Raw genomic sequence first — 144179 nt, 5'->3', positions numbered from 1 at the left:
CAGGTAGGTGCTGATTCTACTAACTTAGAAATTCAGTTACACAAAATGACCAATTTTACTATCATTGCCAGATAATTGAGGACTCACTGTAATGGTTTAGTGACTTGATTTCTCACCATTGTGTTAATATGCTGTATAACTTGTTCTTTGAGAATGGATTACCTTTGAATATTTTAGTGGCAGTAAAATCAATGCTTATAAAGCACAAGATTACAATAAAAATCTCTGAACTCTAATTTAAGTCAACTTGGAAATGGAAAATAGGGATTTGTATTTTTTTTAACATCTTTATTGAGGTATAACTGCTTTACAATGGTGTGTTAGTTTCTGCTTTATAACAAAGTGAATCAGCTATACATATACATATATCCCCATATCTCCTCCCTCTTGCAGCTCCCTCCCACCCTCTCTATCCCACCCCTCTAGGTGGTCACAAAGCACTGAGCTGATCTCCCTGTGCTCTGTGGCTGCTTCCCACTAGCTATCAATTTTACATTTGGTAGTGTATATAAGTCCACGCCACTCTCTCACTTCATCCCAGCTTACCCTTCCCCCTCCCCGTGTCCTCAAGTCCATTCTCTACATCTGCGTTTTTATTCCTGTCCTGGCCCTAGGTTCTTCAGGATAATTTTATTTTTTTTTAGATTCCATATATATGTGTTAATATACGGTATTTATTTTTCTCTTTTTGACTTACTTCACTCTGTATGACAGTCTCCAAGTACATCCACCTCACTGCTAATAACTCAGTTTCATTTCTTTATATGGCTGAGTAATATTCCATTGTATGTATGTGCCACAACTTCTACCTAAGTGTCCATCAACAGAGGAATGGATAAAGAATATGTGGGATTTGTATTTTTAAACAATAATTAGGAGATGACAGTTTACCATATGAAAAATTAATGGATTTATTAATAATTTTTAATAAGAAATAAGGATGCATACAGTGAATTTGTCAGTGTTTATATAAACAATAGGATGTTAGAACTAGAATGGACCAGGGAAGTTGTTGGTTGCAACTGATTCATTTTATAGGTGAGGAAGCTGAGGTGCACTCATAAAGCTTGTTAGTTATTATGAAACACTAAATGGATAATGAAGTAATATGAAGTTTTACAAGAACACATCACTTCCTTGTATGAGTTATAATCATTGTCCAGTATTTGACTGTGCTATTTGTTGTATTATTAGAGATACACTGGATAAGCAGTATATATATATATTACAGGCAGTAAAATTAGTATTTTGAACCAAAAATGACTCATAAAACATAACCAAGTTCACTATATGTGGGTTTCCACCTACCAAATTCACTGGATTTTAAAAAGCGGAAATATTTTGAGGTAAGAGAAATAGGTTCCTGGGGAAAATATATGAAACCTGTGATTCACTCTGAAATAAAATTTTATCACTCCCAAATTTATGTTTTCTAATCTTGATGAAGAAAATCTTATCAGAAGATTGTATTATTTTTTGTAGCTTTCGTAGGTCCAGGCCTTTTTCTGTTAGTATAAAATATGGTGGTTTAGAAAGCTGGAGACTTTAATATTCTGTTCTGAGAAAATGATCAGAGTTGAGGAAAGTGGAAGAAGAAAGTACTATCTGTGTCTCATGCTTCCACCTCCAAAATATGTGACTATATAAAGAAAAATTACATCATCCTGAATGTGGAAAAGTTAATATTTTTTAAAAGTTCTCACGGTTGGCAAAACAGATCTCAGAAAAAAGAAAAAAATATAAACTGGCTGATGAATTTAAACAGTAGGATGTTGAACTACTTCAAAATAATAGTTCTGAAGGGGTGTCAACCTGATTCCTTTCTGACTTGCCCATCTTCCAGGGTCTTGGTGCTCTAGCTGGGTGTCAGGCCTGAGGCTCTCAGGTGGGAGAGCTGAGTTAAGCGCATTGGACCACCAGAGATCTCCTGGCCCCACTTAATATCAATTGGCAGGAGCTCTCCCAGAGACCTCCGTCTCAGTGTTAAGACCCAGCTCCATTCAACAACCAGCAAGTTCCAGTGCTGGACCCCCCATGCCAAACAACTAGCAATAAGGAACACAGCCCCACCCATTAGCAGAAAAGCTGCCTAAAATCATAATAAGTTCACAGACATGCAAAAACACACTAATGGATGTGGTCCTGCCCACCAGAAAGAAAAAATCCAGCCTCATCCACCAGAACACAGGCACCAGTCCCTCCACCAGGAAGCCTATACAACCCACTGAATGAATCTTACCAACGGGGAGCAGACACCAAAAACAATGGGAACTATGAACCTGCAGCCTGCGAAAAGGAGACCCCCAAACACAGTAAGTTAAGCAAAATGAGAAGACAGAGAAATACACAGGAGATGAAGAAGCAAGGTAAAAACCCACCTGACCAAACAAATGAAGAGGAAGTAGGCAGGCTACCTGAAAAATAATTCAGAATAATGATAGTAAAGATGATCCAAAATCTTGGAAATAGAATGGAGGAAATACAAGAAACATTTAACAAGGACCTAGAAGAACTAAAGAGCAAAAAAACAATGATGAACAACACAATAAATGAAATTAAATATTCTCAAGAAGGGATCAATAGCAGAATAACTGAAGCAGAAGAATGGATAAGTGACCTGGAAGATAAAATAGTGGAAATAACTACTGCAGAGCAGAATAAAGAAAAAGTGAAAAGAATGGAGGACACACTCAGAGACCATTAGGACAGCATTAAATACACCAACATTCGAGCTATAGAGGCCCCAGAAGAAGAAGAGAAAAAGAAAGGGACTGAGAAAATATTTGAAGAGATTATAGTTGAAAACTTCCCTAATATGGGAAAGGAAATAGTCAATGAAGTCCAGGAAGCACAGAGAGTCCCATACAGGATAAATCCAAGGAGAAACATGCCAAGACACATATTAATCAAACTATCAAAAATTACATACAAAGAAAAAATATTAAAAGCAGCAAGGGAAAAGTAACAAATAACATACAAGGGAATCTCCATAATATTAGCAGCTGATGTTTCAGCAGAAACTCTGCAAGCCAGAAGGCAGTGGCAGGACATACTTAAAGAGATGAAAGGGAAAAACCTACAACCAAGATTACTCTACCCATCAAGGATGTCATTCAGATTCGACCGAGATATTAAAATCTTTACAGACAATCAAAATCTAAGAGAATTCAGCACCACAAAACCAACTTTACAAAAAATGCTAAAGGAACTTCTCTAGGCAGGAAACACAAGAAAAGGAAGAGACCTACAGTAGCAAACCCAAAACAATCAAGAAAATGGTAATAGGAACATACATATAGATAATGACCTTAAATGTAAATGGATTAAATGTTCCAACCAAAAGACACAGACTGGTGGAAAGGATACAAAAACAAGAACTGTATATATGCTGTCTACAAGAGAACAACTTCAGACCTAGGGACACACACAGACTGCAAGTGAGGGGATGGAAAAAGATATTCCATGTAAATGGAATCAAAAGAGAGCTGGAGAAGCAATTCGCATATCAGACAACATAGACTGTAAAATAAAGAATATTACAAAACAGAAAGAAGGACTCTACATAATGATCAAGGAATCAATCCAAGAAGAAGATATATCAATTGTAAATATTTATGCATCAACATAAGAGAACCTCAATATATAAGGCAAATGCTAACAGTCAAAAAAAGGGAAATTGACAGTAACACAATCATAGTAGGGGACTTTAACACCAAAGTTTCACCAACGGAAAGATCATCCAAAATGAAAATCAATAAAGAAACACAAGCTTTAAATGACACATTAAACAAGATGGACTTAATCAATAGTTATAGGACATTCCAGCCAAAAACAACAGAATACACTTTCTTCTCAAGTGCTCATGGAACATTCTCCAGGATAGATCATATCTTGGGTCACAAATCAGGCCTTGGTAAACTTAAGAAAATTGAAATCATATCATGTATCTTTTCCGACCACAACACTATGAGGCTAGATATCAATTAAAGGAAAAAAGCTGTAAATAATACAAACACATGGGGGCTAAACAATACACTAATAAATAACCAAATGATCACTGAAGAAATCACAGAGGAAGTCAAAAAACACCTAGAAAGAAATGACAATGAAAACATTATGACCCAAAACCTATGGGTTTCAGCAAAAGCAGTTCTAAGAGGGAAGTTTATAGCAATACAATCCTACCTCAAGAAACAAGAAAAATCTCAAATAAACAACATAACCTTACACCTAAAGCAATTAGAGAAAGAAGAACAAAAAACCCCAATGTTAGCAGAAGGAAAGAAATCATAAAAATCAGATCAGAAAGAAATGAAAAAGAAATGATAGAAGCAATAGGAAAGATCAGTAAAACTAAAAGCTGGTTCTTTGAGAAGATACACAAAATTAATAAACCATTAGCCAGACTCATCAAGAAAAAAAGGGAGAAGACTCAAACCAACATAATTAGTAATGGAAAAGAAGTAACAACTGACACTGCAGAAATAGAAAGGATCAGGAGAGATTACTACAACCAACTATATGTCAATAAAATGGACCACCTGGAGGAAATGGACAAATTCTTAGAAAAGCACAATCTTCTGAGACTGAATCAGGTAGAAATAGAGAAGATAAATAGACCAATCACAAGCACTGAAATTGAAACTGTGATTAAAAATCTTCCAACAAACAAAAGCCCAAGAGCAGATGGCTTCACAGGCAAATACTATCAAACATTTACAGAAGAGCTAACACCTATGCTTCTCAAACTCTTCCAAAATATAGCAGAGGGAGGAACACCCCCAAACTCATTCTGCGAGGCCAAAATCACCCTGATACCAAAACCAGACAAAGATGTCACACAAAAAGAAAACTACAGACCAATATCACTGATGAACATAGATGCAAAAATCCTCAACAAAATACTAGCAAAGAGAATCCAACAGAACAATAAAAGGATCATACACCATGATCAAGTAGGGTTTATCCCAGGAATGCAAGGAGTCTTCAATATATGCAAATCAATGTGATAAACCATATTAACAAATTGAAGGATAAAAACCATATGAGGATCTCAATAGATGCAGAAAAAGCTTTTGACAAAAGTCAACACCTTTTTATGATAAAAACCTCCAGAAAGTAGGCATAGAGGGAACTTACCTCAACATAATAAATGCCATAAATGACAAACACACAGACAACATCTTTCTCAATGGTGAAATACTGAAACCATTTCCACTAAGATCAGGAACAAGACAAGGTTGCCCACTCTCACCACTATTATACAACACAGTTTTGGAAGTTTTAGCCACAGCAGTCAGAGAGGAAAAAGAAATTAAATGCATCCAAATCAGAAAAGAAGAAATAAAACTTTCACTGTTTGCACATGACATGATACTATACATAGAGAATCCTAAAGATGCTACAAGAAAACTACTAGAGCTAAACAATGAATTTCGTAAAGTAACAGGATACAAAATTCATGCAGAAATGCAACACAAAGCAACAGAAATCTCTTGCATTCCTATACACTAATGATGAAAAATTTGAAAGAGAAATTAAGGAAACACTCCCATTTACCATTTCAAAAAAAAGAATACAATAGCTAGGAATAAACCTACCTAGGGACAAAAAAGACCTGTATGCAGGAAACTATAAGACACTGATGAAAGAAATTAAAGATGATACAAACAGATGGAGAGATATATCATGTTTTTGAATTGGACGAATCAACTTTGTGAAAATGGCTATACTCCAAAGCAATCCCTATCAAACTACCAATGGCATTTTTCACAGAACTAGAACAAAAAAGTTCACAATTCGTATGACAACACAAAAGACACCAAATAGCCAAAGTAATAATGAGAATGAAAAGTGGAGCTGGAGAAATCAGGCTCCCTGACTTCAGACTATATTACATAGCTACAGTAATCAAGACAGTATGGTACTGGCACAAACACATAAATATAGATCAATGAAACAGGATAGAAAGCCCAGAGATAAACCCATGCACATATGGTCACCTTATCTTTGATAAAGGAGACAAGGATATACAGTGAAGAAAAGACAGTCTCTTCAATAAGTGGTGCTGGAAAAACTGTACAACTACATGTAAAAGAATGAAATTATAACACTCCCTAACACCATACACAAAAATAAACTCAAAATGGATTAAAGACCTAAATGTAAGACCAGACACTATTAAACTCCTAGAGGAAAACATAGGCAGAACCCTCCATGACATAAATCACAGCAGGATCCTTTTTGACCCACCTCTTAGAGAAATGGAAATAAAAACAAAAATAAACAAATGGGACTTAATGAAACTTAAAATTTTTTGCACAACAATGGAAACCATAAATAAGACGAAAAGATAATCCTCTGAATGGGAGAAAATATTTGCAAATGAAGCAACTGACAAAGGATTAATCTCCAAAATTTACAAGCAGCTCATGCAGCTCAATACCAAAAAGACAAACAACCCAATCCAAAAATGGGCAGAAGCCTTAAATAGACATTTCCCCAAAGAAGATATACAGATTGCCAACAAACTCATGAAAGAATGCTCAGCGTCATTAATCATTAGAGAAATGCAAATCAAAACTACAATGAGATATCATCTCATATCAGTTAGAATGGCCATCATCAAAAAATCTACAAACAATAAATGCTGGAGAGGGTGTGGAGAAAAGGAAACCCTCTTGCACTGTTGGTGGGAATGTAAATTGATACAGCTAGTATGAAGAATAGTATGGTGGTTCCTTAAAAAACTAAAAATAGAACTTCCATACAACCCAGCAATCCCACTACTGGGCATATACCCTGAGAAAACCATAATTCAAAAACAGTCATGTACCACAATGTTCACTGTAACTCTATGTACAATAGCCAGGACATGTCAGCAACCTAAGTGTCCATCAACAGATGAATGGATAAAGAAGATGTAGTACATATATACAATGGAATATTACTCAGCCATAGAAAGAAATGAAATTGTGTTATTTGTAACGAGGTGGATGGACCTAGAGTCTGTCATACAGAGTGAAGTAAGTCAGAAAGGGAAAAACAAATACTGTATGCTAACACATATATATGTTATCTAAAAGAAAAAAGTGGTCTGAAGAACCTAGTGCCAGGACAGGAATAATGACTCAGATGTGGAGAATGGACTTGAGGACACGGAGGGGAAAGGGTAAGCTAGGATGAAGTGAGAGAGTGGCATTGACATATAGGGACTACCAAATGTAACATAGATAGCTAGTGGGAAGCAGCTGCATAGTACAGGGAGTTCACCTCCATGCTTTGTGACCACCTAGAGGGGTGGGATAGGGAGAGTTGTAGGGATACACGAGAGAGGGGATATGGGGATATATGTATACATAGAGCTGTTTCATTTTTTATACAGCAGAAACTAACACAACATTGTAAAGCAATTATACTCCAATAAAAATGTTAAAAAAATAATAGTTCTGTGATCCACTTAAGAATAATAATTCTCAAGCTTAATTCCACAGGTCACCTTTGTTGTAATCAGCAGTGTTTGTTATAATGTTAGATTAGAGGAGGAATCAGTGTCAGGGTTCATTTTGCAGGCATGGCTTTCCTTAATAAAAAGTTTACCAGTAGGTTATTGTGTAGCTCACAAAGTTGTCATAGAGGCCAGAAACAAAGGCTTGGAGAACAGGCAAGAGTTAATGATAGTTGGGGAGCAGAGTTATGCTGTGGTGATGGGCATGTTGGGTTCCATTTCTGGCACCACTGTTATTGTACTCCTGTCACTGCCACCACTCTATTCCTGATGCCATCTCTTCTACTGTCTCTGAGAATTACTTCTCAGTCAGTTTTGTGTTTTTCTGAATTCATTCTTGGATCACTTCAAATTATTGTCTTAAGTTAGTGCATCCATTGGCTAAGTACCTGTGTCTTAATTTCCTCCAAGTTTGAATAATGGATTACACATCCATTTGGAAACCAGTAGGAAAAAAAGGGAAAATAGCTGCCAACTACACTGGTCCCACCCTAGTGAGACCCATCCAACCTCTTGTAATAGGGAAAAATCTTTGTATTTTATTACAAGTTAATCACTAAAGAGATATTGCCAATAAGCTTAAATTATACATAATGGCCCATCTCTGGGAACCGTGTCTCTCAGGTACAGAGCATTAAGCTAAAACACCTTTGTTTAGCTCACAGGAAGCATCCTGACCAGACCTACCTGTGAATGACTGCAGGAAGGCAGAAATTAACACATCCCACCAGAGGCTGACCAGAACCAGGAAAAGTATGACTTTACTCTCTTCACTTTTAGTATAAAAGAAGCCTGCATTCTAATTCAGGCAAGATAGTTATTTGGGACATGAGTCCACCGTCTTCTTGGTCTGTTGGTTTTCTGAATAAAGTCGCTAACCCTTACTCCAACAAAATGTCTCTCGATTTATTGGCCTGTCATGTGGTGAGCAGTATGAGCTTGGACTTGGTAACACTATTGAATCAAAATCTTAGAAGAATGATGAGATTTAGCATTTTTAAACAAATACAGTCAGTTCTGCTATAATGTGACATAAATGTTCCTGTAATTCACTGTACTATACAAAACCACACAATAATAAGTTCAAGGACTTATAAGGAAAGCGAAGAAAGGAATACAGCACTAAAAAGTTCATTAGTGATGCACTGGGAAAAGATAGGACACTAATGAACACAGCAGTACAGTGTGACACAAGTTAAATGGCGAAGAAATACATAAATGCTACAACAGAAATGGTCATTTACCCTTAACAAGACCTGAAGTTGGCTTGTAGAAGTTGCGTCAGGAGGGTTGTAGCTTGTGTTATTGGTAAGTAATGGAAGGAAGGTTATCTGAAATCAAGTGGAGAGTTGTAATACCAGATGTGCAGGAGTTTGGCTCAAAACACGTGTGCTGAAGTGAGGTAGCCGGTAGAAGTTTCAGGCCTGTGGTTGTGTGTCTTTTGTGTATTTCACTGTGGCTCAGTTCAGTTGGGTGCATTTTTGGGAACTCACCTGTTCTTCTCCAGGTGAAATCTCACATAAGCAAAGGCGAAATTTGTGTTATGCTCAAATGGTTACCTAATATACCAATAATTTGGAACAAATTCACACTTTGAAACAGATTTTCTAGCAACATTGACTGTACTCCTGTGTGATTTTTGTGTAAATCAAAGCATTCAGATCTTTAGAGGTTTGGGTCTTCTCTGACTATGCCATGTACTTTTCCTGTTAAATGCCCTCTAAGAGGTAGGGGTCATGATTTCTCATTCCCTCTCATTGGGCTAGCGTAGATATGGGAGAAGGGACACTTTCACCTTTTCTCTCCTGCATAACTCCTTGCTTTTCAAGAGTTGATTTACAAGTCTTCCCTGTAGACTTTGGAGTCACTGCAGCTATAATCTTGTATTTGCTCTCATCCAAAAGGACCCATTTCCCCAACATCGATGACTTCAGTACCTGACTTATATTTTTTTCTTTCCACTCCACCACCTATCATCATCTTCAGTGATGTTTTAACTTCTTTTGTGGGGTCTCCATTGATAACTTGATCTCTTAGATCCTAACACTGAGAAGCTACCAATCTTCATCTTCTTTTCATGGCAGACACTCCCACACTCCTCATCACCCTAGCCTTTTCATCAGTATCTCTGCTGTATATTAGTAGGCCTGAATCAAGTGTGTGTCATTTTCTCATTTTTCTCTATTTTCAGGTGAAATTTAAGCATAAGAACATTGTTTAGCAATGCATTTCCTATTTGGTCTATCTCATTTGCCTATGTGCAAGCCATTAATATAACCATCAGAGCCTACACCTGGCCGCATCATTGACTTGCTTTACCAAATGTGAATAAGAGCAGAATGTTGAGATTCAACTAGTGCTAGGAATGCTGCAACCTTATATCTTCTCCAAGTAAAAACTATATGAATTTTCTTTTAATACAAAGATTTTTCTTCTGTATTTCAGTACCTGCTGCTGTGTTTTTAACTTTCCATTTTGTTGGAGAGATTAAAGAAAGAGGATCATTATGAGTCTTTGAAGAAGCCAAGGGATGGCAGTTAGATTAAAAGCTTTTTATTCTGCACTTTGTATTTTCTTTGGTCCTTATTTTCATATTGAACATAAGGTATCTGCTGCACAGATTGCTTTCAGAAAGATGAATTTGACTAAAAATCATACTATGCATTCATTCAATAAACATTTATTTTTGAATGCCTCCTATAATTCAGGGTCTCTGCTAGCTCAGGGCACATAAAAATGAATGAGAAAAAATTTTTGCCTTTAGGGAGTTGTAGTGGATTTCATGGTGCTCTGCCCATATAACATCATCCCAGCAGATGCAAATGCTGGTGCTTGCCAGTTTTTAGCTGAGTCTCTCTTTGGTCCTCGTCCATAACTCACTTAAGGAAGCCTACCTCCCAGAGGAAGCCTGCATCTAATGACTGGTAAATATGGGGATTATTTCTCTTGCCCTAATTTGTGACAACTCTGAAGGGCCATCCCAGCTTCAGAGCTCCCATAAGATTGGCTGAGGCTTTTGTTGTCATTGCATCAATTCACAGCGCAATTTCTCCCCCCTGTTTCCTCCACTCTCCCCCACAATCCTTGATCCTGAGAACATAAGAACACATTCCAGTGACCTTCCTGTATGCACATCTGTATTTCAGAGTCTGATTCCTGGGGAGCCTGCCTGCAATGAGAATTCACTGTCTGTCTGGAGGATTAGTAACTGTAATAATGTTCGTCACCTTTTATTTCATGTTCTTCTTCTTTTTTTTTTTTTTGTTTTTTTAATTTCCCTTGGAATATCAATGTCTTTGTTACTGGTTTCTAAAAACTCATTTATGACTAAGGATGTTAACCATTTGTCATGCAATGCAAATGAAATACTATGTTTTATTACCATCAATTTACTCTGATGTTTTGTATTTTGGTTGTGTTTTAAAATATAATCATGTTGTATTTAAAAAAATAGAAAATTAGTATAGATACCCCATGTCACCAACAGCATTAGCAATTGTGATCATATTTTGAAAATTACTCTAGTAGAGGTTACCCCATGTCATTAGGATTGGGATGGAAGTGGGGTCAGGAAAGGTTTTCTAGAGAAGGTGACTTCTAAATTTAGATTTTTGTTATCAATAAGAGTTAAACAGAGATATGAGCAGGGAGGAGTGAAAGAGAAGACCTTTCTGGACAGAGAAAACATTATGTGCAAAGGCAGACCTATAAGTGGGCTTGGCACATTCAGGAAACTTCTGGTAGGCCAGTATGAATTGAGCTTACTGGCAAGAGAGAAAGTGGGGATATGTGATGATGAAGTGGAACTCAAGACCCAGTTCATGAGGGCCTTGCATCTCATGCTGAGGAATTTGCATTTTATAATGAAAACGCGGACTTTTGAAGTTTTAAGCAAAAAAGCTTAGAAGGTTATATTGACAATAATGTGAACATGAGTTGGAATGAGGTGAGGGTGAGATGAGACATGGAGGCCCTTTAAGAAGATGTTGTGGAAAACCAAGTAGAGAAAGTGGATAATATCAGGGCAGACAATAGGATGCAATGAGAGGATCTGGGGATTCATTGGATGTAAGGGATAAGGATGAGGAGATCTATCATTCTAGGGTGAACTTGTAGGGAGCATAAAAGAAGGGATTTGAGGGACAAATATGTTAATTTTAGTGTTGTACACATTGAGTTTGAAGTATTTATGGGGTATCTGAGAGGATAGATTCAAGAGAAAAAGAGACAAAAGGAGAGAGAGAGACAGAGACATATAGGTTGTACTTGAAGCTGTGACTTGGGCTGCAGGGAAGAATGGACAGCATAAGGAGAGAGAAAACGCAGTCGCTTTGGGGAAATCAGCGTGTTAAAATAAGATGAAGGCAGGAGGTCACAGAGACAAGCTTCTAGAATTGGTGCTGTTGACATGGTTACTATCTACTTCATAACAAGGTGAAGGCGTTTTTTTAAGTTTTCAAGTGTTTTATACTCTGTGTATTTAAGTATTTTTCACAATATTTTTTTTGGGGAGGCGGGACAATTACCTTTAAACTATAACTGAGGAAACTAACTTTAAGAAGGGTTCTGTGATACTACTCGTATTATATAGTAAGTTGATGGCTTGGCCAGGCTATTTATTTGAAAGATGAGTGGAAAGTAAAGACCTAGGGAGAGTTCAAGTTAGTTTACAAGTCATTTCCTCCCATTTGCAGCAGAATATGACTTTAGTTATCATATCCTCATGAACCAAATTATTCTGAAAGTATTTTCAGACATTCACATGTATGATATTTTCAACATCCCAAACTTTCCTTCCTTCACACTTCCTCCCCCCATAACATTTTTTCTGCCCTCTTCTTCTGATTTAAAGTTAACAGCTATATATTGTATAACTATATACAATAAAATGTAAATATTGATGCTATACCTGATCTTTAGTAATTTTTTAAGTCAAATCTTTTAATAAATGTATTCATAAGGCAGGTTATATAACCTCACATTAAACTACATATTATCTCAAAGTGTGGCATATGGCATCATTCATCCTCTAAATTATTTCTGCTTTTTAGCCAGTATGATTCTTAATATGGATGCATATGGCACACCACATATTCCAAACAAGCTGCAGTTCTTATTTTTTTTCTCCTTTTGCTTTTTTCTTTATTTAGAATGAATGATTCATGGTAGCTTTCGGAACTTACAGGTATTTAACAAAGTGTAGGTTGTATGGTACATTTGTGACCATCAAACATTATGTCTTTCAGCAGGCAATTAAAAAGGGCAAAATAGTCTAAATGAATCTTTAAATACCTTCTTCCAATCATTAAGCACAGTGACCACAGCCATATTTTGTAAATGTAGAACACTGGAGTTCTCACAAGTATGCTCATTACAGTTGTTTTTATTGATGATCTATCTGAGCTTCATTTGCTAGCTGAGAAACCTTGTCGGTCAATTTATTCCAACATAACACCGTTTGGTTGGGTAGTTATTAATCCTGTAATTGTTCACGGCATGTCAGGAATAATTCAGTTAATTATTACAATATGTCTTACTTTGCTATGTTTCTCTATGTCAGAATACCCTTTGCATATATTGTAAGAAAAATCAGATGCTTATTTAAATTCTAGACATAAAAATTGATTACTAACTAAAAATATAAAAGAAAGACCTTTTTTGTTTGCCCTACATAGAATATCTGCAAGCCTAGATGCAGGCTGATGAATTATAACCTCCTGATTTTAATTGATCCATCATCTCTATTTTTTGTAGGAATCTGGAAGAAGGAATTATTTTAACTATTAGTTTCAATTAAATGTCATAGTGTAACAATTCACTCTCGATCATATTAAAAAAAGAATTTAATTTTTTTTCCAACACAATATATGGAAATAGAGCTAATGTCTACAGTTCCATTATGGCCATGAAATTAAATGATGTACAGCTAGGTAAAAAGCATGATGATGTACATAATAACTTTCATGCACAGAATTAAATTTGGTTAAAAGTATTTGGGGTTGGATATGACTGAATGGATTCCAGAATGTAAAACCCTATCAATAAAACATAATAATGTATGGATTATTACATTCTAACACTCACAATAGTTTATTTTAGTTCACTATAGAAATGGAAAATGCAATATTCATTATCTAGTACTGCACTTGCATTAAATCAAGTTCAGCAGGGGTCTTCCGTGAGAGAAAGGTATACAACCACTGAGTTACAGTTAGCTTCTGTAGCTAGCTTCTATCTTTCTATGAGCTTGTTAACCAAACTAACGTCCTTTTTTCAGGTCAAAGGAACAACAGTATTAATTGGCTGTGGCCAAAGGACTCTGCAGGAATATAAAGGCAAAGATGATTTCATTCCTGTTGATGACAGTGAAGGAGCATAGAAACAAAATAATAAACACAAAAATGCATTCTATTTCGTCAGATAAAAATCACAAGCATTAAAGAAGAAACTGTGATGTTAGCTGGAGATCACTTAATTTGGAGTCATTTCACTCTAGATTTGCTACAGCGTTTTGTGAGCTTAGGCAAGTCATTAAATCTTAATTTACCTATAAAGATGGCATTTTAATACTTACTGGACATAAAAATAGAATGATGTATTATAGTAGAACCTCTTTTTTTAAAAATGTTTAAGCACTGGACACATGTAAAAAATGATGGAGGCTCAAGAAGGAGGGGATATGGGGATATATGTATGCATATGGCTGATACACTTTGTTGTACAACAGGAACTAACACAGCATTGTGAAGCAATTATACTCCAATAAAGATGTATAAAAAAATAAAAGCTACGGTAAAGGAAAAAAAGATTATAAATTTGCACCTAGAATATTTAGAATTACACACCAGTGCTAATGTATATTAGCAATGAATTAACTTATTCACTACTTCTACTATCTATTGATTTTTCTGAAGTACTTCATAGCTTAACATACTTTATAATATTTTTGGTATACATGATTGTAGTATAATAAAGAATATATCTGGTCCTTGTCCTAGGTTCCTGGCATAGAGCTTCAAAAACCCATGGAATTTTCTGAGTGAAGAGTGTTTTTGTTGAGCTAATGATGTGACTCATTGTTGGGCCTTATATAGCTTCAAGATGGGGAAACTGGTTCCCAGAAAGGCCAGCCACATATTAAAGGTTGGAACTTTGAGTCAGCCCGGCCTCCAGGAAGGGGAGGGGGACTGGAGAATGAGTTCTATCATGTGGCCAGTGATTTAACCAGTCATGCTTACATAATGCAACCCCAATACAAACTAAGGTCAAGAGGCTTAGTGGAGCTTCTTAATGGGTAACCCACGGATATCCAGGGAGGGTGATGCACCTGACTCCTTTGGGAGAAGTCATGGAAGCTCTGCATGTGGGACTGTCCCAGACCTTTCCCTTTGTGTCTCTTTCTTTTTTGGTTGTTTTTGACATATATTTTATAATAAAACTATATTTATAATCAAAGTGCTTTCTTGAATTCTTTGAGCTATTCTAGTGAATTATTGAAGCTGAAGGGGTTGTGAGTAACCCTGGAGTTTTAACTGATCATGCAGAAGTGTGAATTGCCCCTGAGACTTATAGCTGGCATCTGAAATGAGAGAAGTCTTGTGGAGAACAGAGCCCTTAAACCTATAGAGTCAGACAGTAAGGGTAGTTAGTGCCAAAATAGTATTGCAGTACTGTACTTGGAGTGAAAATGGAATATTTATGATGGAGAAAACAATCAGAATATTTATTTTCCCTAAACATAACAGTATGTTGCAAACTGAAAAAAAGAAATTCCATAAAAGATCACTATAAAAAGTGTACAAGATAGCATATTCAATTTTCAAGGAAATATAAATTATATATAGTGCAAAATGCCTTGATGAAAGTCAGTTGAATTAAGCCATCTAATTAGCTCTGTTAAAATTTGAGAATGTAATTCTATTTTTTAATTCACTGACTTTCAATAAATAGGTGTGCCAAAATTTTAAGGGACAGTGTGGTGGAATGTAAAACCTGATTATACTACTGCTATAAAAGTCTAGGAATGCTACAAAAATAATTATAAAATACTACAAATATTCCTTTAAATGCACACAGAACCTTAACTAAAGTAATTTAAATTTTACGGAGTAAAAACAGAGAAAACTAAAGCCCTGTAAATATCCTATTTGAAGAAAGAGGGTGAGAGTGATGGGAGGATGTTGGCTTAGGCCAAAGTGTGCTGAGGCTAGAGCTGGGAAAAATGTGTGAAGGCCACATATTTGAGAGTTGGAATATTTGGGGCTGCCTCCTTAAAGCTGTATCCTTGAGAGGTTCCATGCTCAGTAAAAATTTGTATTAGGAAGAAAAATCTGCCATTTTTTCCCCTGATAGTCTCGTAAATTTTGTTATCTGATCTTCCCTCTTATTAAATATATTAAAATGCATTAACGGACTAACAAGAATATAAAGCATACTCAGAGGCCAAAAACTAAGTAAATGCAAATCCTTTGGAGTAAACAGCAGTGGAGCTGGCTTAGGCCTTGAGGTTATTTGCCTCATGTGGTGAAAAATGCCATGGAATGCCCTAAAGGATTATTCTAGCAGAGTGCAGGTGATGATCAATAAACCTGTCACCTATGAGACTCCACTGTAGGAAAGATTTCTGTCTTGGTTCTGGATAGAGATGAAAAAAAATCTTTGAAACTTCCTATCTAAAAACTGGATCTTGGGGCTTCCCTGGTGGCTCAGTGGTTAAGAATCTGCCTGCCAATGCAGGGGACATGGGTTCGATCCCTGGTCTGGGAAGATCCCACATACCGTGGAGCAACTAAGCCCGTGCACCACAGCTACTGAGCCTGTGCTCTAGAGCCCACGAGCCACAACTACTGAGCTCACGAGCCACAACTACTGAAGCCCGCGTGCCTAGAGCCTGTGCTCCACAACAAGAGAAGCCACCGCAATGAGAAGCCCATGCACCGCAACGAAGAGCAGCCCCTACTCGCTGCAACTAGAGAAAGCCCGCACACAGCAAAGAAGACCCAGTGCAGCCAAAAATAAAATAAATAAATTTATTAAAAAATAATAATAAATAAAAAATAAAAACTGGATCTCAGGTGGCTTTGCAACTCAAAGTCACATTATGTGGCAGGTCTGATAAACTCAAGACAGATACCTGGCAGATAAAAAAATAATAATAATCCTCTCTGGAGGGATAAACATTGCATAGCAGAACTCAGATAATTTTCACAGATAAAGTTTTAAGAAATATGAAGTCTCAGGTGAAAAATTTCAAAACATTCAAGCAAACAAGTCATCACTGATTGTATTCAGCAGAAATAATAGATAACAGAATTAGACCTGCTAAGAATTCACATATAGGAAATATAGAGACTAAGGAATTTATGGGACATCATCAAGCAGACCAATGTAAACTATATGGAACCACAGAAAGAGAAGAAAAAAATGAAAGGGGGATAGGACTTATTTGAAGATATAATGGCCCCAAACTTGAAGATATAATGGTCCCAAAAGTCCCAAATCTAGGATAAGAAATGGACATCCAAACTTAAGAAGTTCAAAGGGCTTAAAATATTTGGAACCTAAAGTGGTTCACACCAATACACATTATAATCCAAATATCAAAAGTCAAGGACAATTTTGAAAGCAGCAAGAGAAAAGTGACCCATTATGTACAAGTGTTCTCTCATAAGATTATAAGCAGATTTCTCAGCAGAAAAAGTAAAGCCAAAAGAGATTGGATGATATATTCAAAGTGTTGAAAGAAAAAAAAATCTGACAACCGAGAATACTGTATCTGACAAAACTGTATTACAAAAATAAAGGAGAAATATGGATCTTCCCAGATAAACTAAACTAGGAAAAGTTTATTACTACTAGTCTATCTAAAGTACTGCTAAAGAGAGTCCTTCAAATTGAAATAAAAGGCAGCTAGAAAGCAACATGAAAACATATGAAAATATAAAGATATCTGGTAATGGAAAATATACGTTTAGACAAATACATATGCAGAACTCTGTAATACTCTAATGGTTGTGCATAAATCACCTTTAATTCTGGCATAGAATTTAAAGGTAAAAGCATAAAATAACTAAAACAATAAAACTGTGTTAGTGGATACAAATTATTTTAAAAAATGTAGTTTGTGACATCAATAACATAAGGTGAGGGCAGAGAGATGTAAAGGAGTAGAGCTTATGTCTGTGATTGAAGTTAAGTTGCTATCAGTTTAAAACAATTTACAAAATAACAATGGTAAGTTCTTTCCTAACAGTAATTACTTTAAGTGAGAAAGGATTAAATTCCACAATCAAGAGACACAGAGTAACTGACTGGATGAAAAACAAGACCCAACTAAATGATATCTACAAGACACTCACTTTAGGTATAGGGAAATATATAGACTGAAAGTAAAAGAATTATAAAAGATATTCCATGCAAATGGTAACCAAAAGACAGCAGGGGTGGCCACACTTATATCAGATAAAATAGACTTTAAGTCAAAAACTGTTTTAAGAGAAAAGGAAGGAGATTATATAACAAATAAAGAATCAATTCTCTCAGAAATATAGCAATTATAAATAAATATACACCTAACAAGAAAGAATCCATATATCTGAAGAAAATATTGAGAGCATTAAAGGGAGAAATAGACAATAATATAATTATAGTAGGAGATTTCAATACCCCACTTTCAATAAAGGATGTATCAACAGACAGAAGATCAATAAGAAAACAGAGGACTTGAACAACTCTATAGACCAATTGAGCTTAACAGATATATAGATAATATACATTCTTCTCTGGTGTGCATGGGACATTCTCCAGGATAGATCACATATTAGGCCACAAAAAGTCTTCTTTTTTAATTTTTATTTATTTATTTTTTTAATTGAAATACAGTTGATTTACAATTCTGTGTTTGTTTCAGGTGTACAGCAAACTGATTATATTGATATATACATATTCTATTTCAAATTCTTTTCCTTTATAGGTTATTACAAAATATTGCACATAGTTCCCTCTACTATACAGTAGGTCCTTATTGGTTATATATTTTATATATAATAGTATGTATCTGTTAATTCCAAAGTCCTAACTTATCCTTCTCTGCCTTTTCCCTTTGGTAACCATAAGTTTGTTTTCTATGTCTGTGGGCCTATTTCTGTTTTGTAAATAAGTTTATTTATATCATTTTTTTTAGATTCCACATATAAGCAATATCATATGATATTTGTCTTTCTCTGTCTGACTTACTTTACCTAGTATGATAATCTCTAGGTCCATCCATGTTGATGCAAATGACATTATTTCATTTTTTTTTATGACTGAGAAATATTCCATTGCATATATATACCACATCTTCTTTATCCATTCATCTGTCGATGGATATTTATGTTGCTTCCATGTCTTGGCTATATAAATAGTGCTGCTATGAACATTGAGGTGAATGTCTCTTTTTGTATTATAGTTTTCCCCGGATATATGCCCACGAATAGGATTAAAAGATCATATGGTAACTCTATTTGTATTTTTTTAAGGAACCTCCATACTGTTCTCCATAGCAGCTATACCGATTTACATTCCCACCAACAGTGTAGGAGGGTTCCTTTTTCTACACACCCTCTCCAGCATTTATTATTTGTAGACATTTTGATGATGGCCATTCTGACCAGTGTGAAATTTAGAAGACTAAAATCACATCAAGTATCTTTTCCAATCACAATGGAATTAAACTAGCAAAAGAAAAACTGGAAAATTCACAAGTGTGAGGAAATTGAGCAACACACTCTTGAAAAACTTATGAGTCAAAGAAATTACAGGGTAAATAGAAAATGTATTTAGACAAATGAAACTACAACATACCAAAACATATGAGGTGTAGTAAAAGCAGTACAGAGAGGAAGTTTATAGTGATAAATTTCTACATTTAAGTAGAAGAAAGATCTCAAATCAACAACCTGAATTTACACCACCAGAACCAGAAAAAGAATAACAAACTAAACCTAAAGTTAGCATAAGGAAGGGAGTAATAAAGATTAGGAAAGAAATAAACAAAATAGAGAATAGAAAAACAAAAGAAAAAAAAAGACAAAATGAAAAGATCAACAAAATTGATAAACTCTTAAGTACACCAAGAAAAACAGAGATAAGTTTAAAATAAAAAAAGTCAGAAATGAAAGAGGAGACATCACAGTTGATGGTACACAACTAAAAAGATCAAAAGAGACTACCATGAACAAGTATATTCCAATAAAGTAGATAACCTAGGAGAAATGGATAAATTTCTAGAAACATACAACTTACGAAGACAACATCATGAAGAGACAAAAAATTTGAATAGATATATAACCAATAAAGAGATTGAATCAGTAATCAAAAACCTCCTAATAGAGAAAAGCCCAGGACCCAATAGCTTTTTGGTGAAAAGACAATACTTTCTCCATTATGTAGCTTTGGAAGACTTTTTGAAGATGATTTTAACATAACCAAGTATACTGCACACTTAAAAATGGGTATGCTTGTACATGTTATGTTATGTGTTCACCACAATTTTAAAAAAGAGAAAAAAATGATTGAAGACATAATTTAAAGAATAAAAAAGAAAGGAATGAGAATCTAAAAGAATAATATATGTAGAATGATAAGTAAAAGGACCACATAGAACTTTTAAAACTAAAGAATATGGTCATTGAAATTGAAAACACGATGATTGGTTGAGTTGAAGAGTCAATTAGTAAAGCAGAAAACAGATTGTAAAAATTACACAGAATGCAGCAGAGTGAGATATAGAGATGGAAAATATGAAGAGTTCAGAGACATGGAGGAGATAATGAAATGTGTCTAGCAAATGCCAAAAATAAGTTCCTGAAGGAGCAATAGAGGGAATGAGAGAGGCTCAAGGTTTAAGAGAGAACTTTGAAGAGAATTGCTGAAAGAACTGTTTACTCAGATTTAGGAAATACAAAGAATTCCTAGTGGATTAAATACAAGGAAATTCACACCCTGACACCAGTTATTTAAATTATTTGACTCTAGACTCAAAATAAAGATCTTCTGAGCAAAGAAAAAAAGAGATTGTAAAAGCAAACAGATATCTGCAAAGAAATAATAAAGAAACTTACAGCAGATATCTCTAAAGCAAAATTAAAAACCATAAGAGATACAGTAAGTTCTTCAAAGGGCTAAAATAAAAACAAATGAACCTAAAACAAGTTATAATATCCAAGAATATAATTAAACAAGGAATATTTTAATGTAATTCCTTCTATTCATTTAAAGATGCCATTAAGTGAAAAGGCAAACTGCAGATGAATACTCATACGTGTACTGACATAGGACTTGGATTGAAGTAAAATAATTCCTACAAATACACAAGTAAAAAACAGTCAACCCACTACAATAAAACAACAAATTTCTTCAATAGAACTTTAACACCAAAAGATGGCTAATGGGCCAATTAAAATATGAAAACATGTTCATAGTTGTAAGATTATCAGTGAAAATCCAAATTAAAGCCACAGTGCACAGCCATCAAAATGGTTAAAATTTTAAAAAAGCGACAAGTGTTGGAGAGTCTATAGGTCAATTAGAACCCTCTGTAGAAGAAAAGTAAATACGTTTCAATGAAAAACAATGTGTTATCTAGAGCACAGTCTTGTAAGTCATTTGATTTTAGCTTTTCTTTGTCCTCAAACTATTTTACAACAACGCATTGTCTGTATAGGACACACTCTTTCCAGTAATCTGGCTCTATCTCTGTATATTATCTTTCAGCCATTTTCAACTCTATATAAATATGTTTTTTCTTTGGATTCTCTTTTAAACTGATGATAACTTCAGCCTGCTTCTCTCATTGAATGTGTTAAATAAAATTTTAAGGTGTTCATTTTTATATCTGTATGATATATTATGAGAGCCATAATTCTACCCATTTATGAAAATTATCTTTACTCTCTTACACTGCTGGTGGAAGTATAAAATGGTAGCACTCCTTTAGAAAACTCTTTGGCAATATCTACTTAAGGTGTACATATTCATATACTATGTATGTATCTTTACAAAATATGTGTATATGTGCACTAAAGACAGGTGCAAGAGTGTTCATATTAAGACTTATTTGTAGTAGCCTATGACTGGAAGCAATCTAGATGTCCACAACAGCACAGTGGTGAAATAAATTGTGTTATAATCAAATTATGAAATGTATCCATCAATGATATTTGAAACAAACAACAAAAAGAGAAACCCTCTATAAAACATGAATGGATATTACCATCATAATGTAGAATGAAAAAAGCCCAAACAAAACACTACATGTATAATTCCATTTATATAAAGTTAAAAAAAAGGAAAATCTAATCTAGAAGTAGTTAACAACTGAGGACTATTGTTATGTTGAGGCAGGGGAATAAGAACTGAATGGGACATGAAGAAAGACTCTGGGGTGAGAGTAAAATTCTTTTCTTGCCCTGGTTTGGGTTTATTGATATGTTCACTGAACAAAAATTTATCAGAATCTGTATGTCAGTTTCATGAGCATTTCTCAATGTATGTTACACTCCAACAAAAATATATACATATTTGCATATATAATGCATATGTCTGTCAAAAAAGAGGATAAAATAAAAACACTTTCAGACAAAGAAAATTATCTGACCCACAGACTCTAGCTAAAAAAAATATTAAAATATATCTCATTAAGAAGAACATCATACTTAGAAGGAAGGCATGAGATGCAAGAAACAATTCTTAGCTGCACTCAAGTGTAAAAAATTAGAAATGCATTTATTTTGTAGGGCAATATTGTCCCACAATATTGTCTTAAAACTATCTTGATAGTAAACACTAAGCGAAAACATGTGTAATTACTATTACACATGCAAGTCTGGATGCAATATTGTCTTAAAACTATCGTGATAGTGAAAACTAAGGGAAAACATTTATAATTACTATTTGACAATTTTGACCTATGAAAACAAAAATTACATATACATTTAGTTCAAGTGAATGAGTGATTATTCAGGTTTTACTCTGACAAAATGATATCATAGTATCATGACAATTTCTATTTTGTTTACATATTCCTGAAATATTTTTCTAACTTTACTTCTCAGAGGGTAGTGGCCAATTTTCAGGTGGGGAGACTCTCTGTGATACGAACTTGAGAGAGAATCAGATTGAGAGAAAGCTTTTACAATTTTTTCTTACAGGGACTTTTGAAAGTTTTATTACTTGTCTCTATGCCTTGACAGATAAGAAAGACAGAGACTTGTCTATTTTTTTCTATTTTGAACCCTCAGAATCGAGAAGAGCTCAGAATGAGTAGGTAGGCATTAAATATTAGCATAAATTCACAAATGAATACTTCTATTTTTATAGCTGGTGTATCAGGAAGGCAAATAGAAACTTTTATTAATTGAACACTTACTATATTCTTGGCACTTTTAAATTTTTAATATTTATTAGAATTTCTTATAACAAAAGTTATATGTGCTTATTATTAACATCTACAAACATTCTAGAAATATGTAACAGAAAATGAAAATCCACCTAACCCAGTTCCCAAGGTTACAACCATTTATATGTTGTGGATATTCCCCTAGAGTTTTTCTATCATACATATTTACATACTATACATTTAAAGCCATCTTGAAAGGTAAAATCCAAGCCATTGATTTGGGCTTAGTATTTCTTTACTCTTTCATCACTGGAGTTCTTTTCTCTTTGCTCGATAGTGAAGTCCGACCCTTTCTTCTCAGAAATGATATGAAGGATTGAGGACATGTCTTATGAATAAGATCTAGAGAGTTGGTTCTCTCATCCTATCCTCACAATATCCCTATGAGTAGACACCATTAACCCCATTCTTAGTAAGAAACTCAGAGATATTAAGGAGCTTGTCAGAGGTTCACACAGCTAGTTGAACATTTAGTTTTGCTTCACTAAAGTATCTGTGCCCCATGGATCTTGGCTTGTCTTTTCTATACAATAGCCAAACTCAACATGAAAAGACGTCAGTTGCTCTAGACATCCAGAGTTAGTATTACATTGTTCAGTTACATGGAATGGTTAAGTAAAGCTTGTTTTCACACTTGTCATCAACTAAGAATAGTGTTTGAGTTTAAATTCAAATGTCAACATTTTAGTTTCATTTAAAATAATCAAACAAGGGGAAAACAGAAATGGACCAGTTTGATGGGATAAAGGCAGCACCTGGCACCAGTAGAGTAGAGATGTGTGGAGTTGAAAATGTATGTCACACTAGCATAAGATAAAATATTAAAAATTATCTTCAGAAGAGAAAAAACTTAAATTATATGCACTAAGAAAGGATACATTATAAAATCAGTAATAAACTGAATTAAAAATTTAAAGGATGCAAAGAGATTTATCTAGAAACCCAGAGTTTTGCAATTTCCCCTCTAACAGGTTAAAGTTTTATTTCTGCCTTCTTAAAGGATCATGCAAATTCTCTATTAACAATCTGAGTGGGGCTTCCCTGGTGGCACAGTGGTTGAGAGTCCGCCTGCCGATGCAGGGAACAGGGGTTCGTGCCCCGGTCCGGGAAGATCCCACATGCTGTGGAGCGGCTGGGCCTGTGAGCCATGGCCGCTGAACCTGCGCGTCCAGAGCCTGTGCTCCGCAAAGGGAGAGGTCACAACAGTGAGAGGCCCATGTACCGTAAAAAAAAAAAAAAAAAAAAAGCACACACAATCTGAGTGTAAAAAATGTGAAAACACTTATTTGTAAATAAAAATTACTTCATTTGCTCTCTTCGTTATAGCAATGCCTCTTATGCAGAAGTATTTGTATGTTAACGTGAGAGCTAGTTTGATAAAAGAAAGTATGCCTGAGGCCATTACAGAAGAAAAATGGTGACACGTTCTAAACCTTTACAAACAGAAAGCTATAAGAGGCTGTTTAATCATTTGTCTTACAGAGCATATGTTCACATACTGGTGTCTTAGAAACCTGAAGGCATCAACTGCATTTGTCACTAACTCCAACCCAATATTTGTTTTCAATCATTTCTAACCCAAGAGGCCTGGACGATACAAACACAGTTTAAAGGCTAAGAAAATTGTCTTCCCCTCCATGTATTGCAACAAGTTATATACCTCATATAAACGGGGAGGACTTTACTGTCTCTCTGTTCTGGCAGCTCTTATTTTGTTCAGCTTTTCAAAAATGGTCTAAAAACAGTTGTTCCAGAGATTTAGATGTGTCCACAACATCCAGGTAGTAGAATAGGTTTATGTATCCCCCTGTCTAACTTGGACTGTAGTCATTTTTATTTTCTTTGGTGCAAAAAAGAAACCACAAGTGTTTTGCCTGGCATAAAATTAATACATCTGAATTGGTAGTGGGATCCAAGCAGTAGCCCTTTCTGGGAGGTGGCATGGCAGGAGATCCTGGGCATGGGTTTTGCAGATTGAAAGGCCTCGCCAAGGTCCAGACTTGGGCAGGTTATCCAGCCTCTCAGTATCTCATTTATTTATTTTTTCTATGAAATGAGGATACAACTACCTATTCCATGGTGTTGTTGCGAGGATTAAATTGAGGAATATCACACATGTGAATGAAAAAATTGCCTGCCATAACAGTAAACAAAGGATGTTGTAGCCATCAAGCCATCACATTACAGCTGCCCAATGGTGAGCCCTGAAGGAACTCGGGATAGAACCAGGATGCCCACCATCAAGCCATCAGCCACTGCAGCCACCCCACAATAATGCACCATGAGGAGACTCAGGATGAGAAAGCACAAGATACTGGCCCCAGATAGCTGAAGTGCATATTAAAGGAATGATTTCAGTGATCCCAGACTCTTGCATCTTCCCATAAATAGAAAAGTGCTAAATTCCTTAACTTGAGATATCTGGTTTTCTTTAATTAACAGTGATCTTTTGATGTGCTGCCTAGCTGGTCTTTGCTGCAAAAACTCCTATACATCCTGGCTCGCCTTCTTCCTCTTTGGAACAGTTTCTCAGTGTTATCTGAGATGTTGTGTCTCAGGCTTAATCCTCAGTTTTGTCCAATGAGTAAAACATAACTCTCAACATTTAGGTTGTGCAATTTTTTCAGTCGACACACACAAAATAATTTCATCATACATGTAAACTCCTTTCCCCTCCATAGATGTCGATTTGATTAGCTTCCCCTTGACAAAAATACAATGTTGACCTTTTCCTTACCAAGTAGGATATAGAGTAGAATCTCCTAGAGTTCAGCCTACCAGGTTTTTATGCTTGCCAAAATGACGTATAGAGATGGTTTGACTCTATGTTGAAGATAGAGCACTAAGAAATTGGGTCCATCGCTGTCATTTTCCTCTCAGATTCCTCTCACCTGTCACAACACAGTAGTCATGAAAAATGAAACCATAAATTCAATTTAGAGGGCAATTTGCAGCTAATCTTTGGAGTAATTCCAGTGTGAATAATGCAACAATTTGAATGTATGGTCAGTCAATTCAGCCCTGATTTATTAGTATTTAAGAAAGTTTTCTTTCATTAATGATAATTACTGAGCAAGAGAAAATAATTTCTCCAAAAGTATTTACCTTCATATCAGTGTTTTCAGTTTTGAAAAAAAATGGTTACATTTTTTCTTAAAATTATGACAACTACAAGCTTGTGTATTGCTATTTAAACACATAAGATGATGTGTTTAGATTTTGAGCAATAATTCTTTCCAGCTCTTGTGTGAACTGCTCAGTCCTAGGTTATATCAGCCTTTTTTTTTTCTGATATGGCTCAGTTATTTTGAATACCTCAACAGCAGGACCCTGGGATTTGCTATTGATTTCCTACACTCCTTACACCTTGAAGGATGTATTAAAATCTAGCTGCGAAAAGAATGACATTTCTGTTCATATCTTAGAGTCAAGTTTATCTGAGATTTTTTTCCTAGTTATTAAAACTCTACATTCTGACATGTTCAATATACTCTGAGCCAGTGAACTTACAAGAGCATGTTTAAATAGAGGGTAACATCACATTAAAATCTGTAAAGAGTAGTTCTCAGAAAAGGTTTACATACATTTCCTTTTCTGTATTTTATTGCATGGGCTTTAACTGTTATGTGCTTAACTATGGAAACAGATATTTCAAAACAAAGCGAAACAAAACAGAAAGATAAAACGCCTTCTCTTAAAATTTTTTTTGCTTCATTCCAAGAAAAAAAACATTATTTCCTATTTATTCTCCCCTCTCCATTTAGTCTACCTAAAAGTCAGGGTCATGAATTGTCCAGATTTTTTATTATTCCATTAAACAAGGACAGTACTTGCAGTCCTAGGTGTATAAAATCCCCTTCAGTTTTGGCGTTCATTAAAATGAAGTAAATAAACAAAAGGTGAATGATAGCCCCAAGGTCGTAGTGGTGACACATGTCATTGCAGGTCGTCTATAACGCAAGGATGGGAAGGCATATACTTGAAAGATGCCATTGTGGTGCCGAACCAATTGCTTTGTGGATACGATGGTATTCCATTCCATGCAATGTAATCTAAATTGCAAACTGATCAACATTACCATTGAGTTGCCCAGAGATTTTATATTTGTAAACTTTAATGTATAGTAGGTATTCAGTCAACACTGAACAGAATTGAAAGTGAATGGACACATCAACATGCTATTTATGGTTTGACTTTAAGTGACAGGGGTTGACAGTGCTAAGTCCCAATGATTCCTGTAAAAAAGTGAATTAGTTCTAGGGCGCTTATGGCACTTGTTAAACTCATGGGCAGAGGGTGGGTGTACTTCTCTCTTTGTGGGAACCATGCTCTTGAATGTATATTCAAAATTCTCCATCTAAAGAGATAGAAGACCCTTAAACTTGAACTCTCCACACATTTTGCTATGTTGCTTCAATCCTTTTTAGGTTGCTGTCTCCTGACTTTCTAAAATGAGGTCTGGGGTTGAGGTTAAAGGCCCTGGCAGGGAGGAGAGGAAGAGGTGAAGAGTGTGTTTGGAAGTGATTCAACCTCTGCTCCAGCCATTTCTCACCTGCCAGGAGTTCAAGGTCAATTCTCTTATCAGATGACATTGTGAGGCTGGAACGACCCTATCTTCTTTTTCCTACTCCAAAGAGCACTGCTTTAAAGAAATGCTCCATACACAATGGCATCTTTATTCTATTCACTTTCATACTCTGAAAATGACATGCAATTCTATCAGAAACCATTTTTTATAGTGCTGGTTCAATTATATTTAACTGTTTGCATGAATGTTTTAAGTTTTAACTTAAAACTTATACGTTGTTTTTCTGTTTAGAAAGAAAACAATTTTGTCGTCATTGTTGCTTGTTTTGTTTTCATTTTCTACTGCCCACAAAAAGACTGGTGACTGCAAACTTGGGGAATTTACACTTTCCATTATATCAAAAGAAAATACTTCTTCAGAAGCCTTTCAGTTTTACAGGAGTCAACTGTCTACAGCACCCTGAAGCTGAAGATCCCCTATTAGGACAGGGAATGTTTGGAGGTAGAGGTCTCCTGGCCCATCAGAGCACTGGTAAGGTTTCAGATTTGGTCCAGGCACCTCAGAGGGGCCTTCTCATGGTCCTGTAAGAAGCTGCTGTGTCTTTGTTTGGTTTGACCTGTGTTATTTGCATTAACTTAAATCTGTGGGTATCTGAGTAATTTTGTGAAGCATTATTTACCTTACCTGAAATAACTGTGGGCTTATTTTATTTGCTTATTTATTTTATTTTATTTTAAAAGTGGGCTTAACATGTCTGCTTCTTTGGTTAGCTAAGTTTAAATTCTTTTAAAGTGAAAATGGTTGTTTCCTTGGTCTAACTATTTAAAGTAGTGTTTTTTTGTCTTCTTGCCTATTCTAGTGTCTGTGTTAATTCAAACAAGTTTAAAATTCTCATATTGCCTCTGAGGTTTAATTTTTCTGAGTCTTTTAGGTTACATAAATTATATTTGCATTTTCTTCAAGAAAAACCTGTCCCTCTGTGCTGTTCCCAGACATTATTCCCTTTTAGTCAGAGCTAATTTTGTGTTTCTGTAGCGCTTTTTACTATACCTTTATCATGATACTTACGTGTTTGTTTAATTTTCTGATTTCCTGTCTAAACTTTATTGAGTTTACAGACAGGGTGTAATTCATTTTAGGACACTAGCAGCTTTTATAGCGTGTGATACATAGTAGGCAATCAATATGTTTGTTCAGTTGAGTTTCAATTTTTCTTGCCTAACAGCTTCCGAGTGATGCCTATGCTGGTCCTTTCTACTCAAAGTGTTCAACCTGTGGATCAGAAATGGCAACATCACCTGGGAGCTGGTTACAAATGCAGCATGGAAAACTCCTCCCCAAGCCTCAGAATGTGCATTTTTCCAAGATCCCCAAGTGATTTCTTTTTTTATTGTATTGTACTGTATTGTATTATTTTTTATACATCTTTATTGGACTATAATTGCTTCACAGTGCTGTGTTAGTTTCTGTTGTACAGCAAAGTGAATTAGCCATATGCATACACATATCCCCATATCCCCTCCCTTTTGAGCCTCCCTCCCATCCATCCTATCCCACCCCAAGTGATTTCTGTAAATTAAAGTTTTAAAAACACTGTAACTCAGTGGTTCTGCGAGTGCGGTTCCTAGACCAGCAACATCAACATCACACGGCGACTTTTTAAGAAGGCAAGTTCTTGGGCCTAATCCCAGATGTACTGAATCAGAGATTCTGGTGGGAGCACAGCAATAGCCACAAGATTTCTAGGTGATTCTAATGCATGCTAATGTGTGAGAGCTGCTGTTCAAAATGTCATCCTCTTTCCCAGCCTCTCTTGGGAAAGTAAAGAAAATCAATCAACACCTGGTCTGAACTATGATTAATGCAAAGTAGAGTCAAGACATCAATTATGTGAGTGACTAAAGTATTTATTTACCTCACATAGCAATAAATATCTGGCCGATAAATTCATTGATACAAATTTGAGAATGGTAATGAAATTACATATGAGTAAATTTTTAAGCATATGTAGCCATTATTTTGATTCAAAATTAATTTCATAGGAATAGTTGATTCATTTAGTCCAAGCTATTCATTTAAATAAGAGCATGGAAGCTGACAGTTTAAATGATTTGCCCCCTATGAGAGAGGTATAACATCTAAGCCAGTTTGTCATTTTGCCTGTAGATGTCTTCAGTTAATTTTATTTTTTCTGACCATTTTATTTTTCCTGAGGGGAGCTATCACATCTACAAAAGCATCATAAGTGGATGGATTTGGGGACTTTGTATAGCAACACTCTTATTTTACAGATGAGAATACTAAGGCATGGGGAAGCATGATGAACACTTTCATGTTACTGTATGGTTGGGACATTCTGGGCAAAATAACGTACATGCTATAAGTAAAGAAAATAATATAAAATTTTCCTAGATCATTCATTTCTCATATTCCAAGGGCATAGAGCCACTCATCTATTGTGGAGCCATTGGCTCTCATTCAAAGGATAATAAAACAGATTTTCTCTGGAGCCAAATACTTGGCTTCCTCCTCCTCTTCCCAGTGAAAATTCCTTTACTTTATGAAGATAAGGTCTTTCTCTCTTCCTTTCTTCTCTGGAGGGTGGTAGTTGAGAGGACATCATGTAGCCTATATAAACTCCCAGATTCAAATTGTGGGGTTCCTCTCGTTTGGTGGTGTTGGGGGGAACCTGTAGTATGCATATGGTTAGCAGTTTCTCTTTCTGTTCCTCTGAATGGGGAAATTGGGCATAAGGAAACAATGTGATTATTGATGTAAGTAATAGTAGTCTGTCCCTGATTCAGAGAACTTGTGTTTGCTTTCAGGGTAGTATAAACACAGTTGATCCTTGAACCTCAGTAGGGTTAGGAGCATGTGCTGTCAAAAATCCACGTAGAACTTTAGTGTCAGCCCTCCCTATCTGCTGTTCAGCATCTTTGCATTCAACCAACCATGGATTGTGTGGTACAGTAGTAAGTATTTAGTGAGAAATCTATGGATAAGTGGCCCTGAAAGTTTAAAGGTCAACTGAAAGCATATATAAAGACATATCTCAGAGATACGCAAGTTCAGCTCCAGACCACCCGACTGCAGTAAAGCAAATCTCACAAAAATAGCAAGTCACAAATTTTTTGGTTTCCCAGTGCATATAAAATTTATGTTTACACTATACTGTACTCTAGTAAGTGCACAATAGCATTATGCCTAAAAAAAATGTACACACCTTAATTAAAAACTACTTTATTGCTAAAAAAATGCTAACCATTATCTGAGCCTTCAGTGAGTCATCATCTTTTTGCAATAGTAACATCAGAGATCACTGATCACAGATCACCAAAACAAATATAATAATAATGAAAAAGTTTGAAATATTGTAAGAATTACCAAAATGTGACAGAGAGATACAAAGTGAGCAAACGTGGTTGAAAAAACTGGTGTCAATAGACTAGTTCAGTGCAGGGTTGCCACAAACTTTCAATTTGTAAAAATCACAATATCTGTGAAGAACAATAATGCCAGGCATAATAAAGTATGCCTATATTAAAAATGTATCAGAAGTCTCACAGAGGTGAAGAGACCCAACTGAAACTCATTTTAGAAGTGATGCAAATGGTAAAATTTTCTGTCTTGTTCTAGATTTATTCTATTGTCATTTTGCTTGGACTTTATCTGTAGCCCAGCCTACTTGACAAAGGAGGTAAATAGTTAAGCAAATAGACTATTTAAATCATGCAGTTAGCAAGCCTGGTTAATTTAGAAAAATAGCTTTATCTTTTTTTTTGAACAATTAATGGGTTTCAACTTATCCTGTTGAATTTAAAGTTCAGGCAGACCTAAGTTTTTCCTCTAGTGTCTGCCACCCTTTGACTCATAAGCCTCAGTTTGTTTATATGAAAAATGGGGATACTATTATTTACCTTATATGAGTGTTGTGAAAATTAAATGAGACAACAACTTAGTGTAGTAGCTGGTACATTTTAAACTACCATAATTCTAATTTAATTCCTAATGTTGCAGATAATGTAATTGAGGTCCCAAAGTGGTTTCCCAGGGGGGATATAGATCATAAGAGGGAGAGGAAAGAATAGAACCTACTCTTGGGCTCACGGTTCATTGTTATATTTCCAATGAATTCTTTCTCAATATTACATGAGCTTAACTAACGAAGCCCTCCTTTGGGTTTGCAGGGGAGGAAACAGCTTTCCTTAACCCTCTTAGGGTCGCTGGCTGGGTCTGAAAATTGAACTGACAAAGACAGATCAACAGGAGAAAAGCATACAAACTTATTTAATATCAGTTTTATGTGACATGGGAGACTTCAAAAGGAAATGAAGACCTGAAGAAACGGTTAAACCTGAGTATTTTTATGACAGATTTAATAAAGAATGGAGCAATTATGATGGGGCAAAGAGTATGGGGTAAGTGTAGCAGTCAGGGCCGCATCCCTCTGTGTTGGAGGTAAATGTGTGTCTTTCCTCTGGGTATAGGGAGGGTACCTCTTACATGAGGATCTTTTGCCCTGCTTCAGGGGAGAAAGGGAGATACTCAGAATGACTTTCCTGTTTCTGTGGTTTTCCCAAAATCCTTCAGCTTAAAATATTTAATTTACCAAGGTGCCATATTGGGTCCTAATATGGTAGAGTAATGGAGAGAGATGTTTAGAAGTACGGTCCAGGATTAAAAATGTAAATGAAATATTCAAATGAGGAAGAGAAAAATGTTTCTTGGCATTTTAGTTAGGGCTAGAGAGGTACTCAGATGAGAAGTGGAAGCAACAGTGGAAATAAAGCCATCTTTGATTGATAAAGTAAGACTTCCTTTTGCCTGAATTGAGATTTGACTATTGGCCTTGTAGGCTCCATTTTAATTATCTGAAAGAAAAGTCTGAATTGCATCATTAAATTGTCAATTAAGGAGGTACACCCGTATTTTCTGAATCCTAAATATTGGAGGAAAATTAATTCCTCATATGGTTGATTTTCTTGGGTTAAGATATTAGAGTTAAGGTATTTCTATCCCATTCTATCTTGATGAATGTGGCTGGCTACACAGGCCACAGGGTGGAGTCTGCCCACTGGAGGACAGGTAAGCCTCCAGCACTAATGGGCTAGAGAAAGGATTTTAAAATCATGCTTATTAGCACCAGTGTCAGTGTGGTAGAATTAACTCCCCAAAATGGCTGTCACCAGCATCTCCATTCCCAGGGGAGTTCCGGTTGCCTTCTGCCTCTCCAGGAGGCTCTCCAAGATCAGCAAGTGGGTCTGATCCAGGCTCCTTTCAAACTGCTGCCTCGATGCTCCTACTTGGAGAAAGTGAGATTTTGTATACACTTCAAGAGTGGAGTCTCTGTGTCCTCGTTCCTTCTTCATGTCTTTATGGAAAATCTTTTATGCTAGTCTTCAGGTCATTCACATTGATGGCTGCTCTGTATGTAGTTGTGATTTTGGTGTGCCTGTGAAAGGAGGTGAGCTCAGGGTCTTCTTTCTCCACCATCTTGGACTCACCTCAGCATTTTATTTTAATAGCTCATCTTTTGGGAAATTTTCCAAGGCATTCATTAGAGTTAGAAAAAAGCAAAATATTTGTATTTTTTCTTATATATCATCAGTTTATATTTATTAAATTACATAATTAAAACTTCCATGAATAGGTCTGAAAACAAAGATAAATGACTTTTGGTAAATATAAAACTCAAGCAGAAAGGACAATCTGTGTACTGGTGCACTAGAGAGACGAGAGAAAGATAATTATGCTTAACTACTTATTTTATTCACTTATATTTTCTTGAGATTTATGAAAAGTCATGGATTTTTCTCACATAAAATTTTTGATGCCAAAATCTAAATATGCTAAATTTTAAAAGAGTTCTCATGGCTGATATTTTAGATTGGCAGCCTTATAAACACATGGATTGCAAACTTCAGCGATCAACCTCATAAGCTCTTTTAAAAGATAATATTGTTGACCTTTGGCATTGAAAAATTTTTCTCTTAGTATTGGTTTTAAAACATGTATGATTTTCATTATGTCCTAGGGTGATTTAAGGAATGATCAAAATTAACCATCATTTAAACCATCAAATTCACATATGAAAACATATTCCCTGATTTGAATACCCCTCAAACTACATTAGTTTCAGGATTATTTTTTTAAGTTTCCTTATTTTTAAATCATGTAACTATAGAGATAATATTCATTTCATAAAAGCAGATAGAAATTGTAGATCTCAGCGATGAAAATTATAAATTATAATTGTTCTCACCCTTCACCTTTTGGAGACAAATTTGAAATACCAGATGGATGAAGTTTGAGGACTGATTAATAGAAATAGAGAATACATTTTCATGAAGCATCTATGAGCTCATTTTAAAGTGCTTAAAGAAAAAAATATAGCTTTATTCGTTTATAAGGAAAATTTTATATAGAGAGTATATTGTGATTTGCAGCCAAAAGAGTGAGACTCAAGGAGAAACTCTTATTGTAAGACTTTTATTATTTAGTTGTATAACCTCTAAAGCCTAGAGGAGGAAAGAGTATTTCAAGTAAGTTTGGCATTGTATAGAAAATACTCTCTATAAAATTTTTCTTATAAATGAATAAAGCTATACTTTTTCTTTAAGTAAAAACAGAAGTTCAAAACTGGTCTATTGACCCCATTGTAATAATAAGGAAGGCTAATAGGTCACCTAAAGGAAACTGGTGGAGGTAAAATCCTTAGAAGTCTAATCTGAACTGGATACAAAATAGATACCAGGAGGAGAGCATTCTAGAAGGAGGTCCTAATTTTTATTCAGAGGGCAAAATTGTTGGAGGAATGGGAGATTCAAAATCCTTTATCAGGATTACTGAATATCCAAGGCCTATATACACTATTTACATCTCTTAAAACAGATTAGGGGAAGGATTTTGAAACTGCTTTCAGACAATGTGGGTTCCTTCTGTTATGTATACTGTTGACATTTAAATGAGTCTCAGTAAAACCTGCAAGGTTCTGCTAATAAATTGTGAGGTTGAGTGCTATGTAAAGCTACAATTTGTAGATGAAGGGGTATTATATATTCATGATATTTGCATATATGATGTTTTATGTGCATTTGCCTCCTCTTCTAAGATTTTTGTATGCCTGGACCTAACTACCTCTCACCATGATAATCACCCTGTTCTGTGCAAAGTAAGCAGTGAATAAATAATTAGGGTGTTATTTTCAGGTCCAGGAAATTGCAAATTTTTGGATTTTTTTTTTTTTTTTTTTGCGGTACTTGGGCCTCTCACTGTTGTGGCCTCTCCTGTTGCGGAGCACAGGCTCTGGACGCGCAGGTTCAGTGGCCATGGCTCACGGGCTCAGCCGCTCCGTGGCATGTGGGATCTTCCCAGATCAGGGCACGAACCCGTGTCCCCTGCATGGGCAGGCGGACTCTCAACCACTGCGCCACCAGGGAAGCCCAAATTTTTGGATTTTTAAAAAATGATCATGGTAACCACATTCAATTGCTTTGCTGTTGTTATAGGTAAACAAATCAGAAAGAAAAATTAGTAAAGATGATTGAATTTTGAGACTTTGGAAAAACTTTCAGTTATTCAATCAAGATATTCTCTTCCGGGCTTCCCTGGTGGCGCAGTGGTTGAGAGTCCGCCTGCCGATGCAGGGGACACAGGTTCGTGCCCCGGTCCGGGAAGATCCCACATGCCGCGGAGCGGCTGGGCCCGTGAGCCATGGCCGCTGAGCCTGCGCGTCCGGAGCCTGTGCTCCGCAACAGGAGAGGCCACGACAGTGAAAGGCCCGCCTACCGCAAAAAAAAAAAAAAAAAAAGATATTCTCTTCCATCAAATACTTTTTACACAATTTCTCCAGTTTTAAAATTTGAATTTTGTGAATGTGCGAGACCTAGATACAGAAAGGTTTGAGGAGTTGTTTTTCTTAGTGTTGTTTCCTTGGTACTTCTGTTGATCACCAGCATGACAGTGAGACCACAGTTGAGACGAAAGCTGTTGTACAGTTGAAGGAGGCACATTAGATGTAGAGGAGGTGAGCTGGGGCAAGGCATAGCCCAAGGGAACTAGAAGCTAAAGAGATGACTGATGTTGGTGCAGTAGTCACAAACATATGAATGGAAGTAGCAGCAACAGGCAGCAGTGGCTTAAGAATTTGTACCTTACAGGCAGAGTCTGAAGCGTGTTGGCAGCACACGGCAGAAGTGCTGGGGGAAGAGGTCAAGGGGGTTGAAAGATTGGTGGTTTAGGGAGGCAAAGTGGCATAAAGAAAAGACAAGGAGCGCTGTTTGGGGATGATTTTAGCTCACACACATGTTGCTTCTACCCTAGGTTGTGTCATAAAGACTCCAGCATTATTTTCATCGTTGGCAATGACTCTTGCCAACAAGGTGTGATTGGCATGCATAAATTGAATAAACAGGTTTTAATGTATGACCTCTTCAATTGCTTCTGGTGACTTCCTTATGTAAGAACAAGGCTATTACGCAAGTCAAACTATTTACATTGTTTCATCCTTTTGTTTCATCCTATTGTTACATTGTTACATCCTTTCTCCTTGTCTCCTCCTCATGTCCCACTACCCTTCCCAGTTACTCAAGTTGTTTGTCTCTTTGACAAGACGGATTGAAAACCACTCTTCTATTTCGTGTCTGAATCTGAAAACTATTGGGTGGAAAGCTGACTTCTGCTTGGAAGGTGAATTTTTTCTTCTTTGGTCACAGTCTGATGCATCGTCAGCTACACATTAGGAGATAAAAGCCTTTCCCCCAATTCCAATTAAAGAATTGGAGAAAGGAAGCCTTAGTGAATACAGATCATTCATTCAGTTACCTTTTGTGAGCACCTAGATAAGCCATGGCCAATGAATGTAAGAATTTGCAAGATTTCTCTAAATCTGATTTATTATTTTTGGATATCCTCTATTTCTTTTTAATAATTAGTAACAAATCCCTTTAAAATGAGAGAGGGTTTGCACAGAAAGAGCAGGTAATTGAGAAGACTCTATGTGGAGTCATGTTCTATAACTGTTCTGGAGTCACACTTCCTTCTCTCTGTGCTTGGAAAATGTTCTGACTCAGTGCCCTGGAAAAGTGGTCTATTGGTATCCCAGGAATACAGTGTTTTATTAAAAGATAGAGAAAGATGCAAAATGTGCTATTCTGAGACACTTTATAACTAATCTATAACCGTTGGAGTTGAGGACATGGGGAAGGGGAAGGGTAAGCTGGGACGAAGTGAGAGAGTAGCATTGACATATATACACTACCAAATGTAAAATAGATAGCAAGTAGGAAGAAGCTGCATAGCACAGGGAGATCAGCTCAGTGCTTTGTGACCATCTAGAATGGTGGGATAGGGAGTGTGGGAGGGAGACGCAAGAGGGAGGGGATATGGGGATATATGTATACATACAGCTGATTCACTTTGTTATAAAGCAGAAACTAAAACAACGTTGTAAAGCAATTATACTCCAATAAAGATGTTAAAAAAGTATATACGCGGTAAAGTTATTAATGACTTCAATTTATTTTTTTATTTCTCTAAAGAAACTTTTTGTCAAATAGGAAATGAGAGAAATAAATCTGGTTGCAAAGATTACTCATGCTTTCCTTTCCTATGTGAAGAGTACAAGAACTTCTGGAAAAACAATGTTAATCTATCAGGGACAAAACAATGTTAATGTCTCTGCTATGTGGTCTCTCAAAAACTGCATCAAGAAAATAACATATTAGTGCAATTTTTAAGGAGTTTTTCAGATCCAAAAGTCCAAAGAAATTCACACAATAATTACTTTTGTTATTTCATCTTTGTTGGTTTCCCTCCAAGTTATTTACGTCCAAGAATGCTTTTTTTTTCTGTCCTGTTTTCTTTCACTGACAGATAAGTTTTATTTAGGGAATCCTACTTTTTATCATTATTATGAGTCTTGTAACTTTAGAAGTTTATTGTTATGTTTTCCAAAGCCAGTTAGATATTCCTCTGGCATAATTCAATTATAGACTTTAAGATTTCATATTGCTTAATCCACCTCTTCACCAATCGACTGTGAATTTGATTTGTTTTCACACTAAGCATAGTGCCTGGCACAAAGGCAATGGTTGTGAAATCTTTGGTAAATGGATGACAGTATTATTTGCCAGAATTCTGGACACATTCATGGGATATGAACAATTTTAAACTCTTCAATTAATGAATCCATGTGTAACAATATGATTTTTGCCCTTAAAGTACAATAAATATTTATTGATGATGTTGGCGATGACACAGTTACCAGAATAAAGAATGAAGACCCACAGACCTCCCTGCAAGAGAAGGGTGGATAATAAGCTTCTGTTTCCTATTGAATTGTACAAACACATAACAAATATTGATATTGATATTGATATGACTAGGAAAACAATTTTTCTTGTTTAGACAAGTTAAAATAAGATTTCCTTCATGGTGGAGACATAGTCATTGTTTAGGTAAGATGCATAATGCCCTTGTTTTACTGCCTTAGTTGAATGATGTGCTTTTGTGTTTTTGTTTGGTTTGGTCATGCTTACATTTTATTTCATTTGTGTTTCCAAATGAGCTTCTCTTCAGGATTTCAAATTGATTCATTTGTGTATCCTCCCAGATCTTCCATTGCGCTTATATTGTTCTGTGATATTTTTGTTGTTGTTTGTTTGTTTGCTTGGTCTTTTTTTTTTTTAAATTTCAGCACTGGAAGAATGCTTTAGCACCAAACCATGGTGGTTATTAATAGGTTGATGGGCTAACTGGGCATTTCATATGTTTATTTTTATACGAAAGAAGGATAACTTTTGTTGTTATTGCTCTGCTTATGTAATTGATGTGCTTAAAGTAAGAATTTTTTTTTTTACAGTTTTCCAGTTTTGTGAGTTTATCCATTAAACAGATTTGGAACAGGTAATGGGTATTGAAGTGTGATTTGTGCATCCTTCATACCCTGTTGATTTTGAGATATGTCAAGATTTTATTTCCTCATTTTGTGAGCAAGATAAAATCTGATTTACACAAATAAGCAAAAAAACTTTACACACAGCATTCTTTCTGTTACACCAGTGAGCTGTTTACATACTAATATTGTAGCTCTCCAAACAGTTCTTATATAAGATTTTAGAACAACTAGCCTACAAAAGCATGCTCAGAATTGCATGCTGCTATGGTTGAAAAAAATGCAAGGCCCATGATGTCAAGGTCTGCACTTGGCTTTTTTATTCCTAGTGCCAACGGGTAGTGTGGTGCATGGTACATATTCAAGAAATGTTTAATGAAAAATATTGTGCAGCCTGGAATGAATGGTTCTGTAGGGAAATGCATTCTAGTTTGCAGTCTTGAAAATTCTTTTCATTTGTATTTGTACATATATATGAGGCTTCTTTAAGAATGAGAAAATAATAATTATTTATTTTGAACAGCTATTATTCATTAGGCAGTGTGCTAAGTGACATGTATAATTTCCTTAATTTTTCAATTTTATGACATCGACTTTATCCCATTTACAGGATGAGGAAAATGAGGGAGGAAAGTATGTCTGGAGTCCTTTAAAAGCAGAAGAGTTTTCTCCATTTGAGTTGATGTAAGAGTGGCTCTGTTTGAAGTCAGGTAAGAGGTAAGATACATTTTTGTACTTTCTGGACCTGTGAAACCACTATTTCAATTAATCTACACCTAACTGTGCCATGTTGACTTAGAAAAATGACTTACCAACTTATATTTTTCAAATAAGTAGATTATAGAATGAAATAAAAATGCATATTTTAGCAATTAAGCAAAAGCACAATAATTTATAATAATATGTTTTTCTCTTAATAGAAACATTTAGGTTTATCACTTTAAAGCACCAACGCAAATAGAAATGTAAGATATGAAAGACTAAAGGCCAAAATAACCACTGTATTATCTATTAATGCAATTTCAAGGCAACTGGCACCATGTTATCTGTTTTCCCTCATAGCAGTATTACTATTTTATCTGTTATTATAAATTTAAGAGTAAACATTAATAGTTTGTGCCATTTGATTAAAATGTAAATCACCTCAAATCTTTGGGGATTGTCACCCATTCCTTGTTTACAGATGCATGAAACTAGAACATTTTCCTTTTAATATAAGAGCAGTGGCTTTCATTAGAAATCACATCACTGACCCATAGAGTGTTTGTGCATACTTGTCAGAATGGGATAGATTGAAAAGAAGCAGCAGGAAAAAGTACCTTCTTATCAATTATTTGTGTCAATAATTACCTGCTTGTCATGCAGAGGTGAGGATAATGAGGGTGGAAGAAAGAAGGAGGATGGGAAGGGAATAGCCTGTGATTTTTAAATCCAAGCATCACTATTTTCTTGACCACAATAGAAGTATATTTTTACATAATTCATGCATTACAGAAGCAAGAATGAAAAAAGTAACCAGGAAGCAAAAATGCATTGATTATTGGCTATTTTTGCAATAGAATAAACTTTTCTGAGAATCACAGTATCACTCAATCTCCATCTATTCCCTAGCCTTGAGAGGCATATTTCTCCATGAGCAGGTCTTTGGTAGAAAAACAGTCCTGTGGCATCACCTCAAAGGGCTTTACTGGGTGTGTTTATCAGGGATTCTTTTTCCAGCCAGCCTTAGGCATAGCTCATCTTCATATTCATCAGTTGATAAATGAGTTTGGTAGCTTAGTGATAGAAACCTAGAGTCCATTAACAAGAAAACACAAAAATAAGCCTAAGACAATAAAAGAATATCCCAAATATTTGGGAAATTCTATATTTAATGGCTTGTATAAATGTACTTCTATGCTATGTTCTGTATATGAAGGAAGAAAGAAAGGATCCTCCTCAGCAGAGAGCTTTATTTTTAGTGGAATTTATATACATTATCCTTTTATTAACTGTGTAGGTGATGTCTTTTCTGCTATAAAGAGTAGTTCTTCCCATATTAAGAAAGAACCAAGAAGGAAGGAAGGATGGTAGAGAGGTCAAGGTAGGGAGGGAGATTGACATGGAGGTTAATCACTGGATCCCACTTCCCTCTGCAGCTACTTTCCTTGGCAATCTTTTGGTAAGAATTGGTTTCATTTTTCATTATTCATTCCCTTTCTAACACCCTTCATTTTGATTACCACGTTGTATTGCCATCGAATTGTCTGCCAGTGGGTACCACAATAAGCTTGTGGAATGGCATTTTGATTTTATAGGCTAGGTGGGAAACAGGATCAGGGAAGTTCAAGATCACCCCATTTGTCAATGGTAAGCTGAGATTAAAACTGAGGTTTTCAAGACTAAAATGAGTATTTCAAAATCTCCTAATTTCAGTGTCTTCCTTTGTCTTCATTCATTGGTCTGATATTAAAGCCTTCCATGCTCTCTCCTAAACCTCTATTTTTATCTTTCTCTCTCAGGGATGCTTTACAGAGACATCTTGCATAGCAAATTTAGTTGGATAACAATTCTGAAATTATTGGGAAACACTTATTGGATGGGGTGCTCACTAAGCCCCAAGACTTCATATACAGTTGTCACTTGGTATCTCTGTGGGATATGCAGCTACCAAAACCCTAGGATGCTCAAGTCCCTTATATAAAATGGTGTAGTATTTGCATATAAGTGACACACATTCTCCCGTATATTTTAAATCATCTCTAAATTACTTATAATACCTAATACAATGTAAATGCTATTTACATAGGTGTAAATACAACACAAATGCTATGTAAATAGTTGTTGGTGCGTAGCAAATTCAAGTTTTGTTCTTTGGAACTTTCTGGAATTTAAAAGAATAATTGAATATTTTCTATCCACAGTTGTTTGAATCCTCAAATGTGGAACCCATGGTTACAGAGGGCCAATGGTACATTTAATCTGGACAAAAATGAGACAGTTCAGGGCCATGCTGAAACCTGTGGGTGTTTTAGGAAGGCTAATTTGCTCCCCCCTCAAACAATATTCTTCAAATATTTGTTTAGCATTTAATTATACAGGACAATGAGCCTTGGATAAGGAATAAGCACAGAAGTGATACCCCCTAAGGTGACCACAGCAACACAGCCCACTTTGAGAATAAAAGCTCTACAATTTCTCCTCTGCAAACAGTCAAGTTGTGTTAGTGGCCTTTGACAAGGATGGGGTAGGGAGTTGCTGAGTGCCCACAGGGTCCCTTCCCAGTCCAAATGGCTAATTTAAGTGTTCCTTCTCACCACACACAATAATCTTTCTTCAAGAAGTTTCTAGAAATGTAACTACCTTTATCTCATACATAAGGGATGCTCTCAGACCCTTACTGATTGGTGCTCTGAATGTCTGACCCAGATAACCTGACTTTATTATTTTTCCATTTATTTATCTATTATTTATTTATTTATTTTTGGCTGCGTTGGGTCTTCGTTGCTGCATGCGGGCTTCCTCTAGTTGCGGCGAGCAGGGGCTACTCTTCATTGCAGTGCGCAGGCTTCTCATTGCGGTGGCTTCTCTTGTTGCAGAGCATGGGCTCTAGGTGCGCAGGCTTCAGTACTTGTGGCACATGGGCTCAGTAGTTGAGGCATGGAGGCCCTAGAGCACAGGCTCAGTAGTTGTGGCGCATGGGCTTAGTGGCTCCGCCGGCATGTGGGATCTTCCCAGACCAGGGCTCGAACCCATGTCCCCACATTGGTAGGTGGATTCTTAACCACTGTGCCACTAGGGAAATCCCAGAAAACCTGACTTTGTTTTTTGTTTGCTTGTTTGGTGTTTTTTGTTTTTTTTTTTAATTTTAGAAATTTATTTTTTTATACAGCAGGTTCTTATTAGTTATCCATTTTATACATATTAGTGTATATATGTCAATCCCAATCTCCCAATTCAACACACCACCCTCTCCGTCACTTTCCCCCCTTGGTGTCCATACGTTTGTTCTCTATACCAGATAACCTGACTTTAAATTCTCACTGATAACAGCATTATTATTTCCATTTAATGGAAGCATATCAGCATTTAAACCCTGGTGGGAGTTCAAACTCCATGCCCTTTTTGAAGTAATATACCAACTTTTCTACCCTCTTTGCTACCTCAGAGTCCTTACTTGCTCCATTTGACCTTCCAGGAATGCTTTTTACTTGTTACTTGGCCTGCTCCATTGACTTTGGCTACTCTTGTCTACTTGATTATCTTCCCAACTTTGACTGCTGTGATATAATTCTAAGCCAGTTTTATTCATCTCTCTAAGACTACTCTTCTTCAGTCTTACAATTCCTGGTCCCATATTTTAAGTGTTTCTTCTTCAACCATCTACGTTCATGGCAGAAGTTACCTTAGAGATTCAATGGGAATTGTTTGTACCCCTTCCACCTCTTGTCTTCAATATGTTCCCACTGCCTCAGTTTTCCCTCCCTGCCATGGTCTCTAAGATTTTTACTTACATCACTAAGATTTCCTCAAAGATGAAATTCTGCATTTCCAGCTGCTAGTGGATATTTCCACTTCAACACCTACCAAGACATCATTGATTTTTTAAATCAAATTGGCCCCTGCCCTCTCCCCTTTTAAGCCAGATTCCTCTCCATCCATCTTACCACTCCCAGTATAAATGACTTTTTTGTGACTCTTGCTTCCCATGGCTTAATTTCCATCATGGCTGCTTTGTTTCTGTTACCTCTGCTTCCATAAAGCTCACCTCTCACCTCTTAATGCCAAAACCCTTAGGAGAGGTTCTAACTGATCTCTCTGCCTACATCCCCTTTTCCACCAGCACATGTTCTATGTTCCTGTAGGATTAACCTTCTGAAAATCTAATTGGTATCAATATCTGTCACCTGTCTGTTTACAAAACCCCAGTATCTTCTTCTTGTAGGAGATTAAAATCCATACTCCTTAGTACCACCAAGCAGGCCCAAAGTTACTTCACCTTTGTTTTCATTTTGTTCTCTCAAGAGCATATTGCTTCACTTTATTCATCAATCCCCAACAGACCTGCTCTTGGCATCTCCCACTGGCCCAGGATCCTCTTTTCCTGTCTTTATCTACCAAACCCTAGTCATTTTCAAGGCCAAGATTCACTAGTACTTCTTTCATGGATTCTTCTCAGACAACCCCAATGGGAAAGGATCTGACTGTTTCTGGACAACCCTAACTTCAACCAGATCTGTATGTAGTCAGTGAATTCAACCATCACTCAGTAATTTCTAGCTGCCTGTAGGTCAATACCTTTCACAGTGGCAAGTAGAATTGATCAGGGAAACATATCCATCTATCATGAAGACAGCCAAATGACTCGATCATTCATGACCAGTCATGATGCCATCCCTTTGATAGTGAAGAGAGCCCCTGTCACACTGGTCCCCTTTTAGCATCTGCATCCGGCTACAATCTTTAAGTAAGGGGGAAAAATGGCAAATTGTGACTACTGTTCCACTTCATAATTTATGTTTTAAACTGTGTCACATACATTTTTGGGCATAATTATAAGTCACTAAATTTTATTGGCATAAAGAGAGAACTTTACAGTTTTAAAAAGACAAATTTATTTTTGGTTGCTGAATCAAATGTGATTTAAAGTTTCAGGATGTTTACATTTTATTAGTGACAAGTTGATAGCACATGGGTTTCTTTCTGTTTCTTACAAAGTCAGCAGCCCTACTTTCACTCTCTATTTTGTTCTATTATCAGAGGAGGTTTTTGATACATGTATAAGCAAATATTTTCTTATAGTGCAGCAGAACTGGGATGCTCAAATGTTTTAACAAATCAGGTTTTCCAGTTAATTTGGGTTTATTCAAACCCAAGATACTGAATGTCTTTGATTACTCAGGAGTATTTCTAGATATGAGACATCCTAAGATTGTATTTCAGCATATTCATCTGTATATCATGAAGTTTTTGTAAGCATAAACTTCTTCCGAGTTTTACAGAACTGCTAATCTCGATTTAAAATTGGCAAATTTTCTTGTCACCAGTTTGCTTTATCAATTTCTCAAGTAAAAATACAATACAAAATAAGTGAGTAGCTAATATTTATTGAACACCTAGTATGTGATAGGTAGGGTTGCCGTATTTCATGAATAAAAGTACAAGACACTCATTTGAATTTCAGATAACAATAAATAATTTTGTTAGTATATGTATGTCTCATAATATTTGCGGCATATATATGTACTAAAGAATTCTTATTGCTTATCTGAAATGTGATTGGAGGTTCCATATTTTATCTGGCAACCATAAATATATGGATTATATCTTTGTTTTTACCAGTTTATGAGTTAGTTGTCAGAATTAACCCCGTTTCACAGGCGGAAAGACTGAAGCTTAGAGAGTTTAAAGAAATTACCCAAAAGTCATAAGCTAGTAAGTGAAAGGAGTATTTGTTCCCAGGTCTGCTTAAATTCAGAACTGAAGTTCTTCGTCTTATTCCCTCACATTAAATTCCTAGAATTGGAATTTCTGGCTGAGAAGTTACAGATAATTTAAAGGCTTTTGATTAGTATTAACTTGCCATCCAGAATGTGAACAAATTTACACTCCCTGAACCCTCACCAACATTGGTATGATTTTCAAAAATCCTTGCTACTTTAATTAATAAACCATAAAATAACATATTTGCTTATTTAATTTTAGTGAAGTTGTACCCTTTTACATGACTATTTGTATTCTTTTGTGAGGTAAGTTTCTTTAAGGTTGAAAATTTGAAAGCCATCGGGGTGACGTTTCTGCAGCTTGATTCTTAAACTCGAGTGTGCACTAGATCACCTGTAGGGCTTGTTAAGATACATATTTCTGGTCCCCACCTTCAGAACTTCTGATTCAGTAAGTTTTGGGTGAGACCAGATAATTTCCATTTCTAGCAAGTCCCCAGGTGTTGCCAATGCTGCTGTTCTAGAAGCCATACTTTGAGCATCACTGGTCTATAGGAAGGTGCAAGATCATAGTATAAAAAAAAATTGCCATTCACTGTTTAGCATAATTGTTACTGATCTCAAAGTTATAACTCATTGCCATGCAAGAGGATCACTTTAGTAAAAGTCTGAGTACCAAGTTTGATAGAGGACACGCTACTTTGATTGCTTTTAAATAATGCAATAAAGTATTTTTTCAATGAATTTGCCAATGATAAAAAATAAAAGCATCAGCTCTTTAGGTTGCGAATGGAACTTGAATGTTTCTCTTTGTGCTACATATAAAAAAAATTCTGAGTCTATTAAGAATATGACACAACTTTCCCTGAGTTCTTCAGAGCAGCTTTCACCAAAAAGGAAAACCTATTTGGTATGCACTTAATTGAGCATAGCAGTCGGTTAAGATTGGTAAATAAGTGGTTAGTGCTGTGGAGTCCTTGACCATCAAGGAACTCTAGACTGTGAAAATGTACCTTTTTAAGCTCTGTGGGCAGGGCCCATGCTTGTCTTGTTCATTATTGTATCCTCAGCACCTAGAACAGTACTGATGTGGTGTCAGTGGTCAGTGCATGGACACTGGGTGAATATAGGAGAGAGTTCCAAGTTCCCTAACACTGTTGCTCAGGATGACTCCAGATTTTACTTATTTCCTAAGAGGTGTTGGGAAGGGAAAAAAAATGATAAAGAGGTAAGTTCCCAAGAATAAAGGATGTAACCAGGCTTGGGAACACAGTTCTGGGATGATTTCCTTTAACAGAGTGAAGGGAAGACTTGTTATCTTTATAGAATAACATAAAGTAAGTGAAAAACATCATAATGCCTGACTTGAGGCTGGAAGACTAAGAAGAAATTACTTCTTAGTTAGGAAGGTGAGTCTTAGAGAGAAGGGGCAGGAATAGGTTAAGAGATTTTGCTCTGCATTTTAAGTCATAATAGCAGGGATTTTGCTCATTGATAGTTATAACATAAAGACCCATATAACTATGACTCTGTGTTCATTTCTAAGGCACTGAGCCCTACATTGGAGGACAAACTACTGAGGGATCACTTCAGCAGAGAAACCTGGTCAGTATGATCTGAAGTGAGAACTCTACTACTTTCTTCTGCTCAGCACATTATGTATATGTATGACCCCTGGCTGATTACAATAAAAAAAGAGGCTTAGATCAGGACCCTACAGAGAGGTACTAATATGACCCTAATTGTTTGGCACATTATAGAAAAAGTGATAAGCTCTTTTAATCAGTCAGACAAGAATAAACAAATAACCCTTTAAAAAAAGTCATCATAACATCATCATTCTCTTCATTCCAGCTCGCTTGAGGTCTGTGTCCCAGCCTTAAAGGCTTCAGTTCTCCAATGATTTCCCATTTCTGATATATTCTTCAGTACGGGTCATTGTTTCTGGTTTACCTGTTAGCTTCACTTCACATGCCATTTTATTGTAGCTCAAGTCCTACTGTATACCTTGTAACTCCTCAGGAATGCAATGCTTTTTCTTGGAATTAAGACTTTGTCTATGCTGTCAATCATGTATCTCCACATTTATCCACCCCTACTCATTCTTTATTTTTTAACTTGCAGTTTTCTTTATCTGGTCTTTCTTGAATTTCCCACCTCCTAGCCCTGTGTTAAATGTATTACCCTCCTTTGTGTTCTCCCAGTGACCTGTGCTCACTTTCATCATAACGTTAATTGTATGACATCATTGTTTTATACATACTTGTTTCCTAGTTTACTTTTAGTCCTGGAAATTTCTTGAACTCAAGGACGGTTTCAGCCATCATTATTCATTAGATACTAGACACTCAATAAGCTTATAGGTGTTCATTACATCACAGTTGAATGGACACACAAATGAATGAAGCCAGCAGAGCTAAGAAGCCAGGTGCATTTCAAGAAGTGGTTTGAAAGGAAAAAACAGTCATGGGAAAAATTGGCACAGTAGACAAGACCAGAATACAGGCTTTGTTATAATTATCCTGATATATCTTTCAAAAATCAATTGTTTGAAATTTCCATTTAAAGGTAAACATTCTTAATTGCAAAAATTAAAGCCTAGTCTATCTCATTTAAGGTGAAAGGAACTTTACAAAGGACATTAAGAGATATTCACATTCTTCAAGAGGACAAAGAGAAGCTCTGGCTGGGTAGCCAGGAACTACCTAATATTCACATTATAGATCAGGTGCCTCTAGAGGAAACTTTACACCCATAGCTGCCAGGCACAGATGGCTTACACCAGAGCCTCTGAGCCTGAGAGTATCTGCTTAGACCTCTGTTGCTGCTGCCTCTGAGAATTGAACATCCTTCTGCCCTTTGCCACCTTCACATAATTCTGCCCTCTTCACATCACTCTCTTCCTAAAATAAATCTGAGGATCATGTTTCTGACCAGCCCATCTACAGAACCTGAATACATGTGTCCCAGCTGCAAGAGAGGCTGGCAAAAGGCTCTTCTACCTGGGGAAACAGGACTTATTGAATAGAAAGCAATAAAATTTAGAAGGGAATTTCAGAAGGTTCGAATAAAACAAATGTCCACTCTACCACCTTAAGAATGTGCATGGGAGCTGGAGGTTGAATTAAGTAGCTTTTGAAATCCCTTTTCCTATGGGACTCTGTTATATCCATTAGCTTCTCCTGCTGGCCTTGATATGTCCTAAAATGCCTTTGAGTTTTGGGTAGAGCGCTTAGTTACCCAGACTATTACACATTTTTATGGCTCCTAACATTTCAGTGGCAACGTTCTTTTCTCTGCTGTTCTTTGGAAGACACACCAGTAAGTATTTAGCTCTCATTCTGTTATCTTTTGGAATGCCCTGACAACCCAAAGTTTTTTTTGTTTGATTCAGTTTGAATAAGTGTTACTGACATTTTAAAAGTGAACAAGTTGACACTGAAATTACATCAAATGATGGCAAATAGAAGAAGTTCATATCTGGTCACCCCAAGCACTTGATGGCTATGCCTGAACCTGAGGTCTTAAGGGAATAAAAGGCCCAAATTAAGGACTGACATAGGAAAAGAAGCATTTGGTGGTAATTTTAGCCTTCAGAGCCTCTCAAGGAGTCATGAAGAGTGTTGAAGATGTCCACTTAAAAGATGAAATTAGAAAATTCCACTAGATTTGATTTTTACTCAGCTTTCTTCAGGCAGTTTTGTGTGTCTCAGAGTCAGTTGGGTCTCATGATAGGTATTGAAGTCAGCAGAGCTGGGTTACTCTGTGGCACCAATAAACATTTGCTTTAAACACACACGCCATCCTCCAAATCCTTTCTCTCTATGCAGTCAATATTCTGATAAGGTCGTAAAACTGAATAGAAATTATTTGGCCAAACTCTTCTGTTTTATTAGCTGAAGAGAATAAAGGCTAATGAATAGGGTGGAGAAAAAAAAGGCATTCCCAAATCTCTCAGCAGAACAAGATCTTCTAATGCATTGTCTATAACACCTCATCTTCCCTTATAGATTTATATTCACCATCTCCACTTTATTGTTGCCTACTCATTGATCTCAGGAGTGCTCTCAAACAAGTCACAAGAATATAAAGTATTGTGTTTTCTTAGCACTCAGGCCACTTAACTTTGCAGCAATTAATCTGTGGACCATGTTCCTGTTTTGCCTCTCTTTTACCCCAAATTCTACGGCAAGGCAGGCTCTTGTTTGCCTTGCCTATATTTCCAGTTCTGTCCCTGACTCTGCTTCCTTCCTTTGTTTCTAAAAGTGGATATTTCTATCCCTGGTTCTTTTCCCAGTATTCTGTACACAGTGACAATTGACAGTCAAACATTGAACCCTCTACAAGTCTTCAATAATCACATCTATTTAGGTGATTTCTCAAATTTATGCCATACCACAGCTGATCATGGCTGTTCAAGATTCATGGGATGTGTCTTACCTGAGCAGCTATTTCCCAACTTAAACCCACAGCTGATCATGACTGTTCAAGATTCATGGGATGTGTCTTACCTGAGTGGCTATTTCCCAACTTTAACCCTTATTAATTGCAGGACCTTGGGCAAGGTATCCAACCTCCCTGGGCCTCAGTTCCTCACCTGTAATATGGGAATAAAAATAGTACACCTATCCTATTGAAATGTATATGGATTCAAATGGCTCAGTATTTATTAATGCTTAGATAATTATCTGGCAGGATGAAGTGCTATATACATAGATGAAAGAAATAAGACATAGATGCGGAAACCATTAACACATAGGTGGTAATGTGGTGGACATGGAAAGAGGATAAATGAGGAAACCCTCAAAAATACGTGCATTTGTAAGTTCAGGGAGTAGGAGAGGGACCACATAGAGTGAAACATCCTACCCTGGACCTAACGTTAATGGATTTTCTCATGCTTTCCACCCTCATGATTGCTTAGCTCACTCTGCTTCCTCTTGCTAGATTATCACCTTTCCTCTTGCCCACCTGTCTCACATAATACAAATCTTCCTGGTTCTTCAGAGTTTACTCCAGCTGACTCCTCACTAAAGTACTTTGTATTGAGATCACCATCCCTCTTCTTGAGATGATCTCGTTGTTATTTGAGTATCTTCCAAAATTATATGTAAAATTTCTTTGGGTATAAAATTTGTGTCATACACAAGTTTTTCTTCCTCAGGTCCCCTGATATCCTATCTTCCCTATAGCTGGTATTCACTTTTCAAAACATTGTCAGATAAATGAGCCACATAGTGAATCACTGTAGGTTATGAAGGACAGTGTGTGTGGGTTTAAGTGAAGGGGAGGAAGAGAGAGGAAAACTGGAAGGAAAATTAGCGAGTAAGTCCACCAACTTTCTCCACACAGTTCTGTAGGATATGTAACACAGTTGTAATAGTTTAGCACAAATATAAATATGTCAGCCAACACTTCCATGTTTTTCTGACGACTATTTCTTATTTCTCATAGAGAGATCTTGGAGTTAAAGCGTTTAGAGTTGGGCTTCCCTGGTGGCGCAGTGGTTGAGAGTCTGCTTGCCGATGCACAGGACACGGGTTCCTGTCCCAGTCCGGGAGGATCCCATATGCCACGGAGCGGCTGGGCCCGTGAGCCATGGCCGCTGAGCCTGCGCGTCCGGAGCCTGTGCTCCGCAACGGGAAAGGCCACAGCAGTGAGAGGTCTACGTACCGCAAAAAAAAAAAAAAAAAAAAAAAGCCTTTAGAGTTTTTCTGACCCAGTCCTCTGATGAGGACACTGAGCGTAGGGAAGTAGAATACCTGTGTGACGTTCCCCCATAGTTCACTGAGAGGTAGCAGGAGTCATAGAGACTTGGTGTCTCCCATTGTCTCTGCTGATTGGTAACTATGTAATTTGAAGCATCTCCAAGCCTCTTTGTTTTTACCTGTAAAATTAGCTGAATATCTGTCTAGCCTTGTATGTAACTTAATGGAGGTTCAACAAAGAGTGAACATTGCATGTTTTTTTGTTTGTTTTTAGTAATGTGATTCAGCAGCGGTGATGTTGCCCACATGAAGCTCATCTGAAGTGACACCACTGATGCAACTATGGCTGTTTGTGTGGGGAATGGCAGGTCAGGGGCTATAATCTGGGTCTCTTGTTTCTTAATCTGGGGATGTTACTGGTGGCTTGGTACATTTTGTGAAATAAAGATAGGCTACCTGATATAATAAACCCAGTATTTCAGTGGCTTTATGTAATATATAATAGAATTGTATTTATCCCCGATGTCACAATCCGATGCAAGAAAAGAGAGAGGGGCTCTGGTCTATTCAGTTCTCTGTGGACCCAGGAACCTCCCAACTTGTCCTCTCAACCCGGCTAGATAACTAGGAAGGACAGCTGAGGATTTGCAGGAATGAGGTGTTCAAGTGGAGGACCTTACTCTATCCTGCATTCCTCTGGCCAGATTTTGGCCCCGTGACTGGATCTGTCTGGAAAGAAATGCAACACAACAGTGTGAATGGGAGGGAAAGGGGAGTTGGTGAATGAATAAGCTGTTTCTATCACAAATGCCATTTTTTTTAAGGTTCCAAAGTACAGTGTCTGTAAATGATTCCGTTTAACCCTATTCTTGAGGAAATTGCAGGTCATGGGAATTGTATTTGCTTACTAAGACTTTCTCTAATGCTCATATCATACATTTCTTTAAACAGAGTTCATAAAACTAGTTGTAACACAATGATATCTTAAGAACTTTGGGGTATATGGCTTTTATTTTTCAATTTTTAATCATGGATACCACATGGCTTTCATGGGGTTCTATTAGGAGGATGACGATTCTACTGTGTCCAACATTTTTTTTTTTGTTTTAATGCAAACATGGAATTAAATTTAAAATGTGTGTCATTTGCTCATGTTCCATTGAGTTAAATGGTTTTAGTTCCAACCAAATTGGTTTAATTTATTAATTAAAAAAATAAATATTAAACATTAAAAAAGCAATAAGTTTGCATGCCATAAATTATCTTGAACGATTAGGTTGATTCTTGAAATCAGTATGCCTGACTATTAGATTAATATAAATGTTCTGTATGACTTGGAAAATACAGGGGGGAATATAGAAACTTTGACTAAATATCCTGAGCTTCACAGCAGTATCAGAACCACTGTTTAAAAAAAAAAAAAAAAGAAAAAAGTCATCCATATCCTATGTCTGTGTCTGGAAAGGAATTCAAAGTATTTTGTGGTATCATTGGATACACAGACAAGAAACTCACAATTCCTACCTTACTGTTTATGGAGTAAAAGTTTAAAAAAATCAATGAGTAACTCAGGAAATCATAAGTGTTGCTTTCCAGGAAATGAGTTGATTTATTTATTTTTCTTTTTAATTAATTTTTAAAATTTTTATACAATTTAAAGGTTACTTTCCATTTACAGTTATTACAAAATATTGGCTCTATTCCCTGTGTCATACAATACGTCCTTGAGCCTATCTTACACCCAATAGTTTATACCTCCCACTCTCACAGCCCTATATTGCCCCTTGCCTCTCCCCACTGGTAACCCCAACTTGTTCTCCATATCTGTGAGTCTGCTTCTTTTTTGTTATATTCACTAGTTTGTTGTATTTTTTATTTTTATTTTATTTATTTATTTTTTTAGCGGTACGCGGGCCTCTCACTCTTGTGGCCTCTCCTGTTGCGGAGCACAGGCTCTGGACGCGCAGGCTCAGCTGCCATGGCTCGTGGGCCCAGCCGCTCCACGGCATGTGGGATCTTCCCGGACCGGGGCATGAACCCGTGTCCCCTGCATCGGCAGGCGGACTCTCAACCACTGCGCCACCAGGGAAGCCCTGTTGTATTTTTTAGATTCCATTTATAAGTGATATCATACAGTATTTGTCTTTCTCTAAGTTGACAAAGTATTTAACTTTGTAAGAAGATGGAATAATTTAGGGCTCATTAAAGGATAATAGATTATTTAAGGAAAAGGTAAGGAATATTATATAAAGACATTATAAGAAAGATACATACAATTACATAAAAATCTTAAATAGTTTTACTAGTAGTCCTGTAAGAGTGACTTTCATTAAAATCCACTGTTGTTATAAGTTTTCTTTTTAAAATATCAAAGAAAATTAGAAAATAGGATATTTGTATTTAGGTATTGGTATTAAGGTAATACTAAGATACACCTAAAATTTTAAAAAGAAGTAAAAATGATGCTTATTAAATATTCTAAGATGAATTTAGCCTTATAGAAAGATATTTGCCTCAGAGAACGAAATGCCTTAGTGGGCTTGGTTATTTCCATAACAACATTCTATTTGGATTTTAAAAGGATGTTAATTCCTTAATGAACAGAAGTTCTTTTGAATGTTATATGGCCTTCATTTTTAGGCTGCTAGGAGCCAAAATATTTTGTTAATACTTTATTAAAACCACTATTCAGAAAGTTATAAAAAGGGTGAGATAACTGTTTGCCTTTCTTTTAACCAACTCAGCACACTCATTACCCACCTCTGAGGTATTTCTTTTTTCTCACTGAAACCAGCTGCCAACCAAGGAGAGCCCATCAATCCACTTCACAACCCTCACAATTGTATTCTTTTTGAATCAATGAGGCAGAGCTTCATGACATGTGTCAGCAGCTATGGATGGACTTAGGCTAAGTAGCCCATTTATCTGTATTCTCCATCAGATATTTTGTGTTTTGGCTTTAAAAATTTAAATCAAAGTAAAACAAACACACAAATCCAAATACATTGTAAAAATACAAATTGTTATAAAGAACCTGTGAAACAAAACAGCAGTCTATTAAACCACCTTCCATAGCTGAAACAATCATTTCTTAATAACTGCAGCTCTGGTAATTGCTTCCATATCTATGAATAAGCAACACTTAATCATATATGTATTCTCCTTTAAGGAAGGTAAAGATTTACCTTACCAATAGTAACCCCATGCACCTCTCCATCTCCTTTACAAATATAAAATTTTAGATTATTATCATTATTCTTTTGGTTTACTAATTCTACTTAAAGTAATATGCATAAACTTGAATTTCTTGTCCCAGCAAATCTAGGTCATTTCTCTTGACTTCCAATGGCGCAGACGAGGATATTAGTAATCCCATCCTTTCTACCACTTTTCATCAATGATCAATATCTATCAGCCGTAACTTTATCTGCATACTGTCAAATCAATACCTTTTAGATTCTATTCTGTTCCTTTTATATTACAAAGTTCAAAACATTTATTTATTATTTACCTGATGATTATGGAAACACTGCTCCCTATGATGCAAATTGGTACGCCATGATTAGATTTTCTCCTTTAACCCCTGTGAACTCTAAGGAGAATACTTCAAACATGAAATTACAGATTTTTACACTGGGTAACTTTTGAACGGAATGAGCTATACCTTCTCTTGAGGATATTTTGCTCATAACTCACTGACTTCCTGTTCTAGTTTGGACCAATATCATTCTAGACCAGCTGTGTGGGCATCTTTTGTAGGTTCTTTCTTATATCCTGTCTTTCTCCTTCCTTGAAAAAAGATAAGAGAAGTATATTCTTACATACTGAAATTTCTTTTTTTTATTTTCTTCTAAAATTTATTTATTTTATATTTTATTTTTGGCTGCGTGGGGTCTTTGTTGCTGCATGTGGGCTTTATTTAGTTCTGGTGATTGGGGGCTACTCTCCGCCCTTGTGGTGCATGGGTTTTTCATGGCGGTGGCTTCTCATTGCAGTGGCTTCTCTTGTTGCAGAACACGGGCTCTAGGTGCGTGGGCTTCAGTAGTTGTGGCGCACGGGCTTAGTTGCTCCGTGGCATGTGGGATCTTCCTGGACCTGTATCCGCTACACTGGCAGGCAGATTCTTAACCACTGTGCCACCAGGGAAGTCCTGAAATTTCTTTATTGTGATCTTACATTTGGTTGAGAGTTTATATGGATAATAAAATTACAGTTTAAAATTATCTTCTCAGAACTTTCATAGCATATAGTGCTGCTTATTTCAAATTTTATGCCAATTTTATTCACATGCATATGCTTTGGTTTTATCAGAGGAGAAATATTTGAATCATTTGTCTTTTGTTTTCTGAAAATGTACAAGATAGAGTATAGAACTGTCTTTTGGGGTTTTTGTTTTGTTTTGTTTTTTACATTCTTTTGGTCCCTTTCAATGTGAAGATCTGTGTCTTTATTGCTGGGAAGTATTTTTCTAGTTTTTAACTTTATGATTTTCTACCTTCTCTTTCCTCTGTTCTCTCTCGCTGGAATATCTATTAATTGATTATTGGGCCTATTTGGTTGATTCTCAGCCTCTTATTTTTCTTCTGCTTCTTTCTTTTAATTTACAACAGGTTCTTCTTGTTCCTCAATGGTTCCATTTTTAGAATCATATTTTATTTTCTTGAGGATTTACTATGAGATAATTTTTCTTTTTTTTTTTTCGGTACATGGGCCTCTCACTGCTGTGGCCTCTCCCGTTGCGGAGCACAGGCTCCGGAAGCGCAGGCTCAGCCGCCACGGCTCACGGGCCCAGCCGCTCCACGGCATGTGGGATCTTCCCGAACCGGGGCACGAACCAGTGTCCCCTGCATCGGCAGGCGGACTCTCAACCACTGCACCACCAGGGAAGCCCACAATGAGATAATTTTTTGTTTTCTTTTATTCCATGAAGTTATGTTTGTTTTTTTAGGATTCAGGTGTTTGTCTTTTTTTTTTTTTTTTGGTTGGTTTTTGTTGCTGTTTTAGTCTTGATTATTCACTTTCTGGTTGCTATTTTCTTCATGTGTCTGGTGATCAGAAATTTTCTATTGATATTTTATGATGATAGAATTGGATTAGTTATTCTCTGTCACTATCCTGAGAGTCCTCTTTTGCTGTGCATGTGAGTTTGCTTACATAATAAGCCTCCTCTGAACAAAGAGCCTGACTAGTGTTCTGTGAGGGGATGAGGTGATCAATTTTGAGGCTTTGCCTGGTGATAAGTGGGCAGTAGGCAGCCAACAGCTTGAAAATTTGGTACATTGTTTTCTCGAACTGAAAATTTATACAGGGGATTATCTCTTATTGTTTGCTTCCAATTTGGCCACTTCTAAACTTAGATTTACAATAGAAAGTGCTTGAAACATCCAGAAATCTGCACACTCTTTATTCCTGAGGAAGATTCCTATATTGTATGAATTCTTGTTTCCCTGATATGAGTTGGTTTGAGCAATGTAGAAGAAAACCTCAAAAACAAAACAAGACAAGCTTTTGCTGCTCTCTTTTAATAGTTTAATCAAACAACTTCTAATGAGGAGACGAAGGATCCAAATTCTCTCCATTCTCACTTCATGTGCTCTGGGTAGAGATCTATTTCTCCTTAGCTCCTGGAGTAAAGCATGTGACCCAGAGTTGAGGGAATTAATTGATCCCATTTACTTGGACACATGATTCTTTCCAGAATAAGCATTTATCCATATGGAAAAAATTTTAATTAATTTATGTTATATACAAAAATAGATTTCAGATGGATCAAACCACTAAATATGAAAAAGAAATATCTAAAAACTATTGATCTAAAGGAAAATCATTTCATGACCTTGAGCTAGTAAAGAATTATTTTAAGTATATTCCAAAATCACGAACCATCAAAAAGAATATTGAAATACTTGATGACAGTAAAATATAAATCTTTTGTGTTTTTGACAAGCTATAAACTACAAGAAGAAATTGGCAAGACAATTTCTGTTATTAAACTACAGATTTTAATATATATTATCTAAATAACTCCTGTCGAATAGAAAGAAAAAGACAAGAAATCCTGAATAAAAACTCTAGAATATTTATCAAAGTGGATATGTATAAGAATGTTTATTTCAGCTGTGTTGTACTAGTAAAAATTTGGAAGCGACATGAATGTCCAACAGTCAAATTAGAATATTCTACAGACATCACATATACTAGCGTTAACATAATGAACTAGTTCTACATGTATTTACGTGGATAAGTCTCACAAATCTCACATATGTTGAGCACAAAAAACAAGTTGCAGAAGCATATATATTCTGAGACTTTTATAAAACATTTGAGGCATGTAATTAAATCATGTGTGTGTATTTATTTATTTACAGATTAAGTGTACAAACAGTAAAGGCAAACAAGTTAGTGATTATTATTTGGAAGGTGGGAAGAGGAAGGTAAGGGGATAGGATATACATCAAGAATATGTATATAGAGTGATCTTCAATTATAATTGAAATGTTTTGTTTCTTAAGCTAGGCTTTTATTTTAATGTCTAAATATGTTTTCATTAATTAAAAATTAAAAACAGAGAATCTGATCTGGATGACATCATTTGAACTTCTGCATCCAAAAGCCAGCCCTAACCATGAGGGCAATGATGCATTTTTGGTTTGTCAGTTGTAACCTAAAGAATGCCAACTTATACAGGCAGGTACTGCTATTACTGTCACTTTCCAGTTGAAAATCAGAGATTTAAATTTGCGATTGGGAAATACAGAATATCTGAGACTGAATATTGAGATCTTAGAGGCACTTAATATCAGGCAGAGTAGCTTCTTTGAGGATGGGTCCCAAATGGAGATCTCTAAACTTTTCTTGAATGGAAATGGAAGAGTGAGCCAAGTTTTGCAATTCTGAGAAAACTTATTAAAATCTTATCTCATCGATCAGACAAGAAAAGTGGAAATTAATACATTAACCTCTTTTCCTTGTGTGTTTGAAATTTGACACTTGCCTGTTCTGTGAATTGAAGGATTAACCCTTGTAGTCTAATGACTTGTTAAAGTCCAAAGATTCCTCCTAACTAGGTTATATGTTATGTCCCACATGTGCAAAGCTCTGATATTTCTGACTTCTTCAAACTTGTATCACTACATTGTCTAAGTAAAATCATTATAGTAATAATTTTTTAAAAGTATTTGACAAGCATTCCAGATCATACATAATTTCTCTTTATATTAATCTCATTTTATTTTAAATGGTCAATGGCAACTTTGACTAAGTGTTAAAACAGCACTGCATCATAACTACTAATTTTTCAAATGTTTATATGAATAGTATATAATGTTCTCAAATCTACCCCAAATCCCTGAATCATAATCTCAAGGGGGTATAGCCTGGAAATATGTATCTTAAAAAATCTCCCTAGATGGTTCTAGTCATTAGCCATATTTGAAAATAAAAAGAGGTTAAATGATTTGTATCACTACTCATATTTAGATATTTAGTGACAACTTTATATTTCATTTTTACTTGCATATTGATTTTATGTTGATTATCTGATGTATTTGCATTGCTTGATTACAAGGTATGTCATTCCATACATTGATTTGCTTTACTGTGACACATGATGAGATTAATTTAGTTTTATAAGCAATCATAAACTCCAAAAATATATATCTATAGTTACAAGCAATGTCTTCTTTCACAACCCATAACCAGTGATCAGCATTTGCTATTTTTATTCCCCTAGTAAAATACTTTTATTATTTAAAAAACTGAAGCAGGGTCTAGATTAAGTGCAGCTGAACCAGATGGAGCTGAGATATTTAAACTTAGGAATATAAAAATATTACAGTTTGTCAGATCAAAGGTGCATCTTAATTTTCTTTATCTGACAGGGGCATCAGGAAGGTTAAATTGGATTAGTTGGTAGTTACTCTGAGTGAGAAGGGAGATCATTGGAGGGTTTGAAAAAAACATAATCTAGCCTATTTTTAATGGTATCAACCAAGCAGTCACATTCAGATAAGATTCCAGGAAGGCAAGGTGAGTAGCAGGAAGGGTGACGTGAAACCTATTGCTTTAATCCAGGAGAGAGATGATGATGGTTTGGGCAAGTGTAGGGTCAGTGACACATGGTTAGAATGTGGGTGTATTTAGAAAGCCAAACCACATAAACTTGTTGAGAAAAAGAGAAGTTTCAAAGGAATTATCATGTCTTTTGGCCAAAGCAAATAGAAATAAATTATGTCAACTGAGATAGCGAAGACTAAGAATTTACTGGTTTGAGGGAAAATTTCAAGAGTTACTGTATTCAAACCATAGCCTAACTGCAATTTAGTAGGTGGTTTGAAATCCAGATGAGAATCCTATTCTATAGACTTTTGTTGGTTCCAGTTAGAATGTGGGTCTAAGCAGACTCATCAAAAAGTGAACTCTAAGACTCACCAGAACATCAGATCAGTTCCTAGAAATGACCTGGAGGTATTTAGGGAGACGTCTTTTCATATCCATTTATCTCCAACTGCTCTGATGTGAGAAGACTTTCTTTAGAGTCATTCCATAGCGTCCCAGGAAAGTGAGACTCAGTGAGTCCTTAATATGCTCTAAGACCCTTTCATGAATGGCTGCTGAACTGCCTTCTCCAGGGAGGCCTTGTGCTGGCTGCAGAGACAGGCTTCGAAAGAGGGTCTGCTCTCTGGCCACAGATTCTTATACCATGTAAGTGTTTCTCCTGAAAGGTCTGTTGCCGACCCTAGCCACAGCAACCAGCAACCTGAAGGCCATGTGGGCAGCCATAGCCTTAGTTCCTGACAATAACAAGTATGACAATACATTGGGTGTCATTCTGGCCTTTCCTGCATTGAGACAATAATAAAACTCCATACACAATATTTTACTTTCTCATAAGAATATATTTTATATTTCCTTTAGGACTTCCTCCATTAATATGCAAATATTAATCCTTAGGTGTTTGGCTTCACAAATATAAACTGGCTCTGGGTAAATGAAGGAAAGAAGAAATTTTTTAAGAATTTGGGGATCCCAGAGGGGAACTGTATGGTGAAGAGTGAGTTCACTAGGGAAAGGAAGCTGATTGCTCCATCAGTGCAAGAAGTAGCACAAAGTTGAGCCTCTCATGGGGTCACAGCTGAAATAAATGAACTCCAATGATTTTCAGTTTGTCGTCTGCCTCCTCAAGAGTCTAAATCTCAGAGAAAGAATACCCAATTCATTGGCTCCATTGGCTGGGCCAGACCTACGCCCAACCATTGGGTGCATGACTGACATTTGCCCACCAAAATGTACTTAATGTAATGGTGTGACCAGAAAAAGGAGGAATAAAAGCAAATATCACGTGTCTACAATGAGGGATATTTTGAATCAGGGAAGAAAAGAATAGTTATTTAACATATTATTGAGGGCTCTTCGAAAAAAAAATCATGTAATAAATCAGAAGAGTTAGAATTCTACTTTCCACCAATAGGCATTCCAGAGGAAATAGAGTGAAGCATTCAAACTAAATTTTTAAAAAAAATCAGGGTAAGGAAATACACCCAAATAAAGTGAAAATCAAGGAAAAATAATAAAGAAAGAAAATTGGAAGAATTTATTGCTTTATATATGAGGAGCATTCCATTTGTCAAAAAAAGGACCAGAATAGTTAGAAGTCATATTATAAAGTTGGGAAATTCATATTATACTTAGCACACACAGAGTTAATATTTTTAATAACTTTTATAAATCAATATGAAAAAGTGAACACCCCAATAGAAATATGAGCAGAGAACTTTAACTGACATTTTACAGAGAAGAAATGTAAATGGCCAAAGGATATGCGAAAATACATTCAATCTCCCTAGCATTCAAAGAAATAAAACGAAAATAACAATGAGATGTCATTTTCACCTACTAAATTGTCAATGATATTAAAAATCATTATACCAAGTATTTAGGCGACTACAGTGAAAGGGAAGCTCCCTTGATAATGGTTAGAGGTTTTCTGAGCTGATTGTAAGTACATGCCTTTTTCAGTTGAGGTTTGATAGTAAAGATTTTATTGGCAGTTTGTTGTTTTTGCTGAAAGTAAAAGAAGCCAACTCTGGTAGGCTTAAGTAAAAGAAAGCATTGTTGTCAGGGGATTATGGTATCTCAAGGAATCTAAAATGGTGTCGAGCAGCCAGGAATTGATGATAGCATGAATCTTGTAGCTCTAGGAAACTGATCAGTAGAGGTCTTGACAATGGGAAGAATCAAGGCAGCTCTTGGAATTACCTCTCTCTAGTGCACTGCCAATGTCATACTGCCATGGCAAGTGTGCTTATTACGTCTATAGCTCAGCTGTTTTCAGACTATACTATAGGAGCCTATATTGAAGCCTTGTCAAGTGTGATGAAGTATAGTTCTAGAGAGCTGAGCTGACTCACATGTCATTTTTATGTAAACTAAAATAGAGATATGGAAAAGAAAGGAATCCAGTGAGAATGATCCATGGTCCTGCCACTGATATTAACTCACATCATAGAGCCAACCACTCTGTATTCATTTGGTTCTTACTATATGTTGAGAATTATGCTAGGTACTAGAAATTAATGCACCCCATCTTTCATTATGGATAGTTTACTCTTTAAGAAAATTACGCCTTGAGATCTTGCTAGCTCCGTTCTTTAGATGCCTTCATGCATGCTTTTCGGTGTCCTGTTTATGTGGTGGTTATGCATGATTTTGCTTGCAATTTATAAATAATATCTTGCTAAATAAATAATGCTTGCTAAATTCTATGTTTGTAATTTTTTAAAGAAAAATAGTGTTTGGAGTTTTATGTTTGCTTGTATATGTTAGAAAAGTTTCAAGTGCCTTCAGTAAACTTTGAAATCCCTACTTATATAAAAATGTAAATTACAAATCATTCTCTAATAAAGGAAGCCATTTGGTAGAGTTCAGTCTATAGGCAACACATATTACTGGTCAAGTCTAAGTTACTTATTCAAATGTATGGGGTAAGCCTATTTTTAAAATATATATATATATATTTTTTAAATATATATGTATATTTTAATATTTTATTAATGAAAACTGCTCTATATCTCAATTTTTAATGAGACATACCAGAACAATATTAGAAAAGAAGAATGATGCAATAAATTATATATGAGAAATTATATATGGAAGTAAGCACAATAATTAAAATCATGGACTCTGACATTTAATGACTGGATGAGCAATAGTAAATGATAAAATTTCTCTGGGTCTAATTTTTATTATAATGGAAACATTAATAGTTTATACCTCATAGTTTTATGTGAGGATAAATGAGCTAATAAGTGTGAGTACTGAGCAAAGTAGCTCACAAATAACATTAGTCAACGTTCAGATTATTATCAATGTAAATATCAGATATATTGGAGCAGTGATACACGCAAACAGATGGTAAGTAGGAAGTATGGAGCATACGTTATTACCCTAGGTTAATCTATGATCAAGTCATGATTTAAAGAGCTGGATTAATATGGTAATTCAAAAAACTTGAACTTGAAACATGATCTACAGATAGTTTGATTATTGAACCCAAATAAAGTGAACAGAACATTAATTTTTAAACATTTTAAGACTTTATTATATTTTTAGAGCAGTTTTACCTTCACAGAAAAATTGAGAGGAAGTTACAGGGATTTCCCATATACCCCTCGTCCCCACATATACCCCATAGCCTTCCCCATTATAACCAGAGTGGTACATTTGTTACAGTTGATGGAACTACATTGACACATCATAATCATCCAAAATTCATAGTTTATCTTAGGGTTCACTCTTGCTGTTGTATATTCTATGGGTGCGGACAAATATATAATGACATGCATCCATAACATTGATTTTTTTTTTTTTTTTTTGCGGTACGTGGGCCTCTCACTGCCATGGCCTCTCCCGTTGCGGAGCACAGGCTCCGGATGCGCAGGCCCAGTGGCCATGGCTCACGGGCCCAGCCGTTCCACGGCACGCTGTATTTTCCCGGACTGGGGCAACGAACCCGCGTCCCCTGCATTGGCGGTGGACTCCCAACCACTGCATCACCAGGGAAGCCCCATAACATTGATTTTTAAGAAGTGTTAGTTTGTATTTTAAATGGTTAAAATATTGTCTAGAATTGACTGTCGATCATATTATTGAAATGCACTTTCTGGACTTTGAACGTATTAGTTTCCAGCATGAATAGCATTTGCAATGACAGTTATAGAGCCTTAAGGATAAATTATTGAAAAGGTAAAAATGTATTTATTCAGGCTTTATTTATTTAAGGGCAGCTGTTGACTGTGTTTTATAGCATTACCTTGAAGAAAAGCATAGCAAACAAACTTGGAAAGGGAAGAGGAAAATCTTCTGAACAGAACAGCAAGGTTATGAATTTAAAAGTAAAGAACAGGAAGAACTAAAGATTGAATAGATGAATTTTCAAAGGACCAACTTGAGGGAAAAATGTAAAATTATTTGAGATGGCATATTCTGATTTAAATGTATATGCTGAAGTTCTTTTGACAGGAAAGAAATATAATAGAAAAGAAAAAGCAAAAATTCCATCACACATCAACTAATTTGATACTCAAGGTATTCATCTGAATTCCCATTTAGATGTTGAGTTTAAAAACTATCAGCAACAGCAAAACAAACAAACAGATGGGAGGTAGAGAAATTAAATAAAAATATTAAATATCCTAAATTGAGTGAATTCATATAGTTATAAGGTAGGCTTCAGCCCACTTATCAATTATACAGTTACATTGGAGGTAAGGGATTGCAGCAGCTCACACAACTTTGTATCCCCCAAATCACTAAGAACAGTGACTTGCATATAGCAAATATTTCATCAAATATTTGTTGAAAGAAGAATTCATGGAATGCAAAATTGGCGTAAGACATAGTCCTTTTGTTTATAGAACTTCCACTTTTCAGGGACAGACTAAATAACAAATGTCCATTTACTGACTAATATTTATAAAATGCAAAACACATGAAATGTTAGGTGACAGTCACATAATAAAATAGTATATGCTGTAATTTTGTAGAGTCAACAAAAAGAGTTTTTAAAAATCCATGTGATTCTTAGTGTGTATAGAAGACTATACAAGAGGAAACGATGGAGGAGAGACATTGATTCGGCCTTTGAAGAATGGAGAAATTTCTGAAAGGTGGAATGAGAAAACACAGAGAAAATGCTGTTTTAAAACTATCAGCTTTGGGGGGACCTTCAAGATGGTGGAGGACTATGACATGGAGATCACCTTCCTCCCCACAAACACATCAAAAATACATCTAAATGTAGAACAACTCCTACAGAATACCTATTGAATGCTGGCAGAAGACGTCAGACTTCCCAAAGAATGCCTGAGGGCGACCTACATTCAGAGGTGTGGCCAAAACCAAAGCTGAACCCCAGTAGCTGTGGGAACAAAGCAGAAAGGAGAACTTACTCTGTGCAGCCTCAAGAGCAGTGGATGAAATCCCCACAATCAACCTGATGTACCCTACATCTGTGGAATACCGGAATAGACAATGAATCATCCTAAAATTGAGGCAGTGGACTTTGGGAGCAATTGTAGAAGTGGGGTTTGCTGTCTGCGACTGACTTGTTTATGATTTTTATGTTTATATTAGTATAGTTTTTAGCACTTGTTATCATTGGTGGATTTGTATATTGGTTTGGTTGCTCTTTTTTATTAATATTAGTTTTTAAATCTTTTTTATTTTAATAATTTTTTCATTTTTCTATTATAATAATTTTTTTAAAATTTATTATTTCTTTCTTTCTTTTTTTCTCCCTTTTCTTCTGAGCCATGTAGCTGGCAGTGACTTGGTGCTCTGGCCTGGTGTCAGGCTTGAGCCTCTGAGGTGGGAGAGCTGAATTCAGTGCTCTCCAGCCCCATGTAATATCAAACATAAAGAACTCTCCCAGAGATCTCTGTCTCGGTGCTAAGACACAGCTCCACCCAATAGCCAGCAAGATCCAGTGCTGGATGCCCCATGCCAAACAATTGACAAAACAGGAACACAATACCACCCATTAGCAGAGAGCTGCCTAAAATCACACTAAGTTCACAGACACCCCAAAACACACCACCAGACATGGTTCTGCCCACCAGAAAGACAAGATACAGTCCCACACAGAAGAACACAGTCACCAGTACCTCCACCAGGAAGCCTACACAACCCACTGAACCAAACTCACCAACTGGGGGTAGATATCAAACACAACGGGGAGTATGAACTTGCAGCCTGAGAAAAAGAGACCCCAAACTTAGTAAGTTGAGCAAAAGGAGAAGACAGATAAAAATACAGCAGATGAAGGAGCAAGGTAAAACCCAACAGACCAAACAAATGAAGAGGAAATATGCAGTCTACCTGAAAAAGAATTCATAGTAATAATAGTAAATATGATCCAAAATCTTGGAAATAGAATGGAGAAAATACAAGAAACATTTAACAAGGACCTAGAAGAACTAAAGAGCAAACAAACAACGATGAACAGCACAATAAATGAAATTAAAAATTCTCCAGGAGGATTTAATACGAGGAGAACTGAGGCAGAGAATGGATAAGTGACCTGGAAGATAAAATAGGGTAAATAACTATCATGGAAAAGAGTAAAGAAAAAAGAATGAAAAGAATTGAGGACACTCTCAGAGACCTCTGGGACAACATTAATTGCACCAATATTCAAATAATAGGGGTCCCAGAAGAAGAAAAAAATAAAGGGTCTGAGAAAATATTTGAAGAGATTATAGTTGAAAACTTCCCAAACATGGGAAAGGAAATAGTCAAGTCCAGGAAGTGCAGAGAGTCCCATAAAGGATAAATCCAAGGAAAAACACGCCAAGACACATATTAATCAAACTATCAAAAATTAAATGCAAAGAAACAATATTAAAAGCAGCAAGGGAAACGCAACAAATAACATACAAGGGAATCCCCATAAGATTAACAGCTGATCTTTCAGCAGAAACTCTGCAAGCCAGAAGGGAGTGGCAGGACATAATTAAAGTGATGAAAGGTAAAAATCCTACAACCAAGATTACTCTACACTTGGGCTTCCCTGGTGGCGCAGTGGTTGAGAGTCTGCCTGCCAATGCAGGGGACATGGGTTCGTGCCCCGGTCTGGGAGGATTCCACATGCCGCGGAGTGGCTGGGCCCATAAGCCTGCACGTCCGGAGCCTGTGCACCACAACGGGAGAGGTCCGTGTACAGCAAAAAAACAAACAAACAAAAAAAACCAGATTACTCTACCCAGGAAGGTTCTCATTCAGATTCAACAGAGAAATTTAAAACTTTACAGACAAGCAAAAGCTAAGAGAATTCAGCACCACCAAACCAGTTTTACAACATATGCTAAAGGAACTTCTCTAGGCAGGAAACACAGGAGAAGGAAAAGACCTACAAAAACAAACCCAAAATAATTAAGAAAAGTAATAGGAACATACATATCAATAATTACACTAAATGTAATTGAATTAAATCTTTCAACCAAAGACATAGACTAGCTGAATGGATACAAAACAAGAACCATATATACGCAGTCTACAAGAGACCCACTTAGGACCTAGGGAAGCATACAGACTGAAAGTGAGGGGATGGAAAAAGATATTCCACGCAAATGGAAATCAAAAGAAAGTAGGAGTAGCAATTCTCATATCAGACAAAACAGACTTTAAAATAAAGAGTACTACAAGAGAAAAAGAATGACAGTACATAATGATCATGGGATCAATCCAAGAGGAATACATAACAATTGTAAATATTTATGCACCCAACATAGGAGCACCTCAATACATAAGGCAAATGCTAACAGCCAGTAAAGGGGAAATCAACAGTAACACAATCATGGTAGGGTATTTTAACACCACACTTTCACCAATTGACAGATCATCCAAAATGAAAATAAATAAGGAAACAGAAACTTTAAATGACACATTAAACAAGATGGACTTAATTGATATTTACAGGACATTCCATTCAAAAACAACAGAATACACTTTCAAGTGCTCATGGAACATTATCCAGGAGAGATCATATCTTGGGTCACAAATCAAGCCTTGGTAAATTTAAGAAAACTGAATTTGTATCATGTATCTTTTCTGCCCACAACATTATGAGACTAGATATCAATTACAGGAAAAAAAAACTGTAAAAAATACAAACACATGGATGCTAAACAATACACTACTAAATAACCAAGGGATTACTGAAGAAATCAAAGAGGAAATCAAAAAAATACCTTGAAGCAAATGACAATGAAAACACAATGCCCCAAAACCTATGGGATGCATCAAAAGCAGTTCTAAGAGGGAAGTTTATAGCAATACAATCCTACTTAAAGAAATAAGAAAAGTCTTAAATAAACAACCTAAACTTACACCTAAAGCAATTAGAGAAAGAAGAACAAAAATACCCCAAAGTTAGCAGAAGGAAAGAAATCATAAAAATCAGATCAGAAATAAGTGAAAAAAAAATGAAGGGCACAATAGCAAAGATCAATTAAATGGTTCTTTGAGGAGATAAAAAAAAATGATAAACCATTAGCCAGACTCATCAAGAAAAAAAGGGAGAAGACTCAAATCAACAGAATTAGAGATGAAAAAGAAGTAACAACTGACACTGCAGAAATACAAAGGATCATGAGAGATTACTACGAGCAGCTATATGCCAATAAAGGGGACAAACTGCAAGAAATCAACAAATTCGTAGAAAAGCACAACCTTCCGAGACTGAACCAGGAAGAAATAGAAAATATAAAAAGACCAATTAGCAAGCACTGAAATTGAAACTGTGATTAAAAATCTTCCAACAAACAAAAGCCCAGGACCAGATGGCTTCACAGGGGAATTCTATCAAACATTTAGAGAAGAGCTAACACCTATGCTTCTCAAACTCTTCCAAAATATAGCAGAGGGAGGAACACTCCCAAACTCATCCTACAAGGCAATCGTTACCCTGATACAAAAATCAGACAAAGATGTCACAAAACAAGAAAACTACAGGCCAATATCACTGATGAACATAGACACAAAAATCCTCAACAAATACTAGCAAACGGAATCCAACAGCACATTAAAAGGGTCATACACCATGATCAGTGAGGTTTACCCCAGGAATGCAAGGAGTCTTCAATATATGCAAATAATCAATGTGATACACCATATTAACAAACTGAAGGATAAAGACCATATGATAATCTCAATAGTTGCAGAAAAAGCTTTTGAGAAAATTCAACACCCATTTACAATAAAAACCCTCCAGAAAATAGACGTAGAGGGAACTTACCTTAACATAATAAAGGCCATATATAACATACCCACAGCCAACATCACTCTCAGTAGTGAAAAACTGAAATAATTTCCTATAATATCAGGAACAAGACAAGGTTGCCCTCTCTCACCACTATAATTCAACATGTTTGGAAGTATTAATCACAGCAATCAAAGAAGAAAAAGAAATAAAAGGAATCCTAACTGGAAAAGAAGAGTTAAAACCATCACTGTTTGCAGATGACAGGATACTATACATAGAGAATCCTAAAGATGCTAACAAAAAACTACTAGAGCTAATCAATGAATTTGCTAAAGTAACAGGATACAAAATTAATGCAGAGAAATCTCTTGCATTCCTATACACTAATGGTGAAAAAATCTGAAAGAGAGATTAAGGAAACAATCACATTCACTACTGCAACAAAAATAATAAAATATCTAGGAATAAACCTACCTAAGGAGACAAAAGACCTGTATGTAGAAAATTATAAGACACTGATGAAAGAAATTAAAGTTAATACAAACAGATGGAGAGATTTACCATGCTCTTGGATTGGAAGAATCAACATTGTGAAAATGACTATACTACCCAAAGCAGTCTACAGATTCAATACAATCCCTATCAAACTACCAATGACATTTTTCAAAGAACTAGAACAAAATATTTCACAATTTGTAAGGAAACACAAAAGACTCTGAATAGCTAAAGCAATCTTGAGAAAGAAAAACGGAGCTGGAGGAATCAGACTCCCTGACTTCAGACTATACTACAAAGCTTCAGTAATCAAGACAGCATGGTACTGGCACAAAAACAGAAAGATAGATCAATGGAACAGGATTGAAAGCCCAGAGATAAACCCACGCACATATGGTCACCTTATTTTTGATTAAGGAGCCAATATATACAATGGAGAAAAGACAGCCTCTTCAGTAAGTGGTGGTGGGAAAACTTGACAGCTACATGTGAAAGAATGAAATTAGAACACTCCCTTACACCATACACAAAAGTAAACTCAAAATGGATTACAGACCTAAATGTAAGGCCAGATACTATCAAACTCTTAGAGGTAAATATAAGCAGAACACTCTATGACATAAATCACAGCAAGATCCTTTTTGACCCACCTCTTAGAGAAATGGAAATAAAAACAAAAATAAACAAATGGGACCTAATGAAACTTAAAGGCTTTTGCACAGCAAAGCAAACCATAAACAAGATGAAAAGACAATACTTGGAATGGGGAAAACTATTTGCAAATGAAGTAACTGACAAAGGATTAATCTCCAAAATATACAAGCAGCTCATGCAGCTCAATATCAAAAAAACAAACAATGAAAAATGGGTAGAAAACCTTAATTGACATTTCTCCAAAGATATGCAGATTGCCAACAAACACATGAAAGGATGCTCAACATCACTAATTATTAGAGAAATGCAGATCAAAACTACAATGAGGTATCACCTCACACTGCTTAGAATTGTCAGCATCAAAAAATCTACAAACAACAAATATTGGAGAGGGTGAGGAGAAAAGGGAACCCTCTAGCACTGTTGGTGGGAATGTAAATTGATACAGCCACTATGGAGAACAGTATGGAGGTTCCTTAAAAAACTAAAAATAGAACTACCACATGACCCAGCAATCCCACTACTGGGCATGTACCCTGAGAAACCCATCATTCAAAAAGAGTCATGTACCACAATGTTCATTGCAGCACTATTTACAATAGCCAGGACATGGAAGTACCCTAAGTGTCCATTAACAGATGAATGGATAAAGAAGATGAGGCACATATATACAATGGAATATTAGCCATAAAAAGAAAAGAAATTGAGTTATTTGTAGTGAGATGTATGGACCTAGAGTCTGTCATATAGAGTGAAGTAAGTCAGAAAGAGAAAAAAAATTACCAATGCTAACACATATATATGGAATCTAAAAAAAAAAAAATTTTTCTAATAAACCTAGGGGCAGGACAGGAATAAAGATGCAGATGTAGAGAATGGATTTGAGAACATGGGGAGGGGGAAGGGTAAGCTGGGATAAAGTGAGAGAGTAGCACTGACATATATGCACTACCAAATATAAAATAGATAGCTAGTGGGAAGGAGTCACATAGCACAGGGAGATCAGTCAGTGCTTTGTGACCACCCAAAGGAGTGGGATAAGGAGGGTGGGAGGGAGAAATAAGAGGGAAGGGATACGGGGATATATGTATACATATAGTTGATTCACTTTGTTATACAGCAGAAATTAGCACAACATTGTAAAGCAATTATACTCCAATAAAGATGTTAAATTCAAAACCAAATAAAACTATCAACTTCAAGGTAAATTACAAGAAACATTATTAATACTTATGGTATTGGTGTGAACACAAAGGCAACAAAGAAACTGTAATGAATGGATATGGGGGAGTTTATTCTTAACCTATTTTATCAATTCCATATGAAGCTGCTATTTAAAGGCATCATAATTTATTTCCACATGATGAAACTAGGAACTGTCACAGTGCTAGATCTATTAGAAGGAAATATGTCTTTTGGTTCAGTTAATTCAATTCCACAAGTATTTATTAAGCACTTATCTGAGCAAAGCACTATAGAATCATCCATGTACAAGCAATTAAAATTTAACTGGTTCAGAGAATATTTGCTACATCATTTCACTTTAAAAAGTTAACTGTTACCATATCCCTTCTTGGTCTTCTTATAGAAGTGCCTTAATTTAGAGGCTTGAGATTAGAATAAATGTGATATCACCCAAGCTGAGTATCTTAATTTTCATATTCAAACTGGGTTTAGAGAAGTAGCATCATTAAAATAATAGTGTGCCTCTTTTGAATGCTATTTATAATATACTTTCACATTTATTAATGTGAAACCTGGGGCAAACCATCAGAGTTGATTGGACAGATATAATTTTTATTTTGCATATCAGGAAACTGAGGCTGAGATGTTTACATGATTTTCCAAGAGCTTTCTACTGGCTGACTATTTGGAAACCACACCTTGGACACAAGATATTTAGGAGAAAAATCAAATGTTCTTTCTAACTGTACAATGATGCAACAGAAGTAGTCATGCTGTCATGCAATCCAGTGAGGAATTTAGTTCACAAAGACTTTTCCACCCTCTCTGAAGAGACTGAAGAGTCATTTGTAAGAAAAGCTTGTTGAGGTGGTCATCTGAATGGCCTGCTAGTGTTGTGGGTCTAACTACACAAAGATATACGTAGGCGAGTAAAATGGGGAAAATTATACAAAATTTTCAAAAAATGTGATCAGTGTAGACTAGTAGTTCTTGCCCAGGAACTTTTGTCTTTCTTCCCCCACAGAATAATCGGCAAAATCTGTAACATTTTTCATTGTCACAACTGGGAGTGTAGGTGCAACTGGTAAGGAAAGACCAGGGATGCTGTTAGATATCCTACAATGCATAGCACAGCACGTCACCACACACACACACACGCACACACACACACACACGCACACACACACACACAAAACAAAGAACTATTTAGTATGAACTATAAATAGTGCTGAGGTTGAAATAAAACCTAGTATGGACAACCAAGAAAATTCAGGTAAAAATAAAATGACATTTAAAAAAAATATGTGAGTCTTCCGCATGGCACAGGGAGATCAGCTCGGTGCTTTGTGACCGCCTGGAGGGGTGGGATAGGGAGGATGGGAGGGAGGGAGATGCAAGAGGAAAGAGATATGGGAAAATATGTATATATATAACTGATTCATTTTGTTGTAAAGCAGAAACTAACACACCATTGTAAAGCAATTATACTCCAATAAAGATGTTAAAAAAATATATGTGAAACTTGATGCACTTCTAATGATTACATAATCTATACAACCATCTCAACATTCTTTTGAGTCGAAATCATCTAGATTTCGGAGTTGCTATGTTTACTTATTTCCCTCTGTAAATATTTTCTTTCTCTATGATGGCAGTTTGAAAGATAAATGAAAGAAAAACATCCCCTTATGTGATTCCTGCCCTCACATTATTATTATTATTTTTTTAATCAGCAAATAATGCTACAGGCTGAAGTTTCTAAGTGTACAATTCACTTTTGTTTGGTTGAAAGGGGCTTTCAGTGAGATGATTCCAGGTCAGGGGATGGTGAGTCATGGGACTCATGAAACAAAACAAAACAAATGTAACATACAGCTGTCCATGTCAATTCATTACTCCTTGTTTGCACTTCCTGTTGAAATAGCTAAGAGGTCAGTTTGGTTTGGTCAGGCTACTTCTGCTGTAGTGCATGGATACATCTATTAAAATTGGCTAATTTGAGAATCAGCTAACAAGTGATGTTTGTTCCTCTCCATTTAATATTGATAAGTGTAAATTTTGAGGACAAAAGGAAAACATGTGACTAAAAATGAAAGCAGAAACTATTTCATGGAGAATCCTGTAGAACATATCAGGGAGTGTGAACTTTATCCAGTAGATGATAGAAGACATGACTTGGGTATAATCAAGGGTGTGTCCCATGTGGTCAGCTCTGCTTTTTAGATGAATCAATGTGATAGTTCTGTGGATGGTGGATTTTACTCATCCAGATGGAAGAGAAGGAGAGCAATTAGAGGATTCTGAGTCTATTATTGCACCGATACATATTTGTGGAATGAAGGTATTCAGTGATTAGATTGTGTACAGTAAACTTTCCTGACCAATATATATATAGTACACGTACCACTTCAGCTAACTTTTACTCTGTTTATTCATGTAGGCAATATATATTACTGAGTTATACATCTTGTGATAGCCTCTATGCTATAGCTGGATACAACTCATTATGGAAATCTAAAAACTGAGAATAAACAAGTTCTCTTCCCCCTACATTTCCAACACACAGGATAGTCAAGGGACAAGACAACTGCGGTACTCACTCCTATTCAATGACTGGAACAAAGGGAATCACACAGTAACCCACTCGGCTGATACTGTGAGGCCCCTTATTTTGGATTTAGAGGATCTTCCTTGATAGGCTCCACTTCTGGTCCTGCGAGTAGCTCTCAAGTTCATTGTTCTCCAAGGCTTTGACTCTACCTTCTCTGTGTGCTCTCCTGTTCTATGGCATTTCATAACATCTGAGGGAGGCATTGAAGAAAGTCGCTCCTTGCTGGCTGAGCTACATTCTCAGCCTGCCCCTGGTCCCTAGAAATTTTGGGGGCCTGTGATTGTTTAACTTCTTTAACAGTCACAGTCTTCTTGGCCCAGTTTTACTGCACTTTTGGCAATATGACTGTCTCAAAAACATGTTTTTAATAGACATGATTTCAGTCACTACCATGTGCCAGTATATCTATAGACTTACAGACATTTTGAGATTGTTAGACTTCTGTAGATTGTGTCTTTAGCCTCTTTTCACTGAGCGATTTTATTGAAAAAAAATTACTGGAGGGCATCTTAATCCAATCAGAGGTCTTAACAAAAGGTGTGACAGTGTTGCCTTAGGCTGGTCTTTCTCCCCAGCTCTCTCTTAATCTGACAATCATTTCCAGGCTGAAGAGGCTGGGAGATGAGAATCAGTTACATCCTGAAACTTTTAAAGTCCAGGCATGTTTTGATTCTCTCTTCCCCTTTTATCCCTTCTTGTAAAAAGGCCAATTCTTTCCTGAGCTCATCTCTCACTCATGATATTTATCAACCATGGCGTCTAACAAACAACTCATGCTAGTAATATTCTGCCTCAATATCTCCTTGCCCAAACCTACAGATTTATTAGGTATATTTTCTGCCTTCTAAGTTCCTTCAGGTGACCGTTTTGCCAACTATTTGGCCATAAATACTTCCCCATTTGTCTAGACAGAATTAACAGTTTCCATGCTGCCTTCCACTCAGGCTCCAAAGCCACGTGACACATATTTCAGATTTTGGCTTCGCCAGCACACATCTTCTAGGTATCAATGACTATGTTTATACGCTATTGCTGTAATGATGCTATGAACCCATTACTCCCCAAATCTCAGTGGTTTACAAGAATATGTATTGATTCCTCATTCACAAATCTGTGGATTGGCTGCAGCAGCTCCACGCCAGGCTGACCCCATGGTCAGGCTCTGGATTGCACCACATGACCTCTCCATCAAAAGCCTCATTTGATGGAGCAGCTCTAATATAAGTACGCTGTTGTCATGCCACAGCAAAGAGGGCAGGAGGGCTGCCAGACAATTTTACTGACTCTTAAAGATGTCACTGGAAATTGACACTCCTGTACTTTCACCCGTATTCCATTGGTCAGTGCCCATCACGTGGACAAGTCCAACACCAATGGGATGGGGATATATCCTCCTCCCAGGGCAGATGAGCAAGGGAGAGTGAGTGTTACTGAACCCTAATCCTCTATAAGAGGTTAGTATGTCACAGTACTATATATAAAATAGATAACCAACAAGGACCTACAGTATAGCACAGGGAACTAGACTCAATATTTTATAATAACCTATAAGGGAAAAGAATTTGAAAAAGAATATTGTTTCTTACATGACATTGTAAATCAACTATACTTCAATAAAAAATAAATTAATTTAGAAAAAAGAAGTTAGTATGTGTCAGGCATGGTATGTATTGGGGTCTATGTGGCTCTACAGGAATAAGTGCTTCCACGGCTTTACGAACATTTATGCTTAACAAAGCAATGGCATTTGTAAAATCAACACTATGGTTTCCTTTCTTCTGAGAATTCATATAAACATATTCTCAAAATAATAAAAATAAGAATAATTTGCCTAATTTGTTTCATACACCCTAAACTATAATTCAGTAGGTGAGGATATATCTATTTTCTGTTAACTGTTTAAAAACTATGGCCCAGGGTTATGGTATGTTCTTTAAGGTCACTTAGATACTGTGAAACTCATAATTAAATTAAACGTTTGGTTTGCTAGCTTAATGCTTATTCCTAATTTAATGAGATTAATTACCTTTCAAAGAGGAGTTTTAAAAAAGACTGTTTTGAGTTATACATGTCCATAAATGTAGCATGTTTGCTATGGAACAAAGATCATAATTTGCAACAGATTTTGAGAATTAATACTTATAATAAAACTTCAAAAAAATGTTCAGGTTAATTCTGGTACATCACCTAAGAGAAAAATAGAGTGCTCAAGAATCAGTTTAACATGGGAGAAAGATGCCTTTGTCATTAAAGATCAATCAAAAGTAAACTTTCAAAGTTCACAAAAGAAAACTATGTATTAAAATGAAAAATGGCTTTTATCAGTCATTTTACTTTAAAATTTTAATAACTGCACTAAAATAAATATGATTTAATGAATGAGAGAATAACACGGATAGGTTGCCATGGAAAAAGTCTCTTTGGTCCTATAATGATAAAAATTTTTTGACTAAAAGAAAAAATTTAAGAGCAAGATGAAAATGATGCAGGGTTGAGGAAGAAAATACAGTAAGAAACTTATTATCAATAGTAAGTTATTAGTTGCTGTTCCCTAAACATCAGAGGAGGTTGCAGGACTGCATAAGTAAAGCAAGAGACATATCCTAAAGCTGACTGTAGTGAAAAGGGTACTTTTTCTCCAGTTCTCATAAGTGTTGGAATATTGGTCAAGTTTCAAGCTTAGGACTGCAGTACACAAGCAGGTGCCTGTGCAGACTCCTCAGTTTTTTTAGTAGAACATCCACATGAAATAGGCTTGAGCTTCCTCCTCTAGTTTACTATCTACATAAGTGTAGTGAGTTATTTCTTATTTACTGTGCTTTTTACTTATTTTCTTGTACACGATCTCCTCCGTGTTCAGCCTGATGCATCAATCTGCTTCCAAAAGCATGAAGAATGTTATGGCATGAATGCAAAGAGGAAAGGAGAAAAGCTGTATGTAGCTCTGACACCCAAAATACCATTTTAAAGTCCTCAGTAAGACAATATACTTGGGAGTTGTTTTTACCTAGAGGGAACTGTATTTTCTAAATTTCTTCATTTCCTTCTATAACATTATCAAGAGCCTGGTTTCTTAATCGTAGAATTTTCACCCTTTATTAAAGGAGGAGAAAATAACCTTCCAGACCTGCTTGTCCCAGTTCAACTTGGTGTGGAGAGAGGATGAGGGGGAGTGAGGAAGGGGGGGCTTGTTTAACCTCTGTGAAGGCTTCTGCCTTGTTGGAGTTAAGGGACTTTTATGATATTTGGCGAGGTAGAGGGAACAACGTAGACCAGAGGGGCTTTGATCTCATTTCCTTTGGGGACCCTAAGAGAAGAAGTCCCTGCACAGTCTGTGAGGTGGCTGCCTTGGGGTAGAAGAGGTAGTTCATTCTGGGAAGGCAGTGGGAACAAGAGAGTAGGCTTTGCCCCAGAAAGTCCACCTCAGCTCCTGAGTTGATAAACACATCCAGCTGGAAGGAACAGAAGGAAGCTTAGTGTGCTGGCTGATAAGCATGATGGAGGGCTGAGGAGTTAGTGTCGCTGAATGGAAAGGACCTGAAGTCAAGAGCTGCCCTATGGCCCAACTGGGTGAGGGACCACATGGGTGTTATTGCTAGAGGTCAGGTGTCCATGGCGCCGGGGGGAGCTAAGGACGAGCTATCTCCTGTCAGCACAGAGATGAAATAGCTTCCCTTTGAGCACTGCTTGAGACAAAAGACACATCACTATTTCACCAGGCAGAATGAATGCCTTCGGGGTGTCCAGTTAACTACACTGGTAAATGGCATCACTGCAGGTGACCAGAGTGCTAGTGAAGAGTATCAGGAAGGAACCAACTGCTCCCCACATAAGCTTCTCCCAGTATATACTCAGATATCCTCTTAGCAAAGAGATGGGGAAGAAGAGGTAATCTCTAAGACAGCACTCATCCCCCAAGGAGGAACTGGCTGAAGTGTTTGCTTTGTTAGATTGGAAGACTTCATTTTTTTCTGTACTATCCAGTTGAATGTGCTTCTGTGAGGAAAATTCACACCACAAATGTAGTAAATAAATTTAAAACACCATTACCTTTTTCTTACACATTGGAGTATGTGGGAGTAATTCATGACTCCACTACTTAAAATTATCCAGCTTAGGGCTTCCCTGGGGGCGCAGTTGTTGAGGGTCCTCCTGCCAATGCAGGGGACACGGGTTCGTGCCCCGGTCCGGGAAGATCCCACATGCCGTGGAGCGGCTACCATGAGCCATGGCCGCTGAGCCTGCGCGTCCAGAGCCTGTGCTCCGCAACGGGAGAGGCCACAACAGTGAGAGGCCCGTGTACCGCAAAAAACAAACAAACAAACAAACAAACAAAATATCCAGCTTAGTCGATGTGAAATTTAAGAAGTCAGTCTTATCAAAGATGAAAGATAATAAAACTATTTCAATGGCTTTCCTGGGAGGCCACTACACATGTGCCTGATTCTTTGTTCATACTTTGCCTCATCATTACTGGGCCCAGACAACCAATGAGAGTTGAAAGCTGATGCTCGTACCTGAGTTTGGTCTGCAGAGGTGTCTGTCTTTGTATCACCTTCTCTGTGTGTCTTCTGTGTGTCATTTCTAAGAACACTTGTCATTGGATTTAAGGTCCACCTGGATAATCCAGGACGATCTCCTCATCTCAAGATCTTTGACATAATTACATTTGCAAAGACCCTTTTTTCTAAGTAAGAAAACATTCACGGTTCTTGGAATGAGGACATGGGCATATCACTTTGGGGACCACCATTCATCCATAATGAGGAGCAAGGAACTTAGATTGGATGTAATAACTCCCTTGATTGTGTATTTTAAACTTCCTGAAAAGGAAAAGAGGGCTTCATCGGGTATGACATGTGAAAAAGATGTTGGGATCAAAGGAGTTGGCATTTAGGTGAAGTTGAAAGACTGTCAGAATCATAGTACTAGAAAAAAATGACACAGAATGACTGAAGTGGTAGAAAGACATGTAAGAAATTGTGACACGTTTATTAAAGAAAGATAAATAAGAAAATACTATATAGCATACATTAAAGGAACACTCCCTAATATAAAGTAGTGATTTCTCTTCCTGTACTATTTCATTCCAGCTCACAGAAGCTTCATTTTCCTTGATTGTTACTGCAGCTATACATCTTAGCAACTGTGGTAATAGGAAACCAAGGGCTTTAGCGTTTAGGAGCTTGGAGGCATAAGTTAGATAGGATAGTTTAAAAATACAACTAGAGGCATTCCCACCTGTCTCTCAATAGTTTCTCTCAATAAACTTGTCCTTTAGGCAGTGATGGTTAAGCAGTTTGGGTGATGCCTCAAGAGAGTGTGTTTTCCCAGATCCTTTGTTTTTTTTCCCTCTGCAGTCCCAACAGAAAGGTCCACTGCATTCTCTATGTGAGCTTTAACAACTGCATGAAGAATTATTATTTAGAACCACAGCTCTTTTCTCTCTTCCTCTCTTCTCCTCCCCTTCTCCCCCAAATTTGTTTTCCCCAAAAGGCTGAGGTCAGATGAAATTTATCAAGTGTTTGAGAAAGAGTTTCCATCTCTGGTTATTCGAATGTTATGTCTGAAATGAGTTTGAAATTCATTTCCTCATTCTAATCCTCAATTTAATTGATCCAATTCTGCATCTATTCAGCAAACAAATATTGAGCACTCATTATGTGCACTAGGGATACTAATACCCCAAAGACACAGATTCTGCATTCAACTTACTGTCTAGTGCAGGGACCAGTAAACTATGACCCATGAGTCAAATCCAGCCCACAGCTGGTTTCTGTACAGCCTTCAAGCTAAAGAAGTTTTTCACATTTTTGAGGGGTTGTAAAAAATGATAAGTAGCATATGTGACAGAGACCATATACAACTCACAAAAGCATAAAATATTGATTTTCTGGTCCTTTATAGAAGAAGTTTCTTGACCCCTAGTCTGGTGAGAAAATATATGGCAATAATAACACCAACCTCACAAATTGTTGGAATTTGTTGCAGGTTATGTGCTATATTTGCCTGGCCAGCCTAAATCTCTTTTCTTCTAATAAGAGATTAACTTTTGGCAACAAACCCTACCCTGATCTCAGGTCTCAACAAACCTACTCAAGATGAGGTAAGGTGGGCCTGACTCCATTGCTCTTAGTTTAGGGTTGGGTACTTAGGACTAGTTAGTCTTGCTTTTGAATGTCTCTGATCACACACACACACAAAAAAATTATTCACACAGCTCAAGTAGGTCCAGTAAGATCCAAACATAGGATTTTGCAGTAATTATTGGGAAAGAAAAACTATATTTCTTCTGGAGTTATTAGATGAATGATAGTTAAAAACTTGAGCTTTTTCAGGACCACTGTTTCTAAGAGGGCTTATATGAGAAACAGACTAACTCTGAGGAATAAAGAGACAAAAACGAAGAAGAGACCAAGTGCTGAAGATACTGTTTGAGCCCTGGATTCAATTGTACCAAGAGCTAATTCTTGTTTTGGGATTTGTGTTTTGTTTTGTTTTGTGAGGTAATAAAATTACTATTTTTATTTAAAGTAGTTTAAACTAAGTTTCTGTAACATAAGGTATCCCACCAATAACAAATTCAATGAGAAAATGAATGTTAAATAATTTATACATAATAAGTGCTTATGAAATCCTCTTCATTAAATCAGTACTTAGTATGCTATAAGAAATATAACATATTTACATTTGGAAGGTATTTTAAGGTTTCATTCAATCTAGCTCCCTTGTTTTGCTGAACTGGAGACTGTAGGACACCAGAACATTTAAAAGAAATTTAAAAACTTCAAAATGGAAAAATCACAATGCTGTATGCTACTTACTAACTGAGATGTATTTAATTTTGTATGGTAATGGCTATGAGCAGCATCTAATACATCTGTGGCAGTCAGAGAAGGCTTCCTGAAAGAGGCAATGGCTTAGTTGGTTTTCAAGGAAGATCATCTTTGCTTAGTCAAAAAAATTAGGGTCAGTTGGTGAGTCTTAGAGGTTAATTATTCTCCGCAAAGGGAATACACTCTGTAAAGGCAGGAATGTGAAAGAAAACACATAACTTTCTGAGAAGTGCAAAGTTAAATTCAGAGGGACATTAAGTAGTGAAGCATAAGTAGAAAGAATGAGGCTATAGAGGTAACCTAGGGTTAGGTCATGACAGTTCTCATATGCCAGTAGGACTATGAGAAGGAATGCAGGTTCTAAATTTAGGTTCTGAAGAGAAAACAACAATGTGGCAGTTCAGCTTCTGCTCTATTATTCCAGGAGAACAATGCGAGAGTCCAAGGTTTGATTGATCTGGGGACAAGAAGATGAAGAAAGGATGGGAGTCCAGGTAGAGCTTTTGAGGAGGTGGGAGGTATTTAAGAGGTATGTAACAGACAAGCTGTGATGAATAATTCTATGTGGGAAGTGAAACAGATGGAAGAGTTGCTGAATGGGTGGAGTTTGGGGCTGCTAGATGGATGGATGCTGGTTATATTCTCTGATAACAGAGAATAAGGAACAAAAACCTGGAAAAAGTTTTACTCATTCAGTTTTGTTGTGAAGTGTAGGCGTGGGAGAAACATGACAAGTTCTGTTTTTGACATTTCGAGTTTGATGTGCTCACGGTCATTAAGTAGTGTTGATCATTAAATAGTGAGGGCTGGGGTACAGAAGGGAGATTTGGGTTGGAGATTCAGTTTTCAATAATCACCATGTGGATGGGAGTGGAAAACATGTGACACAATGAGATGTTATAAGGAGAGATAGTTGCTTCTCTTGATTTATTCCAGGTCTTTCTCTTTATTAAAATTGAATATAATGAGCAAAATATTTATTTTAAATATAGAATGTAGCAATGAATTTTAAACAAGTCATCAATATAGTTCACGTCTACATACCTCAGCACTCCTGGGAATTCTAGAATTTCTCTAAGGAATGCTAGATATTATAACAATTTTTTCATAGAAATTTTGAATCCTGTAAACTCTACAACAAAATTATTCTCCTCTTATTGAAGAATGAGGAAATAGCGTGGTATTATGCATGGAATCTCAGACTGGAAATCAGTACGAATGTGTGCTCATCCTGCTTCTAACTGGCTGTGCTACTCTGAGAAAGTTGCCTAATGCCAGTGGAACCCTTCTCCCCATCTATAAAATAAGGCGGTTAAAGCAAACGTTCTATAGGCATCCTCGCTGCTCAAACATTCTAAAAGTCTACGTATCTATGGATCAATGAGTAATTTGCCTTTCCTTAATTTCATTCTCGTGACACTCTTGACATTAAGAGATGGCAGCAGATCTGATGAGCTCAGAGGTTGTCCTTTAAAAAGCAAACTAGAGATATGTAGAAATTACAATTTTAGACCCAAAATTAATCAAGCTGCAACCTGTGGTTGTTTATCATTTCAATATTTACCGTTGAATTACCCTTCCTGATCCTTTCAGCTAGGGGAGCCAGGGTTAGCACGGCCAGAGTAACCAGAGCCCCCATTTACTCCATGATCCCTTGTTGTCAATGGCTCAACACAAAGAGTTTGGTTTTAGGACTATCCATTTAGTGAGTCTGCCTTGATATTTAGTGTTATGTAAGTTCATTGATGCCAACGTTATAAATTATTCAGAATATTGAAAGTGGCATGTACTTGTGTCTTTTGCAGGCAGCTTTTTCAATTTAGCCAAAACATTTCACATTTAACTATAAAAATTTTTCTGATAACTAGGTGATTGGGTATACAGAACCAAAGTAATTCAATTAGAAAATGTATTTTAATCATGGAAAACTGACAACATAATGGATAGAACTTGTTTAAGTGAATGAACACATTATCAAATAAAGAGTGATTGACTTTTCAGGAGTCACAGAACCTGAAAAATATAAAACATTATAGATAAAATGTGTCATTCACCTGTGATTTTGAAAGTAGGCAAGCAGATCCAGTTTGAATATTTTACTCAAATATGTTTAAAACTCTCCTTAGTAAAGTAAAATAACAAATTTTTATTAAAAAACATATGCGTAAACTCTCAAAAGACAGACAAGCACGACTCATAGGTATCCTATATAGAGCACCTATTTGTTTCTAGGTCTTGATAGAACCACAGCCTAAATGAATAAAGGCCACATAACAGGTGTCATGAGTATTGATTTTAGTGAGGCATTTGATATAGTGTTTAATGAAATCTTATTCCCCAAATAATGAGCAATCACATGTGTTGAAAACTGGCTGAAGGAACATGAACAAAAGGTGGTATGAAATGCCTACCTGTTTGTAAACTACAATTTCAGAGGTTTTACTGTGAGGCCCTGGAAGGAAACAAAGGAGAATGGAGGAACAAATTTTGGAAAACCTTCCAGAAATAAAAATGAACATTTGGCTCATTGGTATACAGAATGCATTAAAAATAATACAATGTTCTGATCCAATATTTTTTTCTTTAACATTTATATTAATATCCTTTCACCTGTGTTGTAATTCAGACTGTAATGAGAGCTTGCATAACAAACTTATGGTTACCAAAGGGGAAGGGGGTGGGGGAAGAATAAATTAGGAGTTTAGCATTAGCAGATACACACTACTGTATATAAAATAAACAACAAGGCCCTGCTGTATAGCACAGGGAACTATATTCAATATCCGGTGATAAATGATAATGGAAAGTAATCTGATTTAACTGAATCACTTCACTGTACACCAGAAACTAACACAATATTATAAATCAACTATACTTCAACTTAAAAAAAAAGCTAAAAGAAAAATAAAAGGATTTTTCATTCACAGTTTTGAGGCATTTAGGACATAGTTTGTGTTTATCTTTTTGCATATATCATAATCTTAAGACAATGTTTTATCATCGTCTTATCTCTATATTTTTCCCCTTATTCATGGCAGGTACTTATTAGTTATTCTTTAAATTGATCACAACTCTTTTCTTCCCTCATTTGTACCTTTTCTTTATTTGAACTTACAAGTAACCTCAAAAAAATAAAAATAAAAAACAAACAAAAAAAACCCCAGAAAAAACTTACCAAATTGTCTTATAATCTTGAGCATGTTTTTAGTGGAAAAATTGGTGGGGGGAGGAGTAAGGAATCTGTTTTAATTTATTACATGAACATGCTGTATAAAACTTAATTTTAAAATATGGAAAGGTAATTTTTTCATTTAAAAAAATCCTTCAGGCTTCCCTGGTGGCGCAGTGGTTGAGAGTCCGCCTGCCGATGCAGAGGACACGGGTTCGTGCCCCGGTCCGGGAAGATCCCACATGCCGCGGAGCGGCTGGGCCCATAAGCCATGGCCTCTGAGCCTGCGCTTCCGGAGCCTGTGCTCTGCAACGGGAGAGGCCACAACAGTGAGAGGCCCGCAAACTGCAAAAAAAAAAAAAAAAAAAATTCCTTCAACCTAAATATGTATTACTAATATTCTCTCCTCTTTTTGGATACATTATAAGAAAAAAATGCTTGAAACAATTGTTAAGAACACATGTTCTGGTAATAACATTCATAAGATTGAAATATAATTGTTAATACAATGAAGGTCTTATCATTTATGTAGAATAAAGTCTATGTGGAGTATTTTCGGAATCAGGGCTGAATTATTCATGGTGTTAATGTATTGTATGTTTTCCTAAAATAATTTTTACACAGAAGACTCATAGCTGTTTTCAATCTATATATTTTTTTATTTCATTTAAATGTATCAGTGTTATTCTTTCCATTTAATAGAGAAAATGGGGGCATGGTCAGGATGAGTAAGTGCATCAGGTACTGAGAAAGATAGGAAAGTAAGGTCTGAAACTCATGTATGATAGTCTGTAATTTTCTGATATTGTCAGGAAACTAATCCTTCAGAATTAGTAGGTGTGTTTCTCCATCAATAGCCACTTTAATTGAAATGTAGTGTATTTTTAAATATTTGAATTCTACCTCTTTGTCATAGTAGCTCAGTATAAATTGCTATAAAGTTACTGTAATACTTGTTTTCAAACAATAAAATAAAATTATCTGTCTTTGTTTATTTTGATCCTTTGAAGGGGTATTTAACTGTTGGTTAATTTACACTGTTTTATTCCTGGCAAAATTCCAGACGATCCTCAAAGTCATAGGAACTATTATTACAGCATAAGACATAAAATAAAATGCTGTTGTCTTAGAAACAGACTTTCCTTTATTACCTTCCTGTAGTGGCACACGGGCTGCCAGTTACATATAGCATTTGCGTGGGGCTGGGAGATCACTTTGTAAGCTACAAGAACATTCTATTCTTTTAACTTCTATCATCATGCTTTGTATCTCAGAGGATAAATAATTTTTTTAAAGCAGTGAGATAAAATGTGGAATTATTAATTTTCTTTTAGGTTTTATCAACTGTGTATCCCCACCTATGAGATCCTGCATTGGAAATTGTAGATTCCAAAGGGCACACTTGAGAAGATTTCTGAATAATACCATTGATACTAGGATATCATGATATGTTTAAAAAAAAAAGTGTCAAGAGAACAAAGCAGGTCGCAGGTCACAGAATATAAAGGTCCTTTTCTGAGAAACCTCCATACTGTTTTCCACAGAGGCTGCAACAATTTACATTCCCATCAACAGTGTAGGAGGGTTCCCATTTCTCCACAGCTTGGCCAACATTTGTTATTTGTGTTCTTTTTGATGATAGCCATTCTGACAGGTGTGAGGTGATATCTCATTGTGGTTAATAAATCAGACAGAGAAAGAAAAATACTCTATGTTGTCGCTTATATGTGAAATCTCAAAAATAAAACAAACAACTGTATATAACAAAACAGAAGCAGGCTCACTGATATAGAGAACAAACTAGTGGTTGCCAGTGGGGAGAGGGAAGGGGGAGGGGAAAGATAGGGGTAGGGGATCAAGAGGTACAAACTACTATGTATAAAATAAATAAGCTACATGGATATATTGCACACACTTGGATATATATGCTGCACTGCACAGCATAAACATAGTCATTATTTTGTAAAAACGTTAAATGGTGTATAATCTATAAAAATACTGAATCAATATGATGTACCCCTGAAACTAATATAATATTGTGAATCAATTATATTCCAATAAAAAATTAAAACAATAAAAATATTTTTGTGGAAAAAAGGTCCTTTTATGAGAGAATCTCCAAAGTGAAATGATTTCTTCAGCATAAGATACTCGTTATCCCAGCACTTATTTACTGAGTACCTCCTACTTGCTAGATGCTGTTCTGGGCACTGGTAATGGGGCATGAAGAAACCTGCTTCTGCCCTCCTGAGACTTACCTTCTGGTGGAAAGAGACAGGCATGAAGTCAAAAAACAAGTAAAGGATGTGTCAAAGTAAAATAAATGGTGTGTCATCTAGTGTTGTGATTCAGGGATGAAAAGGCAGCAGGAAAGCATGACAGTAAAGAAAATATGGAGAGAGGGAAGGAGGGAGAGAGAGAGAGAATGTGTGTGTGTTGGAGGGCACAGGGGTGGGGTGGGGTGCCGTTTTAAATAGAACAGTTGAGAGAGGCTCCCTGATACTAACATTTGAGGAGATAACTAAGGAAGATGAGAAATGAGTCTGTTTTAGAGAGTTTTTATCTACATAGCAACGTAACTCTGATCATTCTTAAAATATTCAGAAATGCAACTCAGATTTCACTTCATTATAACTATTATGAATTTTTCCCCATAGAACCATTGTATTTAAACTGCCACATACTGAGTAGAATCAAAATGCACAGCATTTCAGGGTTTAAACATAGAATTGATTAAATGCATTGAAATATAACATGTTACAGGGTCAAGGGCTTGCTGCCTGATACATAAACACATAGTGAAATAGAAAGATGTTGAACTCCACTTTGTAATGCAGAAAGGTATGTACAGATGATGCACTGTGGTTCTTTTGTTTGTCTCATATTCCTTTCTCAGAAACTATAGGAAAAATGTACTCCGTGCTGTACTATGGTTGAATTTCTCGTATTCAGTAAATACACAGAAGGATATAATGAACCAAAAAAGAGTACAAGGATATTCTTTTTGAGTCCTAGCCTTGCCTTTAATCATTTCCATGGGTATTGGTTTCACTGACCCTTACATTAATCACTCCTTGGCAAAAAGAGATGAGCAATACTATTGCCCCTGTTTTGTAAATAAGAAAGAGGATGATAGGAAGGCTAAAAGATCTGCCTGAAGCAATTCTAACTATAAGGCTCTGGTAAAGCCCTTTGAAGAAGCTATTTGTCTTAAATGACAGTTCTAAGTTTTAACCGCTAGGGTCCAGAGTAAACTAAATCTGAAACAGTATATTGAAATAAAAAGACCTCTCAATTCTATTTGCATTTGCAACACTATTTAGCCCTGTGCCTTTTAGAATCGTTACTTTGTAACTTGGGAAGCCATTAGATATTGTCATTTATCAGAAATTTTTTATTGAGAGTTTTTTCTAGACCAGGCATGGTATGAAGTTTTGGTAAAGTTATGCGCTGAGTTCTGAAAGAGCTCCTTTACTAGTAGAGAAATTCATAAACAAAACAAATGACATAACAGTGTGTTCAGCATTATGTAACAGGTGAGGACAGTGTGAGATGGGAAGTGGAAGAGGGACACACAAACAAAACAGAAGTTAGGATGGGAGAGCTGGCTTCTCAGAGACTTGACAACAAAGTAACTAGCTGAAGCAAACTAGAGGTGGGGTTGATTGATGAGGAAGGCATCACAGGCAGAGGGAGCCAGTGCAAAGGCCCAGGGGCAAGAAATAGCAAGATTTTAGATGCATAATTATTTCAGTACAGCTGGGAGGTAGAGGATAAAGAGGAGAAGGGTAGGAAAGCTGAATTTCCAATGATGATCAAGAAGAAGTGCTTATTTGTTAATCCCAATCTCCTAATTTATACTTTCCCCCCACGTTTCCCCTTGGGTATCCATGAGTTTGATTTCGAGATCTGTGAGTCTATTTCTGTTTAGTAGATAACTAATAAGGACCTACTGTATTGCACAAAAAACTCTACTCAATATTCTGTAATAACCTACATGGGAAAAGAATCTGAGAAAGAATGGATATATGTGTATGTATAACAGATTGACTTTGCTGTACACCTGAAACTAACATAACATTGTAAATCAACTATACTTCAATGAAAATTTTTTAAAAATCTAGCATAGGGCAAGCAGGAAAAGCAAACCAAAAAAAAAGTGCTTATTGATCACAGAAAAGGGTTTTTCTTTGAACCTGAATACAGAGGGACATTTTGACATGCATTGAAGCATAGAGAATGACCTACTGTATTTGAAATTTATAAGATCATTCTAGACAGAACAAAGGATTTATTTGAATAGAGGAGTTATGAGGCTGTACCAAGACTCCAAAAGAAAAGTTATGAGGGAGTGAACTAAAATAGCAAATGTGGAATAGATTAGGAAAGGTCGAATCAAGAGATATTTACAAAGTGAAATCTATAGGATTCAATAGGAAACTGTATGTGAAGGAGGAAAGAATGGATAATTAGAATATTCAGGGTAATTTTCAGTAGTAATGCAGACAAGATCAAGGTTTTAGAATTGAAAGTATGGAAAGAGAAGGAGCCATCTGTAGTCTTCCCAGTTGCTGGCCATTGGGCAAAGGAATAAATAAGGGTCCATTTGGCCAAAGTACACTAACTTTTATTTACAGGTCAGGGGCTTTGGTATTAGTGGACCCAGGGGCCAAAGTCGTCACAGACTCAAATTCCATTCATCCTCTACAGTCATCCTAAAGGCTGCTTTCCTTCAGAGATGTAAGATGGATACGACCATTTCAAGAGAAACATTTAAAAAGAGCCATGTCCGGAGGGAAAAAGGAAGACTATTTCTGGGTTTGTTGTTGTAGGAATTCAGAGTCATCCTCTGAATTCCTCAGCACACCTCCCATGATATTGGGAAGACCTAGGTCACATGCTCACCAACTAATATAATGAGGTGATGATGATTTATTTTGCAAATTGGGGTTTAGTGCTAGATAAAGGCTCAGTCTCTCTGAGTCAAGTGTGAGAAGAGTAGAAAAAGGGAACAAAATCAGAGCTCTGCCCATAAAAGGAGGGGAAATTAACGTTATGACACAGCACTTATCTAGTGTGGCTTGAGAATACCTACCCTGAATGTATATGAAAATAGGGGAAGTAAACATGATTTTCCTAAATAAAAAGATGGAGCAAGATTTCGTATGCATATTAGGGGGGTGTTGCAGAGAGGAGGAGATGAAAAGAGAGTATAAGATGAAAAACTAAAAATTTTGGAGATTATTTAATGCAAATTAAATATACCTATGCTTTATTCATCTTCCTTCCCCACTGAACACTCATATTTGTGGCATTACTATTTCCTAGGATTATTGCTTTAAAATTTATTTGATTGTTCTCCTTTGTCTTTTTCTTCCTCATTTCTCTAAAACAGAAGGAAAGCAGCATTTCCGGTTTTTATTCTAAACACCATGAAGAGATCTCTGAGTGTGAAGCAGACCCAAGGGAAAAATAACCTTCTTAGATACAGATGTTATTGCCATTAAATTACTACCTTAAGTAGATGTACATATAGGAGATACAGTTAATTTCACATGAAGATGGGAAGGACCACGAAGGTAATGAACTTTGAGAGTACTTTAAATCCCATAATGCACATTTGAGAAGCTTTCTATGCAGGGAAGACCACTGAGTTGATAAAAGAAGCATTTAGTTAGCAAATGCCTTTGTGCTTCCCTGCTCACTGATATATTTGCTTTAGAAATGAGTGCTACTCACTTGGTAGATACAGACATCTCTTTTTAACAGACTTGTCTCAGAAATAAAGTGTGTGTGCATTGAGGGGAGGGGAATGCCATCAGTGTCATGAAGTAACTAAGGAATATAGTAAGCAACGTTTCGTGGATGTGTGGATTGCATAATTTAACACTAACCTGGGGCATCCATAAATTATGCATAGTTTTGTTTTTTTATTTTACATCTTTAGAGGGGAGAAAGATACTTGATTTTGCAGTTTACACCTTTAGCATTATCTAAATCTCTCTCACTGTTGAAAGCTGAGTATCCATAAGGAGACATACCATCTGCTGTTTGGACTGTTCTCCTAAAATCCTTTCAGAATACTCATTCTTTCTCAAATGCTGTTGTCTTTTGAAAAGGAATCAACCCCTCAGTACTTACACAACGATTCCATTACATATGACATTGACTTCTGTTAAAACAGTGGCAGAGACCCACTCAGCAGCAATTTGGAAATGATTTAATAATTGGTTTATTTTGCAGTATTTATATATTGTGTTGTTTAAAGCCATGTGAAGATAGGATTCAATAATGACTGTATTCAATCATGAGTTATATACATCCTGAATGTTCCCTCTTTTCCATTGTTTTAGGATGAGTGGCATCTTCTGTGGCTGTACATACTCTGTACTAAGACATGAGCTATTTTTTTCTCCAAGTTAATAATCTCCTTGCCTGAATTTTGGAACAGTATATAGCTAAACAAAAGATGGCAAAAAAAACCCAAAAAAAAAACAAAACAAACAAACAAAAAAAAAACACTGAGACTCTGGAGAAAAAATTCAGTACAATGATTTCATTTGCTTGGGTCACTTCGTTTTATAAATCAACAATTGGGAACACTGTAATTAGTTACCAGCATAGGGTATTTTGTTTAGTCGTTTACTGCTGAAAGATCTGGCATCATTAAAACATTACTTTTAGGTCACTTTTAATTACTGCACTTGAGGACGTGGGGTATATGCTTTGTCTCCTTTGAAACCGAAGCTAAAGTCTAACAAGTTGATTTTCCCTGGCCCTATAGACGCATTTACATTTTCCGATGAGTGCAGCTTTGGCTGCACCGCTAGGTGGCAGAAGTGTTTTACCGTTTCTGACTCTGAGCTCCGAAGCCACTAAGTCCCCTCTCGGCTCATTCCCGCAGCAGCTGAGGCTGATATAAATGTAAAAACAAGCAGAAGCTATATGTGACACTCACCACCTTTATTAAAGCATAAAGCAACGACGCCAAGCCATGTTCTTGGCTTCTGTTGGTCTTGTGAAGGCAAGGCTTTGCTGAAGGGCTGAAGTAAAGGAAGGAATCCTGAGAGAATGACTGTTTGCTGAGGTTTAGCTGTGTGTGTGTGTGTGTGTGTGTGTGTGTGTGTGTGTGTGATTTTGTACCACTGTCCAGGACTAGTGCATCCAAGGGAAACAACTGGCAGCTCCCAGATCCACTGCTTCTGGAAGGACCACTGGTACTTCCACCCAACTCTGCTATGGGTATTATTGCTTGACTCCTTTTGGAAGAGGAGCTAAACACATAAAAACTCAATCTGTTAGACTGAAAAGCAGTCAGCTTCGAGGCTTCTTGATAGGGAGAGGTTAGTTATACAGTTGAATAGGAGTAGAATCCGATCGGGAAACATTTTATTTGTCTATAAAAAGATTTGCTAAATTGATGTTCAGGATATTACCCAGGATATATATGAAGTCTTGCAACATATGGAATATTACCAGCCAGTTCAGGGAGATGCTCGGGTCATATAAAAAAGAAGGTACTTGTATTCATAGACTATGTATTTATGTATTTTGGAGAAAGAATAGGTTTCTTTTCTTTCTTTCTTTTTTTTTTTTGAATGAGACTATTGTATTCCAGACTAATAAAACCTTTCCGCTTAGGAAAGCACAAGAGGTGGTAAAAGAAAGGGAAGGGTGTGTGTTCCCATAAGTAGGGGAGAAACACAGCAGCTGCCTTATTCTGGAAAGGTACTCCTCTGTAGGTTGGATTCTAAGCTGATCCACCTACACCTACATCTGCCATCACAGCCGGCACCTGGTGCAGGGTGAATGACACACAATACTCCCCAACTGTCACTGTCCAGCCGTGTCCACCAATTAAAACTAATAAACATTCCTCCCTACACCAAGGATGCGCCTCCAGCTCAGTGAGCAGCAGGGTGGGTGATGGCAGAGCATAATGACAGCAGTAGCAGCCAGAGCCCTGGGCAGCAGGTGTACTAGGCTGGGAGCAGGGAAGGGCACAGTGAGGCACTGCCATCACCGGCTCACACATTATGCAGGCAGAGTTGAGTTGTTTACAAATTGAGAGCAGAGGGGATTTGGTTGGAGAGAGAGCTGAGCTCACTGCATTCAGGGCTCGAGACACCTGAGCGGGGTTCCGTGCTGGTGGGTTTGGTGCCGTTCCTTGTAGAAAAAAAAAAAACCTCCCTCCACCCCTCAACACACATCCTGACCAGGTAGCAGAGGCCCAGTTCTCCATGCAGGCAAAAAACACCTGATGAGAAACCCAAGAATCTCCAACATTGAGTGCCAGGAAGTCTCTCTTTCTCACAAGTTTATCTCTTCCAGGTGACATGGATATGGCAGATGCCTGAGCAGACAGTCCGGACAGAGCTTGCAAACTGGAAAAAGAAAAGATACAGAATCAGGAAGGGTCATTAAATGGGAAGAAAATAAACCCCCAAGAAGGTAAGGGACCTGTGGAAAGTTCTCAGCATTCAGTCAGAGTTGGGGAGCTTACACCCTCCTCCATGCTGGACTTATCTGGGAAGGAGTTGGACAATCCTGAGGGGCAGTAGCGGGGAGTGTGTGTGTGTGTGTGTGTGTGTGTGTGTGTGTGTGTGTGTGGTGTGTGCACGCATGTTGGAGTCGGGGGTGCAGAGCTCTGGAACACCAAGCATTCCTGGGATGGGATATGGAGGGAGCAGGATTGCACATGTGTCCTTATTCACACTCAGGAGTGAGCCATCATGGGTGCGACTTTTCTGGTTTCAGTGTTATTTCTGCCGAAGGCAGGAAGAATGTATCCTTTTTCCCTCTTGTCAGCAGTGCAGCAACCTATGTCAGTCTTTGTTTTCACCTCTGCTGGTTTCAACTCTGCTGTCTGGCGGTGTCAGCGCTGTCAATTTAAAATCCTGCTTCTCTCTGTGAGTGCTGTGATGATACAGGACACCTGAAGGTGTCATTTTCCTGTGGTTAATTAACCTTGAGACCAGAGGCACACCAGCATAGCCCCTTAATTACATTTACGTGTGATCCTGCAAACATGGGGTGACGAGGGGCCACCAGCACTGCTGTCAACGTGCAGTCCCACCTGTCTGACCCATAATCTGGGGATTGTTATACAATACTGACTTCTGTCCTTGACATGGGTTGTCCTGCCTTCTGAGTTCAGATGACAAAGCTTTCAGTGTATCAGTGAAACCTTTTGGCAGGCATATGCAGCCACTGGTAGTGGAGAATTTCTTTTGCAATTAAAAAAGAAGAGTCAAAGCAGCCTCCTCTGCCTCTGCCTGCCATGGTTGCGTGACCAAAAGCTGGACCTGAGATTATGACTGTGGTTGTGAAAAGCTGTGGAGTGTATGTTTCTGCTATCAATGCTTTCCTAGTTTCTCAAATTGAGTCATTTCTCTAATTGATACCTTAGTTGCGCCCTTTTCCATGATTGGAGTGAACAGGAGTTGGAACATTCTCCAGTGTCAGCTGCCAAAGTCATTGACTCCAGCACGTGGGGTCCTGGGCTACACAGATGAGCTGGTTTGAGGCTGGGGCTTGGAGTGATGTGGAGGAAAAAGAGAGAGTAACAGACGGCTGTGTTGTCAAATGGGAAAAAGTGGAAAAGAGGAGGAAGGAAGCAGAGGATACAGACCTGGAAGTTCAAAACATAACCAGGGGACATGATCCAGCCTAGTAACCAAGAGAGCTAGAGCCAAGCTGAGGTTTCAGATCACAAGGAGCCAGGAACGTGAGCCAAGAACCCGCACATCGCGGTCGGTTTGAACCTGGTTGAGGAAACAAGAAAACTAAAGAGTGAAGTAGAAAGAAACAACATTAGAGACTGATACTATCACAGTGCATGGTCTCCTTATGCCCATCCCTGTCACACTGAAAGCAGGCTCATCATTCGTTTATTTAAAAACAAAGCAGGGCTTCCCTGGTGGCGCAGTGGTTGAGAGTCTGCCTGCCGATGCAGGGAACACGGGTTCGTGCCCCGGTCCGGGAAGATCCCACATGCCGCGGAGCGGCTGGGCCCGTGAGCCATGGCCGATGGACCTGTGCATCCGGAGCCTGTGCTCCGCAACGGGAGAGGCCACAACAGTGAGAGGCCTGCGTACTGCAGAAAAATAAATAAATAAATGAAAATAAAGCAAAACACTCATCATTGCATGCTTGCTGCATGTGTAGGAAATAGGAAACAACAAAAAAAGAAATTCCATGTAGTACAAGCCAATCTGATTTTTGGATTTCTCTCTATAGCATTGCTCCCAAATTGTTCTTCTTTTTCTTCTTAGATGCATCCAGTGACCAGCTCCTTTGCAGTTATACGTGATGTCTATATAGTATTTCTGGTTGTTTCCTTTGTGTATTCCAGTGTGGCCTCTGCAGAGCTTCTACTTATGGAACTCTCTTCTGATTCTGGAGCTCTGGAAAGTAAGCCCATCACTCCATCATGTAGAAGTATTTTAAATAATTGAAAAGAGGGCTCATGGTCCATCACTTAACTCATTAAGTACCTCAGAAATTCCAAGTACTTTTCTAAAGTCTGGAAATACATGGGAAAGTTAAGATGGGGCCTTGGTTCTCATGCAATGTGTACTCTTGCTCTGGAGAAAGGGATGTAGATGTATTCACATCACTGAATGCACTGCTGCCAATAAGCACGGGTGAGTCCATAGGAAGTGCGTGGAGGACATAGAGAAGGGCAGGCATAACAATGGAGAGTTTAAATAGCTGGGGTTGGCAGGGAGAGAGAAGGAGAAACGCCCCTCTTCTTGAGCAGGAACAGAAAAACAGTTCCTGGATCTCTTCTTAAAGACACTAATGCTGTGAGCTGCACAGTTTTCCCAGGGGGACTTCAGACTCTACACTTCTTTTGGCTTTTGAAATATATTTAAAGTATAGCAATTACAGTTGGCTGTGTGGCATAAAATGAGGTTTATTAAATCAGTTTAACATTAGCTCTGCTCTAAGAGAAAGTCTAGGAAGAAGGCAGAGAGAGGCTTCTGGTAATTTGTTAGTTTTGTTTTTTTTTTGACTCTGGTTTGATGGAGCCCAGGGGAGAGAGTAAAAGGAACTTGTAAAGATTTTTCGTCTACATATTTTGAGGATAGGAGAGATATCTTAGATACTTTTATGTTTCCTGCTGTACCTGACAAATGACGCACAAAATAATCAACAAAAATATTTGTTGAATGGATGCCTGTTATTATTATAATGGCAAAGTTAATGCTATCATGTCTCTTTTATGAATTGAATTGGCTTTTCTTAAAACTGTAGTTTTATTATATGAATTATTGCTATAAAACACATATCCTGCTCTTTACGTGTCTTTGTGATTTAACCTTCAAATCTACTCCTCTCTGTGTTGCAAATAGATCACGTAGATAGTAATGCTGGTTAATTTCAAGAGTATAGGATGTCAAACTCCACATAGTTTATCCCAAGGAGTCATAAATCACCATGTGACATAGCCCATTGTGGTCATTAGGGGGATACAGTACTGTAGACCTTTTGTAATGATTTGCAATCTCCCAAATGAACTGTCATATTGACACAACTAGGGCTGCAGCAGAGTATCTGTTCTCAACAGTTATGTGTCCCCTAGAACAGAGGTGAAATCTTATACTAAAATCATGCCTGAAAGCTCAAACCACACTAACTCTACTGTCAGCTCTTAGATTGTTTAATAGTTTTGTTTTTTTTTTTTTTTTTCGGTACGCGGGCCTCTCACTGTTGTGGCCTCTCCCGTTGCGGAGCACAGGCTCTGGACGCGCAGGCTCAGCGGCCGTGGCTCACGGGCCTAGCCACTCCGCGGCATGTGGGATCTTCCCAGACCGGGGCACGAACCCGCGTCCCCTGCATCGGCAGGCGGACTCTCAACCACTGCGCCACCAGGGGAACCCTGTTTAATAGTTTTAAAAGAGAAATAACATCCATACCCCCAGGGATTCTAAAGTAAGATTTTCCTTTATAATTAGATGATACAGTTTATACATTTTAAACAATCCTAATTTGGACTTTCAAAACACTTCTATTCTGATGATCCTTAGGTTCTTAAACATTAAAATTATATTAAGTCTGTACCCTCTGATGAGCATCAAATCACAGTAGCTCCATTTCAAAGACAGCAAAGCTGAGGAAATTTGTCTCTAAAAATGGTGCTTTGTATCTTCCAATTGTTTCCCGAAAATACACTTAGTACCTTTTAATAACAGTGAGTTTCTTTTAGTTCTCCAGCCATTCATTCACAATGGAAAGTTTTCAGTTTCTAGGAATTCAAGGAGATCATAAAAACCAGTTTATCATTGAAAACTTAGCTCATAGTTGGGGGTAAAACATCTTCAATTATTTTAAATTATTAAAATTAAGTAATTCTGTACCAGATACTGAATACCATAGGAAGAAGCAGGGGAGCCCTTCACCTGGAAAATTGTAAAGTTATAGAAATGGTCCTGCATATCTGTTTTAAAGAGAAGAGGTGAGAGAATGGTTATCTTACGTACCAAGTCCTGCAGCCTCAAGTAATCACAGTGGTCCACAAATACAGTTTCACTGTAGCTTATATACAGCTGTTTCCTGGTATCCTTTGGAATTATTTTACCTCTTTAATAATGCAAGGTACTCCTGGGACCTAATTTCTGCCTTAAATAATTCATAATGCATGCTTTGTATTAAATGAACAATTTTAATGAGAAAACCATATCTATTTGACTGGGGAATAACTGTTGATTCAATTTGAATGTTATTTTGAATGAACTAGCATTGGATTAACAAGATTTTACTATATTGCTTTCTCATTTATATCCTAGCCTTATTGTTTAGCCGTAATTATTTATCTTACATCATAGCAAGTTGAGAAAATGACAAGAAATCAAGAGAATGAACTTTGGACTAAATGATGGAAAATGTACAGGGGGCAATCATTGAAGAGACTAAACAACATACAAATACATACTTGTTTAATTGGGTATCTTTTCAGTTCTCTCTGACCTTGAGATCCTGTGGATGATAGCTATGTATCAGGTCTATTCCTCAATATGAAAAACAATGAAGTCCATAGCATTAACCAGCTCTTCTTTGAATCATCTATCAGTCAAAATAGTACAACTTATTTGTGAGTATATTTGCATAATGGAGTTAATACAGTAATACAATAGAACTGTATAGAATGGAAATACAATAGAGAATGCATAATGCAGAATTAAGAGTAACAATAGAAATAGAGTAACTGTAAAATCCATGAGAATAGAGATGTATGCTTTTGTACAATTAGCACTTAGGACACTGCTTCTTACATAGCTGGTACCCAATAAATATCTGTTAAATGAGTGAATAGTAAACTATCAAAGGGAGCATTAATAATATTATAAAACTCTGAGTACTATTGCCAAGTACTATTGAATGACAAGTAACCATGTGCAGACACTGGTCAAAGTGTTGTACATGCATTAATGTATAATCCTTATCAAACATATCCAATAAGGTAGGTGCTCTTTTGTCCCCATTCTACGGGTAGAAGAGACTGAGAACTAAATTATTGAAGTAAATTGCTTAAGTTCACATAGGAAAGTTTGAATATGAACCAAGTTTCCATAACTTTAAATATTGTATTCTTAACCATCGGAAAACACTGTTTATCTTAGAGGCCTGTAAGACTTGGTTTTTGCATGAAATCTGCCATACAAATACTGAAAGGTGCAAATCTACTCAGCACTCATGATTGAAGCTGGGCATGTTCTGGATGGTACAAATGTAGACATGATTCCTATTTAATACCAGACCATGACTAAAAGGCTCTTCTGCTTAGCTCTTGACTTCACAGTTTAAAGTATGAGGAGAACATGAAGACAACCAACTGAAGTGTCTGTGAGACGTTAAAAACCTACACAATCAGGAAGCCATATTTCACTAAGATGTCACTGTTTGCATCTCTCAATACTTATATCATGAGGTATCACAAAAAAACCATGGTCTGCATCATGAAGCTGTTTACACACTATTAGAAATACAGAATGAAGCATGCAGAAAAGACTTCAGAACACTTACAAAGCACCTTGCAGATGAGTTTCAGTCTCCTATCTGGTTTATGCTGATTGGGGTTTGAAATTTTTGTACATTTCTCAAAGTTGACAATTTAAATATGGAAAATAGAGGGTGAAAGTATGTCTATATTGAATTCTAAAAATATATGTCTTAATTACATAAAGATAAACCAAAATCTTAACTATTAGATATGAAAACAATTAGTTTGGACTTCCCTGGTGGCGCAGTGGTTAAGAATCCACCTGCCAATGCAGGGACACGGGTTTGATCCCTGGTACAGGAAGATCCCACATGCTGTGGAGCAACTAAGGCCATGCTCGGCAGCTACCAAGCCTGTACTCTAGAGCCCATAAACCACAATTACTGAGCCTGCGCTCTGGAGCCTGGGGGCCACAACTATAGAAGCCCGCACACCTAGAGCCCATGCTCCGCAACAAGAGAAGCTACTGCAATGAGAAGCCCCTGCACCGCAATGAAGAGTGGCCCCCGCTTGCCGTAACTAGAGAAAGCCTGCGTGCAGCAATGAAGACCCAAATGCTGCCAAAAATAAATAAATTAGAATAAAACAATTAGTTTGTATTATGTATGCGTGTATATATATATATACATACATACATACAAAGTGTTATTCCACTCTCTAAAATTCTTATTACTTCAAGTGAATCTCTGATTTTTTTTACTGTAAATTAAATGGGAAAATATAATATGGAAATAACTTAGGACATATAGACAGAAGCCCTGAGTTCCTGTCCCAAGTCCCTTGCTGTCTTCTGAATCTCAATTAAAATATAATAGAGTTTTTGTATAAATTAAATCATATAATACACAAACGTATACATATATATATATACATTTATATACTATAAATTACTATGCTCATCTTACTATGGTTATAATACTAAATAAAATAATGACTAATGTCATTTCCAGAGTTTTGATTTAAATGGCAATGTCACAGATTATCTGTTTCTATTTTCAAGTCACAGCAAAGGAAAAAAGCATCCCTCCTACTTCATTTCTGCCGTCAAAGGCTCGCAGGAAATTTAAAAAAAAGAAAAGCGTTCTGAGTAGTATTTCTGACAGCAAATTTCTCAGAATCCAGAAATACTTATTTTCTCTGTAATAAGTTGCCACAGATACAAAGGAGCACTTATGATTGATGACTATCTCCGTTTGCATGAGTGATAATTCCTGAACACACAGTTCTTGATTAAAATACAAATGCATTTTCAACTGCATATTTCTTTATCTGTGCTTTATTCTTACAGGACAAAATATGAAAAGAATCAGGTAAAGTTGGGCTCTAGTATATTGCAAGAGAGAAACTGAAGCTGAGAGGATTTTCAGGTGGGGCGGGAAGATCTTTTGCCACCATCTGGCTCACAGGACTGGGTCTAGATGTGGTTGTATTGGCTGAACCTTTGAAGGTGAGATTTTTTTATATTGAAGTATCTTATTTCCCAAATTGCCTTTTAAAAAACGGACAATCTATATTAGAGTGAAAGCAACTTAAAGGATATTTTCTTTTGAGAATAAAATTAATGGTATGTGTGCCTTTAAGGACATTACCCAGAGGACAGGCATCACATCCTACATTATAGTGCACTGTGGGTGCTGAGCTTTATACAAACTTGGCACTTGATACACCTGAATGACAGTGGTGTCTTTCTCGAGGAAATCAGATTTACTTTTAGCACATATACATGATACACTAGAGGTGAGATAAAACAGAGAAATGAATGTGGAAGAGATTACCAAGACATTAAATATATCATTCCTATGTGAATGGTCAAGCTGATGATTCTTACAGGTAAGGATCTTATACTTTTGGATCTAATAATCCTTTTAAGAACATGTAGGCTATTATGCTATCATTTGAAAGGGGAAAATTAAACCCAGACCTGATGAGTAAATTGCCAAGATTCCATTGCTAGGAAGTGTCAGAACTGAGACTAGAGGGGACACTGTATGCCAGATATTGGGTTAAGCATGTCTGCCCCCACCACCTCATTCAACTGTTACAAGAGCCTTGTGAGTTTACTTACTGTTCCATAGGTGAGAAACTGAGGCTCACAGAAGTGAAAGAGCCTAGCCACAAAGCTAGTAAGTGGCAGACTTAGGAGGAATGAGTCTGTTCGACCCTGTGAATCGTAGTATTCCCAGGGCAACAGGCTGCCTCTCAGATTCACAGCATTTGGCTTAGTGGCTCTGCTCAAATATGGAACATGCATTAAGGGCTACTCAAAACTAAGTAGGAGGGCTTCCCTGGTGGCGCAGTGGTTGGGAGTCTGCCTGCCGATGCAGGGGACACGGGTTCGTGCCCCGGTCCAGGGAGATCCCTCATGCCGCGGAGAGGCTGGGCCCGTGAGCCATGGCCGCTGAGCCTGCGCTCCGCAACGGGAAAGGCCACAACAGTGAGAGGCCCGCGTACCGAAAAAAAAAAAAAAAAAAAAGTAGGAGATCCAAGGTGATGAAAAAAAGAGATAAATGTGAAATTGAGACAGTACTTCTGAAATTTCAGGTTAAGAAATAGCTTCTGTGAACCGAGAAAGGAAAGAAAGAGAACACAGTTTGATATCATTTGGGTTCCTTTGAATTCTGGGGGAACAGCCCCTCTGTGGTGGACAGCCCCTCCATGTCTCCTGACCTTTTATGAGGTAATTTAGCTCATTGGTAGATAGGCTCAAGTCTTTGCAAGCTTGCTCACTCTCATGTGTGGAGCATATGCTACCTGCTTGAAAACACAATAGAGGCAAAAATCAAAATATAAATTATCTTCTTATTCACTTTTCAATTCTGAAAGATAGTTATTTGTTTAAGTAACACATTCTGCCTTGCTTAGAGGACATTAATACTCATTCATTATTAAAAATATATTTATATGTTCAAATATGTTTGTGTTTCACAAGTCTCATCAAGAAACCAGGCTCCGTGAACCCTGTCTTTTGGTCATGCTTGCAATTCTAGTTTACTTCTTTAATAAGCATTCCATGAACAAATGTAAATAAGAATTCAGAAAAGTACAATGAGTAAAACTTTATTCCACAAGTCTACATAAAACAGTATGAGAAAATAATCTATTAACCTATTTTAAAACATATAGGTGATATATAATAAAACTTTATATTTTAACCTTTGGATTTATGATAAAAACGTTTATGACATAGGTTTTTCTTCTTCTTTATTTCTTATTATATCTTTTCTTACAGGTCCCTTTCATTCATTCACCCATTCAAAAAAAAACTCATTGATTACTATCGCATGCTATGAATAGTCCCAAGCACTGGTCATAGCAAGAAAACAACACAATAGGTTCCTTGTGCTCATGGAGCTTATACATTAAGTGGTAGAGACAGACAGTAACCAAGTAAAAGAAGCAAGATCATGTCAGATAATAAACTTAATGGCAAAAGCAAAAAAGAGTGACAGATAATGACTTAGAGATGAGTGAGTTGAATGACTTAGAAAAGAATTCTGGGATAGGTCTCTAGGAAAATGCCTTTGAGAGAGGACCTACCTGGGCAGAGAAGCCAGCCATGCAAAGATGTAGGAATGGTGAGAACTACTTGGTAAGAACAAGTTTCAAATATTCAAAGAAGATGAAAAAGGCCAGTACTGTCAGGGAAAAGTACTAGATAGACAGTGAAGCTGGGACCAGACCTCAAAAAGCAGGAAAGCCATGATAAACAGTATGGATTTTCATGTTAGTGCTGTGCAGAGGGTGGACAGTAGTGAGGCAGTAATCAACAAAGAGACCAGATGAAGGCCATCCAGGCCAGCAATGGTAGTGCTTTGGGCACTCCTGGCAGCAGTGTAGGTGGCATGACCAAGATTCAGAAGTTATAACTGACGGGGCTTTAAGAATTTGATGGATGATATGACAGGAATCGAGATGGACTTAACTTTTTGGATAGGATGACTTGGTGGAAGATAATGCTATTTGTTAAGATGGGGAAGTCTCCTTTTATAATTAAAAATTCTTTGACAATGACTAATAAGTCCAGTTTTTCTTTTTTGGTATAACAGCTCTAGAGTATTATTAAAAGGTTTTCAATGACTACAGTTGTCCTTGTTCATGATTTTGAAGATTTTGGCATCGTAGCTAGTGATTCACTTTTTATGTAGAGCATTGTGTGGGAGGTTCTTGGAATGCATATCTATGAGAGATGATATTGGCAATGAATCATATGATATCACTAGCTTGTCACAATCAGATTATGAAGATATTCTACTTTTTGTTGCTTGGCTCCATAAATGGTAAAGCATTGATGAATAAACCAAAGAATAAATCAGAGGTAAGAAATATGCTATTAGTCACTTAAGGCATTGCTGCCATACAATGGGAGCCTCCCTTTCTGTTTAGAATTGCTATCTATATCCTTCTGGATGTAGTGAAAGCCAAGGATATTATAGGATAAATTTATAAGAAAGCATAAGATGCATGTACCACATAATTTTATAAGGTAGAAAACCATCTGTTTGTGGAAAAATGTTCAGTGCTTTGTAGCCATGATTCCAAGACTGACGGCCCCCTCAAGCTGCTGTTCACAGCTATTTACAGTTCCTCAAGGCTACTTAATTGTAGTTTCCAGTGCCCTTGTTACTTGACTGTCCCACTCAAAATTCGTCAAGGACCCTTATCTCTTCACCTTTTAAACTCTGCTCTGTGTTATGGATCATTTTGAAAATCAGTCCAGCATTTGAGATGAAATATTCAGGGTGAATAAGACAGAAGTCAGCAAATGAGTTGACCCCACCATAACACAATCTCAAGAAAAACAAGACATCTAGCTGATAAAAGTAAGCTTGTGCTCTGATCAGAACGGAGGTGTGAAAGTTTAGTTTTCTTTTTGTTTTCAACGCAATAAGGTTTTTAAATCTTTCCTCTAGCTGTTGCTCTATCTCTTGCCCACCCAATATTTCAGTCTAGTACTCCAGCTTGAGTTCTGCAAAGTACGTGAGTGAGACAGTGATACAGAAAATTTTAAAGACTGCACTTTGTGAATCAGGGTCTTATTTGACACACTATGTGCCCCCTGTTGTCTTCGAGGCCTATACAGAGACAGCTTCAGCAAATCCTTGGCGTGCAGTCATTATGCCCAAAGCAAGGGTGTAGAACTCCAGTGGGCTGAGCTGATTGTAGGGGAAAGACAAGGGAGCAAGCATTGTGTACCATAGATGTGTGAATGAAAGCACATCCATCACAAAGAAGGGCAGGAAAAAAAATAATGTGAGTGAGATTATACTGATGCATCCCTGAGAAGAATATCAATATATCAGGACTGCGAATAAGCATGTGATGCTTTAAACTGGAATGTTTGCTATAAAATAGATAAATAACAAGGACCTACTGTATAGCACAGGGAACTATATTCAGTGTCTTGTAATAGCCTATAATGAAAAAGAATATACATATATAAGAATATCTATATAGATATATAAATAATATCTATCTATGTATCTAAAACTGAATCACTTTGCTGTACACCTGAAACTAACAAAACATTGTAAATCAACTATACTTCAATTAAAAAAGAAACACAACCCTTTCAGTTGAATAAACTTGACTTCCTATATAAAAAAAAAACTGAAATGTTTGAGACACATTTCTCTTTCTGTTTTTTCTGTTTTGAGATTAGTTATTATGGCAATAGTGGCAGCTTCATTCCTGTTCTGATTCTGCTAGTAGTGACATGAGTCATCTTGCAAAAGTTACTTCAGTTCCTTGAGCTTCAATTTTTTCATCTCTGAACTTAAGATAGTAAGAATATCCAGCAGCTAGGTTTAGGGTGAAGGTTAATATGATAAAGCATGTGAAAATACTTGTAAAGTGCTCAAAGTAGTGGCAATTGTCCATATTAGTCATTAGAAGATATTGGCTCTACATACTGATATTATATTATTGAGGACATATATAGTAACTTTAAAAATATAGGATTAAAGGGTAATATTTCTTTGGGTCAAGAACATGAATCATCTCACTTAACCCTCACCACAACCCATTGGATAGATACTATTATTGTCTACCTTTGACAGAGGACAAAATCAAGGCTCAGAGAGGTTAAGTAACTTGATCATGGTCACACAACTAGTTTATGGCTGAGCTAGCACTTGGTTTCATGTATATCCAATTTCAGTGCAAAGATTTTAGCTCTGCATGCTATTTAGAATTGTAGCTCCAAGTATACTATAAAGTAACACTCAGAATGTAAAGCTATAAAATCCTTCTAACATTTAAAAAATAAACTATGATAACTCAGAACATGGATTTTAATGCTCCTAAGATAGATTATACTGCTAACACTGTACTTTACTACAGAATTACTCAATATGGCTACTTCCTCTACACAAATCATTTGACTGTATAGCAACTGTTGAGTGTATGTACCAATTCACCTCAAGGTTGCCAATTTTTAATTTGAAACAGAAGTAGCCATGTTTGTGGGGAACACCATTCAAATTTTATTTGGAAGAAGAATTTAAGTTAAGGTGAAGTATGCATGCTTTTAAGTAGCTGGGAAAATAGCATTATTACTAACAAAAATCATCAGAATGCCATAATGTTCAACATAGTTGAACTATCTCCAAAGAGTAGACAAGGAAAGTTCTCTGAGTACTAAGCTACTAAATGGCATTTGCAAGATGTGGGGAGTTGTCTTATATCTAAAAACAGTTGAGTGTCATTCTCACTTGCCCACCTCTATTCCTGAGAGAGCATCACTTAGTTTCAGCATCGTTAGTTTCAGCATCAGTTTCAGTATCCAAAATTGATAAATTACCTGGATGGCATTTGAAATATACAACCGACTTTATTCTGTGCTTGTAGAGATGGAAGGAGATAATATAGCACATATGCAAACAATCTGATGTTGAATTTTAGACATTAGCCTGTTTTATTATTTTTATGTTTGGGGTCATTTTGTTATTTTGCTTTGGATTATGCCCCTCCACTCCTTCCCCTTCCCCAAAGTTCTCAGTTTCCTTACTCTCAGAAGCAAAACCCCTCATTTCTTCCATTTCTTTTATGGAACAGTTTCAGCTGGCTTCAGCCCTGTTTAGCATGGCCAAAACATGAAGGTCTGCCTTCCCTTTAAAGACCCAACCAAGCCCTAGGATGTGGAAGTACACACTGGTGTCTACTCAGATGCAATTTCATTACACTGGTTACATGATCTTCTGTTTTCTTTGTCAACAGTATGTTGTATTTTATGCCAAGAAATGACTACAAATTTAATTACAGAATGCTATATCATTTTATTCCTAAGAATATTATAATAATTATATGTGGTATGCTACCATACTTATAATATTCCCCCCCCCAACAAAGTAACTTGCTTTGTAGCTTTAGAATATGAGGAATAATAGATGGGAAAATAATATTGGCAATAGAGATATAATTTATTCATTCAGTTCAGTTTTCCAGGTATATTAAAAAGGGCACCAGGAAAAGGTCTGTGTCTTTCCTCACCAAATGTTTTATTACTCTTTACAAAAATTATGCTTGAAAGAGAATTTCAGAAAACAGACATTTATTACAGAAGGTGATAATATTTTTCCTCGTTTTCTTCTTTTATTATTATTACTATTAGAAATTATTGGGGACAGAGAATGGAAGGATGGTATATAAGTGCATGTAGTTCATGTAAATATGTTAATAAACATCTGCTTTTTATTGAGCATCTACTCTCACCAAGTTTTAAAACATGCTTTCTAATCCTCACAAGTTGACTGAATTGTGATGTATTAGTTATCTATTGCTACATTAAAAATCGCCACAAAATTTAATGGTTTAAAACAATAAGAATACTTTATTACCTCTCATGGTCTCTGTGGGTTAAGAATTCAAGAACAGCTTGGCTGGGAGGTTCTGCCCTGTCTCATGAGGACACAGTCTGAAGACATTCTCCATTCTCATACCTGGTGCCTTGCTAGGGAAGATTCAATAGCTCTTTCTCTAGGTGGCCTTTCCACATGGTTTCCTTCTCATGGTGGACTCAAGAGAGCTAGACTTTGTACACAATGGCCCAGGGAACTGCAAATTCATGTCCTGAAGGAGAGAGCCAGGTGACAGCTGTATCACCTTTCAGGACCTGACCTCTGACCTCAGAGTCACATGGTATTACCTGCACCACTCTATCTGGAAGGGCAGTTAGAAAGTCCTGTTCAAGTTTAAGAGAAGGATAAAGAGATTGCCTCTTTATTGGCTACGACAAAATTCTAGAAGCGCATGTGGGACCAGAAATATTGCTGTATCGATTTTGGAAAATATAATCTGTCACAGGTAGGCGTTCTTACCTCTAATTTAAAGATAAGGAAACCTAGGTTCAGTGAGCTTGGGAGACCCAAAGTCACCTGGTAATATTTGGTCAAAATATCTTGCACTTACAGTGCTATATGTTATTAACGCTATCACTAGTGCTTTGGTCTATACTCCATGGATCACTGAAATCCTTTTCTCACAAGAATCACCCTAAACAGCATAAAAACTTTCCCCACCTCTCACCTTACAGAAGAACACCTTTGGAGTATCCAGGTGACTTCCGTCTACCCTTCTGGCCTTTATCTGAGCCAGAGGTCTTGCCTATTTTGCCACCTTCCTGCTGGTTTGGCTAATGGAGAGGAGAGAGAAAAAATGTCTTTCTTAAAATTTTTAACTTCTTGTGTGTACCCTCACATTTACATTGACAGTGTGTACAACAGGCTTATGTAGAGGGATTATCTGGTGAGTGCACCATGGTCTAATGAAGGATGCTAATGCTCTTTGGTGAAGTTGAAATAAAAAGAGGATATAAGAAGAAGAATGAGAGTCAATAAGGAACAAAACAGAAATTAATTTTTAAGGGATGACACATTCTACCTTACATGATTATATTTTATTCTAATCTGAAGTAAATGACAAAGCTTATATATTTTCTGAAAATAGATCTTTTAACAGTAAATATTCTTGTGAACTCTGCCAAGCTATTTGTGTTTTATTTTAAAAGTTTTTGTACCTTCCTAAGGTAAACAAAATACTTCAGAGATTATGTGGACATTTCAGAACACTGTTCTTAAAAATAGAAGCAAAATGAAAATCAAGAATTGATTCAAATGAATTGATATTGAATTCAAATAACATTCAAATGTGATTTTAATTTTTGACGATACTATACAGATCTTCACAGTCTAAAAACAAAAATAATATTGTTAATGACTTCTACCTAAAAGCGAATTTTGTAGTATTGTTTTCATCCCAAAGTTCAGTTGACTGCTCCTATGTAGGTAATGAGTAAGAGGAATAAATTCTATCCCATCCTTTCCAGAAACTCCATCAGAATGGAAGACGTTTATAAACTATAGGAATGATTTAATAATTTATAATTATTGATTTTTCATTTTATGACCAGAGTAATGAAAACTTCTGAAAACCACAGATTATTTGTTGAGTGTTCAAAGTGTGCAGAGTTTAATAAGAAGTGTCATTGTTTGGAAAGGAGAATAGTATTAAAGAAATAGCCAACACATTACCCTTTCTTGAGAAGTTCACCAATGAACTGAGCCACCAGATAAAACTCTAATTTCCTATTACTAGACCTCAGGGTTTCACATACCTGCCCACACACCTGCTCTCTGCCTCATGCTATAAGAAAGCACTTGTGTAACCTCTGACCTAAAGTCAATCTATTCACTTCTGCTCTGGAAACTTGAGATAAGTTACAGAACACAGTGAAAGAATAGATATTGGAATATGTGTATCCAAGGTGTTCTATGAATTCACACTTCAAAAAATGCATCATCTCTCATACAGATAACACACACTGATATTATGTATTATTATCTTCAATGCATATTACTGTATTCAATATACTACTGTATTCAATACAATACTGCACCTAATGCAGTGTACCAGCTTATGTGGAGCCTAGATCTCTGCCTTTATTTGTTAGTTCTGGTTGACACTATCACTGGAGCCTGAGAAGTCCCTTCCCATATCAGGTGAGATACATAAACAATGGTATTTGAATATATAATAGTATATACTGTGCGTGCAATTCTGTCTAAGCATCTTCCTGGTATGATGCCACATAAACTTGCCAACAACCCTATGAAATAGGTACTATTATCCCCATTCTATCAATGAAGAAATGGTGGCACATAAAGTTTCAATAATTTTCAAAAAATGGGAAGCTATTGGTAAAGCCAGTTTTTGAAACCATGTACTTCAGAACTCATGCTCTCAGTTACTACATAAACTATACGCAAAGTCAAGATGGCAAGAAAAAACAATGATTATTGATTATTATCAATATGTCAGTGAGGTGAAAGCACTAAAGAATCTGTTTCACCAGTTGCCCAAGTATATCTTTTTTCTTTATATAATCAATTGCTCCTAGCTCAAGACTTACTAGGTTTTATGGCTATTTCATAAATTGTTTTATAAAGTAAAATTAAATTATGCTAAACTGTGATGTGATGATGTAGTTTTGCATGATCTCATTGACCATAGTTTTGCATTTCTGATCTCTTTAGTGTGTGCTGATACACTAGGCACACACTGAACCATCTTAATAACAAAATTAACATTTCCCAACATCACCAGGCATTAACAAAGCTCATTTAAACAAAATAAGCTTATTACAGGGTGAGTATAGATGTTGCCTTTGTGCTTCCAGGTCATTGAGAAGAGAGAAAAATATGATTATAATGCTTTAAGCACTTTGACAACTGTCCAGTAGAATTCAACAATACTGTGGTTTATTATGTGCAAAAGTGTTCATAAGCCTATAAGCCAACATTATTAAACAATGGTAGCACAGATTTCTTTGTATGAATAGAAAACATGGAGGTGGATATAGAGGTTTATAATAGTTTAACCTTATTTATAACAGCTACAAAAATCTTCAAACTTTGAGGTGCAAAAAATCAGAGCAAAAAATCAATATTTGAAGCTATTCTTGGGAGAATTTGGTTTATTATGAGTCCTATAAAGTATCTTATTATTCTAATATATCTGTGAATTAATCTTTGTGTAAATACTCAATTTAGTTGTACTGGAAATACATTATCAGAAGGACAAAAATGATTCAGCCCCATATCAGATACTTACTTAATAATTTTTAGAGAAAAGGATCATTTCCCCAGTAACTTTTTCTTTCTATTTTTTCCTTATGTCGTGAGGCAAGATTATCTTCTGAGACTGAGTATTGAAGTAAGGGGTAGAATAAATGTGTCAAAGATTTGAGATTTGGGAATGGATATTTATTGAGTTTGAATTATCAATAGTGACATGGTTAGGTTAGGCTTTAAATGGGTACTTTGGGTACAGAGGGGAGGTTGTGTGTAAAAGAAAGGAAGATTAGAGTCCAGAAGAGCAATTAAGTACCTTACTTAATAACCTAGAAGAGAAGAGTGATGCCATTAATTAACTACAAGTTGCAGAAAGAATAGATGACTTTTAGGAGAAAGTGCAGACAAAAAAAGAAGAGGAAGTATAAAGCCAAATGGCAATGAGGATTATGCAGATATGAAGGGAAAACTTCTGCATGTCCCACATCCAACTGTTCAGAAAACACCAGCTCAAATTACTAATGAGAAAACACTCCTTCCCCTGCCCTGGTAGACACGGTTTGGTTTGGCTTCAGGGCTCAGATTATGACTTAGATCTAATATATCATGAGTTAAACTCAGATGGACCTCTGCCTGGGTTGGTCCAGCAATACTCAGTCCCAAGATTTTTCTTTCTCTTACTCTTGGTCTATAAGCTGAAAGCTGGTAACATAAAAGGTGGGGCTGCTGGAGGCTATGATGTAACAAATGTCTGACAGATTGTAATGTGCAAAGAACTAAATTGAGTACTGGTGACAGTTTTTTAGCTCCTGGATCTAAAGTTTTCTGAAGCCATAATGCCCCGAATATTCCTTTTCTTGTTCTGTTTTCTGAAGGCAGTTTGAATTGGGCTTTTGTCATTCGCAATAGCAGGAATCCTGAATATTCCATGAGGCCTGTAGACTTTATTTCCGAAGCTGCTTATGTAAAGCATTATGGAGAATTTAATAAAATGTAGGACACCAATCTACAATTTAAGATTTTGACAAGTCTTAGGGTTTTCACTTTTGAAATATTGCAGTACACATTATTTCTTTTGAATTTTGCTTAAAGGTTTATAAAATCTCAATTGAAGTTTCTCCTAAGAACTGCCTATACCCATGGTGTTTGAGGCCTTGCTTAACACATTATATGTCTCAATTATAAAATTTTTGGTCAAGTGACTGTAGTCTTTATGATTTTTAAAGCTCTGCATTCATACAAAGCATTCTAAATTTAATGATGATGAGAATAACTGGAGTTATCGCTTAATGTTTTCATTAATTAGGTAAATAAAATGTATATTCAAAAACTGAACAGAGAAATACTAACTGGTAATTTTATTTTTTTGTCTTTGTGGATAAAGGGGTGCCATAGCCATCAGAATTATTTAAATGTGGTGCAACCAAGTAAAATCTTTGTACTGTATTTGACTAAAACCTAGGAGAATGCTTGAAATGACTTTCTGTAATCTCTGTGTTTGCTTTATATTTTAATATATAAAAAATCAATAGGGGTTATGGTTATAATTTGTACTGAAGAGAAAGTTGTTAATATGTTTTCACATTAAAGATTTTCCTCACTTATGACTATTGCTTAGTTATTTAATCCAATAGTTTGCTGGAATAAAAAGAATTTTTTAAAAAAGCAGGTTTTTTAAAAAAACTAAAGCCAAATTAGATCTTACTTTAAGTTCAAGTGTTCAAAGACACCTTGTTTATAATTATAATGAAGAATCAAATCAAAGAAGAAATTTATGATGTCCATTAAACATAAATTATTTCTACAGAATCCAAAATCCTCAAAATGATATAATCAGTATTTCCTTTTCAAAAATACTTTCTTTTATCAAAGAGCAAAAGGCAATATAAGGCAATCAGAATTCAAGTACAAAGAGAAAAAATATTTTTCAGTGTTTGTTTTCATCTTTATACTGATAGTTTCCACTCCAGCTATTCAGATGATTTATATATATATCAATAAACTACAGAGTATCTGTCCACTGTTATATTTTTCTCTGAGTTGTTGGTCTTATTCCTGTTGATGTCAAGGTGATTTTTACATGTTAAGAAAACAAGATGTTTGCTTTGTCTTTTGACTTTGATTATGATGCGCTTTCCAATGCAAAGTGTTTTTATTTTTAGGTAGTATTTAACTTTATGACTTTTGTATCTTTGATGGATTTTTTTTTATTTCATGACATATTTTATTTTATTTTCTGTGTGAATTCCTTTGATGGATCTTTGATCCATCTGGATTTGTGTGTGTGTGTGTGTGTGTAAGATGTGAGGTTTCAAGTTTATTTTATATTAAATTGTGACTCAGTTTTTCTAGTGCTGTTATTAAATAATTTCTCTTTCCCCCACTTATTTGAGAGACCATCTCTTTCATCCCACGAGAGCATGCACATACACATGTGAATATATGCTTCAAGAAGAGAGGAATTTTTTTTAATGCTTTATTACTATCATCCAGGACAGAGCAGTGTCTGACTTATAGAAGATGTTGAATAACTATTAGTTGAATGAATATGTGCTGCTTGTATAGAGTGCTATATAACCTGATATATTCAATTCCCTAAACTTCCTCCTATGCCCCAGAATATTTCCAAATACAGGTTCACGTGAAAAGTATTAAAGGCAACTAATGAAGTGGGTTAACTTTGTGGACTTCCAAATGATTGTTTTTAAGTTTACCTTGGATTTTCTGTTTCACTTCCTCTGCTGAAATATGCTTCTCATATTTTCCATATCTTTAATAACTTGGACATTTAAGGGCAATCCTTTTTTCCGAAGCGTTTTCAATCTTTTGAATCCAATACACATGGACAAATGATATTTATATCCATTGTGAGTCCTCTCCTTTGGAGGGGACAGGATCTTGGGCAGCTCTCAGTGCAGTAATTGTCACTAAACCCTTTTCATTCTCATTGAAATCAGCATCTTGAAAGTGACTCTCTTATGCCTACACCTTGAGACCTCTCCATTTTGTTATTAAAAATAAAATAATTTACAAGCTTTGATGCATCATCCTTAGAATCAAATTGCACAAACCATACCTGACAACAGAATAAGAGACAAGTGCTGTGAACACAACCATGACAAGAGATTAACCACTCTTAATAGTGAGCTTAGCATCCCCACAACTCCTAGTAGAGCTGTGGAAAACAAGGGGAGTAACGGTGTATTTGGTTAAGTATTTATCGACATCTTATTTAATTCCTACCACAACTCTCACAGGCCAAGATAGGTTAAAATCCCCAAGGTAGTTCATTATGAAAAAGATAGAGGCAAGAACTGTAAGGGATATATCTGATTGGAGAGACCAGGCTCTTCCCTACTGGGCTATCCTATAAGCCTTTTCATGTATTGCCAATATTTCTGGAGGTTTCACCCCTTTTTGACTCATAATGTTGTTCTCTCATGGAGATAACAAGAAAAGCTCTGAGAAAGAGAGAGGCTGAGCCCCAGACATATTTCTGCAGTTGATACCATGCATAATTAAAGTGGCATATCAAAGAATAAATAATTTAAGTATTTTGTGACATAGACCATAAATGTAGAAAATGTTCAGTCTTCTGGACTGTGAATTTTATTTGTATTTCTTTGAAGAGTGCACAGGGTTTAGGCCAATGCAGAAAACTCATTTTAATTCTTGAACGTGTCCTGTCCTTCCAGCAGAAATCGTTCAAAATGCAGGACCCTTTCTTGGGCTGAGTGTGGAGGTACTCCTTGGAGCCACCTCACATGAGAATTGTGAAATTACAGGTTCAGCTCTCTGTGAGAAAAGAATGCACAAAGGATTAAGAAGCAATAGTAAAGCAAGGATGGTAGACCAAATGTGCCCAAATAACAGTGTTTCTAAAACTATATGTATATCAGTATTAATTTTTCTGAGAATATATAGATGTTTTTCAAGGAAATTATAATGCAATTATGCACACCTTTAAAAAAGACTACTATTGACACTGAAAGAAATTCAGTGTTTAATTTCCATAAGATATAACAGGATCTTTATGATGTAAACTGTATATTTCCAACCAGAGAAATTTTTAAAAATCCAAGTCTTAAAATGAATAGAATGCATTTATGTAGCATCCATCCTTCCTTAAATAGCTGTAATGTGTATTTATCATTTTTTTCTATACAATTGCCTTTCTGTGTTTCAATAGGAAGAGCTTTTTAAAAAAGTCTACTATAAATGACCCTTTATGAGCACATTACTGAAACACCTCTTTTCAAATCTTTTGTGGTAGGCACATTATCTTTGACTAGATCTATTCGACATTGATGAGAATACCTTTTCCATCTACTTTATTCTGTTTCTATGAAAACATTTCATCACTGAGCAGTGCATTCACATTCATCAGTAATTACTTGTACACTGTCCAATTTGTATCCTGTGAAGGCTTATGGGAGAATAATTGCTACAGTATGTCAAGAGAAGGATATAGGCAAGGTTAGCTTAGAAAATTCACACATTCTCCCACTCACAAAATGACCCTGATATTCTTATTGGCTTTAAAATATCTAATTATATAACTGCCTTTCTATACAGATCAAGTGAAAATTATTCATTTATTTAATCCAGGTTCACATAATTATCCCATTTTCATACCTGCCCTCACTTCATTCTGCTCACCTCTTGCTTGTAGTCGCTGTGATATCTTTGGTAACTTGAAGAAAGCAGTCAGGCCAGCCATTCAGAAGCCCCAAAGGAACTTCACTCTCTCTTCTGCTATTTTAGTTTCATTAAATTATGTTCTTATTATGTTGGAGGAATATTATTCAAGTTAAGGAATAGCATCACAATAAAATTTCTTTTTTCTTTAGTGTGAGATGCTTAATCACCTGAAAAAGCCATTTACTGTTTTATATATACCCTTCCCTATGAGCATAATCCTTTAATTATTAATTGAATTCATAATTTGGGACTTAAATATGGCTTTGTGTTTGACTGCACCTAATGTTATGGAGTATATTTCTTCATCGCAAAGAATTATGTATAAATTTCTGTTGTCTTTAAAAATAATTTTGAGAGTATATTAGATTAACTAGTTAATGTTCTTTATGGATAATCAGTAATTTATTCCTGTATATTGCTGAATTTATTTTATAGAATTTAATTAGTAATCCAAAATTACATTTTCATATTTGTATAAAAATACACCTTGCATTATACTATAGACTGTCTACAGAGTCAAATGAAATGCCCTCTTTCCTGATGAACTTTTGGAAAATTTTGGAAATAAGAAAAACACGTCAGCGAGTGAATTACCTGAACATCACCTCAACAGCCAGTGAAGGGTAAATTGGAGGAATTAGGGAGAGTGCCTCCATGAGCATGCCTTCAACCTCCATTTCTCCCAACTGTCCAAATTGGCATAGTCCTCCCAAAGACAAAATTTGAGTTTTCAGAGTGACAACACCAATTCACATCATTGCTTCTTGTTGGACCAAGTGGAGAGGAAGAGAAAAAAAGGAAATCTCTGTGCTTAGAATTTTTGACAGCTTAATCTCTCTCAGAAGAGAAACATGGACTAATAGTTATTACCTTCAACTAACTGACCCTTCACTCAACCTCCACTGGAGGATCAAGATACAGGTTTGGAAGCCAGGAGTGGTTAAGGAGCATCATATCTCAAGGAAACAAAATAAGTTTAGCGAAGCATTTCCCTCTAACAAAGGCTTGTTTTGTAAAATTTTTATTGAATCAATGTTGCATTATATAGTAAGGGTAGAATGTAAAATATTTCTCTCATGTGTGAATGTTTTCGATGGATTATCTTTGGGGAAAGCTAATGAATTCTCTACAAATTTGACTTTCTGTGAAGTCAGATTGTTTCTACTCATAGTGGAACCATTGATCCTTGCTTTTTTTTTTTGAACTCCATTGTTATCAACATGGCAGCACAAAAATGCCCTGCAATTTATGTAAATATGTACATCCAAGCTTTATCAGTCACAACTCAAGGCTTTATAAGTCACAACTTACAACTTAAAACATATATATTTTTTTCTTCAGGAATATTTTCAAACATATAAATCAATCATATATATATATATTATACTTAGGTAGTTTCAGGAAGAAATGGATGAATCTGCCACAACACTCCCTCTTAATCAGGGTTTGAAGGTTAAGTGTCTGAAATTTCTCTAACAATTAAAAAATGAACCTGTCTCTTGGGAAAACAAGGAGCAGAGGCTCACCTGAACATCCTGAAGATTCCTGGAGCTTCAAGTGATCTTGATAATCTTGATGGAATCTGGAGTGACAGAGGTCTCAGAAGGTCTTTCTCCTTCTCCATCCCCCTCCCACTGCCTCTGTCTCAACCCCTCTCAAGTAAGACATGGAGATCACCTTCCTCCCCACAAATACATCAAAAGTACAACTACATGGGGAACAGCTCCTACAGAACACCTACTGAATGCTGGCAGAAGACCTCAGACTTCCCAAAAGGCAAGAAACTCACCACATAACTGGGTAGGACAAAAGAAAAAAGAAAAAACAGAGACAAAAGAATAGGTACGGAATCTGTACCTCTGGGAGGGAGCTGTGAAGGAAGAAAAGCTTCCACACGCTAGGAAGCCCCTTCACTGGCAGAGACGGCGGGTGGGTGGTGGGGGGAAGCTTCGGAGCCACGGAGGAGAGGGCAGCAACAGGGGTGCAGAGGGCAAAGCGGAGAGATTCCCGCACAGAGGATGAGTGCCGACCAGCTTTCACCAGCCTAAGAGGCTTGTATGCTCACTCGCTGGGGCAGGTGGGGGCTGGGAGCTGAGGCTTGGGCTTCAGAGGTCAGATACCAGAGAGAGGACTATGGCTGGTTGCATGAACACAGCCTGAAGGGGTCTAGTGTGCCACAGCTAGCTGGGAGGGAGTCCAGGAAAAAGTCTGAAACCGGCTAGGAGGCAAGAGACCATTGTTTCAGGGTGCATGAAGAGAGGGGATTCAGAGCACTGTGTAAACGAACTCCAGAGACGGCAGCGAGCCGCGGCTATCAATGCGGACACCAGAGATAGGCGTGAAATGGTAAGGCTGCTACTGCAGGCACCAAGAAGCTTGTGTGCAAGCACAGGTCACTCTCCACACCTCCCCTCCGGGGAGACTGTGCAGCCCGCCACTGCCAGGGTCCCGTGATTCAGGGACAACTTCCCCGGGAGAACGCACGGTGCACCTCAGGCTGTTGCAACGTCACTCCGGCCTCTGCCGCCGCAGGCTCGCCCTGAATTCTAGACCCCTCCTTCCCCCTCAGCCTGAGTGAGCCAGAGCCCCCTAATCAGCTACTACTTTAATCCCGTCCTCTCTGGACAGGGAACAGATGCCCTCAGGAGACCTACATGCAGAGGCAAGGCCAAATCCAAAGCTGAACCCCAGGATCTGTGTGAACAAAGAAGAGAAAGGAAAATCTCTCTATGCAGCGTCAGGAGCAGTGGATTAAATCTCTACAATCAATTTGATGTACCCTGCATCTGTGGAACACCTGAATAGACAACGAATCAACCCAAAATTGAGGTGGTGGACTTTGGGAACAACTGTAGACTTGGGGTTTGCTGTATGTGACTGACTGGTTTCTGGTTTTATGTTTATCTTAGTTTAGTATTTACAGTTTATTATCTTTGGTAGATTTGTTTATTGATTTTGTTGCTCTCTTCATTTTTTTTTAAACATATATATATACATATATATATTTTTTTCCTTTTTCTCCTTTTGTGAATGTGTATGTGTACGCTTCTTTGTGTGATTTTTGTCTGTATAGCTTTTCTTTTACCATTCATCCTAGGTTCTGCCTGTCCGTTTTTTTTTTTTAGTAGAGAGTTTAGCACTTGTTATCATTGGTGGATTTGTTTTTCAGCTTGGTTACTCTCTTCTTTCTTTTTTTATTACCATTTTATTTTTAATAATATATATATTTTTTATTTTAATAACTTTACTTTATTATATTTTTCTTTCTTTCTTTCTTTCTTTTTTATTCCCCATTTTCTTCTGAGCTGTGTGGCTGGCAGCGTCTTGGTGTTCTGGCTAGGTGGCAGGTCTGAGCCACTGAGGTAGGAGAGCAAAGTTCAGGACATTGGTCCACCAGAGACCTCCTGGGCCCACGTAATATCAAACAGCAAAAGCTCTACCAGAGATCTCCATCGAAATGCGAATACCCAGTTCAACTCAATGACCAGCAAGCTACAGTGCTGGAAACCCCATGTCAAACAACTACCAAGACAGGAATACAACACCACCCATTAGCAGAGAGGCTGCCTAAAATTATAATAAGTTCACAGACATCCCAAAACATACCACTGGAAGTGGTCCTGCCGACCAGAAAGACAAGATCCAGCCTCAACCACCAGAACACAGGCACCAGCCCCCTCCACCAGGAAGCCTACACAACACACTGAATGAACCTTACCCATGGGGGGCAGACCCCAAAAACAGTGGGAACCATGAACCTGCAGCCTGCGAAAAGGAGACCCCAAACACAGTAAGTTAAGCAAAATGAGAAGACAGAGAAACACACAGCAGATGAGGGAGCAAGGTAAAAACCCACAGGAAAAAACAAAGAGGAAATAATCAGTCTATCTGAAAAAGAATTCAGAGTGATGATAGTAAAGATGATCCAAAATCTTGGAAATAGAATGCAGAAAATAAAAGAAACATTTAATAAGGGCCTAGAAGAACTAAAGAGCAAGCAAACAATGATGAACAACACAATAAATGAAATTAAAAATTTTCTAGAAGGAATTAATAACAAAATAACTAAGGCAGAGAATGGATAAGTAACCTGGAAGATAAAATAGTGGAAATAACTATCGCAGAGCAGAATAAAGAAAAAACAATGAAAAGAATTTAGGACAGTCTCAGAGACTTCGGGGACAATATTAAACACACAAATATTCGAATTATAGGGATCCCAGAAGAAGAAGAAGAGAAAAAGAAAGGGACTGAGAAAATATTTGAAGAGATTATAGTTGAAAACTTCCCTAACATGGGAAAGGAAATAGTCACTCAGGTCCAGGAAGCACAGAGAGTCCCATACAGGGTAAATCCAAGGAAAACACACCAAGACACATATTAATCAAATTATCAAAAATTAAATACAAAGGAAAAATATTAAAAGCAGCAAGGGAAAAGCAACAAATAACACACAAGGGAATCCCCATAAGGTTAACAGCTGATCTTTCAGGAGAAACTCTATAAGCCAGAAGGGAGTGGCAGGACATATTTAAAGTGATAAAAGGGAAAAACCTACAACCAAGATTACTCTACCCAGCAAGGATCTCATCAGATTCAATGGAGAAAATAAAACCTTTATAGACATGCAAAATCTAAGAGAACTCAGCACCACCAAACCAGCTTTACAACAAATGCTAAAGGAACTTTCTAGGCAGGAAACACAAGAGAAGGAAAACACTTACAATAACAAACCCAAAACAATTAAGAAAATGGTAATAGGAACATACATATCAGTAACTACCTTAAATGTAAAGTAAGGTAGATAATTAATGATCCAACCAGAAGACAGACTGGCTGAATGGATACAAAAACAAGACCCGTATATATGCTGTCTAAAAGAGACCCAGTTCAGACCTAGGGGCACATACACATATAGACTGAAAGTGAGGGGATGTAAAAAGATATTCCATGAAAATGGAAGTCAAAAGAGAGCTGGAGTAGCAATCTCATATGAGACAAGCAGACTTTAAAACAAAGACTATTATGAGAGAAAAAGAAAGACACTACATAATGATCAAGGGATCAATTCAAGAAAAAGTTATAACAATTATAAATATTTATGCACCCAACATAGGAGCACCTCAATACATAAGGCAAATGCTAACAGCCAGTAAAGGGGAAATCAACAGTAACACAATCATGGTAGGGTATTTTAACACCACACTTTCACCAATTGACAGATCATCCAAAATGAAAATAAATAAGGAAACACAAGCTTTAAATAATACATTAAACAAGATGGACTTAATTGATATTTATAGGACAGTCCATTCAAAAACAACAGAATACACTTTCATCTCAAGTGCTCATGGAACATTCTCCAGGATAGATCATATCTTGAGTCACAAATCAAGCCTTGCTAAATTTAAGAAAATTGAAATTGCATCAAGTATGTTTTCTGACCACAACACTATGAGATTAGATATCGATTACAGGAAAAAATCTGTAAAAAATACAAACACATGGAGGCTAAACAATACACTACTAAATAACTAAGAGGTCACTGAAGAAATCAAAGAGGACATCAAAAAAATACCTAGACATGGGAACCCAAAACCTATGGGATGCAGCAAAAGCAGTTCTAAGGAGGAAGTTTATAGCAATACAATCCTACCTCAAGAAACAAGAAACATCTCAAATAACCAACCTAACCTTACAACTTAAGCAATTAGACAAAGAAGAACAACAACAACAAAAAAAACCCAAAGTTAGCAGATGGAAAGAATTCATAAAAATCAGATGAGAAATAAATGGAGGAAACAATAGCTCAGATCAATAAAACTAAAAGCTGGTTCTTTGAGAAGATACACAAAATTGATAAACTATTAGCCAGACTCATCAAGAAAAAATGGGAGAAGATTCAGACTGAGAATTAGAAATGAAAAAGGAGAAGTAACAACTGACACTGCAGAAATACAAAGGATCATGAGAGATTACTACAACCAACTATATGCCAATAAAATGGACAACCTGGAAGAAATTGATAAATTCTGAGAAAAGCACAACCTCCCAAGACTGAACCAGGAAGAAATAGAAAATATAAACAGACCAATAGCAAGCACTGAAATTGAAACAGTGATTAAAAATCTTCCAACAAACAAAAGCCCAGGACCAGATGGATTCACAGGCGAATTCTATCAGACATTTAGAGAAGAGCTAACACCTATCCTTCTCAAACTCTTCCAAAATATAGCAGAGGGAGGAACACTCCCAAACTCATTCTATGAGGCCACCATCACCCTGATACAAAAACCAGACAAAGATGTCACAAAAAACAACTATAGGCCAATATCACTGATGAACATAGATGTATAGTTTTTTTTTATGATAAAAACTCTCCCAAATATAGGTATATAGGGAACTTACTTCAACATAATAAAGGCCATATATGACAAACCCACAACCAACATCGCCCTCAATTGTGAAAAACTGGAAACATTTCCACTAAGATCAGGAACAAAACAAGGTTGCCCACTCTCATCACTCTTATTCAACATAGTTTTGGAAGTTTTAGTCACAGCAATCAGAGAAGAAAAAGAAATAAAAGGAATCCAAATCAGAAAAGAAGAATTAAAACCGTCACTGTTTGCAGATGACGTGATAGTATACATAGAGAATCCTAAAGATGCTACCAGAAAACTACTAGAGCTAATCAATGAATTTGGTAAAGTTTAAGGATACAGAATTCATGCACAGAAATCTCTTGCATTCCTATACAATGATGATGAAAAATCTGATAGAAAAATTAAGAAAACACTCCCATTTACCATTGCAACACAAAGAATAAAATACCTAGGAATAAACTTACCTAAAGAGACAAAAGACCCATATGCAGAAAACTATAAGACACTGATGAAAAAAATTAAAGATGATATAAACAGATTGATAAATATATCATGTTCTTGGATTGGAAGAATCAACATTGTGAAAATGACTATACTACACAAAGCAGTCTACAGATTCAATGCAATCCTTATCAAACTACCAATGGAATTTTTCACAGAACTAAAACAAAAAATTTCACAATTTTGTATGGAAACACAAAAGACCCCGAATAGCCAGAGCAATCTTGAGAAAAAAAGCAAGGCTGGTGGAATCAGGCTCCCTGACTTCAGACTATACTAAAAAGCTATAGTAAGCAAGGCAGTATGGTGCTGGCACAATAACAGAATTATAGATCAATGGAACAGGAGAGAAAGCCGAGAGATAAACCCACACACATATGGTCACCTTACCTTCAGTAAAGGAGGCAAAATATACAGTGGAGAAAAGACAGCTTCTTCAATAACTGGTGGTGGGAAAACTTGACAGCTACATGTAAAAGAATGAAATTAGAACACTCCCTAACACCATACACAGAAATAAACTAAAAATACATTAAAGACCTAAATATAAGGTCAACCACTATAAAACTCTTAGAGGAAAACATAGGGAGAACACTCCATGACATAAATCACAGTAAGATCCTTTTTGACCCACCTCCTAGAGAAATGGAAATAAACACAAAAATAAACAAATGAGACCTAATGAAAATTAAAAGCTTTTGCACAGCAAAGGGAACCATAAACAAGACGAAAAGACAATCCTCAGAATGGGAGAAAATATTTGCAAATGAAGCAACTGACAAAGCATTAATCTCCAAAATATACAAACAGCTCAGGCAGCTCAATATCAAAAAAACAAACAACCCAATCCAAAAATGGGCAGAAGACCTAAATAGAGATTTCTCCAAAGAAGATATACAGATTGCCAACAAACACATGAAAGGATGCTCAACATCACTAAGCGTTAGAGAAATGCAAATCAAAACTACAATGTGGTATCACCTCACAGTGGTCAGAATAGCCATCATCAAAAAATCTACAAACAGGAAATGCTGGAGAGGGTATGGAGAAAAGGGAGCCCTCCTGCACTGCTGTTGGGAATGTAAATTAATGCAGCCACCATGGAGAACAGTATGGAGGTTCCTTAAAAAACAAAAAATAGAACTACCATACAACCCAGCACTCCCATTACTGGGCATGTACCCTGAGAATACAATAATTCAAAAAGAGTCATGGACCACAATGTTCATTGCAGCTCTATTAACAATAGCCAGGACATGAAAGCATCCTAAGTGTCCATCAACTAATGAATGGATAAAGAAGATGTGGCACATATATACAATGGAATATTACTCGCCATAAAAAGAAATGAAATTGAGTTATTTGTAGTGAGGTGGATGGACCTAGATTCTGTCATACAGAGTGAAGTAAGTCAGAAAGAGAAAAACAAATACCATATGGTAACACATATACATGGAATCTAAAAAAAAAAAGTTCTGGAGAACTTAGGGTTAGGACAGGAATCAAGACGCAGACATAGAGAATGGACTTGAGGTCACAGGGAAGGGGCAGGGTAAGCTGGGACAAAGTGAGAGAGTGGCATGGACATATATACACTACGAAATGTAAAATAGATAGCTAGTGGGAAGCAGCCGCATAGCACAGCTAGGTTAGCTTGGTGCTTTGTGTCCACCTAGAGGGGTGGGATAGGGAGGGTGGGAGGGAGAAGCAAGAGGGAGGAGATATGGGATATATGTTTATTTATAGCTGATTCACTTTGTTATACAGCAGAAACTAACACACCATTGTAAAGCAATTATACTCCAATAAAGATGTAAAAAAAAAAAAAAAGGTGGGGGCCCAGCATTGCTTCTTCCTTTTTTTTTTTTAATTAGTTAATTTATTGATTGAGTTTTGGCTGTGTAGGGTCTTCATTGCTGCATGTGGTCTTTCTCTAGTTGCAGTGAGCAGGGGCTACTCTTCATCATGTTGCATGGGCTTCTCATTGTGGTGGCTTCTCTTTTTGCAGAGCACAGGATCTACATGCACAGGCTTCAGTGGTTGTGGCATGAGGGCTAAGTAGTTGTGGCCTACGGGCTTAGTTGCTCTGCGGCATGTGGGATCTTCCTGGACCAGGGATTGATCCTCTGTTCCGTTATTGCCAGGCAGATTCTTAACTACTGTGCCACCAGGGAAGCCCCCACTTCTTCCTTTTTATCCTAAAAGAAAAACATTAGACTGGTTTGTCTTTATGAACTTGATCTTTAATTTCCACAAAGAAAAAATAAGAAATGCTAAGAATAAATGTAGCTAAATTAAGAATCTTTCAGAAAACTTCCAATTCAGTGTTCTTGTAGATTTACTTTCTTAGATTATTTATTTTAGTCCTAAATTTATATTTAATCAAGCCAGCTTCTACCTTTGGTGCTTCCTCAAGTAACATTAAGTTCTTCCTTAATGAAATTCTTGTTTATTAAATGGAAGCGTAAAGATGCCATTGAGGTGGAGCAAAGAAGTAGTGACTAATAGGCTTCCAAATACACCCAGTCCCAGGTATAATTTATGTTTTATGGAAAACCTAGGTAGAGAGTGATTTCCTCATGGTTGGCAACTACCATTGCCTGAGAAGTATTGGACCAAGAAGACTGTCAAATAAGTCTGTATTTAAAATGGCACTGGTTTGCCTAGAATGCTAGGCTCCGTAGTATATGTGCAAACATAGAAGGCATAGTTCCTTCTCTTAAAAATCTTGAAACCAATGTGAACAGACATGACAGAGCTGGATGCAGTATTTTGCAGACACACAGTAGTGTGATGTAGACTATGTGTGTAAAGAGCATTAAGAGAAGGATGTGCATATGTTATAGAAATGCATATTTGTGTACAAAAATCCTAAAATGGCTTATGAAAAAGGCACTTGTTTTAAGCCAACATCAAGGCAGATGTTTAGTCATGCTGCCACAAGATTCAAAGTAGAAAGTCAGAAAATGAAGCTCTCTCTTCCCTGTTCTCTAGAGCCACATGGCCATGATCTTTGCTTATCTATTATCTCCTTTTCCCCTATCCCACCTCTTGCAGTTACATCTTCACTTCTTCTCTAGCATTTCAGCTTGTATATGGCATTGGCTGACCATGGTGCTAACTTTACTTTGACTACAAGACCTTTCAGTTAAGGATATACCATTATCAACAGACTAAGTTTTTCAGTATCCTAATTCTAAATTTCTGGGAGAGAGAATCTCCCTGAGATTTTTTGAGTTTGACCACAGGTCCACACAAATCAGCTTTAGTCAGTCTCCTTGAGGTCACTTGATACCTAGATGGTTTGTTCTAGCAGCTTTGGTTGATAGACTTTCCACAACAGGAATGGGCTGGAAGGTCAATCAACGTGTGTACCACAGAGTGTGACGCACGTCTGACATCTTCTTTCTACTGACTCACTCCTCTCCAGGATGATTCAGCTGACTTGCCTGGCCAGGCAATTCCCTTCCCTCCCTTCTTCACCATTTCCTACTGAGTATAGTGGGAATACTCATGAATAACAAACATTCATATGGCATTAAAAGTATTTAATTTGGTTCTCCATCCAACTTATAGAATTTGAGACTTTCAAATCCCTTAAAAAGTGTTACTGAATTCGATTTGTACAAACCAACCAACCCAGAATCAATGACCAACACACTAAAGTACAGATGGAGGGAAAGAAGAGGCCAGAGTTGATTTTGCTTCCTTACTCTTCTTGTGGACTCTGGCATGACTCTAGAATAACAGTATTTAGTATCTGGTGACTTCTTAAAATACAGGAAGCTCCAATAATCCTCTTTATTTCTTCTTTTCCGTTCACTTCAATCATGCATGCTTATCTGTCTTTTACAGAAACCAAAATAAATGAATTTAAGTCTCATATTTTTTGACTATTACAAACCTACAAAGTAGGTTTGGGAACAGTTAATGACCTATGGTCACCTTTTACCTTCAGAACCTTTGAGTTCTTAGCAAGTTATAAGAACCTGGGTGCAGATTGTTTTAACCTTTCCAAGCACTGTGAAACTCTCATTTTGAAAGGAAACAAAACGCTCACTGAATTTGACCTGGCAGATTGACAAAGATGTACTCTACATCTTCCATCTGGAGAAGGAAACCATCAGGTGGTTAGAATTTCTTTTAAAAAAGGAATAAAACCAATCATCATCTTGAGAAGACTGAAGATGCAGAAGCTAAAGAGAATCAGCTAGATCTCACCCCCAGGGAAACAATGATATTGCACAGTTAATTTAGCTCTGGCTTCCATAAAAATCTCCTATTAAGGTCATTTTATTATTTCTCTATACATGCCTACGTGAAAATGCACTCACAATCACCAGAGAATACGTATTTTGGAATACACAGTGAGTTTCCTTTTTCCCAGAACCTATAAAAATGTCTTCACTGTAAAAATAATTTTAACTGTTTTTAGTGCAATCTATAACTGTGGCCTTTGGGTCCAGTGTTTATGGCAGATGGAATGGTTCTATTTGGGCTAGCTAAGAAGACACCAGCATTCTGTAGGTATTGACATAGCGGCCCATAAGCTTCCATCTGGCCTTATGCCTGAACAGGAAGGATGATTTTGCGTAAAATTTGAAAACAGATGCTAACGTGTATTTGCACAGGGATTCTCCATTGATAGAACAGTTTATTCATTACAAATCCTTGCTACATTTTTATACACGTATAATGTATATATATACACATACACACATATATAATACTTTAGAGTGGGTCTTAAATGCTTTCTTCATGTCTTTTCATATGCTGTGGAAGCTGTATCTATTACTTTCTTCTTGATGTCTCACTTCTTTAGGCGAATTTAATATTTAACCTTAAATAATCTTCTGATTTTAAAGACGTTATTAATAAAGTACTTTGATATGTCATCTTTTTGTTTTTCTCAGTATCACAGCAGTTTCATTCATAGTTGTATCACATTGCTTTAACCACAGATTTGTTTTCATTTTGTTACTTTTGTATTTCATTTATTGCATTTATTTATTGTATTTATTGAGCATATTTCTGACTCATTTAAAGTTAATCCTCCCCCACAACTGTTATCAAACCTGCCAGAATTTAGCATCACTTTTCTATGTAATAAATATCATTCTTCAAGGATATGATTAGATAAGGCTACTTTCAATGTATTTCTAAAACTAGCTATCATCAGAAGAAAATATTGTGTACAACTAAATAGCTGTTCATTTGGCAATATTGACTCAAATTAGTTTCTTAGACTACAATTCATTAGACAGTCCAGAGATATGGGCTAAATTGTAAACCCTCATTTAATTGCCCCAGTTTCCATTTTTGTGAAAGCCAGCATGTCCACAGAGGCAGTGAACTGTTAGATATAAGAAAATGCAAAATTAAATTGTCTCAGTGCTGGCTGAAAGGTGGAAGTCATTTCCTCACTCACAGCCAGCTTTGTAATAAAGAGTGCCATGGTCTGCACTGGATAATTTTTCTTCTATCAGCTAGATTTTGCTCACCTATATCCCTCTTCCCCCAAACTAAAATACTTTGTATCATGTAATACATTCAGGCATCTTGACTGGTGTTAGAGAGATTCTGCATCTCTGGGAGAGGGGCTGGGGGTCCTCGGGAACAGGCTTTCATTTTTGCCCCAGTGGAAGCATGAGAAGGACAGTGATTGTCTTCCCAGTTCAGTTCAACCTGCTGCTGCTTCTTACCAGAAGGATGGGAGTTAAATTTCCCCTTTTCAGTTCTAACATTTGATAACAACGGATTAAAACAAAGATTCTTTTTTGGGGGAATCCCCTTTTCTTTCCCTCTTGCAGTGTGAAAAGAGATTGTGTTTGTCAAAATAAACAGCACGGGGACTGTAAACATTCCTTGTATTCCAAGCATTTTCTGATGCTGAATTTAAGATGTACTGTGGTGAAGTTGTGTGCTGAGGACCACCCTCTCAAACTGTGTTTGAGAGACATTAATGAGTTGCATGTAGGCCTGGAAATATTCTAAATATTCAGAAAACTTTATAGTATATCTGAAATAAAAGTAAACTTTCATCCAAACAGCTCTTTAAGTTAATTTTGACTTAAATTATGTCATTAAAGTTGAATTTTAATTTTGCCCTGCAGACCACACCTCACAGTTATCTTTTGAAAATGTGAACTTATGTTGAGGGCACGATTTTTTAATTATTTTTATTTGCAATCATAACTATGATCATTTCAAATATTCTCCCAAATGAGAAGGGAATGGAATGGGAAAGAGTAAAGGGAAATGGTATTTCAGGGAGAGAGGTTAAAAAAAAGAAGTTATCAATTTGATGACCACATTTTCATTTCAGGTCACTTACCAGGCTACTGGGCTTTGTGGTAATTCGTTCATTCTTGTTTCATTAAAGTGTAATTACTTCTGATATCTCTAGCTTTATCCCTCTGGCTGGCTCCTCTATTAATTAAGCCTTAGGATCCTTTAGGAGTTGAAATTCTCCACTGGACAGTGTTAAGTTGAAGTCAAGAGGTGATAAAAGAAAATTACGAGTAAAGTCAAAAGTTATTACTTAAAATAGTTTAAGATGTAAAAATGAGAAAGGACAATATATTTTTCCTTAATTATTCATTTTCTCATCATTTTCACTCTTCCTATTCTCTTTTGTCTGTGAAAATACTTTTAGTCTAGCCTCTAACAAGAATTGTGTGTGTGTGTGTGTGTGTGTGTGTATGTTATGATACGTAGCTTCTTCCAAGAGTCAGATGAATTTCCTCAGTGCATTAACTTGGAACTTGTCTGATATCTAATTACTAAAACCTTTCTGGAGATGGAATTTCAACAGTCGAATAACTACTATGGTAGATGGAAGATTTAAATCAGATTCCAATCTTTATGGATTACATGAATGAATGCTGATCTACTTGGAATCATGCAATGATGAGTTCTCATGATTGTCCATTTCATTTATTTTATGGTATTTGTTTTAGGGCTTAGAGGATTGAAACTAATCTTAAAGGATCATTTAATCTTCTCTCATGATTTGGGTTTATTTAGATTTACAGAATTTCAGACCTTGAAAGTCTCTTAGTAATTACCTCATTCAACTCATATTTTAGAAGACAAGAAATAAAAACATGGAACTTAAATGGCTTACTCCAATTATCAGCAATCTGTAAGGTCATGATTAAATAATAATAATAACAACAAAAAGGTGATGTCTAAGATTTTTAACTCTTAGATAAATGATCTTTCCAACCTGCCTCTTGGAAAAAAGATGTGACAAATATTCAAAATAAATGCCAAAAATTTTGGAGCAAATTATAAATGCAAAGGAATTCCCCTCAAAGAGGCATTCCTGACTCATAATGTAATCTGAAAATTCTTGAATATGCACAGATGTTCAGGGGACAAAGATGAGTTGCAGTTGGAGAATTAAGTGAGTAGTAAACGAGTGTGCTGCTCCTAAAGATTTCTTTACCTGTTACCTTTGATAAGATCATCTTTTCTCAACTGGCTGGTATATCCTTCTACTCTACAGATTAAGACTGTAAGACCTTTTCAGGCTTAAATAGAATAATTCTTTTGGAGTCTTTTCTTAAATTCTTTGTTTTTTCCATCAACTTGAGTACCATATGCATTAAGTCCCCAATCCATGATAACTCTCAAAGTCTACTCAGTCTTGTCTTCCTACTTCCTCAGTCTCAGCTGAAGATATTTTAAGATATTCTTCTATCCCAATTCTCCACACTCCAGCTATACTTGCCTTATTTTAGTCTTTCTATTTTATTTTTCTTTCCTGTAGGAATCTTTGCACATTCTGTTTCTTTTGCATCCAACACTTTTTCCAGTTGTCCAGACACCCTTTACTCATCCTTCAGGACTTAGCTAACATAGGTTTTCCTTTGGAAGCACTTAGTCTGAAGACTAGGTAAACTCTTCATGTACACAGTTTCCATAACTCTTGGTATGTTTGTTTTTGCCAGACTCACTAGGATAGTGATGGTGACAGGAGCAGGTGAATTAAAGAACTGTTAGGAGTAGGCTATAATGCCTTGTGATCAACTGGTCATACCTACCTAGTGAGTAAAAATCAGTCAAGGATAATTCTGGGTTTTGGGCTTTGGTGATTGGGTGGGTTTGGATGTAACTCAGTTTCAAAGAGAGATAATAGAGAAATAGTAAATTACTTGGAAAGAAAATGAGTTCAGATTTTGTGATGTTGAATTCAAGAAAGAGATAATATTACTATACTTGAATGTATGAGATTGACCTTAGAGAATATATTTATAAAGGAAATACAGATTGGGGAATGACCAGCATAGAAATAATAACAGAAGTCAAGATTGAAGATAAGAAGTTTCCAGGGTTAGAAGGATGTTTAAAGAATATGAATATGGGGGATCCAGATTGGAACCCTGGAGAAAAACCACCACTTAAAAATAGAGGCTGGGGGCTTCCCTGGTGGCGCAGTGGTTGAGAGTCCGCCTGCCGATGCAGGGGACAAGGGTTCGTGCCCCAGTCCGGGAAGATCCCACATGCCACGGAGCGGCTGGGCCCGTGAGCCATGGCCGCTGAGCCTGTGCGTCCGGAGCCTGTGCTCCGCAACAGGAGAGGCCACGACAGTGAAAGGCCCGCCTACCGCAAAAAAAAAATAATAATAAAATAAAATTAAAAAAAATAAAAGATAGAGGCTGGGCAGGATCATTCACTTCTCTAATCTTCTCCACCTTGCTCTGTGCCTGAGATGCTGAGCTGACCTGTTTGGACCACATATAATGGTGCCCTTGCCCTCTAACATTAGGTATTATTAGAGGAGAGGAATTGAAGAGGAGGCACTTGCAAAAAAAAAAAAAAAAAAATTGGTAGGAAGAAGAGTGAGTTCAGAGCTTTTATTTTCCCACATCCATCTTACTGAGTTCTCAAAGCACTGACATATCCCATGACTGAAGGTCACATTTCCTATATAGCTCAACTAAAGCTCTCTGTCCCCAACCCCTGGTAATCTCTTCCTCTGTTTGCACTACATGCCTAAGAGTAGTGACACTCACAGATATTAAGCCTAGGGAACTACACTACCCTACCCATCTCGCTTACCCACACTTTTGTAAATAGTCCCTATATTAAAATCTTCTCAAATCATCCAATTTATGTGCACCATCTGTTTCCTGCCATGACCCTGCCCGGCACATAAGCAGAGATGCAAAAAGAAGAGATGTGTCACAAAAGGCAATTGTGAAAGAGTTTCCAAAAGACAAGAATGGTCAACAGTGGCAAATATGGCAGAAAGGTCAGATTGGACCTGACAATTAGGAGGTTCTCAATGACTTCAGGAAGTAAGTTTTAGTTGCTTGTTACAATAAGATTATGAATTAATTAATTACACTATGAATTAAGAGTAGAAAATCATTGAAGCAGGACAGAAAAAAAGTACAAAGTTTTGGGAACCCTTGAATGTGAAGACATGGAGAGAAAGAGATATAGAGGGTCAGGAATGATATATTGGATGGAAGTTGAACATTTTTATATACTGGACAAAATGAGCTGATTGAGAGAAGAGGTTAAATACAGTAGATGGGTGGGGAAATTTGTGCGGAGCTCACAGCAGTGGGCCAGGTAAGAAAAGGTAGATACTTGAACAAAGCTGGAGGTAGGAGAAATGAAGTGAACTGAATCAAGTTATGTTTTGGAAATAGAATTATACAACAAGATAATGATGATGTTACAATTTCTGTACAATTATTCAAAATTACTGTAGAATCAACTCCCTTATATATTGCTAATTTGGATGGGCAGTAACTTATTTTATCTTGGACACCTCTTAATTTCAGGACTTTCAAAAAAGTTAGAATTATGTTTAATTTTTATGAGCTTATCTATAGGTTAAGAGTTGTCAGAAGTCCTTTATACTTGAGTTTACACATTTAATTTTTTGGACATTTCTGCAGATCTATTCTGGCCTTCTTTAATGAAGAAAATACACATTAATATACTATATATAAATCTCATAAATCAAACTATGTATATATAATGTAATAGCTCTTCAGTTAACCTCGTACATAGCTATATTAAATAAATTCTTGTGTATTTTTTACTTTCATTCCTTTTGGCAGCAAGTCTTCAACAATTCTCATTTTACTAATCTCAGAGAACAGTATTGTTAGTAAGAGTGGATGCAAAGATTTAGTTGGAAATCAATAGCACCATGTTAAAAACAAAACCTCTATTTAAATAGACTATCAAGATGACAAAATAAGTTCAGGCTGTTGTTTTTCTCTTCTCAGATTAACCCTAGGGAAGCTACTGTGAAGGAATCATGGATTCTGCAAAACACCACAAAAATAACAAAACATCTTGAGAAATCCTGGGACAACTGAAGGCTTCCTTAATTTGGCAATGATTCTTTCAAGAAAAATTCATGTTAGGGGATTTTTCACAGAATGTCAACTCTGCTTCTCATAGTTTAATGAGTTGGGAGAAAAATTCCAAAATTTTGTATAAAGCCATTGATGATAAACCCCTTTGACCTACATTTAATAAAGATGATAAGGACTTGAAAGTATTAGAGATTATTTTTCTCCTCCACGTGACTTAGTTGAAATAAACATCTGTTTAGGATGGCAAAGGTACAAGATAGTGACTGTAGAAACAATTTAGTGTTTGACAGCGCTCAGAAAATATTTGTCCTAAAGTATATGTCAAAGTCTTGAATGTGGACTGCTAAATTTTAAAAATATAATTGTAATAAAGTATTTCCATAAAGGCTGCATTGCCACAACAAAAGCGATTTCTATTTACTATGGAAAACACATGAAATACACAGTTGTGCCATTTGGAGAAAAAAAAAAACTCTTTAGATTTCTGAGTTCTTCCTGTTCTTCTCGCTGTGTGTATATTTTCACGCAGCTCTGATCATGTACCTCACGATCATGTGTAATGAATAAAGTCTCTTTTGCAAACTTGATTATTTTAGTTCACTGGGAAGAGAGTAAACCTAAAATAATTGACAACTGGTACACTGATGTTGGCTTAATAAGCATCCAGTTATTGGATATCTTAACTAAACTAAATTATTATCCAAAATTGCTCACGTTATCTGTGAACGAGTAATGCCATCAATGGTCCTGGAGAGCTTCTTCTGAGCCCCCAGTGGTGGGTACTCCTCACCTGGCCCACTCTTCCAAAGACCACCGGATGCCAAAGTGCAGGAATTTGATTATTTAAATAGCTGAGAATTCAGAAAACATGTATGGGGATAAAGGAGAGTTAAATGTTCCACTATCATAAAACCTATAGCATGTATAAAATGCAAGAGACTATATTCTCATTTAGTACAAATCCAATGAATTAATTACTATATAAATAAATGACATACAAAACAAATTAAATTACAAATAAAATGATAGTTAAAGAGATACATTCTGAAGTATTAACAGCCTAACTCCTACCCCTAACATGTCTGTGCCCCCTTAAAAAATTCAAGAATAGGTTTTAGGTTGCACTTTTAGCCTGTTTAAAAATATTTGTAAACGATGCTAGTCAAACTAAAGGCAATTAAGCAGAGAGCGTTATTATGATTATAGTAATAATAATAACACTTAGAATTACTGAAACTGTTATTGCCTAATAGGCTGAGTTAGTTCAAGCACTGAGTTTTCTCATAATACTAAATGAAAATTGTGATATTACATTCAAATTGCCATTTTTTTCTATTTGTAGTATGAGTGAGGACTGCAAAATTTATTTAAGTTGCTTCATTACCCAGAATATCTCACATAATTGCCATTAACTATAGCAATCTCTTCTCTATAATACGGGTGGAAGAAAATAATTTTAATTCTTTTCTCAATTATTAATCAATTTCAGTCTTCATTTCCTAATAGGGAATGCTTGATAAAGCACTGCTCCCCTTCCATGATCTCTTCCCCTTTCACATCACTGATGAATGGGAATCAAACTACAGACCACTTACTGATTAGCTGAAAATTTCTAATCATGTCATTTTGGAGTGAGAGTAATTTGTGCAACAGGATAATAATTTCTTCGTTGTGGAATGAATATTGAACACTGATTAGTAGGGAATTAAAGGAAAACTAGACTTAAAAGCAAAACAAGGGAAGAGTTTTTCCTTTTGTTTTTGTTTTTAATTTTATCAGCTGCTTGAAAACTTTGCATTACATCTGTGCTTTCTTTTTGGGAATGATATTCAGCAGAACCCTCTAGAAATATATATAAAGAATAAGAAGGTCTTTAAGCTTTAATGACCTAAGGGAAGACACGGCAGGGGGATAGAACAGGGAAATTAGAATAATTTTGCCTTTATTTTGCCTTCATATTTTTGCCTCCCAGTAAGGGCAGGGACAATCTTTATATTATTCCTGCCATGTTCTTTGATGTGTTCCTAAGTGTTTAGCAGACAGTGGGCACTGAGCAATTATTTATAAGTAAATGAATGAGTCAATTAATTGCTACGTTAGATTAAAATTTATTGTATTTTTTCTCTCAATTCAAAGGACAATTAAGTTTTTTGTGTATCCAATCATAAGATTAATAAACATGTTAAACTAAGTTACCAAATTTCAAAATACTTTTAATTTGCCTCCTCCAGAAGAATGAAATTTGACTGTTTTAAGATGGAAGGGAAGATACAGTGAATCTTTATTTGGTAGATATTAAAGGGAAAATTGGTCATAATGTTCTCTCATAGAAATACTTTAAAGTTTTACAAAATGTGATATTTCTCTATAGAATTTAGTAGAAGTCATTATGAGAGTGAGTTGAATCTGATTCAAAGAGATTGGTAGAGTTAAAGGTACTGAAATAAGAGAACATTCCTTTAAAAATAGTCCCAAAGACATTTGTTAGAACTCTGTAAATATTTTTATAAAGAGAAGAAACTTTTGAGATAAACCTGCTTTAGCCATTATTGAATGGCCAATTTTATACAATGGCAATTTTGTCATGTGCCAATAAAATCAATCTCTCATAGTTTTTACTCATTTTAATAGAAAAAAAATGTAAGTGACAATTTCAAACTGATATGAGATCAATTTCAGGATGGGAAAGCCAAGCTATTTCCTGGTATGAGTACTGATCTTTTCCAATAATTTAGATAACCTTAAACTATGCAGTGATGCTCTGATCATCAGGTCTGGGAAATTTCCATATATTTCAGAGAATTTTTTTTTATCCAAAAGGGTTAAAATAAATATACCTCCCCACTTATTTATCAAAAATCTTCTTCTGAATAATTTAAATAGATTTGTCTATTTGACTGGATTTGTTGGTATTTAATCACAAAAACAGCGTTTTTCCTGTTGTAGGAATAGAGTAAAAGAAAGGTGACTCTGAGAGCCGCAGAGCAGCCCAGCAATTTCTCAGGCAGTGATGAAACATGTTGCTTTTTCACAAGTCTATCCTTGTACCCTCTAAAGAACATAAAGCATCTGAGGAATAATTTAAGTACTGGTAAAATCCAGCTAAACAACAATAATTTTTCCCCTAAAGTCTTTACGACAGCATTTATTCTTTAACTTCGGAGGAAACTGAGGCAATAACATTTATATTTTTTCCAAACTAGGTATCAAGCTACAACATTTATGTATTATATGGTACAGTGAATGCTGTCTGGTAAGAAGCAAGCCCCTCTCCTTTTGAACTGATAACTCGTTTAGTTTTTCAAGGTGACCACATATTACCATATTTTTATTATCCAAATCAAGATATTCTGAAAATAAAAGAGAGTGCTTTTCATAATCATTCCAGGACAATGAGTTTAAATCAAGGTCTTTCCACAATTAGAAATGTAACCTCACTCTATGTTTTGTTGGGCTGAGGAACATCCATGTAATTTAATAATTATCCCATGAAAGTAAATGTCCAGGAGCAAGATAAAAATATTTTGCTTGCAATATCTACCTCTGGATTCCTTTTCTCCATGTTTACAATTATAGCTCAGCCTTCCCAGGGCATCTGTAAACCGAGAGGGAAAGTGGGTTACTGAACAAAAGGGCAAATGGAAGACAATAGTCCGTTTTGGTTTATTCTAAGAAACACATTAAGCTCCATCACTCTGAAATGAAAATGAGCTTCTCTTAGGTCTAAAATAAACAAAAGTTCAGAAAATTCCAACTTTATGATGAAAATATATCCTCCTTATAATACTGTAGGCCTTCACCTCCTTCGAAATTGTTGAAGAATCCCCCAACAGAGCAGATTACATCTAACTTCTTGCAAAGCAAAAAAGCAATCATTTGTAACAAGTCTTTTTCCCCCCTCATATTTTGTATTCCACTGTTTTGTTTTAATCCCCCTTTGTTTTATTTGGCTGCTGAAGCCAGAGTGCCTTGCCTTTGGCAATAAAAGCTTATGAGCAAACATTCTCTGTGCCTTGGAAAGCAAAGGCTTCACCCTAGTCTGCACCGCCAACAGTGCCCCTTTCCGAAGTCCGGAGCCTGTTCTTAAATTGGAATCCCAGGAACTTGGCCAGGATTGCACGCTGCCAGGTGGGCTCCATTGGGCCGACCCGTATCGACTGGTGTTGGTTCCCCTGTTTTCTGTCAGACAGCGATCCTGTCGTGAGCTTTGATTCCTCATTACCTCAACTGCAAATTCCATGAGCACATCGGCCCGCTGCCAGTGCGCCCAGGATTTGAAACTGACAATACCGGATCAATGTCTCAGGGGCGCAGCCCTGAATTTCAATAATACAATTAAATTCCTTGAATACGAGATTTACCCAGATTGTCGATGCTGCACTTTCTGCACGTTCAGTCTGTGAAGCTACCCACACACAGAACCTGAGCACAGTGTTCCTGTCAGTGCATAACGAAGGGAAAAGACTTGATCGGGAACCTGAGGGAAAAATAATCAAATGTTGAACCCGCTGAGCCTGTTAGACGAAACTGTGAACAAGGCTTGCTCAAATCGCCAGGGGGATGCTGTGTCGGGATGAAGATGGGGTTCAATTCTGAAATACATTAGCAGAGTTAGGCCGGATAAGGAGGTCTCAGTGCTTGTGGCTGAAGCTGTGTAGCAATCCTTTCGAAGGATTTTGTCTTTTCCCTCAGGAATCACTCCTGCACACAGATTCACTTGAATCCGTTACGCTCGATTCTGGGAAACATGTTGACAAAGAAAGTGTCATAAAAGAATACTACTGGTTTTAATTCCAGTTTTCACCAATCCAAGACAAAATAACAAAGTAACAAAGCTGGAACAGTACTCCCGTGTGTGTGTGTGTGTGTGTGTGTGTGTGTGTGTGTGTGTGTAATTTTAAAGGGTAGACTAGGGAGAAAGAGAGGAGTGAAAAGCAATAGTCACACTGAACAGGGGCCATCTCTTCTGGATGCAATAGGAAGGCTGAAGTAACAACGTGTTCCTTTCAGTGAACTTGACTTTCAATTTATTTACATCCTTAAGACCATGAGAACTTTATAAACCCGCATCCTTCCTTTACTACACAAAACTCAATATTCTTGTTTTTATTTTGCCAGCTATCCCCCCTGGAGCTCCTTCTCTCCCTACAAGTGACCCTCACTGAAGGATATTAATGAATACAGGCAACTTCCTGCATCTGGTGTGAAGAGACAAACCCTCTGGGACTGATAAAGCATTTCCAGTCCTGGAGTCTTTATCAATTTTTATTCAAGATAGTGCAACATTGAAACTAGGGTGCGTGTTAAAGTTCCTTTACCTCTGAATTGCCTACCGCAGGAAACCTTTGCCATTCAAATCTGATGTCCAAAGTCACTTGAAATCTACATTTAGCAGTAAACTGTAAAATTATCTGTCTATCATGGAAACCTGCTAACATTTTATGTAGGCTAGAAGGCTGTGTGTGACCAGTTCCTACTGAGAGCAATGATCTATTTTAATATTATTATGTATGTTCATTCTTAATATTTAAAATCTTTAAATTCTCAAGTTAGATAAATGGTATAGAAATACACTTTAGTATTATGCTACAGTCTCTTGAAATGGCCCTGATTTATTTTTAGCCCATATATAAAATCCTTACTGGGGAGAAACTATATTCTAAACAACATTCATTTTACTTTTCATTTGTCCATATTTAGGCATTACACTTGTGTATGTATCTGTGTGTATATTTGTGTGTGTGTGTGTGTGTGTGTTTGTGTTGAAAAGTGCATGGAGCTTAGTATGAGAAAACTTGCCTCAACATTCAGTAATGGCACTTATCTCCTACCTGATACTGAGAAATGCACTTTAACCTCTTATTGCCTCAGTAGCCATATCTACAAAATGGAACAATAATATCTGTCCTCCCCTACTCAGGTTGTTTGAATTAAATAAGATAATTCCCATGAAAACACTTTGTAAAATTTAAAGCACTACACAAATGTCAGTGTTAATATTAACTGCATTTTATTTTCACAACATCAAGAGTCAGACTTTGCATCTCTTTCAAACACTGGTTTTTCCATTATATTTTCTTGACTGAGGAAATGTACTCTCTGTACCCTCTTTGTACCTGATGACTTTATTGAATCTGATTGAACAAATTTCCCTGACAAACAGACCTTCCTCTTCTGTGGCTTCTGGGTACTCACGAATCCTGGCCAAATCAAATTTCAACCACTTTCTTGAAGATTGCCTTTAATCCAGAATTTTTAATCTCACATAATCAACTAAGGACATTTCCAAAGGTGTTGCACAGGTTTTTGAGTTTAAGATATCAAAAACTGACATTATTATCTCCCCCACCCCTAACATACTCTCTGCTACATTCTGCCTCCTATGATACCAGTGTTTCCTCATTGGTTAAAGCAGAAGAAATCCAGGCATAGTCCTGACTGGTCCCCATCTTCACAATCTCATAGCTCCTTAACGGTATAGCTGTGTCTGATTCTACCTCCTAAACATCTTCTATAATCAGCCCATTTCTTCATTCCTCGAACAGTAGTTTATGCTGAACCATCAAATTCCTTTGCCTGGAGAATTACAATAACCGCCTATTTGGATTCTGACTCTGTGCATAAACTTCCACTCCAACTAAGGTAATCTTCCTAAACAGAAATCTTATTTTTGTCCATTGTCAAGTTTAAATTCTTTCAATGATTTTGCTTTTCCCTGTCATAAAATCCAAGGCAAATATGTATTGGAATGTGACTTCATACTTCTATTCTGTTTTTTTTGTCCTTAATATCTTAAAAATTCAGGTATTTATTTTAACTGGGATTTTAGATGCCTCCCCACTGCCCTTTTTAAAGAGGCAATGGATGAATGGATGAATAACTCAATGCATGAGTGAATATTTGTAATTAAAGCTATTTGAATTTAGACAAGTAGAAAGCTAAACAATTATTTAGGCTTGGAGAACAAAGGTTAGCAATATAAAATATTGTAACTCTCTACCGTCCTCCCTTACCTTTGTTCATCTGTGTCAGGATTTCTGAACCTTAGCACTACTGACATTTTGGACCACATCATTCTTTGCTGTTGCGAGCTGTTCTGAGCATTGTAGGGGGTTTAGTAGCATTTCTGGCCTCTACCCTTTAGCACACCCCTACCCCCAAGTAATGGTAGCTTAAAATGACTCCAGATATTGCCAAACCCTCTTTGAGGAGCAAGGGGACCCCCAGTTGAGAACCACAGACTTATTTAACTTCCAAAAACTTTTTTAAAGAGAGGTTAACGGGAGGAGCAATTATATTGCTATGCTTGATTGCCTGATCATCAGTGATTATTCACACTGATGCCAAGCTATCAATCTAGTCATTTAAGAGATTAAAATGACTCCCCCAAAGCAGAGTGGGTACAGCACTATGCAAGCTTAGCCATTTTCTGTCCTTTGGATCAGTATGAAATTTGGATTTCAGAACTGTTTAGGATTAAAGACTTGAAACATGTTTAATTTAGATTCAGAGCCTAGTTTTAGTATTTTAAGCAAAGGACCTGAGAATGGCACCTTCATGTATGAAAAAGAAGGTAGGTACTTTATATTCTACAAATTATACAAAAAGACAGAAAAATTACTGTTTTAATTAAAATGGCCAAGATGTTTGCAGACTCCAGAGAGTCTGCTATCAATTAAACACTGTCCACCCGCTACAAGGTGTAGAAATCATAACGGGCGATCCTGAATACATATTAAAAACAAACAAAAAGTACTCTATTGAAGCAACTGACTTTTTAAAAAATTGAGCCAATTAGAATTCAAATAGTTTTGAAGCCTCTGTAATTATAAAATATTTATGAATCTTTGAGAGGATACACACAATGCCAGAAATGATATGTGTTGCTCCTTTAACTGACCTACCAAGAGGTTGTATTCTAGGATCTTTTTCTTATCATGGAAAAAGTTTACTTTTTAATATCTATAATCTGTGACTGCTCATCATATCAAGAATTATATTGCAGATAATCATGATCGGGGCTGCATTTGTCTGTGGCTAAAGCTGAAGCCATCCAATTAATTTATGGTGTTCAGGGAAAATAGCTCATTTTAAACCAGGGTCTTAGGCAAAGGGAAGGACAGCCTTTTATTAACTTTGTCCCTTGTCTCTAGACATATTTATTGCATTCTTCTGGAACAGAAATAATAGAAGCTCAGGCATAAGGCCATGTGTGCCAAAGGAAAAAAAAAAAAGAACAGAAACAAAAACTCTCAGCTTCCATGAATACAAATTGTTCTGTCATTTGATGGGAAACACTACGGTTTGAAAATCTGAAAATGACTCACAACATTTAGAAATATCTCCTATAAAATATAGACACTTGATGATTAAAAAGAGGATTACGTGGAAATGATGATAATATCTTGTTTTTGTCCTTGCACATAGCTGCATATTTGAGTTTGGTTTATGTCTCTACTGCTGTTTGGCATGGCCAGTCATTTTTCTTTTTCTTTATCTATGAAATGGAACAAACCTTATTTGTCACTATGAATTTAAATGAAATTTTAATGTTTACCTGCCACACGTTCACAGTTATCTCTGCTCCAATTTTACTTTAGATTTTTAGTGTGTGTTTATTATAAAATGTAGGTCTTTATCCACTCTTTTTTCTGAAATTGCTGTATCAACTACTATCATCGATTTTGTGTTTTTCCCACATGTGTCAAAATTTTTCAAATATGTCTCAATATGGGACTCTGGGAGAAAGTTATAAAGTGCAATTTTGTTTCACGTCAAAAACATTAACTTAGAGATATAGTGTTGTTAAAACATCTCAGGCAAAATACTGCCCAGAGAGTTGGGAATTTGGGTGCAGAAGCCTGAGCTAAAATTTGTGGAACTGAAGGCAGCCATCCAAGAGGCAGAATGTTGGGAATAATTTTAAATCAATGCCAGGCAGAGTGGCAGACTATGCCTTAAATCTGAATACATTCCGTAGCTTAAGTAATCCTAGTAATTGCCCTATGTGGTCAGTCATACAGATGTACTAGACCTGACCCACTGGTCAGAAGGAAGTCATGTGTTCAGAATGCACTAATCACCACGGTGCGTGGGAGAGGCTACGCCTGACCAGAAGCTGAGGATGGGGTCTCTCTTTCTTGCCCAAAAATGTGACTTGAAAGTAACCAATCCTGGGTGATAAAAAATAAAGCAAAATACAAAACAAAATAGACACTAAAGTGATAGACGAGACATAGGAAATATTTTCATCTTTTACAATTCACTACCACAAATTTGGAAAGAAAATATAAGAGACATTTCAATCTATTGCCACATTCTTCTTTTTTTTAACTTCAATGTTTTTCTTTCTTTTTAAACAAAAATTTATTTTATATTGGAGTATAGTTGATTTACAGTGTTATGTTAGTTTCAGGTGTACAGCAAAGTGATTTAGTTATACATATGCATATATCTATTCTTGTTAAGATTCTTCTCCCATATAGGTTATTACAGAGCATTAAGAAGTGTTCCCTGTGCTATACAGTAGGTCCTTGCTGATTATTTATTTTATATATAGTAGTGTGTATATGTAAATCCTAACGTCCTAATTTATCCCTCCCTCTCAACTTTCCCCTTTTGTACCATAAGTTTGTTTTCTAAGTCTGCAAGTCTGTTTCTGTTTTGTAAATAAGTTCATTTGTATCATTTTTTAGATTCCACATATAAGTGATATCATATGATATTTGTCTTTCTCTGTCTGACTTCCTTCACTTAGTATGACTGCCTTCTTATCTATACATTTTCTTAAAATAAGATTTGACATAGTCCCGGGAAAGAAATACCTATAGCAATAAATATATCCAAATCTGTTATTTTAGGTATTTCTTAGTTTGAAAGTTTTCAGGAAATTTAGAAAATGGTAACAGGGATTAACTGTGGGAAGTGAAGAAAGGACACTTACATTTCGACTTTTCACACTTCCATACTCTTTGAATTTTTATAATTATTCTCATAATTTCATAATAAAATATAAGGGAATAAAATATAAAACAAAACAGAAAAGCATCTATAAGATACTCCTGGTTCATTGACTTTTATTGGAACAATGAAGGAAACTTGAAACTAATATTGGTAATTGATTTCTGTTTACCTTAAATACGTAGAGCAAAGTAACATTTCCACTTGCTTGGATAAGAACAAATTCCCAGATGTGGGGGGGGAAAACGTTCACTCATTCTATTTGCCTTTTGTTTCCATCAGTGTGATTTTTTTTTTAAGTCATGTTGAAAGGCATCTGGAACTTTATATGATAAAGTTGTACACCATGAGATTTTTTTCTAATGTCATCATAATCTGGTATTTTATTTCAGGGTGTAGGGATGGGTCATGTGTTCAGAATCATATAGCAGTTACAATCAGATTCTATCATGATGAGAATCAAACTCAGGTCCATCAATTAATATATTTTTTAACATCTTTATTGCAGTATAATTGCTTTACAATGGAGTGTTAGTTTCTGCTGTATAACAAAGTGAATCAGCTATAGGTATACATACATCCCCATATCTCCACCCTCTTGCATTTCCTTCCCACCCTCCCTGTCCCACCCCTCTAGGTGGACACAAAGCAACAAGCTGATCTCCCTGTGCTATGCAGCTGCTTCCCACTAGCTAGCTATTTTACATTTGGTAGTGTATATATGTCCATGCCACTCTCTTACTTCGTCCCAGCTTACCCTACTGCCTACTCGTGTCCTCAAGTCCATACTCTATGTCTGTGTCTTTATTCGTGTCCTGGCCTTAGGTTCTTCAGAACCAATTTTTTTTTTTACATTCCATATATATGTGTTAGCATACGGTATATGTTTTTCTCTTTCTGACTTACTTCGCTCTGTATGACAGTCTCTAGGTCCAACCACCTCACTACAAATAATTCAATTTCATTTCTTTTTATGGCTGAGTAATATTCCATTGTATATATGTGCCACATCTTCTTTATCCATTCATCTGATGATGGACATTTAGGTTACTTCCATGTCTTGGCTATTGTAAATAGAGCTGCAATGAACATTGTAGTGCATGACACTTTTTGTATTATGTTTTTCTCAGGTAACATGCCCAGTAGTGGGATTGCTGGGTCGTATGGTAGTTCTATTTTTAGTTTTTTGAGGAACCTCCATATTGTTTTCCATAGTGGCTGTATCAACTTACATTCCCACCAACAGTGCAAGAGGATTCCCTTTTCTCCACACCCTCTCCAGCATTTATTGTTTGTAGATTTTTTGGTGATGGCCATTCTGACTGGTGCGAGGTGGTATCTCATTGTAGTTTTGATTTGCATTTCTCTAATAATTAGTGATGTTGATCATTCTTTCACGTGTTTGTTGTCAATCCATATGTGTTTGTTGGAGAAATGTCTATTTAGGTGTTCTGGCCATTTTTGGATTGGGCTCTTTGTTTTTTTCGATATTGAGTTGCATGAGCTGCTTGTATATTTTGGAGATTAATCCTTTGTCAGTTGCTTCATTGGCAAATATTTTCTCCCATTCTGAGAGTTGCCTTTTTGTCTTGTTTATGGTGTCCTTTGCTGTGCAAAAGCTTTTAAGTTTCATCAGGTCCCATTTGATTATTTTTGTTTTTATTTCCATTTCTCTAGGAGGTGAGTCAAAAAGGATCTTGCTGTGATTTATGTCATGGAGTGTTCTGCCTATGTTTTCCTTTAAGAGGTTTATACTGTCTGGCCTTACATTTAGGACTTTAATCCATTTTGACTTTTTTTTTGTGTATGGTGTTAAGGAGTGTTCTAACATCATTCGTTTACATGTATCTGTCCAGTTTTCCTAGCACTACTTATTGAAGACGCTGTCTTTTCTCCATTGTATATTCTTGCCTCCTTTATCAAAGATAAGGTTACCATATGTGCGTGAGTTTATCTCTGCACTTTCTATCCTGTTCCATTGATCAATATTTCTGTTTTTGTGCCAATACAATACTGTCTTGATTACTGTAGCTTCGTAGTATAGTCTGAAGATAGGGAGCCTGATTCCTCCAGCACCATTTTTCTTTCTCAAGATTGCTTTGGCTATCTGGGGTCTTTTGTGTTTCCATACAAATTGTGAAATTTTTTGTTCTATTTCTGTGAAAAATGCCATTGGTAGTTTGATAGGGATTGCATTGAATCTGTAGATTGCTTTGGGTAGTGTAGTCATTATCACAATGTTGATTCTTCCAATCCAAGAACATGGTATGTCTCTCAATCTGTTTGTATCATCTATAATTTCTTTCATCAGTGTCTTATCGTTTCCTGCATAAAGGTTTTTTGTCTCCTTAGGTAAGTTTATTCCTAGGTATCTTATTCTTTGTGTTGCAATGGTAAATGGGAGTGTTTTCTTAATTTCTCTATCAGGTTTTTCATCATTAGTGTATAGGAATGCAAGAGATTTCTGTGCATTAATTTTGTATCCTGCTAGTTTACCAAATTCATTGATTAGCTCTAGTAGTTTTCTGGTAGCATCTTTAGGATTCTTTATGTATAACATCATGTCATCTGGAAACAGTGACAGTTTTACTTCTTCTTTGTCAATCTAGATTCCTTTTATTCCTTTTTCTTCTCTGATTGCTGTTACTAAAACTTCCAAAACTATGTTGAATAGTAGTGGTGAGAGTGGCAAACTTGTCTTGCTCCTGATCTTAGTGGAAATGTTTCCAGTTTTTCACCATTGAGAACGATGTTGGATGTGGGTTTGTCATATATGGTGTTTATGTGTTGAGGAAAGTCCCCTCTATGCCTACTTTCCGCAGGTTTTTTTTATCATAAATCGGTGTTGAATTTTGTCGAAAGCTTTTTCTGCATCTATTGAGATGATCATATGTTTCTTCTCCTTCAGTTTGTTAATAAGGTGTATCACATTGATTGATTTGGGTATATTGAAGAATGCTTGCATTTCTGGGATAAAACCCACTTGATCTTTGTGTATGATGCTTTTAATGTGCTGTTGGATTCTGTTTGCTAGTATTTTGTTGAGGATTTTCCCATCTCTGTTTATCAGTGATATTGGCCTGTAATTTTCTTTTTTTGTGGCATCCTTGTCTGGTTTTGGTATCAGGGTGATAGTGGCCTTGTAGAATGAGTTTCAGAGAGTTCCTCCCTCTGCTATATTTTGGAAGAGTTTGAGAAACATAAGTGTTAGCTCTTCTCTAAAAAGATGTTTGATAGAAATCCCCTGTGAAACCATCTGGTCCTGAGCTTTTGTTTGTTGGAAGATTTTTAATCAGAGTTTCAATTTCAGTGCTTGTTTCTATTTTCTATTTTTTCTTGGTTCAGTATTGGAAGGTTGTGCTCTTCTTAGAATTTGTCCATTTCTTCCAGGTTGTCCATTTTATTGGCATAGGTTTGCTTGTAGTAATCTCTCACGATCCTTTGTATTTCTGCAGTGTCAGTTGTTACTTCTCCTTTTTCATTTCTAATCCTATTGATTTGAGTCTTCTCCCTTTTTCTCTTGATTTGTCTGGCTAATGGTTTGTCAACTTTGTTTATATTCTCAAAGAACCAGCTTTTAGTTCTATTGTTCTTTGCCCTTGTTTCCTTCATTTCTTTTTCATTTATTTCTGATCTGATCTTTGTGATTTCTTTCCTTCTGCTAACTTGGTGGTGTTCTTGTTCTTTTTTCTCTAATTGCTTTAGGTGTAAGTTTAGGTTGTTTAATTTTGTTGTTCCTTGAGCTAGGATTTTGTATTGCTATAAACTTCCCTTTTAGAACTTTTTTGATGCATCCCATAGGTTTTGGGGCATTGTGTTTTCATTGTCATTTGTTTCTAGGTAATTTTTGATTTCCTCTTTGATTCCTTTAGTGGTCTGTTGGATACTTAGTAGTGTATTGTATAGCCTCCATGTGTTTGTATTTTTTACAATTTTTTCCCTGAAATTAATATCTAGTCTCATAGCATTGTGGTCAGAAAAGATACTTGATATGATTTCAATTTTCTTAAATTTACCAAGGCTTGATTTGTGACCCAAGTTATGATCTATCCTGGAGAATATTCCATGAGCACTTGAAAAGAAAGTGTATTTTGCTGTTTTTGGTTGGAATGTCCTATAAATATCAATTAAGTCCATCTTGTTTAATGTATCATTTAAAGCTTGTGTTTCCTTATTGATTTTCATTTTGGATGATCTGTTCATTTGTGAAAGTGTGGTGTTAAAGTCCCCTCCTATGATTGTGTTACTGTCATTTTCACCTTTTATGGCTGTTAACATTTGCCTTATGTATTGAGGTGCTCCTACGTTGGCTGCATAAATATTTACAATTGTTATGTCTTCCCTCGATTATTATGAATAGTCCTTCTTTGTCTCTTGTAATAGTCTTTAGTTTAAAGTCTATTTTGTCTGATATGAGAATTGGTACTCCACCTTTCTTTTGATTTCCTTTTGCTGGAATATCTTTTTCCATCCCTTCACTCTCCATTTGTATGTGTCCCTAGGTCT

This window comes from Delphinapterus leucas, chromosome 18 (genome assembly GCF_059928025.1).
Source record: "Delphinapterus leucas isolate spDelLeu-1000000601 "Yukka" chromosome 18, BTC_Dleu_Yukka2, whole genome shotgun sequence".
NCBI lineage: Eukaryota > Metazoa > Chordata > Mammalia > Artiodactyla > Monodontidae > Delphinapterus > Delphinapterus leucas.
Note: the sequence above shows the minus strand (reverse complement) of the source record.